Source organism: Brienomyrus brachyistius, chromosome 12 (assembly GCF_023856365.1).
Source record: "Brienomyrus brachyistius isolate T26 chromosome 12, BBRACH_0.4, whole genome shotgun sequence".
Taxonomy (NCBI): domain Eukaryota; kingdom Metazoa; phylum Chordata; class Actinopteri; order Osteoglossiformes; family Mormyridae; genus Brienomyrus; species Brienomyrus brachyistius.
The window spans coordinates 6438498-6543240 of record NC_064544.1 but is presented as its reverse complement, the minus strand read 5'-3'; the positions used below and the strand labels follow the sequence as shown (position 1 = coordinate 6543240).

The 104743-nt window shown below is 53.3% G+C and overlaps 3 protein-coding genes and 2 long non-coding RNA genes across 10 annotated transcripts; 4 read left to right on the top strand and 1 right to left on the bottom strand.

Moving 5' to 3' along the window:
- Positions 1-15022: 15022 nt before the first annotated feature.
- Positions 15023-19040, top strand: LOC125705264 (transmembrane protein 154-like). Its single transcript, XM_048971718.1, has 5 exons — positions 15023-15174; positions 16656-16823; positions 16914-16968; positions 17521-17600; positions 18677-19040. The coding sequence occupies exons 1-5, from the start codon at positions 15141-15143 to the stop codon at positions 18733-18735; spliced, it is 396 nt and encodes a 131-aa protein (XP_048827675.1). The 5' UTR covers positions 15023-15140; the 3' UTR covers positions 18736-19040.
- A 3024-nt stretch (positions 19041-22064) lies between these two features.
- Positions 22065-80043, top strand: LOC125704778 (F-box/WD repeat-containing protein 7). 3 transcript variants are annotated; one of them, XM_048970788.1, is made up of 12 exons: positions 22065-23207; positions 45059-45736; positions 69568-69650; positions 70594-70729; positions 71393-71527; positions 73136-73259; positions 73438-73574; positions 73722-73835; positions 75888-76069; positions 76282-76507; positions 76598-76808; positions 78217-80043. In XM_048970788.1, exons 2-12 carry the CDS (start codon positions 45128-45130, stop codon positions 78483-78485), a joined length of 2226 nt encoding a protein of 741 aa, XP_048826745.1. In that variant the 5' UTR covers positions 22065-23207; positions 45059-45127; the 3' UTR covers positions 78486-80043. The 3 variants fall into 3 exon arrangements, with proteins under 3 accessions (XP_048826745.1, XP_048826746.1, XP_048826748.1); XM_048970789.1 differs by lacking the exons at positions 22065-23207; positions 45059-45736 and adding an exon at positions 49362-49648; XM_048970791.1 differs by lacking the exons at positions 22065-23207; positions 45059-45736 and adding an exon at positions 66273-66836.
- Positions 52964-53966, bottom strand: LOC125704779 (uncharacterized). 4 transcript variants are annotated; one of them, XR_007381241.1, is made up of 3 exons: positions 53925-53966; positions 53393-53658; positions 52964-53278 (listed from the first exon to the last, which is right to left on the bottom strand). It is a non-coding gene; the product is annotated as an uncharacterized LOC125704779 (long non-coding RNA). The 4 variants fall into 4 exon arrangements; XR_007381239.1 differs by lacking the exon at positions 53925-53966 and adding an exon at positions 53773-53851; XR_007381238.1 differs by lacking the exon at positions 53925-53966 and adding an exon at positions 53773-53851 and having other exon boundaries at positions 53393-53506.
- On the top strand, positions 71631-72484 carry LOC125704780 (uncharacterized). Its single transcript, XR_007381242.1, has 3 exons — positions 71631-71882; positions 72165-72258; positions 72447-72484. It is a non-coding gene; the product is annotated as an uncharacterized LOC125704780 (long non-coding RNA).
- Positions 80044-101863: 21820 nt separating the features above from the next.
- On the top strand, positions 101864-103720 carry LOC125705210 (basic proline-rich protein-like). Its single transcript, XM_048971650.1, has one exon. It carries the CDS (start codon positions 101864-101866, stop codon positions 103718-103720), a length of 1857 nt encoding a protein of 618 aa, XP_048827607.1.
- The last annotated feature ends 1023 nt before the right edge of the window (positions 103721-104743 follow it).

Genomic DNA, 104743 nt, shown 5'->3' with positions numbered 1-104743 from the left:
GGCTGCACCGCACACGGGGGTGCGGGCCCTGATCCCCTCGCGGTGATCCTCACCAGCGAGGTCACTCCCTGGGACATTTCGCTCAGCATCTATGTGCCACACACACAGAGGTCCAAAGGCAGGGCGAAGCCATGCGGACAGAACCACACTAATTCACAGAAGAGGTTAAAGTATTCCCATAAGAAGCCTACTATATGTCAGTCTTTTATTCACATTTGTTTATTGAGTATTAATGAGCAGTAATAATCCATAAATCAACCTACTTTTGCCAGCCTAGTTAAAATAAGTCAAAAACAGTATATGGTCAAAACACTCCACAAATTACGCTTTTAGGTCTTTGTTACTTATGTGCTTGCTATAAGTTACCCAGCACAGCTCTGGAATTACCACTTTAATACTTCATACCTCAGTGTTCAAACCTTAAATACAAATTCTAAAGCTATCTCTAAATTGTTATGATTATTAATCCCACTGTCCCTGACTGACCAATCAGCCCCAAGTCTGACTGTTTATGCCCAGCCCACAGCCCCTAACCCACCAATCAATCCCCAGTCTGACTGTTTATGCCCAGTCCACAGCCCCTAACCCACCAATCAGCCCCCAGTCTGACTGCTTATGCCCAGCCCACAGCCCCTAACCCACCAATCAGCCCCCATTCTGACTGCTTATGCCCAGCCCAAAGTCCCTAACCCCCCCAATAATCGGCCCCCAATTTGAAAAAACAAAACGGAACAAATTTAGCTGTCGAATTTAAAATCATCTGATAAAGTATATTTTTATTTTTCTAATCCAAGATAATTCCACAAATGGCATTTTATTCTGTGAAAACCTGCTGAAACCTTTAAAAAGCCCCAAAAATGCTCTTCATTTGGAGCCATTTATTTTGGGCCCTTGTAGCCTTGTTATATTTGACTGTAATCTACGAAATGGACCAGCGCTCAGCCCTATTAAGCATGGCCTCCCGCTCCACTTTCCACCGCCAATCCCTCGCTTTCTGCTCTCGTGTGCCACGCTGTGTCATTCTGCTCTCTCAACTGCAAAAATCTCTCAGGTGCTGAGCTTCTAATGCCAAGTTTTCTCCTTCTGAATGACAACAAACATAATAGATGGAATGTGAGCAGAATAATAAAGGATAGCGAGGGTGGACGCTCCTGTTCCCGCTCCTGTTCCCGCTCCCGTTCCCGCTCCCGTTCCCGCTCCCGTTCCCGTGGTGTGTGTCTGTGCTTCACACCGTGCTGCTTAGCTGAGCTGATGGGAAAAGGCTGACTTTGGTTTGAAGAGTCTTCTTGGCTGCCGTCCACTTCCCGCCTCCACAATCTAGCCTCTGGAGATGAAACAAGGACCAGCAGAGGACTCCCGGCCTGCCCGGTCCCTGGCAGCAGCGGAGGCACTCGCCTCTTTTCATAGCAACTGGAGCTCGCCGGCCCTTGCTTCACATTTCTGAATAAGATGAAATGCTTTTGGGAGCCGCGGGTGCAATATTGAAACTGGCCACTAGTGTCCCCCCCCCCCCCAAAGACAAGCCACCCAACCTGAAAGAGCAGACTACAGCCAACACAGCAGCTACCGTGTGCCGTAGTCCCTCCCACAATACCTCTGATGTCCCCGGATGCCGTGTTACCACTGCCTGTGTACCTCTGGCTGCAAGCCAACAGGAGCAGTGGTGGATATAGGCATTTCAGCATCTAAATTTGCTTAAGCCACTGTATTTATCTCCCACGTTGCATGTATGCTTCTCTGTTGTGATTCTCTGTCTGTTTATGTTCTAGTTGTTAACTCTCTGTAGTCATGGCCTTTCCAGCAGTCCCAGCATAAATTTCCACAAGTTTGATTGTGTTGCAATAAAGATTCTGATTCCTTGTAGGGGCAATAGGGGACACCGTCTACTTAGGGGGTCACCTACTAAGCCAAAAGCAGGCACCAAGCTATCCCTAAACTACGGGGGAGACGCTGTTGGAGGTGCAGCTTGCCTAGGGCGCTATATGAGCCGAACACAACAGGCACTTCTGAATTTGAGCTGGTTTCCACGGCCGCTGGGCACCGTGTCTCCGTCGCTGTACTATAAAGGGACATCAGCCCCCGTACCGCATGATCCAGCTTTACAGACAAGAGATGAAAGAACTGAACGTTTTCTGCTAATAACAACACTTTGCTGATCAAAGCTAACATCTGTGAATGCTGCGCAAATGACCAAAAAACCCCGGAAATCGGGATCGTCCGTATGGGTGTCGATGGACAAACAAACAAGAGGGTCAGGGCTGCACAGCTATCAGGAAAGGCTTCGGGCCATAGTTGGGTGCCCTGTAGGCATGGAGGGACCTCAGGAAAGGCTCTGGGCCAGAGCCGGGTGCCCTACAGGCACCGAGGGACCACAGGAAAGGCTCCGTCTAGAGCCGGGTGCCCTGCAGGCACCGAGGGACCACAGGAAAGGCTCTGGGCCAGAGCCGGGTGCCCTACAGGCACCGAGGGACCACAGGAAAGGCTCCTTATAGAGCCGGGTGCCCTGCAGGCACCGAGGGACCACAGGAAAGGCTCCTTCTAGAGCCGGGTGCCCTGCAGGCACCGAGGGACCACAGGAAAGGCTCCGTCTAGAGCCGGGTGCCCTGCAGGCACCGAGGGACCACAGGAAAGGCTCTGGGCCAGAGCCGGGTGCCCTACAGGCACCGAGGGACCACAGGAAAGGCTCCTTCTAGAGCCGGGTGCCCTGCAGGCACCGAGGGACCACAGGAAAGGCTCCTTCTAGAGCCGGGTGCCCTGCAGGCACCGAGGGACCACAGGAAAGGCTCCTTCTAGAGCCGGGTGCCCTGCAGGCACCGAGGGACCACAGGAAAGGCTCCTTCTAGAGCCGGGTGCCCTGCAGGCACCGAGGGACCACAGGAAAGGCTCCTTCTAGAGCCGGGTGCCCTGCAGGCACCGAGGGACCACAGGAAAGGCTCCTTATAGAGCCGGGTGCCCTGCAGGCACCGAGGGACCACAGGAAAGGCTCCTTATAGAGCCGGGTGCCCTACAGGCACCGAGGGACCACAGGAAAGGCTCCTTCTAGAGCCGGGTGCCCTGCAGGCACCGAGGGACCACAGGAAAGGCTCCTTCTAGAGCCGGGTGCCCTGCAGGCACCGAGGGACCACAGGAAAGGCTCTGGGCTAGAGCCGGGTGCCCTGCAGGCACCGAGGGACCACAGGAAAGGCTCTGGGCCAGAGCCGGGTGCCCTGCAGGCACCGAGGGACCACAGGAAAGGCTCCTTCTAGAGCCGGGTGCCCTGCAGGCACTGAGGGACCACAGGAAAGGCTCCTTCTAGAGCCGGGTGCCTTGCAGGCACCGAGGGACCACAGGAAAGGCTCCTTCTAGAGCCGGGTGCCCTGCAGGCACCGAGGGACCACAGGAAAGGCTCCTCCTAGAGCCGGGTGCCCTACAGGCACCGAGGGACCACAGGAAAGGCTCCTTCTAGAGCCGGGTGCCCTGCAGGCACCGAGGGACCACAGGAAAGGCTCCTTCTAGAGCCGGGTGCCCTGCAGGCACCGAGGGACCACAGGAAAGGCTCCTTCTAGAGCCGGGTGCCCTGCAGGCACCGAGGGACCACAGGAAAGGCTCCTTCTAGAGCCGGGTGCCCTGCAGGCACCGAGGGACCACAGGAAAGGCTCCTTCTAGAGCCGGGTGCCCTGCAGGCACCGAGGGACCACAGGAAAGGCTCCTTCTAGAGCCAGGTGCCCTACAGGCACCGAGGGACCACAGGAAAGGCTCCTTCTAGAGCCGGGTGCCCTGCAGGCACCGAGGGTCCACAGGAAAGGCTCCTCCTAGAGCTGGGTGCCCTGCAGGCACCGAGGGACCACAGGAAAGGTTCCGGGCCAGAGCCGGGTGCCCTACAGGCACCGAGGGACCACAACGCAGCGGAAAAGTCAAACTCCTCACCTGCCTAGTATGTAAACGAAGCACAGGTGCAAACGATGCACAGTGAACAGATCAAATAAAAGCAGCATATTTAAGCACAAGATGTAATATTTAATCCGAGGCAATAGCAAGATGTATTTTCGCAGAGGGAAGTGAGCGAGCCTGGTGGTGTCAGCACACGACGGAGGACGACCTGATGATCATGCCACATATAAAACACTCATTTTACATGCCATACATCCTTCAGGAGATGCCAAGGCAAAATCGAAAGGTGCCACAGACAATTTTTCACCCTAAGGAATGAAATAAAATTCTGGGAATGAAATTAGGAATGAAATTAAAACAGGCTATCATCAGATTACCCTTATCTGTTCATAAACAAATATTTTAACATGCACAGACGTCATGCGATCTGAGTTAGCTACTTATATGAGCAAACAGCAGTCCTTCCCAGTTAACGTGGACGGTATCGAAGCTGGTAACCTTTGGCCGGGTTGATGTGCCGGCGAGGTGAACACTGGCCACCCTCTCCGGTTCTGCTTAGGGGGGAAACGTCTCCCTTTCGCCTTTCTTACAGGAACTGCTATTTAACTTATACCTTTACTTTCCGTAACAAATCAACGCAAATCTAGTAATGTTTCTGTATATCAATACTTAAAAGCACACCTGAAGCGATACCATGAATCAAGATAGACAGTAATGTATTGTATTTCAGAGAAAAGAAGAAATACTCCTAGTAAAACTGCTATGCGTATTAAAAAAAGTCTTTTATGTCATTAAATACGAAGGTGTCCGAAATCACAGAGGTACAGCCGAGGAAGGGGAAGCGCGTGTGGGGACCTGGATTGGAACCGCCGGTGTCACCTGCAGGTTTGCTGCCCTGCCATAGACAAACAGAGCAAGAAAAGGCTACGAGCCTCCGGGCGAGAGGAATAACTGAGGATCGAATTTACTAAAAAGATACAGAATGTAATAATAGTTATTTTCATTACAACAAGATTTATTTTAAAGTACAATAGACCAGCATTAATATTATCACCCGTTATTTCCGATCGCACACAGCCCTGCACATAGTTACTTGTTGACTGAATTTCAGCCGGAGCACCTGACACGATCCCAGTTTCGCGGCACTAAACCCTGAAGTATCCTATTCATTTACTAGAGTAAAACGCCTCGCCATTCGCAACTCACCTTTTACAGTATGTCATGCGCTCATGCGGATAAAATAAATATCCTCAACGTTTCTGTGAGAAATCAGCATGTAACAATGCAGCAGACGGTGCAAGTGATTCCGAGCTGCTGTTCGGTCCACTGAGCGCACCTAGTAAAGCCGCGGAGATGTGGCGAGCTGAGGAACAGGCGGGGCGCTCGCGCATGCGCAGCAGTGCGCCGCTCAGGCGCCCGGCCCGCTGTATTGCGCGCACAGGTCGTCTTTGCCGTGGCCAATAATGCCAGCTCTTGCGTTTCGTGTCTCTACGGTCCCGACGTCTGAATTCTAGGTGTTTGTCATTGTACTAGATAACATTTCCCCTGGCTAATCAAGAGAGGTACAGGGATATAAGTTGTTAAAAAGCATTTTAAAAGCCTCTATAAACTGAATTGCCTGTATCTTTATTAAAACCCGGGTTTTCATCACCAGTGGTGAGTACTACGGAGATGGGTTACTGGTTTATCGGGGTAACTTAGATTTAAGGTACCACAGTTTAAATGAACTTCATATTCGTTCACTTACATTTTGCCCAGACTACCTTAAATCCAACAAGTTACCTGATAAGCCAGTAACCCGGTTCGTAGTACAGGCCCCAGTTCTTAGGCAGTTCGGAGTCAGATCAATGCTGAAGCATCCTGGCAAAGGATGTCGGAGAGGTATGGATACCCTGACAATTTCAGGGGGCCCAGCACCTCACAGAGGCCCTTGAATATGTAAAATTATAAAGTTATACAAAGTAAGGGGGATGCGGGCCCCAAGGTGACATTTTGTCTGGGTGCTCAGAGTGTCTAGCTACTCCCCTGCTCCCTACTTGCTGTGATTATTTATGAGCAATGAACCAAAACATGCCTACAGGAGAAGGATAGACGGCCCATAGGGGGCGCTGTGCCAATGGATTAGTGACAGACACTTTTAATAGCAACTAGGAACCAAAAATAATATTTTAATCTTACCGAACCACTGAATCTGTTACACTTGTCATGCTTTGAGTCCACCTAGAGACAATTTGGTACAGTTCACCTCTGCATATTCTTGGACTGTTGGGGAAAACCGGACTACCTGAGGAACATCCCACAATGACTCGGGGAAAACATGCAAATTCCACGCACATGGAGCCAGGGCTGAAGCACAGTCCCAGAGGTCTGATGCAACAATGATAACCACAGCCCCACTGCAATGCCATGCTTTCAGCCAAACGCACAAAAGTTGTCAAAGTGAACACTAACTCATCCAATAGACGGTTCAGGTAACTAGCTGTGCTAATATCAACTGACACAAAAAGACAAGTGACCTGACCAGTGTAACATTAGCCTGAGAGAATTAGCGCTGTGCTTATGAAAGCTGCTGCAGGAAGTGGGTGATGTCACAAAGCAAACACACTGCAGCAGTGATCTGCTTCCACTGCTGGTTTCCGAGCAACAGCCAACGGGAAAGCACCTTTCTGGAGGATATAGTGGGAACAAAACAGATCTTACATTTCCAGTTCAGACACCAGTTCTTCCACAGAGTATTAAAGAAGCGACTAAATAAGAGTAGCACATCCTGAGTCATCTTTCGCATGTTCTGTGGCGTCGGTGCTGTCCTTTTCATCCGCAGTTAACTTGGAAAAGTTCTGCCTACATTAAGTGATATTTGCAGAAACATCAACTCGAATGCTGTGAATGTGTGACTATGGCGGCAAGGAGTCTTGGCACAGGAAGGTCTGTCAGAAAGTAACTGACGTGAAAAATCAGCCATGGAGAGTGGTGTCTGACCACCTGCGGCTGGGGAGCAAGCGGCATTCACACTTACTGCGTGCGGCACCATCTCTGACTGCTGACTCGTACCTCAAGCCTATACTCTCTGAACTTGTTCTATAACATACATATTATGTGATTTATGAGTGTAGATTTATAGCACAGCAGAAGCTGCTGATGATATTCAAAGCTGAGCAGCTAAAAATATAGCTGAGCGCTGGTGCGTTTTGTCGGAGCTGCTCTGCACTAGAAACGCCCCCTCCAACAGATCTGTGTGATTTCGTTCCAGTGGTGTTTTTGGCTATTTCGGTATTGTAACATGCAGCACTGACAGACCCCAAGCATGTAAAATCACCCCCGTCTGTTGCAGGGCACATATCCTACGGATATGCAGACACTAAAATACAAAGGCCTGCTACAGGACAGACGCTCCCATTTTGCATAGGTTGCCTGTACATACCATACAATTAGCAAATAAAACAAGATCTGTATGTACCTGTTAAAAGCTTTAATTCCTCACACTGGCGTCCTGCTCCTCTTGTACATTCTCTATGTGTAACAGGCACCCATTTTATCTGGAGCAGATCACATGACTCAGATGTAAACAGTACGCACATCGTCGCCCTCCTTCAGTCTGCAAATAGCCAGCGGCACTGCATCTCCCACGGCTGCCGCTGCTAGCGATGAACACCTAGCATCAGACGGCACCATTTTCGGTCGGATACGATCACCAGCAGCAGAGTGAAGACATCCCGCCTGCTTGAAGTTACAGCCTGGTCACCTTCCCGCACTGTAAGTGCGCTCTGCACTCTCGCGGTCCCCGGTACACCCCGCAATGTCTGGGCACCTTCTTCCCGAAGATGTGGTGTCTGCAGTCATCTACATTATCAAATCAGTCAGCCGTCTGTTCAAGTCGCAGGCTTTCGATGACCTAAATCACGCTGCTAAATTTACCCCGGGTGCGGGAAAGCTGCAATTAGACTGTGGAATCATTAAGAAATTTCTCCAGCATAAATCATCACCTGTAGAGAGCAAAGTGCAGAAGCTGAGTTATGCTTTCTCATATGATGAATCCTCTGCCTACTCAGATGGTGAAACTGATGCCTACTCATATGGTGAATACTCTGTTTACTCATATGATGAATCCTCTACCTCCTCATATGATGAAACCGATACCTACTCATATGGTGAATACTTTGTTTACTCATTTGATGAATCCTCTACTTCCTCATATGATGAAACCGATACCTACTCATATGGTGAATACTCTGTTTACTCATTTGATGAATCCTTTACCTACCTATATGATGAATCCTCTGTCTACTGATATGGTGAATACTCTTCTTACTCACATGATGAATACCCTGACTACTCATATGATGAATATCCTGACTACTCATATGAATACTCTACCTACTCATATGATGAATATTCTGCTTACCCATATGATTAATACTCTGACTACTCATATGATGAATACTCTGCCTACAGAAGCAGGACAGTGGGGCATCTCTTTCACATTCTACTGCCCACACCAAAAGTCTCTAGCTGCCAACAGCCAACATGCCACTGAAGGAGAACTTTGAGCAAATGAGCCGATTAGTCCTCGGCGTCTTGGAGCATACGGAGATGCAGCTACATTAATGGCTGCGAACTGCTACCATCTGCTCACCCGAGAGCTAACAGGGGGAATCGTCAGATGCTTTCCTGTCACTTTGCCAGCATGCGGCCCGCTATAGGCGCCTTACAGCCTTCACCTCCACCCCCTCGAACCGGGAACCTCAGGCCTGTAACCGGCAACGGCTTCAGAGACTGTGTGACCCTATTCTCAGAAAGATATATGTAAATATATACTGGATTAAGGCGCCTGCTTAATGTATTGTGTGTGTGTGTGTGTGTGTGTGTGTGTGTGTGTGTGTGTGTGTGTGTATATATATATATATATATATATATACACATACACGCACACACACACACAATCACACACACACCCCTTCTCAAACCTCCTACCCCCACCGTGCCGGCAGGAACTCTGACAATACTGCATTCACATTCATACTCTATATATATACTCCATCTTTATTTATTACTCTGTAGTACTCTGATGCACATGCTGTTTAAAGGCGCCTGATAAATGTAATGTATATATAGAGAATTAGGAAGGTGTAGTTCAGCCTGGACCCCCCCCCCCCCCCAGATACAGAGCAAAGCAGACAGACTGTGTGGGTCTTGTTAATCTCAGCTGACACCCCTGCCCCCACCCCCCTGTATCTGTCATGCCCGTCCCCAATGCCCCCCAAGAGTGAGACACGCCTCCCAGAGCAGGTGCTCTGCGTGAGGGTGGGGGGTGTGACGTAGACGCAGGCCTGCAGCTGAGCTTCCTGCTCTGGGATTTCAGCTCGCCTGCACGCGGCACCAGCCCCCTCCTGGGAGGAAGCGGCAGTGCCACTGCCAGTGGGACGCAGTGGCCGTAGCGAAGTGTTTCCGCTGTGGTGGAGGCAGCGGCGGCGATGGGAGTGCTGCCAAAACACAGGCTTTACCAGCCAGGCACAGCCGCGCCACAGGGCTCTGTCATTCTACCACAGCCCTCTGGGAAGCGCTACAGAGGATCTCTGCCTGCTGCCATCAGACTCAGAGCAGCCGCCACCTCCCCCCCCCGCTGAGCCAGCAGTCACCCCGATAACACTGCATTCACTGCATTCACATTCGTACATGTTATATACAACTATATTATTCTCCACCCTTGTTTATTTATGACTCTGTAGTGCTCTGATACAGTGTCTTTTTGAGTATATAATGCACGCACACTTTCCCTTTCTGTGCCTCTTTCGTTCTATAATCGGAGGATTTGCTCTTGTCTTTGAATTTTAAATGTTTTTTATTGTGGCTTTTAAGTAGCTTCCCACGCAGGAAATAAGGACAAAGGAGCAGCTTGACGAGGAGAGGGGGAAGTCAGCCTGATGCGTCTGGGAGCAAAGTCTGACTCGAAAGCCCAGCACCAGCTGCGGCTCCTCAGCCGAAGACTCACGTGGCAGGCGGTCAACCGCTGCCGTAATAGAACATGCTGGAAGTTATGGGTCGCAACGCGAATGGAGGCATGGGGGAAGGGGGCAGGGGGGGCATTCAGGGCGTAGACCCAGAATGCTACTGGTCGAGGCTCCCAGACGGGATTTGTTACTCCTCAGTAAGAATTCTAATACAGATCATTTTGGTAAAATGATCAGGTATCAGTTTGGAAAACGAGCACATTGGAGTCACATGTCAGCGTGCACCACGCTACAAGCTTTAAGGGGCTCCTGAAAGACGGTAGGGGGGGTTCCTGTAGGGCCCTGGCCTGTGATTTCCAGACAATGAAACGTACCCCGGGATCATGAGGGTGCCAAACATCTGCTCTGGGTGCCGTTTGATGACAGATGAAGCTAATGCCTTTTTGAAAGCCAAACTTCACCCAATTCTGAGTTCAAGAGGCAAATACCGAATGATTTACTCGAAAATGATGGTCAGTAGGGTGGTTATGCAACGGACTCCTGAACAGCAGGTGTGATTCAGATCCTGGCATCTTTCCCCAGCCAGTGGGAGAGGTCAGCGCGGAGGCTTCTAGAAATTATGCCGAGGTTGATCCACCAGCTTTGAGGTCAGGCTGCACAGGAAGCACATGGAATTGCTTATGAAATCCATCTTGCAGTATATTTGTCTGATCTCCTCATCTTCTCCGCGGCCTTTGCAGTGCTGCAGTGCTGAAGTCTGGCCTTTCTGGGCTCAGGGGACTCTGTGACTCTTTACGCTCAGCTGCTTGGCTGAAACAAAACCTTGGTCTGGATTTGTACTTTCTGGACCTGAAATTTTCCACCTCTGTCTTTAGTAAATTACTTTTGTGAGCAATTTCCCCAACACTGTTCAGGGAGTGAGGTCCATGTATGAAAGGAGTCAGCAGGGATTCGACTGGTGGCACAGAACCAGTAAATGGAGCAGAGTATCCTCCAGTATGGACAGAGAAGTAAAAGCCGCGGTGAGTCATTACCGGCCTGTGGAATGATAAAGCCATCAGTTACTCCACTGTGTACACAGAGCACCTTACATCAGCTTTAGCAAACAGCTTCATGAGTCAGGCAGCAGGGCAGGAATGAGTCCCGTCTTTACAGCACGCCACTGGGCGATCAAAGGTGCAGTGTCAGTCTCATTGGCTTTACAGTAAAGCTGCTTTATTACACTGCGCACTGTTTAATGGCTAATTTTTATTTTGGGCCAATTTATTTGTCGGTATGTTTTATTGCACATCCTTGGTTGTATGTTAGATAATGCTGTAAAATTCTAAAACCTGCGTGGTGTTTCCCGTTGGAACCGTTAAGTAGCACTTTCACCACCGTGATGGTATATTAAACCCTCCCATATTCCTCCACAGGGGTGAGAATCTCCCGCGGACGGTTTCGCACTAGTGATGGGATTTATGGCTCTTTGAGGGGATCCGGATCTTGGCGATCCGTTCCTTTCAAAGAGCCGTTCAATAGATTTGTAGTCAAATAATTAAAACTCACATATCACACACCAATATCTGAGTTTGAATTATTCTGAAATATTGATTATTACCTCATTTGTCATGTGTGGACTATATTCCATAGGGTTGCACAACATCCCTCTGCTTAGACAGTGACATCACTATTTTGGATTTACCATAAGTGTGTGTATGTCTAAAGCTAAGTTGACTTATGTTATTCATACAATACCTACTCACAAATAAACATCAAAAACAAAGCCGGCTGCAATGAATTTCTGTGCAAAACAGCTTTTACTACAAACACTTCCACACAAGAACATTGTTATCACGGCAGCGTGCACAAGTCATGGCTCCGCTCCTACCCAATGACAGAGGCACGCAGGGTTTATTTAAACTGGAGCACTCACGTGAAGGATGCGTGCACAACTATCATCATGCTGTTAGGCAGGAGCACCCCTGCGCTGGGTGCGCCCCTCCCTCTATAACTGTTCTGTCTCGCCGAGGAGCTAATTTGTGTGCATCTGTGTGAAACACGCATAGGAAAAAAAGAACGACAGAAAGAACGGCTCCCCCCCAGCCGCGACTCGGCTCCCATCGTTCATGTTTATGAGCCGTTCAAAAGAATCGGTTCGTTCGCGAACGTCACAACTCTATTTCGCACTTCCACTAGCGAGTCGCGGGCGGCGGTTCTGCTTGCGTGCCTCGGACGCCGATCTTTACTTTCTGGGCGTGGGTCGCCTGTTTAACGATGTCATGTTACCGGGGCACCATTGTGAGCTTTGTCAGATCACAAAGGGCCCAGGCAGTCGCCTGGAGACGGAGAACTGCGGTTTGACTAACAGGGGTGTGCGATGAAGACGGTCAAGTTTGCATTTCGGTCATTTGGCTGACGTGCTTATCCGTGGACACAATGCGGTCGGTGCAAACGCAGTTTTGACCATGTTTGCATTAGTGACGTATCAGTTCAGGGTTGTCAGGTGGTACACATTTCACTCTGATGTGCTCCCAGTTAATGTAATAATAATCCTGGACTCATGCCCTTAGTTGAGCATGGACCTTTGTCCCAGTGAGTACTTGTGTGAGTTGTGAATGAAAGCTAAAAAGGTTCGCAATCAATTCAGGATGACTAGCAGAATTTCTCCGCTCTTTTCCATCCTGGTTTTCCAATGTGACTCACCGTAGCCATCACAGAAAACACAAAGTTTGCAAGTAGGAACAACTTTGAATACTAAAGAACAGAAACAATCATGCCGTAAACACCGTTACACAGAGTGACACGTCCTGCTTTGTGTACCTGGTTAAAACTTTCACAGTTAAAAGCACAACTGTAAGCTGTATATTGTGACTATAGCACAACGCTGTGGCCAGACATTTATTAAGACATGTAATTACATCAAATACATTAATAATAATCATTAATACCTGTCTCCCATAAGCAGTGAAGGACGGGATGGGGCTGTTTTTTCACCACTTTTAACTTCCACCAGTCACTATTAGTAAATCAAAAAATTTTGTTTCTTCTCCCTAATTGGAATTGAAAGAGACAATAGACCCAAAAGATCAGCCAACACAATGGGTGTCGACACTGAGCCTGAGAGGAGCCTCAGTCCAATAAACCAATCAGAATCCATCCCAGAACATCGGTAAGCGAAGGTAACACCACCCCGTCACCAGCAAACTCGGCGCTAACAACCTTGTTAGGTGGGATTTCCAAAATCCAGTTATTCTTCCTTAGTAATTAACAGGCGAATGTACTTATTCTTGGGTGGGGGGTGTTATAAGCCTACGTCTGGTAGCTGTCGGACCTGTTTTGGCCTGCTTTGTGCTGAATTTGTTTCTGGGGGGGGTCAAGACACAACATTCAGAAAGAACAATGGATGTGTTTATATCAAAGGAAGAGCACTTAGCTCAGACACACACCAAAGCAGAGAGTGGTTCGGTTAAGTGTGGCCAGCGCTGTTTTTACCTCAGAAAAAAAGTATTCAGGACAAAACATGACAGGGCTAGTTTATTAATGTTTTCCACCAAAAGCTCTTTTTACCAATTCCGCCACAGAATGTGAAATGTTTTTTTTTCAACGAAAGCAATTTACCTTTACCAGTGAACACTAATACGTTTTTTTGTATTGTTCGAAATCTTAACGTTTTAAATATCAAATCAAATCAATCAATCAATCAAATCAAATACAAAAGTACGCGAATGTACATTTGTGCAATCCTGCCACCTTCTGGTCAATCATCGTTACTGTGCTTAAGTGCTTTTTCACGTATTTGCCCTTTAAATAGATTTCGCCGTGGACGCTTTTGACGTTTACTCCACTACATCTTATAGCAAATAAAATACACATCAGAGATCAGACAACCATGGTGTCATGCCCGGCTCGTCCGCTCCCCATGTGTGCCACGCCCCCTGATTACCCACGTGTGCTTCCCTGATCGTCTCCAGCTTTGTCCGATTCCCTTGATTAGTCTTTGTGTATTTAAGTCCTGGTCTGACCTGTTTCCCTTGTCCGTCATTGTGGTTAATAATAATAATAATCGATACTTTTATTGTCCCCGTAAGGAAATTGTCTTTACGCCTCCCACAACTTGCTCTTTTTTCATAGAGGAAGTTGTCTGCGAAGGGTTGCCACCTGTAGCAGTGCCCAGGGAGCTGGGGGTTAAGGGCCTTGCTCAAGGACCCACAGGCTGAGGCTGGGTTTGAACCTGCAACCTTCTGATTATAGGCACACAGGCTTAGCCCACAGAGCCACACGCTGCTCCATTAGATGTGCTTATTGAAGTTTGCTCCGTATTCTGCCTGCCTGCCTGTCTTGTCTTTGCACGCCTGCCCGCACGATCGCCGCAAGGTTCTACACTGATCGTGACACATGACGAGACTCATTAGATGAACCAACAGATTTTCCATCCATTCATCCATCCATCAATTCACCACGCTGACTATATTTTTCATTTTTTACAAGTATTATTTAAAAAAACAAAGCTTCTCTTTCAGTTGTGTAATTTCAGTGACATATTCTGACTTATTTTACTGATAATTCAATATTATGAGTAGACAGCCAGCCAACATCTGAACCATCCAAACCAAATCCTGATTCTTTTGATCCAGGAATCCTACATGTAACCAAAAGACTAACGAGGGCTGCACGGCACTAAGAAACCAAAGAATATTTCCCACACAAAACATTATAGCCACATTACCGAATTAAATTAATCACTTTCTCAGGAAAGATGGAACACAGGATGAGTAACTGCTGAGAAAAAGGTTAGAAGACGACGTCCGGTTTCAGGCAGGTTCTGACTGGTTAGATGGGGCCCAGTAATGGGGCGTGAATCATGAAAGTTGAGTCCAGTAAGAGCAGGAGGCTGACGTCTGCTTGCATGGAAATCCCTTTGCATATTGTAACGTAAGAGAAGCTGAACTCCGAACTGCATTTGAATACTTTTTTTTTTTGGGGGGGGGGGGGGGGGGGGGCAGTATTACACGGCATTGTGTCGGCCTTCTTATAGCTCATAGAGGTAAAGTCTTTCTGTCTTTAGCCACAAAATGTTACTCTCAATAGGATTCCAGCATAGTTTGGCAGGAGGAACTTCTGCAGAAGGTTTCGAAGTAGCCAGGTTTGTGGCAACAGGCTCTCTGATTATTGCACAACCTCCCAAATGATCACACATTGTCCTACAGGAATCCCAGCCCCGGAAACTGCAGATACAGAGCGTCAGAACTCTGAGTGAGAAAACAGGAGTGTGACGCCCTACGCATGTGACTGGCGGAGATTTCATGCAGCAGGGAACCTGCCTCTTCCAAACTCTGAGCAATGCCGACACCAAGGTGGACAGACATGACTGCAGGTAAGTGTTCCAGGCGAGTAAGAGACAACCACTGTAATTTGGGAAATCTGATTAGCGTGTTGGACTAACCTGGAATGTAAGTAGCAGAGTGGCGGCAGGTCTTAGCAGAGAGGGGAGACTCAGGAAGTAAGAGGAAAACAAGCAGAGAATGAGGGGACTGGGAATGCAAATATATAAACCGCACTGGACAGTCACTGCGATTCTGGAATTTCAGGGAGAAAATTGTTGGTGAGCCGGTATCTTAAACCCTTCAAGTAAATATGCTCCTTGTGTTGTATGTTTGTTTTACAGATGCTTTTACAATTCAATTGTAAATGAATAATTCCTCCTATAATTTGTTTTAAGGGGATTAACTTTAAAAAGAGTTACTAATGAGTTATGACCGTGGTGTCTAAAATCACGGGAGGTCTAGAAAAGAGGCTAAGATTTAACAGATCTAAAGACCCTGTAGTGATCTGAGCCTTCTGTGTGAATCAAGCTGGCAGTGATGTTTGACCGTAATGGTTAACTCACTGGGATCCACACAGCTGGGATCCACACACATAGCAAAAATCAAACATACCAGTCAGTTATTATTCCGTGTTGGTCAGAAATGGCTCAGCGGAGATTGTCTCAAGATGTTTGGTCTGTAAGCTAAGGGCACCCCCCTCCAAGCCCCCCCAGGCTCCTCCAAGCACCCCGAAGCCCCCCCAAGCCCACACATTTACACCCAGCCAGGTCGCAGTGCGGGATCCTGTGAAGCCCTATCTCTGTCCTGACTTGTTCTTTGCAGACGGTAATGTAGTGTCAGTACCTACAGTATGCTGTGATACTTTTCTGAGTCATAAAATGTATTACTGTTAGTAAACTGTAACTCAGTTCTGTTACTCATAGTTTAGTCATTACTCTAAGAGAGGTGATTTGTCATCACCTGCTAACAGTTTAGGGCAAGTTACCCATAAAACGAATCCATTACAGACAGTTGGGGAAAGATCAGGCCAAAAGTACAAATCCAGACCGAGGTTCTGTTCCAACCAACCAGCTCAATACTCTGCGACTGTGACTCTTTATACTCAACAGGTTGTATATTTAGTGTGTGTATGACAGAGAGATTTGACTTCCCATAGATTACAGACATTCTTTGAAAAGTGTACAATTTGCCACATGGGCTTATTGAGTTCATGCAGTAGAGTTTGACCCGCTTAATTCCAGAGCTAGCCGTCACAGAGGATAGTGCAGGATATCGCGTTCACGAAGGTAATCCCGGATCTCGTTTTCTATCTCCCTTCCTTGTGCGTGCGGCCGCAGCTTTCGGCATCCTGTTTGTGCGATCCTCCGGTAAACGCGGTCCCACTCCCTAACCGGACTGCTTTCTGTTCCAGACCCGGTGTTCTGACGAGCTCAGTTACCTTTCGGGACGCGCTATCGGACCGGCTCTAGGGGGTGAACTGCGCCCCCGCTGTTTTGCACTAATAATCACCCCCACCCCCTTGATCCCGCAGCTGACTTTACGGAGAATTTATCGGGTGTCAACGCCACGTCGGGTCCCGAGGTGGTGATCATGGAGTCCCTATGGCCGGTCGCGGCCGCTCTGGCCACGGCGCTGCTGCTTACCGCAGTTCTGCTGGGCATCTTCACCTGGCTCTACAAGAAGAAGAAGGAGGCTCCAGGTGGGTTATCAAAATTTGCAAATAATGACGCCCCGAGTTCATCCCGTAGCGCCTTTCGTGTAAACGTGAGTTTGTTTCCGTTCTTTCTAGGGGCAAACAAGAAGGAGGTGCTCATAGATTACTGCATTGCTGGAGACATACCAGCGTAAGTCCATGTTTGATACTTCGAGGTTCTCCCACATAAAATTGTACAAATAATCTATATAGCGTAGGTAATGTATCCATGAAGTATGTTGTGGAATTTATTCCACATCAAACATTTTCTTACTTTTGCTTAAACTGTTTTCCTGTATCGACGATTTTGGATTTTAGATTAAAAAAAAAAAAAGTTAAATTGCTTATTATCTTATGATAAATAAATGGTTTCCCAGTCGGTGACTGGGCTTTTCCCATCGCTACCACCTCGTTCCCGAAAAGCGTGACTGGTGTTTTGTGGCAGGACAATCGATAACTGATTTGGTTCGACATTGAGTTTCTTCCAAAGCAGTTTCTTCATCATTGTGTTTCTGTGTTCTCAGTTGGATAAAGGTGCTAAATAATATCAACGTAAAATAACAGCGGGGCCATTTATGTGTTTGCGGGGACCAGTATAGTAACAGGTCCCCAGCCAGGCTGTTCGTTTGGACTGATTCCTCTGCAGGACTGATTTGTTTCCAAATTATGATTGACCCCCCACCTTGACGTCTATACCCTCCAGGCCCGTGTTTGAGGACGATGTCCCTTCAGTACTGGAGCTGGACATGGAAGACTTGGACAAATGGGGAACGAAAACTTCCTGTAAGTTAAGAGGCGCGTTGCTGCTGCCGCTGTCATGGGCCTCCCCCGATAAATCAAAACCAGCTTACACAAGCCCCCAATAATCATGTTTCCCCCGTAATGGGTGGAGACCTCACCTGCTCGGCCGCAGTTACAGCTCGGGTTCAGGCAGCGTCCTACGCCAGCCGTGTCGTAATTCTCCCCCTTATCCCCCCATCCGCTCGTTTCCCGTACCGGCTTGCCCTGACATAGGGGCTGTGGGGTGCGGTCCTGACTTCAGGAGGTACCCTAGTCTGGACGTGTCCCTGCAGGACGCTGCACCCTTTCTGTGCATGGCCGTGCACAGTCCTGTGTTTGGCTTATCTCCTCACTCCAGTAGGTGAGGCGGTGGTTCCTCTTTTGTGAGTTTTAACGTCCCTGGAGGCATCGTGCTGTAGGACCCATATGGGAAAGTTTCTTCACCTGACCTGCTGAAGTAAAATATCCAGCTGTTTAAAAGCGTGCAATTCTAAATAATTCTCATTAAGTATCTGAATGTAGTTCCGCTGTGCACCAGCAGGCGCCTCTGTTGCATTATGAAAAATAATATGGGTTCCAGACAGTGATGTCATCCGATCGCAGCCCACGTTTGTCGATCTAATGGGCGCAATACATCAGAGTAATTAATGTACTTAAAGTTCCTTATGCTACAAGGGCAGAATACAAAACCAAACAGAGACTGGAAGAATCCCTGAATATTTTTGTTTGCTATGAGTCTGAGGAATTCTGGAAAGAAAAATGAGCTGTAACTTTCTGTGAGTGTGTTTCATTAAGTGTGCCATGCGTATCAACTGTACTGTACTGTACTGTATCTTCGTGTCAACCTCGTTCCATGTGCTGCCTGGGATAGGCTCCAGATCCCAAGTGACCCTGGATTTTTAACTGGAATATAGATTAATATAGTTTTTTGTGTTTGTAGAGGGAGCCCCCTGCTGGTTCCATGTCGTACTCCATGTCCATATCTTGTTGCCCTGTGCTGCACGAGGCTTCACTGCCTTTTGGCTCCACAAGTGGCTTTGACTGCATGCACAGTTTCCCTTTCTCTCGCCTCCCTCCAGATGACAGGTACGAGGCGCACGACTGCGCTCTCCCCAAGAGCAGCAGCCAGACGGTATGACCTCCACAGGACTCCTTGTTGAAGCAGCCACACCGCAGCCAATCAGATCTGCAGTTTGCCGTGGTAACCGGCGTCAGGGAAGGAAGCACGGTGTTCTGCGGAGTAACATGGCTGCGGGACTTCCTCTGATCTTATTTATGCCTTTGATAATGCTGTGACTTCAATTAAAAATAAATGTGTATTTTTTTTTACGTTACATAAGCCTTTGTCATAACAGAGACGGTTCTGCTGAATTGTAATGATACCCAAACCATTTAATTATTTCAATGTGCTGATATTTCTTGTAAATAAATTCTTCAGATGTTTTTGTTTTTCCTGTCACAAAACCTTCATATTTATGATGTCCAGGTTTAAGAGATTTCTCACACGTAGCTTTAAAGCACATGTTCCTGCTCCAGAAGGCTTTGCCGCATGTCAGCTATCTTTCCGTGCTAATGTCTCATGGATGCTGTTTGGAATTTTGATGTCTGTTCAGTTCTGACTAACTGGATCCTGAATCTTCATTTTGTAAAGGGCCGTGTAGAAATTTTATTTTTTAGTAGATCAGTATACCCCCCCCCCCCACCTCCCTAAGTGACTGTGGTGGTTCTGAGGCTCAGAGCCTGTGCTGTCAGCAGCTTTCCTGTGCCTGTGTGCTTTCATTTGCTGGTGTAACACAGTTAAGCAGCTGTTCTCCGCCAGTGTGGGCTGGAGACCTCGACAGGCTGGGGTCCCCCTCTGTGCTACTTTGTATTTTTCTGGTTCTCATTCATGGTTTCATTTTTTGAAACGTTTTTTGTCTGTTTGAATCTGCTTTGGTGAAAGATAACTTTTGTTAATACCAGTTATAACAAAATCAGTGTTTGCAAATCCAGCCTGGACTCTGCCCTAAATGCCTTTCGCTTTGCTGTATCCCTTCATCCTCTTTGGGCCTGCTGGGGGGGCAGGGAGGCCCCTCCTCTCTGGGGTTCAGGCCTGCAGTTCTGCTCCTGCTCCATGTGGCGTTTGTACATCCTACCTGTGCTGAGCAGGTTTCCTCCCGCAGTCCAGAAAAATGGTGAATCGATGTCTCCGAATCGCCCATGTTGTGTCTTGTGGGTGTGTGTGTAGGTGGGTAGTTGCCCTAGGACATAGCAGCATCATGTTTGGGGCCTCCCCTCTGCTCCTTGGGATCGGATCTGCTTGGGCTAAGCAGCTATGGATGGATGGGTAGGTGACTGATTGATTACCTCTGTCTCCCAGCAATGCTTGCATATTCCCCTGCTTGATGTTTTCATTACTTGTTCCTCTACATTATCATCCACGGTGCAAACGTCCCATCACAGTACAGCACCCCCTTTGTCAGCCCTGGAATGTACCTCAGATACGTGACAAAGTCAATGTGAAACGTAAAGTTTGAGCAGCGGGAGTGGGCTTCCTGGGTGACGGATTGAGCCGGTTGCCGGTCTGTGGAAGATGGTACAAAATGGGTGGATCACATGGATAAGTAAAACACTGCAGTGCAGTGCCACTGGGGGATGTGCATGGCACTGTAATGTGGGGCTGTGTGCGTGTGATGCTCCGAAGGTGGGTCTGGGCAGGTTTTAACAAATCCTCAGACGGCAATGCACCGGCGAGTGTACACAGCGGGGCTCGGGCCGTGGTCTCCATGCATATTCCTTTTGTGTTTCTCATTGGTGTAGATTTCAGGTGAAACAATCTCACCAGTATGGCATCTTTAGGGTTAAGGTAAATAGAGAACAACCCTGAATTGAGCCTTTGTTGTATTTAGTTGCACTGATTACCATGATGGAAATGTATCCATTGGGAGTTCATAGTCCAATCCTTGTCTAATATTGCTGTTACCCTGCAAGCAGTCACACGGTGTATGTCAGTTTGAAGAAACAAGAAATCGCATCGCTTAGCAAAGATCACAGTGTGTATCCCAGTGGCCAAGGACCGGGATCAGTAAACAGCTGCAGGGACTAATGATGGTAGTGGATTCTGCACTCATGGTGGGGACTAAAATCTGTCGTTTGGATGCATAATTCAGTACGAGATGTGACTGCCACATGGGGCGGGTACCACAAAGCACCCTGAGCATGTGGCTCAGTGGGCTAAGCCTCTGTGCCTGTGATCAGAGTCACTGCTTCAGTCTCGGTACATCTGTGGGCCCTTGATCAAGGGCCCTTAACCCCCAGCTCCCTGGGTGGCTGCCCTTCACAGCCAGCTCACTCTCAACAACAGAGAGCATGTTGAGGGGAGACATAAAGAGGATTTCCCCACAGGGATCAATAAAGCATCAGTTATTATTACTTCTTAACCTGATAACTTGTTGCGTTTAAGTTAGTCTGGGCTAAACGTAGGTGAACAAAGATAAAGTCCATTTAAGCTGGGGTACCTTAAATCCGACAAGTTATCCAGCTAATTGAGGAACCCTGCTTTGTGATACAGGCCCCTGCTTGGCCTGTTATTGGTCTTTATTTAGCCCAGTATGATCCAAAGAGACCAGTCTGCCTTCCGCCTGTATCACCGACAGACTCAGGGATGGGTCTTACCCAGCCAGCGCTAACACACTTCTGTCGACGTGAATTCAAAGAGCGGTGTGAGAATTAGCCCGAAGTCATTGCCAGCTGATCAGCCTCAGCTGGGCTCTGCCGAGCCTCCTACGGAAAGAAGCCTGGTCTAATCAGAATAGCATGCTGTGAATGTTTATGCTCTTTCCATCACTTTAAGCTTTTTGGTGCAGCAGGTCGCTGGTAAGATAGACCCTTTGGACACACGCATGCACAGCTGTAAGCAAATGAGCTGTTACTCTCGGTTCTGTATCTTGGAAAGGTATCTCCAGGCGACAGACATATGCATATGCGGGGGGAGCCCTTTCCTGTCTTTGAACAGAGGCCCCTGTATTCAGACCTTCCCAGCTTCCTGCTGAGCTCTGTGCCTTGCTTTGTGGGACATCCCTGTGCTGGTGCCAGGTACTGGAGGCAATTATCCAGTGTTGCCAACTACTTTCAATGGAAAGTAACCAAAGCATACTCAGAAAGCCGCTAAATGTAGCTAGATGATGCTATGCGGTAATTAGCATATATGTGGCGTCATCGCGTCGTTTGTATTTTGCCTGGTGTCAGAGGTCAGTCTTTTTACACCTGTTTCCATCTCTCTTACTCCCAGTGCTCACATATACTGTATTTCATACAGCCACATCCCCAATAAAGCCAAAAGAGAGTCTAGCTGCAGACTCCTACTGAGTGGAGCTTGTTGGAGTTATTGCTCACCACAAGCTCCACCTAAAATATGTCACCTACACAGGAAACACGTGATCTTTAAGGACATAAAGTGGAGCTCCGGTTAGGGTTAAGGTTTGGGTTTATTTGCTGTAACAGAGTTGAGATCACGTGTTTCCTGTGGAGCTGACATATTTCCGGTGGAGCTCCACTCTACGGGCGTCTGCAGCTGGACCCTCCTCAGTAAAGCTGTTCTTATTTACATTTTTTCTCTTTCTGTTGTCAGCTAACACTTGTCCAAAAAGTCTCTAGATTTGTCGTTAGTCGCTTAAAAAATCGCTAAAGGGTTCTGAGAAGGTCGCTAAGTCGGCAACACTGCCAGTGATGGATGGGCGAGTCAGCGGAGTTCTCGCTTCTAGAAAACAGGATGACGGAGCATGACGCACTCGGAACGACGCCAGGGAAAACACCACACCGCTTGTTTGTGCCCGCCTGGCACCGCTAATAAGAACCCCTATCTTCACCTCGGTGGGGCGTAAAGCTTTTCAGTCTTTCAAGTTAACCTTGATTGGCCGATAGTATCACTCTCCTGCCTGTGAATTTTTGCAAAGGGAGTTTACTGTTGTTGAACAATCACTTTAATTAACCGCCTAAATTCCATCTTGTTAGTTTTCTAATATCGAAATCGCCAATTCCAACGAAACAGAAATCACGTTTTTAAAACACTTCCTTTGAAAACCCGCAAACGCACTGCCGGAAAGACCAGTCTGCCCCGACTTAGTTTGTTGATCGAGTGACGCAATATTCAGTCGCCGTTCAGAAAGGGGCGGGGCCCGCCCACTGTACAGCTGGCTTTGATGATTAAAGTCCGCGCCGCAAGGAGTGCGGCGACAAGCCGGCCGACGTCATTAGTTCGCGCCCGCATCGTCCCAGTGTGTCGGTGTTACAAGCGCTGAGGAGGAGAGTAGCGATCGGCCAGGGTTATTTCCGTCCCGCTCCCTCGTCGCTTCACAGAATACGTAGATTCATAATTTTATTGTTTTTAACAGAACAGGTTGACATTTTTATAACTAGTGTAGCTGTCGGAAAACCTACTATTAATTTATTTGAAGAAACAGAGTGAGAATTAGTCGAAAACCCAGTGGAGAGTGTACTGCTAGCTACATATGTACATTGCCGATAGTAAGGCCAGGGGGTATTAAACGACTCGGGGGAAAGAAGCTGAGGGACCAGTGGCGGACGGTCCGTCACCGGTGACTTCGAGCGAAGCAAGGAGAACCGGCTCAAGTAAGTGTTTAAACGGGAGGCCCCCATCCAGACTTTTTCTGATCTGTCTCGAAGTACTTTAATAAACTTGTAGCAATGTTCCACAACAAAAACTCAGAATAACGATACATTAAGTGAAGATTTTTATAGGACGATAGGGCCCCTTTAAGAATATGTGGTTATCTGGCTGGTTGCCTGGGCGACGTTGGGTGATTTGAAGCTTGAAATGTGTGTATGAGTTGTGTATGACTGTCTCCTCTCACGTACGTAGCGTGAGAAAACCAAGTTAGTTGAAGTTTGCATTAGCAATATTATTCTATTCTGCACTAGTTATCTTCTCAGCGAGTCTGCCTGAAGTTCACAAACTAGCAAAACTGATTCTACTCGTGTGTAGTACCCTGCAAGAGTGTATGTGGTTTTTAAGCCGGTTGCATTTATATTGGCATAAAGTGGTTATACTCCAGTTTTGTGTCGACTTAGTAGTTAATTTTGGAGTGGGCGGAGTGTTGGAGACGATGCAGCGACGCGGGAGTGGATGCCGGCTGAGTAGCGCGAGCCGCCTCGGTAAGTTGCCACGCCGCGCCCGCGAGACGCTCCGTGGGACAGGTGTGGAGCAGCGAGCCCGTCCGCGCGAGTGCCCGCACGTGCGCTGCAGTCGATCCTTGGGCGACATGAACTCGCCTTTCCTGGGGTCGGCTCTTTTTCCTCTTGTCTGCTGCCTGTTGATGATTTATCAGCCACCTTCTGAGTTCGTACCTCGGTTCACTGAACAAACCTCTAAAACGGCCGAAACAGTGAAGCATTTCAGTTATTGTATGAATATGTACAGGCGCACAAAATTAAATGGCTGATATTCTCAGTAAATAGCTGCACATTGCCCCCTGTTAAAACTTCACCCAAATAAACAGTTCTACTTAGCAGTAAGATGCCGCGTCCTGTTGTTTTACCACTTTTCGTGATGAAGGTGCTGCACTGTGGTTATACGCGGGCTTGGAGGGTTTGCTGCGCTCGTGGTTTTAAGGCGGTAACGGAAGGAAGCTTAGTGGGACGCTGCGAGGGAGCGGCTGTTGTGGTGAGGTCGGCCGGCTGGTAATTGCTGTGGCGAATCCCATGCCACGATTGCCGCACGTTTAGTGTCTCTGCACCACCCGCTTCGTTGCCATGGCGTGGCCATCTGGTCTTGCGCACTACCGCGCTTCAGAACGATCGATGGAATGAATCTCCTTCTTTTGGTAACTGCTGAGAAACTATGCCCATTTAACTCCTCCTTAGGGCCCAGTTTCTTTGATTTGCTGCTTTTGAAATGCTCAGGCAGGAATTAACTGCATTTGGCCGTGAATTTTACATGAAAGCTCAGTATAAAAGCTCTCTTGATGGAGAGGTGGAGGCCAGGCAACTCCACTTAACCCAGAGCTATGGCAGGTCAGTCTGCCCTGTTGAGTTTCACCCTGATCTTTCTTTGGCCTCCTAGCTGGCTGGTCCTCTAGGGTGGCTGGCTGCACCACTGTGCTCCCATACTGTTACCATAGTACCACAGCGATATTCAGCCGCCTTTTAATGAATCTGTGTACAAGCTTTAGATGCACATGGGAGTAAGAGGCCACTTCAGTCTGTTAATTGTGTACGTGACCATGTTGTTTGCATGGCTCCTTCTGAGGCAGCTTGCACTAGAACGCTCGCTGTCCTGCCTCTCCACCTTCCAGGGTGGCTCAGTGGACTAAGCCTGTGTGCTTGTAATCACAAGGTCGCCGGTTCAAACCCAGCCTCAGCACGTCTGCGGTTCCTTGAGCAAGGCCCTCAGCCCCCAGCTCCCTGGGTGCCGCTATGGGTGGCTGCCCTTCACGGACAACTTGTTCTACAAAGAGCAAGTTGAGTGAGGCGTAAAAGACAATTTCCCCACGGGGATTCATAAAGTGATGATTATTATTCAGTCTTATCTGACATTTTATTTCATTTGAACAGGCTTTTCAGGATGCAGTCGTCCCATTCAGAGATCATTTTTCAGGAATTTCTTCAAAATATTAAAATACCTACAGGTAGCATCTTGTTAAAATCCATTAGATGTGCAGGTTCAGTTTTTTTCCCCCTGTTGAGACATGCTCTGTAAGTGCCATGTGCCACCACATGCCTGTGACTTTCTCCGTTTCCATGGGCGACCCAGTGCTGCAGAGCGGATGTCGGAGCTGCCGTGTGCAGGCCCTCAGTGGCCGTGGGCCTTGGGTTGAAGGCTTTGGGATGCTGCTTCTGTAGGACCATCCATACATATCAAACTGCAAAAGCTTAGCTTTGTGGTTGGAGAGAATTGTGACCACAAATTAGAAAGTGAGTACAGGCAGCTTTTGGTAAATAGAGCAGATTTACTCAGTGTTGATCATTAGTAGATGGGTACATCCCTCAGGACCTCGGGTACATACCTCGGGTACATACCTCAGGACCTCGGGTACATACCTCGGGTACATCCCTCAGGACCAGTCGTATTGTGGTCGTTCTCTCGTCTTTTATCCAGTGTAACTTGTCTTCAAGCTCGGAAGCTGCTCACAGAGCAGACAGTTATTTTGTTTATATTGGCAGGGAATTCCATCCATTTTCGCACTGCGTATACAGTCATTCAGGATAATGTAGTGAGTCGTTCTGTGTTAACATTGTGCCTGAAGGTTCAGGTCTGAACATTGATCTACAAGGTCTCTGCACATAAAGGCTTCGTTCCTGATGTATAGTTTCAAATCGGAGACATTTTTCTCTGACCTTTATTTGTTCTTTGCCTTCTTGCTGTATTGAATTTAACCCTGATGTATGTATGGTGTTTGCCCGTGGTGTGTGATCGTCACGTACTGTGTGGTGGTATCTCCATTCCCTTTTGCAACATAGCATATTGATTTAAGCATTGGGCTTGGGGAAGTCGGGTCTCTTGCCTTTGAAGCCCCCATATCTAGGGTTGGGTCCCTGTGCAGTATTGGTAACTGGGCCTTTATCACCTGCCCTCTTAGGCTCTATCAGTCCGCAGGCGAAGGGGCAGGCTAGGCACAGGTCTCCTGTGTGTGTGCATTGCGTGTACCTCGCTCGCTCCGTGTGCCCCTGGTCCTCTACATAGCGCCATCTCTTTTGCCCTGTGGCTGATTTGTAGGCCTTGGTTTGTACCTGAGCAGTAAGATTTGTGTTCAGGTCCCCCCGTGAGCGGTCAAACCCAGCACTCTGTCCGCTGCTTTCTGTTTCGTCTTCGGCCGAGTACCTTCCCTTCTCTGGTCAGAGCTGGAGCCGTAAGGATCGCAGCAACGCAGATTCCAACGTGCGTGCAGTCAGAATTGTAGAAGCTCAGCTTACCTGTGGCTCTCTTCCGCTGCTGGGCTGATCGGCATGGTTAGGGCTTCCCTGGGACAGTCAGTGCGTGTGACTTGGCTGAGCAGGCAGTCTCCTTCCTGTGACGTGGACTGTGGTGCGTGGATGATTGCATGCGGACTGTGATGCTGTCCTTGCGGCGTGTCGTGTGAGAGCTCCCCGTGTGTGTTCTCGGCATGCTCTGCTTGGGGCGGCTGTATGCCCCTCCCTCCCCCCGCCTTTCAGTCTCTTCACGATTCCCACGGTCTGTTTCCCTGCAGGCAGAGTGGTTTGAATTGAGAGAAGCTCCACAAGGCGTCTTCGCTTGTCAACACCCTGCCGTACTAACAGCCCCTGTGGGGGTTAACGGCTCTCCCGGTATTCCCGTGCTGCCTCCCGCGACAGTGCCGCTGGGCTCCGCCTCCCCCAGGGTGTCCCTGAGAGGAACTGGAGCGTTTTATTAGTACGCTTGTTTAAAGGGACTCTTGATTGTGAGCAAAGCCCAAACTCAGTCTGGCTGTCTTCTGCTTCCTGAAGTCTGTATAACTAGAGTACAGGGTCTGAAATTAACCCTCGATATTTGTGTCAGAAGTCGTACAATCAAATTCTCAGAATCTCTGCTGCATTTGATTTACAGGTGCTCCAAGTTTTGCATTTGATGTAATACCTTACTGAAGATGTCAAGACTTCAGCTTACAGCCAGCGTTCCTTCTAGCAAGGTTCACCGGGGACAAAATGCCTGACTTCTTTGATGGGTCACCAAACCTAAGCAGTGTTCCTTTAAATGCACGGCCACGATTGTCACATGCTGTTTTAGCGAATACTGTCGCTGTTCAACACTGCACTGACGAGGTGTCCCAAAATACCAGCGCCGGTCTCACGGCCGCCTGCTAAGAATTTAAGCAGCAATGCCCTTCAGAGAAGCTGCCGTTTGGTATGTTTTGGTGTGATGGAGACGTCCCGCATCTGATGTCTCTGTGGAGCCCCTTCGTTTACTGTGCTGCAGGCACGGTCCTCACACAGCTGGGGAGTGTTGGCGTGCGTCCATCTGTCTGTCTGGTCGGTCAAGGGAGGGTGTTTCCTGGAGTGATGCACAGGGTAACGTCCTGCAATGCTGGTCAGTCAGTGACTCCCCCCTCAGGAGGGGTCCCCTGGTGGACAGGCCACGATAAGGCATCCCTCCCCAAGTTGAAAGGGCCCTCGTGCCATCGTGGCCCCCCTTCGGCTCGGCCCTGTGCCGGATAATGATCTGCCAAGCTGCTTATCTGCCACTGGTTGAGGTCCAGACCCGCAGACGGTTTCCCGTCGGCTCTGATTCGGCACTGCTACCCTCACCAGCTGGCGGGGCTGTTATCTCTGGCTCGCCGGAGACCCGGGCTTTGTCCTTGCTCCCTGTATCTCGCTGTGACGACCCTCTCTCGTGTTTAGTTCCTCTGGGGGCTCTTCAGCACGTTGCTGATGCTATAAACTGTGCCATTCAAATTGTCCAAGTTCAGTTGACTCCACAGTGGAAGGCATGCTTTGCTCATACACGTCTGGGTTAGTGTGATTTCTGGTCTACAATACCCCTGATTGTGGACATTTTAGAATGATTTCATTTTAAAGTTTTTTGAATTGGAAGTTCTTATTGAACTGGAATTGAGTGTGTTACATCTTTTCTACGTGATGATGCGTCTGAAGGCAGGAGGTTGCCTGAGGGTTCTGTGTGGATTCCGTTCCGTTAATGAGCAGCCTGAGGGTTCTGTGTGGATTCTGTTCCGTTAATGGGCAGCCTGCTTAATTCAGGCCGTGGCGCAGGCCTGGACCCAGGGCAGACGATCCAGAGTGCAGCCTTTCTGCTCGGCGGCTGGTTGGATGCTGTGTGATTCAGCACTGGGAAAGAATTCTGTAGGGCCTGGTCTGGGAAACCACCTGTTCGGATCGATGTGCTCGTCTGTTTGTCTGTCTGTTGTTCGATCTGTGTCTCTCTCTCTATCCCTGTGTGTGTGTCTCTCTCTCTCTCTCTCTCTATCCCTGTGTGTGTGTCTCTCTCTCTCTCTCTCTATCCCTGTGTGTGTGTCTCTCTCTCTCTCTCTCTCTCTCTATCCCTGTGTGTGTGTGTCTCTCTCTCTCTCTCTGTCAGTCAGTTTTCATTTCAGCTACAATCATGCCTGATGTCATCACTGGTTCTTTGGTTGCTTTTCTTCGTGCCGTAATTGTGCATGCTGGTGTGTGAGTGCCCCCCTCCCCTTAACACCTGTCACATGATGAGGACCCCCCCCCCCCATGCAAGCGACCACCACTGATCCTTGGAACCGTGTCGGTCTCCTTCGGAGGCACGCTGTGTCGGCTCAGCGCTCAGTGGCCTGATCTCGTTACACGTTAATGTGGTGGGTGCAGACGCGGCTTACGAACGGAGCTCTGGATGTGTGTCACTGTCTTTCAGTAACTACCTCTCACTCCTTGCAGGACACCTGCACTTTCATCTGAGTTTCCAAGGTAACCAGGCCTGACACCAGTTCTGTCATCTTGCTCCTTGTAGGGTTCAGGGCTGTGATAAGCAGCCTGTTCAGATCTCGCGCCCCTCCCCCTACCTTCAAGCCTCTCCGTATAAATCCAGTCATGTGTTTGTGTGTTCTCTGGAGAGCTCTCCCCCTGATGGTATTCAGGGTGTAACGCTTGTCTTTATTTACATGCCAGTGCACATGCTGTGTGTTTTGTGTGTCTGGGTGCTCTGATTGCTCATTTCCCACACGCCTGAGGTTGTGCATAACCTCACAGTGGGAAAGATCCAGGATTGCAGGGCTGGCTGTAGGTATGCAGCACTGAGGTCTGATGCTGTGCTGTGCTTGCCATTGTGCTGTGCTTGCCATTGTGCTGTGCTTGCCATTGTGCTGTGCTTGCCATTGTGCTGACCCCATCACTGTCAGGGGCTTACGGTGTGCACTGAGCCGGTGGATAAAGTTGTTATCCACACCTCTAGCACACACCGTGGGAGTCAGTCTGCTGGCTGCTGTTTAATTAGTGATTTGTATCCCAATAGTTTTGCCTGCTGTGCTTTATCTGTCTAAAGGTGCGCAAGGCTGTGAGACCCAGCTGTAACGCAGTGGCTCTGAGCTGCTGGGATCCAGCTGTAACGCAGTGGCTCTGAGCTGCTGGGATCCAGCTGTAACGCAGTGGCTCTGAGCTGCTGGGATCCAGCTGTAACGCAGTGGCTCTGAGCTGCTGGGATCCAGCTGTGACTGCGGTGGCTCTGAGCTCACTCTTCTGCTTTGTTGTCCCTGTTGCAACTCATATTTTAAATATTTATGCCTCTCAAGCTGAATTGCCATTCCTGTGACCGTAGACCTTGACGTGAACTCTGTCCGGTGCTGTTCTTTATAAAAGGGAGGGTGGTGTGGTGTGAGATGGGGGGGGGGGGGGGTTAGGTTTGCTATAAACTGGAGAATCTGGGAGAGAGGAGTTAGTATAAGGATAAAAGTCAGGGAGTTGGGGGAAGTTGGCCCTGCTGTCTCTCAGTCTGCTGTGTGCCTGTGAGTCCCCTGTCCAGTGAGCAGGAGGGCATGCATGCTGTTCCTTAACTGCAGCACGGAAACTTGCGCGTCATTACGCTGAGATCCACCCAATGGGACGCCCTCCTCCCTGAGTGTCAGCTTACGCTCCACTTTACATTATTTATGTGCTCTGTTCCACACTCGCCCTGAGAAACCTGCCTGCCTCCAGCTCGCCTCCTGCTGGTCACCCGCCTGCCTGCACTCAGCTCGCTGGCTGAGCCTCTCTCCTGCCCTGTTGCTTCCAGCCCCTCTGAGCAGGCCCCGCTGGGTCAGTCTGGATGCCGTCCCCAGGTCTGATGGGCCCTCTGGCCCGGCCCTGACCATCCTCTGCCAGCCCTGCCTCTCGCTCTGCTGTGAAGCGTGCGGGTGACCACTGAGTGCTCCTCCCTCTCTGGCTGGCCTGCGTTGATCTGGCCTTAGTGAGTAGGTGGGTCTGTGACCCAGCTAGAACCACTACGGTTCTGATCACCGGCTCATGGGTCGTCGCTTCAGAGTAGCTCAGCTCATCCTAAACTTTCATCCCTGGGCAGAATCTTCTAAAGAGTAGGAGGCGTGGCCTCATGGTTCCTGTTCCTCTGCTACTCCTCCACGCTTTCCGATTATCATTACTTGCGGCGTTGAATGTGCAGTGACTCGTTTGGGAGTAGTCTTGTCCTCTCTGCCCTGCCGTGTTTGTCCTGCTGGTACAGGATCTCTAAGATGGAGGAAAGTCCTTGTCTTACACGCTTCTCCAGCAAACTGCCAGTCCCGGTGCCTTCATTTGCCGAAACCACCTGTGGTTTGGCTGGAAATTGCCTCTGCGGGTCTGTCTGTTGCTTACTGGTCTCTGTGAACCGATAGTTCTGCGCGGTGCGGAAGCGCCTCTGGTTTGCCGCTCAGTGCCGCTCGGGGACGCAGGGCAGTGTTGTGCCTGGTAGCGTTCTGGTGCTCGGCTTGTGCGGGAATCGCCTGGCCTGATGAAGATGCGGTACTTGTTGGGGCCTGCAGGCCATCTGGCCTGCAGTGTACCTCTGGGGGGGGCTCTGCCTCTTCAGTGAGTGCACCGCCCTCCCCCGCTGCCCCTTAATAGCGACTGTCGCACTTCGCTGCTCGCTCACTGTCTGCAGACCCTCGTCCTCCCGTCTCGCTTTATAGGAGCAGCGCTGAGTAAGACGGGGACCCTCTGCCTGCATGATGCATGGGTGACACAATCAGCAGCTTTTTAAGTAATATGCTCCTCTAGAAAGGAGTCCCCTTTTGGGTATTGCCATGCCTCTGTGTCACATACTGGCTGGGTTTGTTATGGCTTTCATTTTAATCTCTCTCCCCTCTCTCTCGCTCAATGCTTCTGGTTTTCATTGCATGTTGTCTTCCACTGCAAGAAATTCTACTAAATTAGCTCACTGGTGTGCAAACGGGGTTAGGGTGCAGACGGCTGGCGTCTTGCGGTGAATATCCTGCCATGTATCAACTTTCTCAATCCGAAGGTTTCTGATGAGTTCTAGCGAGTGCTCTGCACCACTGCGCACCACCCTGCAGTGCGAATGATTCTCCAGGGCGCATGGCCGACTGGAAAGGCCGCGCTTCGCAGGCTGCCATTCGGGCCGGACTCGTTAATGTTTGTCTGAGGCACTGAGTGTTTCTGGGCTTTTCATAAATGTGTGCTTTTGGAAGTCCTGGGACCTGCCTGTGACCCCTGTGTGCCTCGCCGCCAGAGGCCTCTCTGGTGTTTGGTGTGAAGCAGCCTGCTGATGGTAGGTAGACATCACACCGGATGCTCCGCCATGCATATGCGATTAAGAAGTGCAGTGCTGTACGCCTCAATAAACGTGCATGAGTCATAAGGGGAGAGGATGAGGTTGCCCGAGGAAGCATGTAGGCATGGAGCCTGAGTATGCGTGACCTCTGCAGGCTCCTGTGCTTCTGGGCAGTGTTCACCAACACTGTGTTGGTGTTAGTCTGGAGTGTTGGTGTGCGTGGCTAGCCCAGCTCACCCAGTGAGGCCTGACTGCAGGCTCCTGTGCTTCTGGGCAGTGTTCTCCAACACTGTGTTGGTGTTAGTCTGGAGTGTTGGTGTGCGTGGCTAGCCCAGCTCACCCAATGAGGCCTGACTGCAGGCTCCTGTGCTTCTGGGCAGTGTTCACCAACACTGTGTTGGTGTTAGTCTGGAGTGTTGGTGTGCGTGGCTAGCCCAGCTCACCCAGTGAGGCCTGACTGCAGGCTCCTGTGCTTCTGGGCAGTGTTCACCAACACTGTGTTGGTGTTAGTCTGGAGTGTTGGTGTGCGTGGCTAGCCCAGCTCACCCAGTGAGGCCTGACTGCAGGCTCCTGTGCTTCTGGGCAGTGTTCTCCAACACTGTGTTGGTGTGCAAGGTTAGCCCAGCTCTCCTGGTGAAGCCTAACTGTGGGCTTGCCCTGCACAGCTCGCTTGGCATCGCCCCCTGCTGGACTGCACCATGTTCATTCCTAAGCGTAGCACCTTCGCAGTGCAGGTAGCAGTTGGGCATTATGGAACGGAGGTCTTCTCTGAGGGTTACTGCAAACCAGGAGTCTCCTACTTCTGCTTCTGGAGAGCTACTGTTAAGTAGGTTTTCTATTTGACCTGGCGCCTGTGATGAGCCACACATGTTCCTGATATTCCCCCCCTCTAAATGGTAGTGCTGTTGTGTGGGTGGTGAGCCCTCATAACACAGTGTAGGTTTACTGTGCTTGGATCCGACCGGGCAGCTAAGGCCTGTGCTGTAATGCTGTAGCTGCCTGCAGTAATGACAGTGCTTTGGGGGGGGGGGGACCTGTTATTGCCAAACAGGAGTTTGTCCAGCTGGCTGTAACCCAGTGATCGTGTGTGTCTGTCGGGGGGGGGGGGGGGTGGGAATTACATCTTCCTCACCAGTGCGGCTCCATCTGCTTTGGCCTGGAGCGGCTGCTGGCTGGACTGGGGGGAGCACCGGGGGCTTAATGTGTTGGCAGGATGTACTGTCTGTGATTCCACCAATTCTTTTTATTTATTTTTTTGGCAGGGTGGGGGGGTGCATTGGTATGCCTGGAAGGGTTAAGTACTGTGGCAGTGCCCGGCAGTGGCCCCCTCTACAGTTCCTGTAATCCCTGTTAACTCGGGTGTGCTGACTTCAAGGTGCCTGGCAGTGGCTCACGGTGTTTGGTGCTCGGTTCTGGTTTATGGTAGGTTGTGTCGCAGGCCCCCTTTGGTGTCTGCAGTAGTACCTGCGGGGTCCCTGCCACCTCAACTACCATGCTTCCCATGGGGGAGGGGCGGGCTTGTCCTGCCCTTTTTTTGGGGCCCTTTTCCTTGTCAGTGTCCCCTTCAAAGGCCCGAGTGTCATAAAGGTGGGGGCTGCCTTTTGGTGAGAGGAAATGACCCCCCGTCAGGAGGTGCTGCCGGCTCTTTGCAGCGTCGTACTCCGCCTGCTGCCGGCAATCTCAGGTTCGCATAGCTGCTGGTCGCTCCCCTCCATGCTGGGTGGCAAACACACCTCAGGCTGTGTTTCATGTTTCAAATGCTTATGGAAGGTGGACTTATGGTCTCGTTGGTCTCCTTCCTTATTGGTGCTGTCATGGTTGTCCAGAATATGCACATGGCTTTTAGGAAGTCAAGTATTGTTTTGCAAGTCTGGGGTATTCAGTGAGTCCCAGTGCTGGAGGTGTGTGTCTGTGTGTGTGTATGCATGTGTGTGTGCATGCCCTTGTCATTTGGGGCACGCTGTGCTGAATTCCTGACATGCAGCACGTTAACCTTCACACAGTCCTCAGTGACCTCGATGTTCTCGGCTATGCACACAGGCTTGTCTTGTCCATGACGGCAGGCTTCACGATTGTCACTCCCCGTGACCCCGGCTCACTGGGCTGCAGGGGACCACAAGCCATGTGCATCAGCCCAGCCGCCTTGGCCCTCATTCCTATCCCGCCCTCGCGGTCATGTGCTCGTTCTCGGCCGTGGGGACGGTGTGCTTCCTGCTGTGTGTGTGTGGGTGACTCATGTGCCATCAGACTGTGAAATGCTGCTTTTTCGTTGACACCTCTCTGATCACGTCGGTCGCGCTGCCTGCTTCACGTCTTTTTTTGGACCCAGTTCCTTTTAGGGGGTGTTTGTAGAATGGCTGCTTTGGAGAAGCTAACCGCCATTAAAAAGCCTTATTCTCAGGTTAGGTAGGTGCTACTTAGGTTTGTTTAGTTTACCCTGTAAACTGCGTTTTTGCTGTCGGAGCTACCGCAAGTCGCCAGGCTGACTGGGCACACGGAGAAAGTGCTTCTTTTTGTCTGAGCCCGGGCCCTGAAGGTTGCTGCCGTTCTGGACTTTCATGAAAGCCTCAGTGCTTCCTTTTATCGGGCTGAAGGTTTAGGTGGCTGATGGGTCTCCCTCTTCTGGGCAGCTTGTCCAGTGTCTGTCCACCCTCCCTGGGCTCTCCTGGGTCTCCCGCAACTCCAGGTGTCGTGTGTGTTATGCTGTGCGGAAGCTGGAGTGCCACAGGTGTCACTTTGTGGGGCTTTGGGCTCACAGTCGGGAGAGGATCAAGGCCCTTTTTTAGAAAGGGGATATGATGAAGTGTAATGAGCCTGAGAGAGTTCCAGGGGCTGCTGCTTGACCCTCTGCACCAGGAACCCTGTGATGACTGTGTTCCGGGCCTGTGGGCCGGGCTCTCAGCCTGGGCGTCTCTGTGGCCTGGGCAGGTGTGTGCCGGGCAGCGTGAGTGCCCCGTTGAAGACGCTCGGTCAGTTGACCTGTGACACGCATTGGCGCAGGATCACCCCTGTCTCGGCTTCAGGGTGACTCGTCATGTGGCTGTTTACTGCCAGGTTCCCAGTGTGGACGCCGGGAACGGAACCAGCATGTGCTGCCGGGTGGTGCCTGAACAAAGACGCCCTTGTGCGTTATCGCGCCTGCCATCTCGTGTGACGCGCTCACTCGTTCTCTCGCTGGCTTTCGGTCGACTTGAATCAATGGGAAACATGAGCGTGAGAGAGCGTGTGCAGAGACAGAGACAGGCAGCAGTGAGAGCCGCCTTTATCGTGTCTCTAGTGATGCCGGCTTGTGTTTTCTTTCTGAAAGGGCCGTGTGGTGGGGGTATAATCACCACACGGCATCCAGGGAGCAGTCCGTGACCCCCCCCGCCCCCCCACACGCACACACACACACTCCAGTGATGCTGGCAGGATTCAGAATACCTTGTTTTTGGGTGGCTGATCACAGCTAAGTTGTTGGGCTTTCTTGGGCACAGTCTCTGCAGAGTCCTGAGTCACAGATAGCATCTGTGCTTTATTCACGCTTTACTCAGGTTTACTCTCTTATGATGCTGCTGCTCTCTGTAGAGGCTGACCTGCTTTACTCCACAATACTCTCTTTAGATGCTTCTGCATAGTCCTTAGTTTGTCTTCATCCAGAACGATTGTTTTAGTTGGATATAATATCAGCTGTTAGTGCCAGAATAAGCTCCGGCAAAGGCCTGTAATCCCTGCAGTCAATTAGAAGATATGGTGCTTTGGTCTCTTGTTATGGAGGTTAAATGCAGAGATTGTGTGTAAACCAGCTGTTCCATTTGGACAGCATTGTAGTCGAGCAACTACTTCAATTAATGATAATCATTTAAATTAGATTTTTGTGTCATCTGCGGTTACAGAGTGAGTGACTAGAAGCAGGGTCCGTCCGTCCGTTCATCCATCCATCTATCCATCCATATTTTACCAGCTTATCCTGCTCAGGCCCAGGGGTGGAAACTGTCTACCTTTCCTCTTCAATCATTTATGCATTGCCTTCTTCAGACACTAGAGGGCATTATGGACAGCGTGAGCAGGCAGTAGTTCCTCATTGCCAGTGAATGCAGTATCTCTCCTAGCGAGCTGTCTTGGTTCAGCAGAGGGAGCTTGGGGATTTGGTTCGGGTTACAGATGAACCCAGTCCCTAACCGGCCCCGCGCGCTGTGGCTTTGTCCTGTAAACGAGATTGATGCTGTCCTTATACCATTCTGTGGGCCTGCTTGGTCCTGCCCAGGGCCGCAGTGTGACTCCTCCCTCCAGCTCTTCTGCACCCCCAGATGTTTGCACTGATTCGGCATGGCTGTGCCGGATGCCCCCCCAGCCCTGTCCTTGCACCTGCTGCCCTGGGTTTTTCCCCCAGCTTTCTGCTTGTGTAGCACTGCGTCGCATGGGTGTCCCTATTGACCGCCTCAGTTATATCAGTGCTCCTGTAGCTCCGGCGGGGCCTTGGCAGTGCATTGTGGGATGCCGTGGGGCGCAACTGGGGCTCCGGTTCTCCGGGTCAAAATGACACAGCTGCCATCTGGCTGCGGGTAACGCATGCCAGCTGCCCGCCGGGCCCAAAAGCCCCATTCCGCTCACGTCCCACATGGCGTTGCCAGAGTTATCCCACTGGCACAAGCGTGCAGTGACCCTCACTGCGATTCTATAGCTAGGGCTGCATGGTATATGGTTTCAGCATTGCACATGTGCACGTTACGATGACAATAATCATGTTGCATTTGTCGGCACTGCTTTGTGTCTGTTCACACGACTCGTGGCAACATCATCAACTTATTTGACATGCACTGTGCCGTCATTGCCAGTGCCTGCCACTGCACACCATCAGTAGCTTTGTTCCGTTTTCTGGAAAACCTCTAATGTTGGAAAGACACCCCCACCCCCATATTAATTGCATTTACCCGATAATCTGCAGAATGTAATACAGAATTGGAGGATGTTAGTTAGCTATGATTAATCAGTGAATCAATTAGGAAATGTGCAGTAATATGTATGTTATTTATTTGTAGGATTGTTTGAATCGATATCTATTTTCTATCAAATGCAGTAGTTATCATATTTATTGTCACATTGATATACCTATTTATCTCCCGTTTATTTTTATACAAAGATTTTTGTATGCGATACTGTATACTATCAATTTTTGTCTGTGGTGTTTTGTGATGTGCAGTCTGTCTCTAACAGTTTCCTTTGGGATAATAGTTTTCTGAGAGTTAAATCTCTCAGCGTACTGTGCTTGTGGTGTGCCTTTGAGAGGCAGGTACTGTCAGAGCACGACAAATGGGGGGAGGGGGGTACACTAAGGGGCCCCTAATGTTGTTTCAGGACGGGGGCTACGTGATCACGGGCCGCCATCGGAGGCAGACTGCCAGTGACAGACATCCACTGGCTGTGTGTGTGTGTGGGTTTGCATACATCACATTTGAGGACCAAAATGTCCCCAAAATGCGGTAAAACCTGAAACTTCCTTACTTTTGGGGACACTTCTTCAAGTGTTCCAAGCCGCATTTTGCAGAAATATTATAAATCATTTGGTGATTTGTTCCCAAATCACCAAAGTCTTGGCTGCATGAAGATGACTTAATGGTGTCAAAACCAAACTCATGTCATTATTTCTGGGCTCCTTGCATTGAATATGTAGTAACTTTCATGTGTATGAATGAGCCATTCACACCTGGCCACACCCCCCCCCCCCCATGGCACTGATGGGGATGTATCTGGATCGCGTTTCACCATTGTGTTGTTCATCAAATTACCAAATTACGGTTGTGATTTGAATACGCGGAAATGCGGCTATTTATAATGCGAATAGTGATCTTCAGGTGAGGGCGGTACTACATGCCCCCGATGCAGGTAACACAGAGAGGTGACATGGCTTACTTTTTTGCCTATTTAACCTAATTTTAAAAACTTCAATACTTTCGAAAATTGACGTTTTTGAAAAGAACAGATTACGGATATAGTCAGCGTTTTTTTTCATGATTCTACATGAAGATTTCAGTGAGATATAAACTGAAATTGACGTGTAAAGTATGCTGCGTCCCCAACGACGCAGAGGGTTAAGGTTAGGGATGGGTAGGGGTTAAGGGTGTCGTGATTGCGATTTAAGGTTTTCCCCATAGAAATCAATGAACAGTCCCCATGTAGATAGGAAGACCAACTTGTGTGTGTGTGTGTGTGTGTGTGTGTGTGTGTGTGTGGAGGGAGGTGTTGGCATCGCTGCTGCTTGTCTGTGAACCCACAGGCCTGCAGCTGATGCAGCCTCCCAGACGCAGAGTGAGAACCTCATAAAATGCACAGGATGTCCAATTATAGAGCTTGGCTGCGGTTCTGCAGTTGGCGAGGTGCTCTCCCTGCCTTCTGCTTCCCGGCCCAGCGGCCCGGCGTGGGGCTGGAATACAGAGGGATCCCTCCCCAGCCAAGCGTGGGAACAGCACACCACATACTTTTGACATGGCTCTGGTACTCGACACACCTCTCTGATACATGTATGATGGGGTTGGGGTGGGGGGGCACACACTGGTTAATGGCGACTCCCAGGTGAGTGTGCAGGAGCGTTTGTCTACACGGGCTTCAGACCTGGGTTCTGGCTTGCAGACAGCAGAAGAGGTGTTCAGAATGCGACACTGTGCTCCAAGCATTCGGCACCTCCTTGGTTCCAGGATCATTTCGCCCGTCGCCATTGCTTAGCTGAATTCTGTTAACACCACGGAATTGAGGCCAGCGCAGGTTAAAATGTACGTCGCATCTCTCCCTCGCCAAGGGAATCCTGCATGTCTGTATAAGCTGAACTCCCCGGCCGCCTACTCGCCGCGTCGGACCCGGGGGCAGTGTTTATGTGCTTGCTGCGTGCTCTCCGTTTGATGCATTTGCTGAAGACGCAGCGTTTGATATTTTCCAGGTTGCTCTGTCTGCGGCGATTGTGTGCGTGGCTCTGCTTATCAGTGGGTCAACTTCACCCCTTTAATACTGAGCAATAAGCCCTTGAGCGGTTTTACTTGGTGGACAAATGTTACACTGAGGTGGATCCTTTTTCTGGCTGGTATCATGCCAGCTGAACATGGGAGAAGCTGTTTAAGGACCAGCAGAAAAGGAGCATGCACTGCGGTATCTCCTTGCGATGGAGCGTGCTATGGATGGCTGGGTGGGAAGAGTCTGCAGTCTCATTACACGGCCTTGCTGAGCGGCACTGGCGCGCACCGCCTTCCCAGTTCACTGAGCAGCATGGCCGCTCCTGTCAAGGGCATTTCCTGCATCCACTCAGCCTCACCAGGTCCTCCTACGAGCTGCTCAGACCTCTCTCCCCCCCCCGATCCACCTGTTTTTCTGTAAAGTGGTGTGTCTGGGACGAATTTGGCCGAACGTGAGTGTGCATTTTTGATGGTCCCTCTAGGCCTGTAAGAATACAAATACACGTTTAGTGAGGAATCGCCCGGCCCCAGCTCTGCCAAGCCTGATGGATGCTGACTCATGGTTTCCTGGGAGTTTTTCTTCTTCAGCACCGTGCCCAGAGCGTGGGGTTGCTCTCCTCCTGGGGCTGTGGAGGGGGCCGACAGTGAGCTGCTAACGACCCACCGTTTGTGGTCGACAGTAATTCGAAGGGTCTTGAGCTGCACCGAGGCCATATGGCCTGTTGTGTCCACCATCAAAGGCACCATTCCGCCCCCCTTTGCCCTGTCCTGGTTCTGTTCGGCCTGACTGAGGTGCGGGTTATTTTGACTGCCGGCTGATGCCATGTGACGTGCAGGTGGCATCACACCGCCTCAGGCCACCTTGGCACCTGGATGGGTGTGGGTCGTTCCCGTCTCGCACGGGCACTCGCTCCGTGCCCTCACATGCCGAGTCGCCACCTCCTGCGTCCCGTTTTCCTTCTCTCTCCTTCCGTCTTGTTCTTCGCTATCTTTGGCCCGCCGCCGGTTCTGGTCGTCGACCTGGGGTCACTCACTTGGGCGGGCGCCACGCCGGCTCTGCCGTCTGTTTCTCTGCCCCGCTCCTTCGCTGATGTGATTATCCCAGCCCTGTTCTGTGGGGGCACGCGTCGCCGACGGTAACGGCTGCCGTTTTTAACCGGGGGAGTGGTTAGTGTCCCCGCATCATCAGCTTCCTGGCGGGGGAGGCCCCAGGCTTCTCGATTTTGCTCGGTGCAGCGTCTCTCAGCAGCTGCGGGGGGGGGGGGGGGGCAGGGGAGGGGGAGTGGCTGGATGCTGGGGGAGGCGGCTGCTGCGCTGCTGCTGCTGCGCTGCTGAGAGGCTGCACACGAGAGAAGGAGCACACCGACCAGTGACTCCTCATGCTCACCGCGCTTCCGGCACGTTCCGGGACCCCCCGCTACCTCGCCCCGCATGCACCGGGCCTCTGGCACAGCCCCAGCGACTCCTGTAGAGGGGGAGTTCTACTCGGAGGCGGCTTGCTCCACGGGATGGACCCGCTTGCAGAGTGGAGTGCGTGACCCATCTGACGGGGTGCGCCCCCTTCTGGCCACGTCCCCATGTGTGGCTGCAGCATCATCTCGTCCCTGATGAAGAGGCTGGGTCGCTCGGCCTGCTGCTCGCACCTGCTGTCCTGCGGTCACATCGACTTCCTGCAGAGCTTGGCGCCCGGCCGCCCCCCGCCGCCCCCCCAGGTAACCCTGCGTTGGGCTGCCCCTTGCGCGTCGTCTTGGTTCATTGGCGTTAGCTGCGCCCCCTTTGCAGGTGTGCCCGTGCTCTGCCCTCATCCGCCGCCTGTCAGCCTAAATGCTCCGCAGTAATTGATTTTATAACGGAGCGGGTGATTTATGGTGCCGCGCCGCGGACCACACACGAGTTCGCTGTCAGCCAGGGGGTGCTCCTGATAGACTCCGGCGTAGGACCCTGCTCAGTGACGAGCAGCCGTTACGTTAAAGTTCTTGCCTGTGATGTTGGAGTGGAGCAGTGCTTTTCCGTGCACCGTTGTGCATGTTTACGCAGCTGTCCCGCCAGCTGGCTTTCGCATGTGCTCATTGCGCCCCCTGTTGGCAGCGTTGTCCTGTCTGTCTGTGCCATTTCAGGTTTCTGCTGTGTGTCCGGGGACCCGCCGTTTATTAAACGGAGGTGTGGTCCGGGCTGCGTTTTACTTCCCGGCCGCTCATTAATGGTTCCCATGCTCTCAGCAGGATCTGCTCATTTTAATGGTAAAGCTCCCCTCCCTTTCCCGCCTCTCCTTCTCGGCCCAGTGCTCTTCGCGTTCCCCGGCGCCCAGGCCCACTTTGAGGGTGATTGTGAAAGAGCGGTTGGTGGGTCTGTCAGTCACTCAAGGTTATTTCTGTACCGTATAATGTGTAGGCTTGTGATGGAAGCATAAGGCTTCTGCGGAACCCTGTCGGCGCTGCATCAGAACTCCTCCTTTCTCTTCGGTGGCTCTCCTTCTCATAGCATTAAGTGCCATTACTTAGTGAAGGTCTCCCTCGCGTCCTCTGTGGTGACTGACACTCTGCATTTTAAAGATGCCATTTGTTTGCCCCCCCTCATCTGATTTATAACCTGTGCCCACCCCTCCCTCCACACTGATGTTGACATTGAGTATGTGCTGGGTGTCGCACCATTCAGAGGCTATGCCGTGTCACCGTGCCTAAGTGATGAGCAGAAAACCTGGAGGAGGGGGCGTTTGAAGACAGAGGCCATTGAGGTCCTGCTTATACATACCTGTGCCTGCTTGGTCCCCCACATACAGAACCAGCTCCCCATTAAAAGCTCACCTTGGGCTTTATCATGTTTCCAGGCGCTCATGTTGTGTCAGTGTCAAGCTGTTTGCAAGAGTCTTTGTATGGCGAAGGTGTTTGGTGGTTGGTCTGTTGGACGCTCCCGAGGAACACTCGTTCGAGTGCGTGAGCAGTCACTGCTGCTCGTCCTTTGACTTGGTTGCTCTTGAGGAAGGCGGCCTGCCCTTTACCTCCCTATTACAGCACTCGATGTACGAACGCCTTGAGTCCATGGAGGACTGCGTGGATATTCCTGGTGGTGTTTATGGTGAGCTCAGGGATTTGGCCGCTTGGCAACTGGATTGGGAATGGACACCTCTCCCCCCAAAAACAGTACACACAGAGAGCTCACCACCCCCCGTCATCTCTCCCTGTCCACAAGCTCAGGTCTCCACTTACCTGAACTCGGCTGTCCTCTTCCCCCTCTGGCGCCATCTACTGCTCGTTCCCTGGTGTTGCTGGGAATTGGCGCACCGGGTAAGCAGGCTCTGCTGTCTCCATGTGGCTGTGACGTTTGCTGGCTGGGCAACTTACCCCGAACATTTGTGACAGCGTGATATTCCTGGGCTGGGCTGCCGCCCTCTTGCCTCACACTCTTTGCTGCATGCGCCCTGTCCCATCTCCTCAGGGAACGTAGTCCGTCATAGCCTGTGATTTTGCTCCCATTTCCAGAAACTGCGCCAGAAAGCGCTATGTATTAGGTGTAGCGTTACCTGTGCTGCAGGGGGCACTGTGAGAAACAGAGATCAGTTTTGTGAAGGTCCCAGTGGATCGGCGACGCTCTGGCAGTAGGATGGCTTCCGAACTGATGTGTCCTTTGCTTGGCTTGGCGGCTGCCCCTTTTTCCCTGTGCTGGTCTGGGTTGGCTCTGTACCAGGAGTCTGTTTATGGCCGCCAAGCTTCACGGTACAGAGACTGCAGGTTTTATTTTAAGTGAACGCTTGGGAAGTAAGTGTGATTCATTAGCTGTGGCTCTTTGCCCTGTTAGAGATGGGAGAGACACAAACAGTCTGCGGAGCCTCCCGAGAGCCCCGGCTCCCTGCCGCCGACGAATAGCCCCAGGGAAGGCTGCCAATCGGGGGACCTAAGGCGCCCCACGCCCTCTCGCTTCCTGCCACTGCTCTCCTTTCAAAACAGCTAAGCTGTTATCAGTGCTGTTGTCCTGCCCTGGAAGCGGCAGGTAATGCATTTCAAATGAGGCCGCGGTCAGCATTAGGTGCCGGCCGGTATTGAAGCTCGGCGTGGTGCGCTGTCCTCTCGCTGCTCTGTCTGCCTCTCCCTCCACTGCTTCCTGCAATTGGCTCTGGGTCACAAAAGACTAAGACTGGGAATCCTACTGCTGATAAAGACTGGCAGTGAATAGTCTGGTTCCATTCTGTGGCATTGCCCATTACGGCCTGTCAAACCATTGCAAAGCTGAATTCCGTGGATAAGGCAGAGAGACCAGACCGGCAACCTGTAGGAATCCTTCTGCTCTGTCCGTTATTGTGGGGAGGCTAGCTTGCCGGTGTTTATCTCGGCGTGCCGTACGGTCCGTGCTTCTGCTTCTGTGCGCTGGGCAGGAGTCTGACGTTCCCACTGAAGGCTTTTGATCCTGGCTGATGGCGTTTTTATGGAGGCTGAATGCCGGTCATATTAAGTCTGCCAGTGATACTTGGGGCCTGGTGTGGCTGCAGTTGGTTCTAACTGCACCATTGCTTCACTTTCACAGGAGCTGGTGCACTAGGTCCTTATGTTGAGCTTTTGGAGTCTGTAAAAGTGAAGGCCAGTTTTCACTTGTCAAAGTTTTATCTGTGATTAAAATCCAGAACGACGGAGATGTGCCCCCCGGCAAATGGGTGCTGTAGCCGAAGTGGGGGCAAACCCCAGGGCTCTGGTGAGCAGGAGGGAGACCCACGGGCCGGCGGTGTGTTTCTCAGCTGTGGCATCTCCTCGGCACTCATCCGCGATCAGCCGGCTGGCCTTCCGCGTTTCGCACCAGCCTGGCATGCTGCCCGTGTCACCAGTGATAAATGAGCAGTGCAGACCAAACGGCTGAGGTGCCATGTGCATTTCGGGATGGGGGTCATGGCCCCCGGAGCTGCACCAAGCCACGTGACCTTGACTTGCGGCTCTGCGCTCGTTCAGAAGTTCCTTTGCTTTCTGCCTGCCTGTCGCTCCCCAGCTGAATGGCGGTAGCTGACCAGGGCTGTGCCGGTCCGCTCAGCCTTCGCTAACGGCTCTGCGCTCGTTCAGAAGTTCCTTCGCTTTCTGCCTGCCTGTCGCTCCCCAGCTGAATGGCGGTAGCTGACCAGGGCTGTGCCGGTCCGCTCAGCCTTCGCTAACGGCTCTGCGCTCGTTCAGAAGTTCCTTCGCTTTCTGCCTGCCTGTCGCTCTTGGTAGCAACATGGCTGCATTCACGTTGCACTTCCACGTATCGGTCTCCTCCCCATCCTTTTACGCAACCCCCACTGGATGGAGTGTGAACCATGAACCTGTCGCCCTCCCCCAGAGCCCAATTCCCTTAATTGCCTATGCAGGGTGTGTGCACGGGCTCCCACCCCTGCATGATGGCCGCTTCGGGCGACATCGCTGAATGTGCGAAGGCAGCAGTGCCGCTCAGCACCAGCTTCATCCACACCGTGTGTCTTGATCCTGTATATTGGAACAGAAGCATTATGTCTTCAGTCTGGCCGCCCCCAATGTTGTAATTGGGGTCTGTTGGCCATTAGCATACGGCTAGACTCTAAACATCGACCCGCCTGTCCCCGTCAGTGACAGAAATCTTGGTCTTAGTTGCTCTTAGCTGTACCTGTGCTAAATGCTAATCCTGGGCCATGTGCTCCCTGTGAAAATAGTTACTCTGAACAGTGGTGTTGTTCTGCCACCCAGTGGCAGTAGCAGGCTATTGCATGGTGTATGACCAGCGTAGTATACTTGGATTGGATAGGCGTTTAGGCGATCAGTCATCAGTTTACGACTGACTCGTGAAGCGGCTTATGCAATTTCCTGAGTGAAATTCTATGTCATCGAATTTAGTTGTGTTAGTGTTTTGTGTTCAGGTTTAATTTTAATCCCTGAATTACTTTGCGACGAGCTCATCATGAGAACGGAAGCTGTGAAAAGGTTCTGCCTCCTTTGAATTGACATTGTGGTTCCTGCCAGTAATTTCTGCTAAGTGCCTGCTTTTAGTCAGTCAGCTGCGGGGCTTTTAAAAGCAGTTTAACTGCAGATCTTTCTCTCCCCACATGTGACCAGCTCGCCCCTAGTGGCCAGGGTGGAGCGTGGCAGCTGCCGTTTTCAGTGCTGTCTGCCTGAGCTGTGACATGCCCTGCTGCCTTGGTATCTCCATGGCTCCCTCACACATAATGGGATCTTGCCTGGACTGAGAGTCCATAATGGGGCCTTTTTGAGGCCATTAGAGAGGTGACAGGAGGGACTGTTCAGTGTTGCTGTAAACACTCTTGCTGCGGCCGCAGCCTGTGATTGGCCGGTTTGTGCAGTGCTGAGGGTGCTATGGGGGCCTCGACCAGCGGTTCATTCTTTGATAAACCTTTCTTTCCCTTCCTTCCTCTGCAGAATGCCAAGCCCTGCCCACCCTCAGACGATCTAGCCAAGGTGCAGGAGGTAGCAAGCTGGCTTTTGGACATGAACGAGGACCTGCTGTCAGCGGGCAGCAGTCCGCGGCCGGGGGCCACCTCCTCGGCCCGGGTGCCCCACGAGGCGGGCGAGGACGCTGAGGAGGAGGAGTATATGGACCGGGAGGCGGAGGAGCGGCCGGCTGGAACTGCGCACGCCATGGAGGGGCCCTGGGCCCCCGGCGAGTTGTCGCGGCACAGTGACAGGGAGGGTGCAGGCGATGCGGAGGGCCAGGTGAACGGTGCGGGCGGTCGAGGGAAGGGCCACCCGTGGACGTGGCTTCGGAACCAGGAGCAGGAGGAGAACAACAACTGTGACGGCAGATGTCATGCCAGGCAGGACGGTGCGCAGCTGGCCTGTGCCTGCCGCGGGGACGAGCACGGCAAGGAGGAGAACGAGGAGGACCTGGCCGAGGAGGAGCGAATGGACCAGGGTAGTGACGACTTTGAGCACTCTGAGGAGAGTGGCAGGGAGGAGGAGGAGGAGGAGGAGGAGGAAGAGGAGGCTGGCGCTCACATCCACTCCTCCTCCCTCAGGAACAATGTCGTGGACCCAAATGAGAACACGGAGCTGTCCTCAGCACTACCGCTCCGGCCCACTCTCTCACTCAAGAGCAAGGTAAGCGTTCCTCAGCTCCTGCTGCTCCGTCAGCTGCTGCTCCGTCAGCTGCTGCTCCGTCAGCTGCTGCTCCGTCAGCTGCTGCTCCGTCAGCTGCTGCTCCGTCAGCTGCTGCTCCGTCAGCTGCTGCTCCGTCAGCTGCTGCTCCTCACTCACTCGGGATTCCCTGAGGTCTCGCTGGTTCCATGTGGTTCGCTTTGGTTCCCCTGGTTCCCTGCCGGCTCGGACCAGGCAGTGATCAGCGTAATCTAGTCAGCATGTTTCATAGCACATTTTCTTCGATCATTGCTCTCAAAACAAAGGGCCCGAGGGCCCTTCAGGTCATAACATTCCCATGGACGCTTCCAGACACACTGTTTGGGGAAAATTAATCCCTTCCATAATTGGCAGTAGTCAACAGGGACGATGACCTCTAGTGTTCTATTGGGGAAATGCATCTCTCCCCTGCCTCACACTTGACTCTAGTCTGCAGACCCCTGATTTATACTCTGTACCCTGCCTTGTCCTTTGTGAAGATTTGTAACTGGACAGATGAGCCTCCCTGTGCAGTAATTCAGGCCTCTTCCCAGCCTGTGGTAGATTGCTACAGGTGTTTATGTACCAACCTCTGTGGAATGATTTTTCGCTCCTTAATACTGTGTCACCACCACTAGAGGGCGCCAAATACCCATGACTGCGCCGTGCTCCTGTTTCCGCAGCAGGTGAGTCATGCTGACTAATTAATTGACCATTCCTGCTCTGTGGCGGCCCTGGGCTTCTCCTCCAAGGTGTCCAGGAGAGCGTGGGTGATTGCACTGTCCTTGGGCATCTCAGCCAGGTCGCAGGCATAGGTGGCAGTTGGTGGGAAGGAAGGTATAGGGTCAGAGCTGGACGTGAGCTATTATGTGTGAGCGCTTTTCCGGACCGTGTGACTGACTGACCCACTGACTGGCCTTGTCTGGAGCCCGGCACTGGGGCAGCCCGCTCTCCAGCTGCCTGTGGACTGCTCCGATTGGTGTCTCATTTTAAGAAATTTGATTTAATATTTACAAAAACGGGGCATGTTTAAAAAATACATTGCATCTGTGAACTGCTGAATTAATGACTTGCACACTCATTTCTGTAGTATAATTTACTGGCCTTAGAGATTTTTTTTTTTTATTTGCTATGAACCCCCTTTTTCCCAGCAGTTAAAAGGGTGCATGTGACTGACCCCCCAGTAGGGGCAGTGTTGAGCTCCCAGCTGCAATGTCCAGTAGTATGAAAAGCACCGGCTGCCCAGGCCTGCTTGTGAAAAGGCTGCCTCCAGAGTGCACTGGAATAGATTTTGCACTGTCAGGCTCAGGCAAAGCAGCTGCCTTCTGCTTATTGCGCCCCCGCCTGGCATCTGTTTTTACAGATGACCCCCGCTATGCCGCTAGGTCAAGGTTCAACCCCTGGGCACTAGTCCTGTTTCAGTCTCAAGTGAGAGATGCTTGCAGCCCCGTTTGCATTTACAGAGAAACGACTGACTGACTGCTGACTGAATAGGGGCAGGACATGCCTGCACTTCAGCTGCTGGCCTGTTAGCTGCTCCACTGCAGCAGTTATTACGGGGTCTGGAAGGCTGGCGAACCCGCGTGTGATGCTGCATGGAGTGCTGGCGGTCAGAGCCTGGAGCGCCGAGCATGGACTCCTTGTCTGCCCCTGTAACCACTCACGCCCTCCCTAGGCATGCTGGGGCCTGCGCTGCCCTCGGAAAATAACTGCAAGGGCACCCGTGTCCACATACCTGCTCATTTTTCTCTGCAACCTGTAACAATTTACTTGTTGACTGCCACTGCACCATTCAAGTTCTAGATGGCGCTTCACTCTACCTAGAGGGGACCTAGACCACTGTAAACCACAGCGTGGTCTAGGTCATGCTATCTCGGTGACTCCCGCTTAGCCTGCCACCCAGGGTACCTTTTTAAAGCCGCGTCCCCTGTGCACGGCTGATTGGATGGCGCCGAGGAGGCCTGTGTGTTTGCCGTGTTTGTGTTTAAAGCCGGGTCCCCTGTGCACGGCTGATTGGATGGCGCCGAGGAGGCCTGTGCGTTTGCCGTGTTTGTGTTTAAAGCCGCGTCCCCTGTGCACGGCTGATTGGATGGCGCCGAGGAGGCCTGTGCGTTTGCCGTGTTTGTGTTTTAAAGCCGCGTCCCCTGTGCACGGCTGTGTTTAAGGCATTTCTGCCAGACCGGCTCCGTTTCTTCCCAGGTGATGGAGATAACCTGGCAGTTCCTCTGGAGTGTAAATGATGTTCTTCGCCTAGAACCTCCCCAGTTGGCCATGGGTGCTTTATCTCTGACAGCAGCTCCACTTTGCTGGGGGGGGGGGGGGGGGGACGCGTCTCTGGAAGGCGGCTCTGTGGGGCAGTGTGATTGGTTGTGTGAGGGGCGTGGCTTGCTGTCACCAACTTGGCCAAGTTGCTTTGAAGGGGTGTCTGATCTCCGCTGAGGCTGCACCTCCCAGCTTTCCATGGTGGGGGCATTTTCACACCTTTTGAATTGTGACAAGTGTGTTTTATGATGGAGGGTTTGGTTCGTGGCTCAGCAGATTAGGCCCCTATGCCTGTGATCGGTAGGTTGCTGGTTTGAATCCCATACTCGACGTAGTAACTGTGTTTCGTTTGGATCCTTGTGCAAGGTGCAAACTGCACAAGGGATACCATCCACCCGGGATTCCCCGGACATGTCCTCTGTAGGCTCCCGTACAGGTAGCTTGTCCAAGTTTAGCTGCAACCTGGATGATCCCGTGCTGCAAGTTACAGTGGAGTACCAAGTTTACTTTAAATAATTTTAAAAGTACATTTTAATTACTTACACAATATGCACATCCCTGTGTGTCACATTGCGTCTGGAAGTCATTGACTTTTTTTTGTGTGTGAACAGTGGATCGCATAGTTTGCTTGAAATTTAACTAACTTTGTCTCAGCATTTTGTATCTTTTGTTGAAAAAAAATTTGTTGAGCTATGTGTAACATTACCATTTTAAATTTGGCAAAGGAAGCACTGATTGGCCAGTGAATGTGAAAGCTCATTAATATTCACGAGGGCAGTGTTACATGATTGATCGGTGAACGTCCTCTGTCCTCAGTGCGTCTCACTGAGTATGGTAATCCTGACCGTGTTTTTAAAAAGCGGAACATGATGACATGTGTGAAAGCTGTGCATTCCCTTGGAGATAAAGCTTATTTCAATTAATGTACATTTCTGGGTGCCTGAAGGTTAACCTGCGTTGGGTTTTGACTCCCATAGTCCTCCGCAGTCATCCCCATCCTGTCACTGACATTAATGATGGCTCCATTTGCCCACAGCACATGGACGCCCAGTGACACGTGTACGCTCCCTAAAGATGGCCGATTGGAGCGGTCATGTGACCCTGCCTGACACTTATAAGGAAATGGAAAGCGCTGGGCAGTGAGAATGCCGTCCAAGGGAATGCCTTTGGGGGAGGCGGAGCTTTCTGAGTGCAGGGGGGCTCCTGCCCAAAGGTCTTCCGTACCCTATCTGTCTGTGTGTGCTAACATGGGGCAATCCGATTGGCCGGGGGATTTCCAGATGGCCACTCGAGTAGGTGGATCTTGTCTGGGCTTGTCCGTGCTGGGGGGTGTGGCCAGCCAGACAGCCGGAGGAGGGTGGTCAGCTGGGGCTCGGACTCTCAGCAGACAGCTGGGCTGACGCCTCGCTTGGTGGCCGCACTCACAGCTCCAGGAGACGACATTGCACGGCGTGTCCGCCTGCCTGGCCTCTCGGGACGACGATGCCTCTGGCAGCCGAACCGGAGCAGGAGCTGGAGGTGTCGGAGCTGGCAGAGCCCGCAGGGGGGGCCAGGGAGCCCCAGACCCCACACGGTGTCCTCCGCTTCTTCGCCGTCAGCTTCGTGGGGCAGGGTCTGCCCTTTTGCCCCAGCAGGGTGAGTGCCCAGGTCCGCTTCCCGTCCCGCATTCGACCTCGGAGGCCTCGTGCCAGCCGGCTTCTCCTCATGCCCTCATCCGTCTCTCGAAGCCGTGTGACTCGGCGCCCTCACCTGCCGGAATAGGCATGCTCTGTACCTGACCGGCAGGCTGGCCCAAGGCGTGTGACATCACATCCTGTTTCGCTGCACCCGGCCGCATGCGAAGCGTATCCTTCGGGAATGACGTTTGAGTGCCGTTTATAGCGGCTGACGACGATGCCTTGCATGGCGCGCCCTGGTCACATGACCTCCAGTCGGAGTGGGATCCCCATCAGGGCGTTGAGCCGCCCAAGCCGCTGCTCCACCTCCTTCGAAGGCCTCCCCTCCGGCCTGTCAGCGGGGGGCTCCACGGCGCACGGGGCCTGCACTGACCTTAAAAAGACAGCACAGAGGGGCTGCCTATTTATAGTGCGGCCTGAGGCTCTCACTGTACAGGTGCGGGGACTGGGGGGGCGGCTCAGGTGTCTGTGTGTGTGTGTGTGTGTGTGTGTGTGTGTGTGTGTGTGTGTGTTACTATAATTCTGTTTTCTCAGAGCTGAGTTACTTCTTAACCCACTCTATGTAGACACCTGACAGACGGCTCTGTGCAGCGCGTGGTTGTGTGTGTGTGTGTTACTATAATCCTGTTTTCTCAGAGCTGAGTTACTTCTTAACCCACTCTATGTAGACACCTGACATACGGTTCCGTGCAGCGCATGGTTCTGTGTGATCACATGTTGGCGTGTGGTGGGGGTGTTGTGCTCGAACATGCCATCGTCGGCCTCCGATGTGATGACTCCTGAGGGTCGGGCTGCTGTGACCTTTGACCTCTAGTTAACCGGGAATGTCCTCCGTGTGAGAGTGCACGGTCTCATCCCAGAGCCACCTGTGCTTAGCCTGGGGGGTCACCGTCATGGTTTGATGTCCTTGCGCCGTGCTCCTTCGGCCCCCACTTCTCAGAATGGAGCTCTGCACGTGTCTTGGCTCCACTGTGGGCGGTAACTGAGTTCCCTCACATGGGTATCTTCTGAGCCCCCCCAGTGTGAACGCCTGCCCTGTCCTGCAGCCGTCACTCTGATTTTCAGCTCACGGTTCTGCCTGTGTGGTAAGTGTAGCAGCTCCAGTGGGCACCTTCGTGATGCACCGCGGTATTAATAGCCGGAACCTGGCCTGGATTTCCACTGAAGGGAACCACCTCCTGGTCTGTCCCAGCAGTGTGTGCATGTGTGTGCCTGCGTGTGTGCGCACACGCCTCTCTCTCTCTCTGTCTCTGTCTCTCTCTACCTCTCTCTCTCTACCTCTGTCTCTCTCTCTCTCTACCTCTGTCTCTCTGTGTGTTTCTGTACGTCAGTCTTTGTGTGTCATTGTGTGTGTCTGTATGCCTCTGACTCTGTGTGTCTCTCTGTCTCTGTATGTCTGTCTCTCCCTGTGTCTGTGCCTTGGGTAGCATTCAGTCATTCTATCGCATAACATGATCTGGGCCAACCCAATGCAACCATTTCACACCCCCAGCAGCTGGAACCCCCACCCCCCCCCCTGGCCTGGGGGGTGGATGCTTTCTGGCATGCCGTTCCTGGGTGTGCTAGGGATAGCTGCAGATTCGCTCGGATGTAATAACGTACAGCTGATCTCGGCGCCTCCTGGCCGCCTCTCTACGAGCTCGTTCCTCGGCCCTGATCCCGGAAGCCCTGAGAGGCCCCCGCATGGGCGGGCCCCTACAGCAGATGGCTCGCTCCTCGTGGCGCTCCTGGCCCGGCCCGGCCCGGCCCACCCCGCTGGCATGGGCTATAATTATTGCGTATTTTAAAAGGCCTCAGTGTAACACTGCTCTCTCCCTGTCAGCTTCACCCACTTATGCCGCAGGGACTCTGGTTAAGGGCCCGGCCCCCTGGGGCCCCTGCTCCATAGGCGGGCCCCTAAGCACTCTGCAGCCTGCTTCATTTACCCATAATCTTTACAGCCCTGCAGTCTGCGTTCTGCTCAGTCTGCCCTCCGACTTTGGCCTGTTGAAAGCATGTTCACTGCCGGCACGTCGCTGGTCCCTGCCAGTGTGTGAGGAGGGTTCTTTGTTGGGCTGCAGGCTGTGCTGCCTTTGGGCCCCGAACACCATAACCAAGGCATCTGTCAGTGGTGAGAAATATCTGCGACCCAGCTAAGCGCGGCACACTCCCTCAGCGCCTCCTGTTTCTGCTCCTCCTTCTGGCCCGGCTTGAACTCCCCTCTCTCCTTTTTCAGCCTTTTTAAGTTCAGAACTTAAATTGCCATGTTGAGCTTCTGTGCCTCGTTATACGTACCGGCTGGGGACGGTGCGTAGATGCTGGTTTGGTGGCAGCCTCTCAGGTGTTTTTATGCTCAGCTATAGGTGGGGGTGGGGGGGAGAGCGGTCCACATTTGGGTTTCGTGGGGGACAATTGTATCTTCCTCAGCCCATACCACATCTGGGATTTTGTGTTCTTGCTGTCATTCTCTGACCAAACTGAAGGGGGCAGTGCTATTTCATGGCCAGGTGTTCATGTGGTCAAACCACACTCCTTTAAGGGCGGGGCCTGGAAAATCTCTGCATTATTATTATTATTATTATTATTATTTATTTTATTTATTGATAGAGCACAAGACAATATAATATGAAGAATTTAAAAGAAATAACTTGTGGGGGGGGGGGGTTCACTGTCCCTAGACAGAGGGGACTCGGGGGATAGATGGCGTGACACCACTGCTCACTGACGTCCCGGCTGTCAGCGCAGGTGGGAGCATCAGGCTTGCTGTTGCTTCTCCCTGATTGGCAGCCCGACGGTTCTCTCCTTCTCCGAATCTCTGATTGGCTGCCTGATGGTCCTCTCCTTCCCAGAATGTCCCCTGGAGTAGAGTCATGTATCCTCTTCAGCTCCAAATTAGATCTGATTGTTGGTCTTTGGCAAGCTGTAATCTTTAATTAAAGCTGGGAAGAATTTTAAATGGTGATGAAAATGCAATCAGCCCCTTCCCTGAGTGGGGGGTGAGCAGGGTGCGCCTGCATGTGTCCCCGGGTGCTGGTTCATTACGCCGTGACTCTGGAACCCCCTCAGCTTGTGTCCTTTGATGGGGTGATAATGATACAGTCGGCAAACGAATCCCGATTAGGCCGCTTCTCCAGATTCAGTCTGTCGACTTCATCATCGGCTGGGAGACTTCCATGTAGAATATTAAACTCCTGCTCGGTGTATCCGGGCAAGGAGGGGGACTCCCAGAATGTTCCAGTATCATAGACTCGAATCTGCCAAAGACGTGTGATGGCCTGTATTCAGCTACATTCCCAGATTAGATGTCACAAAGACACACGCACAGTCAAAGGCACGCACACCCACACAGACCGTAGAGAAGCGCAGTAACCCTAAGGGTAACCTTTCACAGCCTCCAGGTTACCCTGGTCCGTGCCGCGTGCCCAGAAAGGACTCCATGTGTCACTGGGTGCAGAGGGTCTCTCGTGCTCTGACGCCGCGTTTCCCCAGCGGGAACCTGCCCGTGTTCTGACTCCGCGTTTCCCCAGCGGGAACCTGCCCGTGTTCTGACTCCGCGTTTCCCCAGCGGGAACCTGCCCGTGTTCTGACGCCGCGTTTCCCCAGCGGGAACCTGCCCGTGTTCTGACTCTGCGTTTCCCCTGTGGGAACCTGCCCGTGTTCTGACGCCGCGTTTCCCCAGCGGGAACCTGCCCGTGTTCTGACTCTGCGTTTCCCCTGTGGGAACCTGCCCGTGTTCTGACTCCGCGTTTCCCCAGCGGGAACCTGCCCGTGTTCTGACGCCGCGTTTCCCCAGCGGGAACCTGCCCGTGTTCTGACTCTGCGTTTCCCCTGTGGGAACCTGCCCGTGTTCTGACGCCGCGTTTCCCCAGCGGGAACCTGCCCGTGTTCTGACGCCGCGTTTCCCCAGCGGGAACCTGCCCGTGTTCTGACGCCGCGTTTCCCCAGCGGGAACCTGCCCGTGTTCTGACTCCGCGTTTCCCCAGCGGGAACCTGCCCGTGTTCTGACGCCGCGTTTCCCCAGCGGGAACCTGCCCGTGTTCTGACGCCGCGTTTCCCCAGCGGGAACCTGCCCGTGTTCTGACGCCGCGTTTCCCCAGCGGGAACCTGCCCGTGTTCTGACTCCGCGTTTCCCCAGCGGGAACCTGCCCGTGTTCTGACGCCGCGTTTCCCCAGCGGGAACCTGCCCGTGTTCTGACGCCGCGTTTCCCCAGCGGGAACCTGCCCGTGTTCTGACGCCGCGTTTCCCCAGCGGGAACCTGCCCGTGTTCTGACTCTGCGTTTCCCCAGTGTTTCTGCCCTTAGCAGATGTTCCAGCTGTCATCATCTGTTTTTCGGCTGTTTTAAAAGTGTCTGATGATTGGGGGGGTGCGGCTGCCCCCGCCCATCCCACCCCACGCTATTAACACCCACGTCCTGGTGGAAGATTTCCTGCTTTTTGAAAGAGTGGTTTTATTCTGTCTGATAGTATCTGCAGTGAATACTTATCCACTGGGGTTTTCCAGAATGTTCTTCAATGTGAATCTTGCGTGACCTGGGTAGCCCAAGTCTCCCTGGAGGTAATGCCCCTTTTATGGCTGAGCCCTGTGAAATGTGATGCTCACTAAAGCCCCTCCTTGCTATTGCACACAGGCTCTGTCGGGCTATGGAAGGTGCCCTCTACCCCCCAACCGATGATCCCGCTACCTCAGGGTCTGCTGGGATTCATGGGCTGTTATCGGCGCGTCTGTGACAGCCCTCACCAGCAGCCACCGGCACAGCTGACAAACACTTAAATCATTTTGGACGGGGCACCAGTGAGGACCTTATGCCCGCATCCTTATGCCCGCATCCTTATGCCCGCATCCTTATGCCCGCATCTTTATGCCCGCATCCTTATGCCCGAATCAGTGCTGTTGATTCGTTTCTTTTCATTGAGACCTAGAGGCTGCAGCTCTCTCTCTCTATGATGTTATATGCTAACCTGGCACCAAACTATCCCCCTAGCAGCTGTACTACCGACTCCACCACTCCATACAGAATGGAGCGACTGGGGTGTGGCAGGAGGGACTGAACTGGAAACTTTCTTTTCCCCTAATGGAGTAATTGGTATCGTCACTGAAATCGGAATCGTCAGACACGTCCTTCAGTGAATTTAATTACAGCCTGTTGGGATTGTGTTGTAACGTAATCGCTGCAGCAGCGCGCTTCCTCCCTAGTGGGTCCCCTATTCAGAGGTTTTTGGGTAGGGGCGGGTATGCCAACGGCTTCAGTATGTAGCTGAAATTCCGTGGTTGCCATGGACACCAGCAGCGAGGCCGTCAATCACATGTCAGAACATGGGGTATCCCCCTTACCGTGACTCACGGCACCGCGTTTTTGCGGCAGAGTGCCTGGGTGGCCCACATGAGGGCTGTAAACGTTTCCACGGAGACTTGCAGAGTGGTAAGGCTGTTTTGAGTAGCGTTAGCAGTGGCTGCCTGAACTGAATGGCATATGACGGATCTTCCTGCACACGGCACCACCCCACAGGGAAGCCCTGAGAGCAAACACAGCCAGACGTCCTCCCGTTTGGGGGCTTTTATTCCCTCTGCCCTTGGGGCTGCATCCCGTGCCCTGTCTGCAGCCCCCACCTCCCAGGTGACCTCTAGCCTTGCCTCTGTAGGTTCACGTTCTGCAGCCTGTCCCAAGTGCTGGGTGGCTCAGGAACGCGCGCTGTTTCCACAGTGCAGGATGTGGATGTCAGGGCAGACGCTGACTCCGGGGGCCTAGCAGGATGTGGTTAAAAGCGCCGCAGGACGTTTTAGCCTGGATGGGTGTGTGCGTGCCATATCGACTGCCCTGCTCCGAGGCAGCTGCCGGGACGGACTCTCCGTTCTAAGAAGTGGTTCTGCAACCTGGAGTAGTATGGTGTTCTCCTTCCATGGCAGGAACCGTTCAGAAGATGAGGGAGGGTGGCTTGCCTGGGAGATGCATCTGGTGTGGCCCATCTACTTCAGAATTGGATCTTATGGTGACAGGCCCTTCCATGCACCCCCCCCACCGTGGTTCTCCTGTGGTCCCCTGTGGCCCCGCCTGAGGTTCCCCAATGCCCCCTCTGATAACCACCTCCCTAACCAGAGGAGCATGACCTCAGTGCCTCTGAGGATGAACGGTTCCATCTCTGTGGGTGGGGCTGTAAAAGCCCCTTCAATGCTGCATTTGACACTTATCAACCAAGACAATGTCATGTTTTTGCGGAAGTGTCTTTATGCTACGGATTGGCTGTCACCCGATGTCCACTGATTGGCTGTCACCCGATGTCCACTGATTGGCTGTCACCCGATGTCCATTGCTGCATGAGAATGTAAGCAGCGTTTACTCTCTCCAGATCTCTATTACTAATAAGCGTGTGAGGGTCGGCCTGCGTTATGTACAGCTGAAACTGATTTGGGGGGGAGCCTCTTTGCCAGACCTCCCCCTTCTGGAGAAGAGCAGCCTTGCATGTCATGCTTTGTTTCAGGGTTTTGCACTGGTCACTCAGTCTGCGGCAGAAGCACGGCGCACTCCCAGCTTCTGCCAGCAGAGGGCAGCCTGGAGACCCTCAGTGAGGCTGGGGGGGGAGCTGCTTTCAGATCAGCTGGCAGCTGCTGTGGCGATGGAGCTCCCTAACGAGATTAAACGGCTTCCAGCCACCTGTGTGTCGGGGTGATTAGCGGGGGGTGCAGGCACGCTGCCCCCTGTGGGAGCCTTCGCAGATTACAGCCTTAGCATCTGCACAATGGCGCCCACTCACTGCCCTGCCCCGCCCCTTGTGTTAACAGCGGAGCTGATTTGGCCATGAAACTTGGCCGTCATGCCCTTCAGACATCGCGGTGATTCTCCCTGGCAGCTGCGGAGCACCCCAGAACACCAGTCTGTCAGGCCGCCAAAGCAGAGCGGGGCTCTTATCTCCCTAACGAGCTCACTTAGAGCCTGAAGAGTCTCCTGTGAGGCCACGTTGACCATCTGACGGCAGGTGGCCCATGCAGAAACACCGGCGACTATTCATGCTTGTATTTTACGGGGGTATTCCAGTGACCTACACTGGAATGTACCACCCCCAACTCCAATGGGGGTATTCCAGGGATCCACACTGGAAGGTACCACCCCCAACTCCAATGGGGGTATTCCAGTGATCCACCCTGGAAGGTACCATCCCCAGCTCAGATAGGGGGTATTCCAGTGATCCACCCTGGAAGGTACCATCCCCAGCTCAGATAGGGGGTATTCCAGTGATCCACCCTGGAAGGTACCATCCCCAGCTCAGATAGGGGGTATTCCAGTGATCCATCCTGCTCCTTTTTTTAATAGAATTTCCTTCCTTGGGTTCAGCTTTGCCCCCATTTCTCTCCTGAAATAGTAGGTCAGTACAGTGTATTTTTTAATGTGTTCTTGGTCTCCTAATGCGTTCTCCTGGCTCCTGGAGATTGTTTTGGTGCCTTGCCAGCTCTATTAGCAGGGCTGCTTGGGGTACTTCCTGGTGCCTCTGCAAGCCCAGGTCGAGGTGGAGGCTTGGTCAGCCCTGCTCCTCCTTGGGACGGGATTAGAATTGCAAATGGAGTGATTCAAGTGACAGATGTCCAGGTGGCTATATGGAGTCTGCATGTGTAAATAGCTGTAGAAGGTGGACGTGCATGCTCACTCACACACTGGCAGTGCAGTAGTAGCCGTGGAAGGTGGACATGCATGCTCACTCACACACTGGCAGTGCAGAAGTAGCCGTGGAAGGTGGACGTGCATGCTCACTCACACACTGGCAGTGCAGAAGTAGCCGTGGAAGGTGGACGTGCATGCTCACTCACACACTGGCAGTGCAGAAGTAGCCGTGGAAGGTGGACGTGCATGCTCACTCACACACTGGCAGTGCAGAAGTAGCCGTGGAAGGTGGACGTGCATGCTCACTCACACACTGGCAGTGCAGAAGTAGCCGTGGAAGGTGGACGTGCATGCTCACTCACACACTGGCAGTGCAGAAGTAGCCGTGGAAGGTGGACGTGCATGCTCACTCACACACTGGCAGTGCAGAAGTAGCCGTGGAAGGTGGACGTGCATGCTCACTCACACACTGGCAGTGCAGAAGTAGCCGTGGAAGGTGGACGTGCATGCTCACTCACACACACAATCATGGGCACCAGCAGCCTTTTCAGCTTGAGTCTGGATGGGTGGATGGATGGATGGATGGATGGATGGATGGGTGGATGAGCGGATGAGCAGCTGAAACTTCATCCACACGGACAGGAATGCTACCCTGAGCTGCTGTGCCCAAGACGGCCCACAGGTGTCAGTAGCGATGTACATCGATAGGGGGGGTCCAGCTATGCGGTTCCCTTACATGATTGAGGGCCAGTGCTTTACAGTTCTTCTTTTAAACTCGATCTGAGATCTGACATGATCCGATCACGCAAGCAGTAATCAGTGCATCATATGCCGGTCGAGCTTTGGCTCTCTTATTGGAACGGAGCGGGGAATGGCAGGAATACCAGGGTCCTGCAGGTGGCGCTCTCGGAGGGCATCACTAGGACAGGGTGGGATCACGACCCACACAGCGCCCTCCTTCACCCGCACATGCCTGATCCACCCCCCCACATTAAATCATCACTACTGACCCACTGCCCCCCCTCCTGATACCGATACTGATCTCGATCACGAGAGCCCCACCATCTCAGGCCAGGCTACTGCCGCCTCGAGCCTTTTCCCACTCCGTAGATCCCTCTTCCTTTTGCTGCTGATCTCTGAACCAAGATCAGCAGGGCTCTGCAAAGGCTGGGTCCCACCAGATGGGGGCGCCCCTATTCAGTGCCCCTCAGATGGTGCTGCTGCTACTCCTGTGCGGGCATCTTAACCACTTGTTTCCTTACCTGGCAGGTTTAGTGACTTTTGGTCTGGAAACTGCTGTGTTTAATGATAATACATGTACATTTTTTACATGAATTATGCTGTACTTGATATTCCTGGATATTATGAGCATAAACTGAGTGGTGTTTCCCGCTCTCGGCGATGACACGCTAAAAAGCGGAACCGAGACCAATAAACCGAATTCCTCGCAGGAGAAATCTCTCTCTAATTAGGCTGATTGTCCTCCTGCATAAGCCTGCAGATTTCAGCAGCCCCCCCCCCGCTCTCGCTTTGTGTAGTGCTCTCTTGTCGGTCACGGGTTTGGGGCTGCCTCTTGTCCTGTTTCCACGGCGACTAAGCAGTCTGGCTGTCGGGACCCTGCTAAGGGTGATCTATGGCGAACCGTGATCATGGTCACCTTATGTCCCCTGTGGCCGGGGGGGGGCTGCTCTATTCTTTTTGGATTCGCTTATTTCATATATTTATGGTGTCTGACACGTTTCAGTTGGAACAAGAAAAAGCTGTGATGTCAACATTGGCTGATTTTTCTTGGAGTTTCTCACCACAAAATGCTGAGCAGCAGAGGTGGCATATTGCCCCCCTGCCCCTCTCTCCCTACTGCCCTTCTTGCCCCGCTGTCCCCCCCCCCCCTCCCTGCTGCCCCTCTGCGGCTAACGTTTTTCCAGTGAGTAGGAGGTCCAGCCAGCCTTCGTGTTGCCAGGCAACAGTCTCCAGGCATAAGTGGGCTGCTGCGTTTGCACCCTGCCACAGGTCCGCAGCTTGGGGTCTGCATGCATCCTCACACCATGAGGGGGCTTCTGCATGCGTCCGACTGCCACCGCGTGTCACAGGGCCGTGTGCGTGTGAGTGCGCGTGTCCTGCAGGCCTATTGTCAGTGCTCGGACCGCGGCTCATTAGCCTTCCGTTTCCATGGTATCGTGTCGTCCTTTCTGCATTGTTATCCTGCGAGCCCTTAGCTCTCCTGAATGCCGCATGTCGTGGTGGTGGTGGGACTGGGATGGGGGTGGGGGGTGCTCCTTTGCACACAGCTGGCCTTCTGCGTTGTTCCCCATCCGCACCTCGACCCCTGGCAGATGCCCTGCAGTTAAATCCCATTAGACGCCTTGTCAGTGAAATGCCTCACCGTGGTTGTTTGCGGTTTAGTGACAGTCTCTCCTGTCCAGTGAGCCGCCCGCAGAAGGTCGTCGTCCTCGAAGATGCTCCCCTGCATCTGTTCGTGTGGCTGGCGGCTGGGACGCCCTCTGCCTTGTTCATTTCCAACCCGATCCAACTCCCAGCAGGGCGACAGAGCCCATTGGCTGGCCGTGGGGATGTGCCCGCCTCCTTTGCCCTTTTACGGGTTAAGAAGAAAGCTCATTGACTGGTTGTGGGGTGTGCCTGCCACTCATGGCCTCTCATACCGGCAACTAATAATAGTATAATAATAATGATGATGATGATGATAATGACACTAATGATAATAAGTTTGATTTTATATAGTGCCTTTCGCAATCCCAAGGTCGGTAACCAGCACAGGAGGAAGAGACGGAAAGGAAAGGTATTTTAAATGAATTGGCTTTTAACGGGTGGATTTAGCAGAAACACACAGCTGTTTTCTCTCTCAGGTTTTATGCTGCTTTTTATGTTGGGGGGTGGGGTCGGGTGGGGGACTGTGCAGTCTCAGCCGCTTCCTCCCCCCAGGCTCGCTTTTCCAGGCTTCCTGCTGCAGGTGCTCTGATTGGTCACCTTCAAGGTGATGTCACGGGTGTTAACCTGTGAGGTTAAAGAGCACGAAGAACATCTGGATAGAGAGCGGCTGGTTATGGTGCCCCCCCCCATCCCCGCTACCCTGGCCCCCCTGACCTGACATTCCCAATACCCAATAATGAGACAGATGCTCCTTTCTTACGGAGATCCTTGAGGGATGCCCCCCCCCCCCATTTGCTGTTTACCCCCCCGCCCTGTCAGCCGCGTAATTAAATGCAGATGACTTGACCCTATTAACATGTAATAAGACGAAATGAGGCTATGTGGGATGAGAGTTCAAAGCGGCTTGTAAAGCAAGTGGAATTTATTTCTTAAGGAGGGGAAAACTGCTTGGAAGATATTTAATTAACCTCAAGTGCTGAGTAAGATTCTGTCCCGTGCTAATTTGCATGTGGAGAGCAACGCCCCACCTGAATTAGCCCTGGGGCAGGGGGGTGATAGGGGCAGGGGGGTGATAGGGGCAGGGGGGTGATAGGGGCAGGGGGGCAGCAGCCACCTCTCACTGCTCCCTCTTTAAATTAGAGCGGCTGAAAAAATAGCTCTGACCAACCCGTTGTGTTATATGGCCGCGGGCAAGAGCACCGAACGACTGGAACAGGAAGCAACCCAGTTTGCAGGGTACTGTGCCTGGTGGGACCCAGAGGGTGGGGGCTGATGTGGCAGACTGATGGGGTGTCCCTGAGGAGGTGCCTCCTGCTGGCGGCCTGTGCCGCTTCACTGAGGAGGCGCCCCCTGCTGGCCGCGGAGGTTTGTTGCAGCTGCTGAATATTAAACATGCATCGCAGGATCACAGCTGCTCGGGTCAGGGAAGCGTGCCTAATCCCCGCGGGAGGCTCCCGCCGGCTGCCATCCCGCCGCGCCACACCAACACTGTCACGCTTGGCCCTTAAAAACAGACCCCCCACCCCCGGCCCCTGGCCGCTTGTTCTCGTTCCGCCCCCAAGTCTGAGCTTGGTGTGACGCCCTAATGCCAAGGGCGTACTCTGCAGTCGGGATGCACCCCGCGCTCCTGCAGATGTCACTGCGAAAAATAATTCTTCCTGCAGTGGACATTTGCCTTGCGCAGGCACTGCCACTTTCCTGACACCCCCTGAAGGGGGCGCTGTTCAGTAAACAGGAGTCTGCGCCAGCTACTCCCACGCATCCGAAAGCACCAGACTGACGTCCGTCTGCGGCACCACTGTCTCTGTCGCGTCCACTTATCTTATTTTTATCCATTTTCAGAGTGGCTGCTGAAGTTCTCCCCCGTACTAATTTTAAGGCCTCTGAATTCAGTTTATTTTGGGAGCTCGTCCCTGAAGTCCAGCTAAATATACCAGGTCGGTTCCTGTGGAGGATCCAGGAGAGTGGAGATGACTGCACATCTCAGCCTCCACACGCCACAACTGTAATCAGGAGCTCCACTAAACGCAGCATGGAGGCCGTCCTCCCTGCTGGGCTCGCTGCGTCTGTCACGGGGCTCATTCCTGACACCCGCCGGTGCACAAGGGCACCTTACACGCTGTGCCCTGTTGTACTTATAGCCTCTGCTCTGCTCCGTACTGGGAGTCATTCCTCATTACCTGCTGTGCTCTGCGCTGGAGGTCGTTCCTGACACCCTCAGGGGTGCATTAGGCGCTGTGCTCTGCTCTGTGATGGGGATCATTCCTGACACCCTCAGGAGCTCATTATGTGCTGTGCTCTGCTCTGCACTGGGAGTCGTTCCTGACACCCTCAGCGGTGCATTAGGCGCTGTGCTCTGCTCTGCACTGGGAGTCGTTCCTGACACCCTCAGGGGCGCATTAGGTGCTATGCTCTGCTCTGCACTGGGAGTCGTTCCTGACACCCTCAGCGGTGCATTAGGCACTGTGCTCTGCCCTGCACTGGAGGTTGTTCCTGGCACCCTCAGGGGCGCATTATGTGCTGTGCTCTGCTCTGCACTGGGAGTCGTTCCTGACACCCTCAGCGGTGCATTAGGCGCTGTGCTCTGCTCTGCACTGGGAGTCGTTCCTGACACCCTCAGCGGTGCATTAGGTGCTGTGCTCTGCTCTGCACTGGGAGTCGTTCCTGACACCCTCAGTGGTGCATTAGGTGCTGTGCTCTGCTCTGCACTGGGAGTCGTTCCTGACACCCTCAGGGGCGCATTAGGTGCTGTGCTCTGCTCTGCACTGGGAGTCGTTCCTGACATCCTCAGGGGCGCATTAGGTGCTGTGCTCTGCTCTGCACTGGGAGTCGTTCCTGACACCCTCAGTGGCGCATTAGGCGCTGTGCTCTGCTCTGCACTGGGAGTCGTTCCTGACACCCTCAGTGGCGCATTAGGCGCTGTGCTCTGCCCTGCACTGGAGGTTGTTCCTGGCACCCTCAGCGGTGCATAAGGAGTCATTCCTAGCACCTGCCGGTGCACTGGGGCACATTATGCGCTGCGCTACGCTGGGGCATGCCCGTATTTATTGCATGTTGCTGGATAGGCAGCAGTGTTTCCTGTGGATCAAGAGGTTTGGGGTGGGGGCAGTGTGATGGGAGGGGTAGAGTGGGGGAAAAAATGCAGACATTGACCCGGGTTGTATGTGTTTTATGACATGTTCCCTCTCTGAGGAGGTAAACAGTATCAAGAATTATATGAATCAATATGGGCTAGCTGCTAACCAGTGTCAGTTACAGCTATTTTTTTGTGATTAAGAAATAAGGTCCTCAACATTTTGCCCATCTCCAGTGCTTCACTGAACAATGTGACTACAACCTAACTGTACGTCACACAGCCTAATTATATATGTGACTCAGCTTAACTGCACTGCACACATTCTGCATTGTTATCTGTGTATGTGACTTCTGCTTCAGTTGAACTGCACTGAGCATTTTGGGAAGAACTGTGGGCCCAGATCGATTTGAGTGAAGCCCGGCCTCTCTCTGCCGCTTTGTGGGCTCCTGAACGCCGAGTGACACTGCAGCTTGCATGGGCAGCAGCCGGCATTTGCTGCCAGTTAGTGCTATTAATCAGACACCCGGCACTGTGGCTGATTCGCAAGTCCTCACTGCAGTCTTACATGTTACCCACCCTGTCCGCCTCCCTGATTGGCCGAGCTGCTCGTGCTCTTGGCCCTTGTGCGTCCCTGGCCCAGAGCCGGGCCGGTCATGTGCTTGATAATCCGCCGGCTAGGCTCAGCATGGCACCTCAAACGGTCCGCGACAATGGGCCCAGCCCCATTCCGGGCATTCCGAGAGCGCCGGGACAGCCGGGATAAGGATCGCGTGCCTGTGGGCTTGGGGGACTATGGTGTGTGTCCGCCAGGTTGCCGGGGAAACGAAGACAAGGCCAAGCCCCGGATAAGGGGGTGGGGTGGGGTGGAGTGGGGTGGGGGACTACATTCCCCCGCGTGTCATGGTGGGGGGCTGGAACAGACTGGCCAGGCCTGATTTGCCCTGCAAACACGAGTGCTACAACAGCGGGGGGGGGGGGGGGGGGTGTTATCCAGGTTCCCGTATCAACTTCTCAGGGCATCTGAACGATGTCTGGCTGCAGGAGACAACGGGGCAGAAACATGCAGATATCGAGGATGAGGTCTGGCCCAGCAAGTTAGGCCTGTCATCAGAAGGGCGCTGGTTCCAGTCCCGTGAAGGCTTCAGTTTAATTGTTTAGAAATCTTTGAACTTGGCTTGGGCCTGAATCCCAATCCATGTTTGTTCATTCGGAGTCGGCTACCCAGCGGAGATGAGTGCTTGCTTTGGGGACTACTGCAATTTCTTCATAATTGACTTGGGACTTGACTCAAATTTCTAGATAAAGACTCATAAGCAATGAATCTTTCATAATTTCATGAGGAGCTGAACATCTTTGTAGGAGTTTTGTCACTCCCTGATCTTTTGACCTCCAGGATTTTGTGATTGCAGAAATTTACACAGAATTATGTAAACTGCACAATTCTTACTGTAGCTGTCAATGCTTTGAATGTACCACAGCTTTCCACACATTTGTGTGTGATTTCTGCTAAGCTGCGCTGCAGATAGGATCAGAACAGCAAAAACATCTCATATTTAGTACATAAAACATAGTCTGCATAAAAATGGGCAGCTATACATTTTTCTGTCAAGGTATTTGACTGCGGCAGTGGTTGGAATGACTCACGACCACAGAGAGCCGTGACTCAGGGAAAAATACAGTGACTGGGCGAGAGGCAGCAGAAGACCCCGTGGTGCGATCATGTAACGTGAACCTGCACTGTACACAGCCTAATGCATCACTGTCGCTGATTTTATTTGCTGCTAATGTTGAATTGGTAGTTTACTTTTAAAAATTACTGAGCTTGCTATTTTGTCAAATTATGAACATTTTTCCACCAAAACATAAACGCACAGAACTTGGCAAGTCGCACATCTCGAGAAACTCAGTAATGCGTTTGCAGTCTAAAAAGGACGGACAGGGACATACTCTCTTCTTTTATTTTGATGCTTATCAGAATTAGACACACTGCAGGAAGTCGGGTCAGGAAACCAGCTTTTCTGCACGATGTCATGGCTGCTGCGGCGTTTGAACACATTTTGGATGATGACTTTTTCTGTTCGCACTTGGGAAGCCAGCAAAGTACGTGCAGTGCTCTCTGCAGTTGGTTTATCATTCACTGGCTTCCGGCATTAATCTGTACATAAGATACTGGTACCTTTCACACCTTGGTCATTCAATGAAAGTGTCTAAGTAAAAAAAATACCCTTTTTCCTTTAAACGTACAGTTTGTTCTTCATTTTGAATTTTGGCATTATGCTTAAATGGTATTGTCCTTTGGTTCTTACACTAATAGCCCTTATTAGTCACTGCACTGGATGCAGTTCAAAGGAAAGAAAGGCTTTGAATGCATATTAAGCTGGAAGCAGCGACTTCACGTTTCACTTGGACTCTGATTTAAAGACTTGAGACTTTGCTCGGACTCGTCCCTCAGGGACCTCACACTTGACTCGGGAACTTCACTGGTGGGCAGTACAGACTACACATTGTTTTTCGCTGACCGTCTACACCATGACTGTGGCATTAGCGGCGGTGCATAGTGAGTAGTCTCCGTGCATTGGCAGAGTGATCTCTGCATCCCAAAGGGAGCAGTGTTGCTCTCCCTGGGGGCCTCAGATTGGGCCCATTGAGGCTGGGGACCGGAGCTTATCTCTCCAGGAAATCAGGGCCCTCCCTGGCAGATCGGAACCCATGCTGAGCAGACTGATGGAGCATGTGAGTCTGAGGGAGGTGTGTGTGGATTAATGAGATTCTCAGGGGTTTGCGCATACTGACTGATGCAAACCTGCAATCTCAGTGTCACATTTCCGGGCCAGTCCTGCCGGTTTTGTAGCCTAAGGCTGTGAATTAAGTTTTTCAAATCCTGTGTTTTGGCAAGCAGGTATTTAGTCTGGGTGCAGAATGTAAGGTGACAAAGGGAGGGGAGGGTTATTGGCGGGATAAGCTTGTAGGAGAGCAGGGAGGACATCTGTCAGGGGCAGCATGGCTCTGCAACACTGTGAGCAGAATCATGGAAAACACGCTAAATCCCGCTAATGACTCATTACTGCTCCAACCAGACCTGCCGTTTAACTTTTATTCATTGGCAGCTTTTGAAATGTAGCATATGCGGTTCTCATTTAACTCAGACCACGCCAACCGGTATAATCAAAACGTGTTTATTTTCTGTGAAAATGGCTGGGGTGGGGGCGGGGGGACGTGCTGTGTGGAAATCACATTTAGCTCTCACGCCCGGTTTAAGATCGTCACTGTGACACGGTGCAGCATCAGTACACCTTCAAAGCACCGTTCCTTTGGGGTTTAGAGACCGAACCCAAGATCAGACAGCGACAAGGGCAGTCCGTCGTCCACCGCAGCATGTTTGTCTACTAACGCCATGTATAATGCACACTTTTCCTTGGGAAACATAACACTGCGGGTTTAGCTGCGCTGCGCGTGCACCGTGCGGAGGGGATTTTCCCACCATGGCGGGGCCGCGCACCGCCGGGCGGAGGGGCAGAGAGGGAGGGGATGCGCGGAGGGCGGGGTTCAGCAACAGGTTGGGCGCTTCGGGCGGCGTCGCTTCACTCCACCTCGGTCGAGTGTGCTCTGCGGATCTAAGGCGCTCTGCTCCTTTAAAGCCGGACTGCACCATTCGCCTCCCTGCCGTCGGGGACGGTGCAGCCGGATTGCAGAGGAAAGGCTTGGATCTAGAGGGCATCTTTCTCCGCTGTCTTCTTGGATTGCGTCCCTCCATACCTGGGTCCCGGATCCTCCGCCCTCTTCCCGTCCCTGCCGTCCTTTTAACCCCGGATTCTCCGTCCTTTCGCCGTGCCTCCCCTACTCGGATTCCTCCCGCTCATCGGTGCCGGTGGCTAGCAGACTTCGTGACTCGGCGCGGCACCGCGGAGCTCCGGTCCCGCAGCCCAATCTCTCCGGGTGACGTGCCCGAGCATGTCCGCTCCGCAGCCGGTGTCGGCCGTACCCGAGTGCGCCCCCCCTCGACCGGCAGCTGCGCTGTAGCTTCGGCATCTGAACCCGGCAGAGACGCAGAGAGCCGCGCCGGACCGCAGTCATGGGTTTCTACGGCACTTTAAAGATGATCTTTTATAAAGTAAGTCGGCACTCCGCCCGGCCGCCTCCTCTCACTGCCGCATTTCGCAAGGCTGCGTGCGTCCGGGGGGTCTTATCGGCTGAAGATGCGGCCAATTCCCTGACAGTGGCTTCCCCCGAGTCCCCGACCCCGATAACAGGCGGATGCCGCTTAACACCCTGCTTCGCCTTTATGCGTGCTTTGCTCACCGTGAATCCCATCGGGATGCGAATCAATAGCCGTGCATATCGGGCTGTTAATGGGAGGTTTTTTTTCCCTCGTTTCAAGCCGGATCTGCACTCGATGCTCCCGCCTTGGGTGTACGGGGGTTTCCGCGGTGCGGATTGGTGTTTGTCCGTGAAAACTGTGTGAGAAATGAGAAAGGACACCGATTCCGGATTGGCGGTGCCGGCGCAGGAAACGGGTGCATCTATCCGCATTTATACCGGAGTGAGACTGCGCCCTCCGCGGTTCCGCTAAACCCACCTCTTTCGGGTTTATTCCTGCAGATAAGTGATTACATGAAGTTGTGGTTTTCGTTGCTCCGAGTCGAAGGGCGTCTGACCGCGCTGAAGGGCTCCCCGTTTCCCTGCTTATTTCCCGGTTTGCCCCCATTCATCTTTTCGCGTCTGAAATGCCAGCGCTGCTCATCACGCTGGTAATTAGTGCATAAGCCGCACTATGGATCGCCAGCTCTTTCCCCGGAACAGTTTCCGTAGGATTTATGCGGGTGTTTTATTTCCGAGACGCGCCGTGGTTTTAATTAGCTGTAGGCCGGTGCTGCAAACGATCGGTTGGTCCGGGGGAGGGAGGGAGGGGGGGGCGCTGGACAGTATCCACAGCTTTTAGAAAATAAGAGTGGCCGAGCCCAATATTTTATACGAATACGGTAATTGGACCCGCATGCATGACGGGCTGTTTCAAATGGGTGGGTCGAGAGCCCCCCCCCCCCCCCCCCTGCCTCATTTGCATCCCTGAGTCATAATAAAAGCATGAAGGTGTGGATGTTGTTCCTGAATGATTTGTGTGGCTAATGCCACTGCTGCAAGGCTCCGGTTATAAATTCCTCTGGTTTCTGTGCTGGGGAAATTAATGGAGGTGTTCATCAAGGAAACCCCCCCCCCCCCCACCAAATATTTTTAAAATATGGTCACTGTCTGCACCACTGGACTTTGCTCACAGAGGGGAATCTGCCTTGCAGGGCTGCCCCGCTTTGCCCCCGTGATGTTCCATGTTTCGGGTGGGTGTCTGCCTATGGAAATCGGGGTCCAGCCAACACCTGTCAGACAGGATCTCCCCAGCAGGACAACAGCGCATTCACTGCAGTGAGGGCTTGTCCCATCTCGCCCGGTCGCCGCTGCCTCCTTTATGGCATCCTGAGGCTCCCTTTTTCCCCAGAATGCTGTCTTGTTTGCACTGTGGCCTGCGGGCCTGCAGCTTTTTCTGCACTGAGGTGCAGCTGTTGCTCTCCGTGCAAAACCGGTCTTAGTGCCTCCGCACCTTGAAGCCGGTTTGGAGCCATGTGACTACTGGTATGCACCTGTGTGCGCGTCCGAGGCTTGGTGAATATGACTGTGCTGGAGCTGACATGCACCGGTGTCCGAGGCAGGGTGAATATAACTGCTGACATGCATTGGTGTCTGAGGCAGGGTGAATATGACTGTGCTGACATGCATTGGTGTCTGAGGCAGGGTGAATATAACTGTGCTGACATGCAGGGTGAATATGACTGTGCTGACATGCATTGGTGTCTGAGGCAGGGTGAATATGACTGTGCTGACATGCACCGGTGTCCGAGGCAGGGTGAATATGACTGTGCTGGTGCTGACATGCACCGGTGTCCGAGGCAGGGTGAATATAACTGTGCTGACATGCAGGGTGAATATGACTGTGCTGACATGCACCGGTGTCTGAGGCAGGGTGAATCTGACTGTGCTGACATGCAGGGTGAATCTGACTGTGCTGACATGCACCGGTGTCTGAGGCAGGGTGAATCTGACTGTGCTGACATGCACCGGTGTCCGAGGCAGGGTGAATATGACTGTGCTGACATGCACCGGTGTCCGAGGCAGGGTGAATATGACTGTGCCCCCCCCCCCCCCCCCCCCAAAACCTGATGTTTTCTCACAAAAGACTGGCATTCCATTCAGGGTTGTTCAAATATTAATCAGTCCTAGTGTGTTCTACAGGTTACCTAGCTGATGACTGGTGAAATTCGGCTTTCTCTGCTCTGTCTGCGTTCCCGTGATTCCCAGAAACATGGGCTTGGCAGGGCTTTTCCCTGCAGACGGTACTCCAGTAATTCCCTAGAAAGGGAAAGGCTTTTAATTTGCCTGGATTAGAAGCACAGCGTAAAAGGCTTGTCTGTTGCCGCAGGAATGGATGTGCGTGTATGTGTAGGTGGGAGGGGTTGCTGTATTTCTGCGAGTCCTGCAGGTCTCCGGCCCCCCTCCCCCCACCACCCTTGCCGAGGTGCGTCATTCTGAAACTCGCCTTGCTGCAGAGCTCCTTTCTTGGGACGGCACATCGTGTCTGGTTTTGGGTGGGATCGTGCAGACATGCTGGGTCTGTGTGTTTGTCCTGTGCTCCTCACGCCCCTGGCCTACGGGCTCGGGCTCGGCGGGCCTCTGTTAGTCAGCATCTTTGTCCAACCTCACGTGTCCTTCCTGGCCTCTCTGGGTCACGCTGTTTTGGATGCTGGCTTGTCTCTCAACCCCCCAGCCTTTCATCTCCCCTCTTTTTTGTTTTGCAGATGAAGAGGAAGTTGGACCATGGCCCCGAGGTCCGATCTTTCCCTTCAGGAAAAAAACCCTGCAAAGGCTCGGAATACCCAAGGTAATGCCCACGCCCACACACAGGCACCAGCGCCTAACTCACAGCATTCCGGGTGGCCATGGATAGCATGTTAGTAGGTCCGTTGACCTGAAACCACCCCCCACCCCCCAAGACCCCCAGGTGTGCCGTCTCATTCGTCTTTGCCAAAGAGCTGCTGTCCTGGTTTTTTTCCCACTGCACCAGCTACAGTACTTTTGGTACTTCAAAAATATGGTACTTCAAGGTGATGGTTTTCCACTGGCATAAAAACTGGTACCAAATGACATCACAACTCGAAGGGAGGTATTTTGTACTGATTTCAAAAAAAGGTTGTAGTATAATATATGGCTTGGCGATGTTGGTATTAATATTGCACATCGCATGTTATGCACATCCAGTTCTTGCGTCGCTAGTCAGCTAGATTAAGATCAGGCTTTTTCTTACCTTCAACATTATAGTGCAGGGGTTTTAAAGTTTCCTAAACTTTAAAAAAAAAAACAGTTTTAGGAAAAAAAAACTTTGCAGTTTTAATTATTATTCCTTTCGTAGATTCTTGTATGTTTAAATGTATATTTATATATTTATTTTTACTTCATTTGTCATTTTCTGAGTTCTAAATTGTGTACTGTGTTTCAGAGGCAGGCTATTTGAAATAAAATAAAATAAAATAAACATTTCACCGCAAAGTACCAAAGAAGTACCCTAGCTGGTTTGGGACTTTTGGTACTGGAACTTGACTGGAAGTCAATGGAAAAGCAAAAGTACCCAAAGTACAGTACTTGGTGCAGTGGAAAAGCTCCTCAGGTTCTTCATCGACCCGTCACCGTACTCTCAGGTGGCTGGTGACATGCCCAACTGCGTGAACGGCAGCTCTCAGTGTCTGTCTGTGCGTGAGTGTGTGTGGGTGCGCTCTTCACATGGCTGTAAATGTGACACTCTACCCCCCCCCCCCCAACCCCTGCAGCCCCGCAGGCATCTACCCGGCCACCCCCACCACCTTCAAGGACCTGCGAGCCGCCAATGGCCAGGGGCAGCAGCGCCGCCGCATCACTTCCATTCCCCCTCCCTCAGGGCTGCAGGACTGGCTCCGCACCTTTCAGGTCTGCGCACTGCCGCCCCACCTCCGTCTGCCTTGCAGTAGTGGTGGGGGGCCACAGTCTATGCCGATGGCCTCGGGGCTAAATGCCAGCCTCTCTCACCATGTTCTGGAGTGCGGTGCCTCCACTCTGTGTTCGGCTCCATCAGCGTTCTCGCTCTCTATAGCAGGAGCGCCTCTGTTGAGATGTCCGCCCCCCGATCCTTTTGGTTGGGCCCTCGGTCGCTTGGCCGCCCTGGTGTCACTCTAGCTCTGTTTCTGGGCTCTGTGTGCCCGCGGCTTGTGCCCGCAGCTGTGCCCGCCGCACCCGGGCCAGCACTGAACTTTCCGCTACGTCCTGTATTTTGCTACTGGGCCCCTATGAGACATGACCTTTCTGTCTGCATCGCGGCCTCTGCTCTGCGCTGAGCTCTGCAGGCTGGGGGGGGCGACGCCCTTTTAAATGTCCAGTGGAGCGGTGGCGGGTGTTTCTGTAGGCCGGGGAGGTGGTAGCACCATGTTGTTAGTGAAAACGGGCTGCCAATTGGGACCCGGTTGCACAATTAACTGAATTGCACCCCCCACACTATCAGTGATGAGGGTCTTTCCGGTCTGGTGCTCACTTTGGAGAGCTTGACTGTGTGTGGCCCCTGGGGGCCGGAGAGACTGACTGTGTGTGGCTCCGCAGAGCTGGAGTGGCACGGAGAAGCTGCTGGCGCTGGACGAGCTCATCGACAGCTGTGAGCCGACGCAGGTCAAGCACATGATGCAGGTGATCGAGCCGCAGTTCCAGCGCGACTTCATCTCCCTGCTGCCCAAAGAGGTGAGAGGACAAGGTGTTACAGCGCCCCCTGCAGGGGGTGGGGGGGACGGGCTCCTGGGCTCCTGCCGAAGAGGTGGGTGGATGGACGCCCTGAAGGGGACAGGCCAGGTGTAGGGAGAGGTGGGTGGATGGACGCCCTGATGGGGACAGGCCAGGTGTAGGGAGAGGTGGGTGGATGGACGCCCTGAAGGGGACAGGCCAGGTGTAGGGAGAGGTGGGTGGATGGACGCCCTGAAGGGGACAGGCCAGGTGTAGGGAGAGGTGGGTGGATGGACGCCCTGAAGGGGACAGGCCAGGTGTAGGGAGAGGTGGGTGGATGGACGCCCTGAAGGGGACAGGCCAGGTGTAGGGAGAGGTGGGTGGATGGACGCCCTGTAGGGGACAGGCCAGGTGTAGGGAGAGGTGGGTGGATGGACGCCCTGTAGGGGACAGGCCAGGTGTAGGGAGAGGTGGGTGGATGGACGCCCTGTAGGGGACAGGCCAGGTGTAGGGAGAGGTGGGTGGATGGACGCCCTGTAGGGGACAGGCCAGGTGTAGGGAGAGGTGGGTGGATGGACGCCCTGTAGGGGACAGGCCAGGTGTAGGGAGAGGTGGGTGGGTGGACGCCCTGTAGGGGACAGGCCAGGTGTAGGGAGAGGTGGGTGGATGGACGCCCTGAAGGGGACAGGCCAGGTGTAGGGAGAGGTGGGTGGATGGACGCCCTGTAGGGGACAGGCCAGGTGTAGGGAGAGGTGGGTGGGTGGACGCCCTGAAGGGGACAGGCCAGGTGTAGGGAGAGGTGGGTGGATGGACGCCCTGAAGGGGACAGGCCAGGTGTAGGGAGAGGTGGGTGGATGGACGCCCTGAAGGGGACAGGCCAGGTGTAGGGAGAGGTGGGTGGGTGGACGCCCTGAAGGGGACAGGCCAGGTGTAGGGAGAGGTGGGTGGATGGACGCCCTGTAGGGGACAGGCCAGGTGTAGGGAGAGGTGGGTGGGTGGACGCCCTGTAGGGGACAGGCCAGGTGTAGGGAGAGGTGGGTGGATGGACGCCCTGAAGGGGACAGGCCAGGCGTAGGGAGAGGTGGGTGGATGGACGCCCTGAAGGGGACAGGCCAGGCGTAGGGAGAGGTGGGTGGATGGACGCCCTGAAGGGGACAGGCCAGGCGTAGGGAGAGGTGGGTGGATGGACGCCCTGTAGGGGACAGGCCAGGCGTAGGGAGAGGTGGGTGGATGGACGCCCTGAAGGGGACAGGCCAGGCGTAGGGAGAGGTGGGTGGATGGACGCCCTGAAGGGGACAGGCCAGGCGTAGGGAGAGGTGGGTGGATGGACGCCCTGAAGGGGACAGGCCAGGCGTAGGGAGATGTGGGTGGATGGACGCCCTGAAGGGGACAGGCCAGGTGTAGGGAGATGTGGGTGGATGGACGCCCTGAAGGGGACAGGCCAGGTGTAGGGAGATGTGGGTGGATGGACGCCCTGAAGGGGACAGGCCAGGTGTAGGGAGATGTGGGTGGATGGACGCCCTGAAGGGGACAGGCCAGGTGTAGGGAGAGGTGGGTGGATGGACGCCCTGTAGGGGGCGGGCCGGGTACATTGCTTGCTGCTGACCGCCTCTCCCTCCCCCCTCCCAGCTGGCCCTCTACGTTCTCTCCTTCTTGGAGCCCAAAGACCTGCTGCAGGCAGCTCAGACCTGCCGCTACTGGCGCATTCTGGCTGAGGACAACCTGCTGTGGAGGGAGAAGTGCAGGGAGGAAGGTGGGGCCCCTCTCCACGGGGGTGGTGGTGATAAGAGCCTGTATATCACGCACACGCACACATGCTCACCACACAGCTGCCTCACTGCCCCTGAAACATTGCAGCACACACAGGATGGAGAGGTACTGTGTGTTGGTCGGTCTGACCCCCCCCACCCCCACCCCCCCCGTCCTGGCAGGCATCGACGAGCCCCTGCACGTCAAGCGGAGAAAACCGGTCAAACCTGGCTTCACGCACAGCCCTTGGAAGAGCGCTTACATCAGGCAGCACAGGGTGGACACTAACTGGAGGAGAGGGGATCTTAAACCTCCCAAGGTAACTTTTGAAATGCATTCTTTACTACACTGCCCCCCCCCCCGGTGCCCCTGTGGTTGGTTAGCTTCAGACATTTCCAGAGGCTCTCCCGGAACCCCTTCCTTACGTTTCCTGCCCATGTTACAGCCCCCGCTGTGTTTCCTCCAGGTGCTCAAAGGTCACGACGACCATGTGATCACCTGCCTGCAGTTCTGCGGCAACCGCGTGGTCAGCGGCTCAGACGACAACACGCTGAAGGTGTGGTCGGCCATCACTGGCAAGGTAAGCACTGGTCTGATGGGGGCGCTGCGCAGGCAGCCCTGCCATCGGATGGCTTTGTCCATGTTCTTGTCTGCATGATGTTTTGATGTCCAAGAGAACAAACATGAATGTGTGGGCCTCACGTCCCCACGGCCCATGCGATGGGGGTGAAGTGCCCCCCCCGTACTTCTTTTTTGGTGGAGGGGCCCTTCAGGGCTGATAGTGTTCAGAGGAGGCCCCTGTCCTGAGTGTCCCCCGCAGTATGAATCTGCATGCAGCATGTGTTTGTGGTGGCCTGCTGGATCTACGCTGGTGGCTCACCTCAGAGAGGGTGACCCTCATGTTCAGGCAGCCCCATTTGGAACTGGACTGTGTTCCTCTTGTGGGGGATGCTAGAGGCGACCCCATGCGGGACCCTGTGTGCTCTCTCTCTCTCTCTCTCTCTCTCTCTCCGCACTCGTGTGCTCTCTCTCTCTCTCCGCACTCGTGTGCTCTCTCTCTCTCTCTCTCTCCGCACTCGTGTGCTCTCTCTCTCTCTCCCTCTCCGCACTCGTGTGCTCTCTCTCTCTCTCCCTCTCCGCACTCGTGTGCTCTCTCTCTCTCTCCCTCTCCGCACTCGTGTGCTCTCTCTCTCTCTCCCTCTCCGCACTCGTGTGCTCTCTCTCTCTCTCCCTCTCCGCACTCGTGTGCTCTCTCTCTCTCTCCCTCTCCGCACTCGTGTGCTCTCTCTCTCTCTCCCTCTCCGCACTCGTGTGCTCTGTCTCTCTCTCTCCCTCTCCGCACTCGTGTGCTCTGTCTCTCTCTCTCCCTCTCCGCACTCGTGTGCTCTGTCTCTCTCTCCCTCTCCGCACTCGTGTGCTCTGTCTCTCTCTCCCTCTCCGCACTCGTGTGCTCTGTCTCTCTCTCCCTCTCCGCACTCGTGTGCTCTGTCTCTCTCTCCCTCTCCGCACTCGTGTGCTCTGTCTCTCTCTCCCTCTCCGCACTCGTGTGCTCTGTCTCTCTCTCCCTCTCCGCACTCGTGTGCTCTGTCTCTCTCTCCCTCTCCGCACTCGTGTGCTCTGTCTCTCTCTCCCTCTCCGCACTCGTGTGCTCTGTCTCTCTCTTGATCGCTCTCACCCTCGTCTCTTTCTCTCTCACCCTCTCTCACTTGCCCGTCTGCCCGCAGTTTCGATGCACATTCCTCTGCCGCTGAGAGGCTCCGCCAGTTTCGCCCTCGTTTGCCCCCCCCAGCCAGTCCCCTGGCACGAGGCCCCTCCTACCCCCCCCCCCCGGCATTGCTGGGTCAGCATACTGCTCTCGCTGCCAGATTCACACCTTCCTTAACGTGCCATCAGCGCACCAGTACCTCCAGGCACGTCCAGCCGCTTTCAGACGGACGGCGCCCCCAGCCACTCGCTCACTGGCCCAATATTTCCTGTAGCCGGGGAAACGTGCCTCACCTCGCATTCCTGGGCCCAGTTTCACTGTTAGCCTGTTAAATATTTGCCCTGCTGGGATCACGCCCTTGTCTTGTCTCGGCTCAGTGTGACCCCATTCCTGCTTTCCCTGGCTCTTCCCATTTGGAAGCAGCCCTTCTTGTTGATTGGAATGAAGCTGAGCAGCTCTGTCTCGCTACACAGACCCGCGGGTCAGCAGAATGCGGCGGGCCGGAGCCGTCCTCCCCAGTGGGGGCTTTGGGGGTTTTCCCTCTGACTATCACTGTAACCTGAGTGAGCGCTCGGTAATAATCTGCTGCTGCCCCTGTGATCCTCATCACATTTTCAGATGGGACGGAGCATCAGGCCTGCATCAGGGTCTGACTGTGATAGGAGCGTTGAGGTTAGGGGGGGAACTGCCTGGAATCCCAGGATCGAGTTTCATTCCCACAATATCTGTGGAGGAAACAGAATTCAGCTGCAGTTCGTATGCGATCGTGTTGTAGGGATTATCACTGCAGCATGGCGTTGCCCTCTATGGCTGTGTGACACTGCATGCTTAATCATCCCCGAGCTCCATAGTGAGGCACTCAAATTCATTTAAAGCCGACTGGGCTACTGCAGCCCATCATCGTGCTCACCTGCTCTCCCCCCGCAGTGCTTACGGACGCTGGTGGGCCACACCGGGGGTGTCTGGTCCTCCCAAATGAGGGACAACATCATCATCAGCGGCTCAACAGACCGAACACTGAAGGTGTGGAACGCGGAAACGGGCGAGTGCATCCACACGCTGTACGGCCACACGTCCACTGTGCGCTGCATGCACCTGCACGACAAGAGGTGAGGTTGCGTGGGGGGCGATCATGGTACCGGGGGCAGGGCGGGGGCGGGAGGCTGTTACGGGCCCGGCTGCTGGTGTTTCTGAGTATACTTGGCTCAGTCCCTCAGGGTTTGCCCCTGGGGGAGGCAGGGGATAGACCTCTGTGAGATTTCTTCCATGTCCGCTGTGCCTCGTCACTGACCTTGCCTGCTGCCCTCTGGCCTCGCCCCAGGGTGGTGAGCGGATCGCGGGACGCCACACTGCGCGTCTGGGACATCGAGACAGGCCAGTGCCTGCACGTGCTGATGGGCCATGTGGCGGCAGTGCGCTGCGTGCAGTATGATGGGCGGCGTGTGGTCAGCGGCGCCTACGACTTCATGGTGAAGGTGTGGGACCCCGAGACGGAAACCTGCCTGCACACGCTCCAGGGCCACACCAACCGTGTCTACTCACTGCAGGTGGGGGGTGCTGTGTGGGTGGGGCGGGGCCGGACCGGGCTCTGCGCGGCACCTGGCAGCCCGCTAACATCTCGCCGTCGCCCCCCGCAGTTTGACGGCGTCCATGTGGTGAGCGGTTCCCTGGACACGTCCATCCGGGTCTGGGACGTGGAAACGGGGAACTGCATCCACACGCTGACGGGCCACCAGTCGCTGACCAGCGGCATGGAGCTCAGGGACAACATCCTGGTGTCGGGCAACGCCGACTCCACCGTCAAGATCTGGGACATCAAGACGGGCCAGTGTTTGCAGACGCTGCAGGGTGAGGCTCCTGGGCTGTGCTTAGCATGTGTGCCGTGTCTGTGGATCGCACACGCGTGTCTGTGGATCGCACCCCCCCGCATTCCTTCCTCCTTTTAGGCATCACATGCTTTTATTTAATAAAAAGCAGATTTTGCATTGGTGTGACAGCTGGCTGGCATTCCTGGGTATTTTTACAGGGGGTGTGATTTCACTGCTGGGTGCATTTTAATGTTTGACATGGGAGGGTTCTGGGTTCTGGGTTCTGGTTCTGATTCAGGGCTTTGCAGCCTCAGCTCAGCCTGAAAGCTCTTCGTCTTCACGGTCACGCTGTCACTCTGGACAGGAACCACCCGGCCGAGGGAAGGTGGGGGAACATCCGCCATCCGCATGTGACGTTTCGCTGTGGGCCCCCCTGTATGCTCAGCCAGAAAGCCGCCGCATAAATGGCCCTCTGTGTGAGGTCATGAGGTCCGCACCGGCTCCGACACGCAGTGTTTGTCATGAGGTCATTGTCTCTGCTCGCGGGAATCTGCCCGGGCATCCTCGCTGGTCTGCTCTCTGATTGGCCAGCAGGGCGCCATCCTCGCTGGTCTGCTCTCTGATTGGCCAGCAGGGCGCCATCCTCGATGGTCTGCTCTCTGATTGGCCAGCAGGGCGCCGCCAGCTTCAGCAGTAACAATGCTGTGTTCCCTGATTAATTATAAACAAAGGAGGGTTAATAATTAAGCCCTCATTACCATACTGTTTGCGGAGCAGAAAGATGCTGATTAAGAGCCTTAGTCTCTGACTGAGCCGCCTCCAAGTCACTTGGATTGTGTTCTGCGGGAGCCTTGTGTGAGTGTGTTTGTGCCCAGAACCCGGGGCTGTAACTTACCCGCGGGGCTTTAGGACCTGGGGCTGCCGGCTTCCCCAGCCAGCCGAAGGTCCCGCCTCCCCGGCCCCGCCTCCCCGGCCCCGCCTCCCCGGCCCCGCCTCCCCGGCCCCGCCTCCCCAGCCCCGGTGTCGCTTACCTCAACCTCAGGCATGTCCTCAGACCTGTTTACAGGCCTCATGATATGTCTGTCGTCTCTGGGATAGAATTATTTTTAAGTTAATCTGACGCCAGCTGTATTTGGAAGGGCTTTCTTAAAGTGTCTGCATCTGAGCTCATTTTTTAAATGAAATGAAATGACTTTGAATATAGTGTTAAAAACGAGTCTGCTCAGTGGGTTTCTGTCCCCAGATTGTTAGTAGCTGTAATACCACATCAGCTTGATGTTTTGGTAAGATGAGGTGACCTGGTAAACCGCGGTACTGTTCTACTGTGAGATTGTGTTCAATAGATTGTGCTGATCGGGGGGGGCAGTTTCCCGCTGCATTCTGGGATTGAAAGGCGCAGCGAGGAGGTGGGGCGGTGGAAGGTCTCACAGCCCGTCTCTCCTGCCCAGGTCCCCACAAGCACCAGAGTGCCGTCACATGTCTGCAGTTTAACAAGAACTTTGTGGTGACCAGCTCGGACGACGGCACGGTGAAGCTGTGGGACCTGCGGACGGGCGACTTCATCCGCAACCTGGTGACGCTGGAGAGCGGCGGCAGCGGCGGCGTGGTGTGGCGCATCCGCGCCTCCAACACCAAGCTGGTGTGTGCCGTGGGCAGCCGGAACGGCACCGAGGAGACCAAGCTGCTGGTGCTGGACTTTGACGTGGACATGAAGTGAGGCCCGATGGGGACCGGCGGGGTCTCTGGGCCGGGCTTTTCATGGGCTCCGTCCTCCAGCCCCCACCCCCGGAATAAGGGCCGGGCCCCCGCAGCCGAGTGGTCCGTGTCATCCAGAAAGGGGTTGGTCTGAGACGGGGGAGGTGGGGCAGGCGGAGCCGGCACGAGGGGGGGGCCCTGCAGGGGACTTGTCGGTTTGGACATGGTCCAGTGAGCCGGCGGGAGCATGGGGTCGCTCAGTGTAACGGGGACAGTGGGGGGGGGGCATCCCGGTATGCTAACTAGTGTAAAATAATCATTAAGGTAACATAGAGTGTTGTAACGGAGAAAAAAAAGCTACTTACTTGGGGGGACAGGGGGGGTGGGAGTTACCAAAAGCAGGGCAACAATCACATGACCTTTTGGGGTGGGGCCACTGCGTTCTCCGTCTGACACACGTGCTGTGGGATCTTACTGTCCCATCAGACTCGCTTAAGGTTTCACCGATCCGCTGCCAGCCACAATCACAGTATTAACGCCCCCCCCCCCCCCCCCCCCCCCACACAGAGCGCTGTGTGCTGTGTCCTCTGTGACAGCTCTCTGAGAGATCATGGCAATTCACCCGTCCCTCAGTACTGTACCCCAGTGGCCAAACTGTATTTATGCTGCTAAATGGTGGAGATGTGTGACCTTTACTGCTGAGACGTTTTAGTCCCAGATGAAATTTTCTGATCGTTCGGACTTTTTAAAACTGAGAAACATTAAATGTAACCTTGAGCCAGCTGTGCCTCCTGAGTGCAGGTGGGTTTGGGAGCGAGATCCCGAGGTCCACGAGCTCCGGGAGGTCACGAGATCCCGAGGTCCGCTGGGTCCAGGAGGATGTGCACGTTTATTTACTGTGTGTGTGCGCGCTCGTGCGTGCGTGCGTGTGTCCGTGTTTGTGTTTGTGTCCCCGTGCAGGCTGTAAACACATTCCCTGGAACGACGTGCTTTCTGCCTGCTCTCTAAGGAGACTACACTTTGTGGACTGTGGAGATGGAATGGGGGGAGGGGGAGGCAGGGCCCGTCCCCCCCCAAGGATGAGGCAGTGCATATGCTGACCCGGGCACCGTGTCCCGTCTCCCACAGACGTCCCATCTAACCCCTGCGACAAAGCTGACAAAGGGCCGACTTTGCTTCCAGAGCCGAGCAGAGAGTATTAACCCATCGGACACGTGACTGCGGGGTACATGATGCCCCCCCCCCCCCCCCGCATGCCGGCACTGCACGACGTAGCCAAACGACATGCTCCTGGAGGGCCATGGGACTTCAGCCGAACTGTGAAAGTGGTGCAGCGCTGCACATTCAAGGCCGTGCCCGCCTGCCCACCCGCCCGCTCTGCGCCGCGCCGTCCACCTGTTCTAATTTATGACCTGGTTTAAAGAGAATCACCACCTTCAGATGTTACAGATTTTCCGGTTCATCTTACTGCCTCATAACAGACAGGAAGATCAATAAACAAACAAAAGGGATTGTCTCCTTTGATTTATTTAGGATTTTTATTTTCTTAAGTGCAATAAAATGTTGGTTTTTGCTTTTCATTTCAAGCATCCAAGTCGTCTCTGGTGTCTGTCTGCCCATGTCATGTATGTTGCGTGTGTGTGACCATGAACCGGGCATGCGCCTTGCGGTGTGTTTGAGAGCTGTGGAGTGCGGTAAGTGATCTCTGCGGTCTTTTTTCAGTAACGCCCTCTCCACTTCATCTTGACCGTGTCCTGCGGTCTGAGGATGGACCCCAGGAGGTGTTGGTACTCAGGCCCTTCCAGATGCTGCCGCTTGCTCTGCCGTGGCCCACAGACGCATGGCGGGTTGAGTTTTAATCTGCAGAGGTGGTGTCTCTTGTGATCGCCCAGCCCAACAGTGACCAGCTCTGTGCTGGTGAACCTCATCGTTTATGCAAAGCCCCCGTTTGTGGGGATGCCTGCGGGCTCCTCCACTCTCCTGTCTTTCGGAGCGTCAGGCGCTCTGACAGGAATGTGCACTTTGATCGGTAATTATTCTGACGGCACCTCGATTCCTTTGATCAGATGCCCGGGGTTTTTTTTTTTTGAAAATCTGCGGCCTTTACCGGCAAAAGAAGCCTGTGACGGGCGTGCTGGCTTTGCAAAAATGAGACATGCATTCACCGATTTCTTTTTATCAGCGAAGTCTGTCCTTACGCCGGTAGGTAACTGCCTATGGGTAACTGCCTTAGACTGTCACACTTTCCTTAGATGGGAGCGTTTGAGAATTTGTACGCGTGGTAATGAGCTTCATAAACAAGCATGAAGTCGGACACCTCCCACGTTTAATGCGCTGTTGGTGGAAATATAATGCAAGACGGAGGCATTATGCTGAAAGCTTATAGTGGCATTAGTTGGCCCCATTGCTGCAGAGAGGGCCTGCGGCTTGTGCTGGAGTTTGCTCCTGGAGCACCGGGGGGGTGGGGGCTTGCCTATTGCACTGCAGCATGCGACCACGTGCGGGCCGGCACAAGGTAGTCCTGCAGGTAGATCTCACGGGAATCTGTCTCGCACCATGCCGCATCCTTAGCCTTTGGCTATCTGACGGGACAGGAGTGCATCAGGCATCTCATTTCACAGCTGTCAGACACTCGCAGGGGAGAGGAGATGGAAAGGCTGCCCTGGGCGCCTGGCTGGGCTTTGCTCTGAGAACCGTCTCTCTCCTTAACCCACATAATCGAGCCCAGGCTGGTTTGTTCTGGGTGTATAACATGAAAACTTTATTGATCCCCCAGGGAAAATTCTTTATCGTCCAGCAGTGAGGTGCGAAAAGTGCAGACAAGTAAACATAGTGCAAGGTGGGATGACACATTCTCACGGATGAGCCCCTCATGCTATGACCGTAAACATAGTGCAAGTTTAAATCACACAGACCCCCCCCCCCCCCCCATTTCTAATGTTTATGTGAGAAGCTCATTTTGAACTGAATGCTAGGTTAGCTTTCAAAAGGCTTTTTCTCCCTGTTTTGTGTTACTACGTCAGCAAATGTTAGATGCAGTAGACCATTATGGGTAAGAAATCAATCAGGGAGAATCTATAGCACACTGATGGATGGTGCTGTCTGCTGCCAGCTTTGCGTCACTGTGGCGTCCAGCATTTCACTAGGTGACCTTGTCCTCGGGCTCCAGGCCGCATCCTTTCACGCTCTGCTTAATTACCGTGCTTCGGCTGACCAGAGCGCCTCTCAAAGGCCGTCTGCATGGCAGCAAATTAGAGCCTTTTAAAATGCCTCCCAGCACGATCGCAATGTGCTCCTCTGGCAAGGACTACATGCAGAACCTGATGGATGGCTCCGGAAGACGGAGTGAGTCCCGGTCTGATCGGGCCCAGCAGAGGGGTCAGTCTCATTCGTATTCCCCGATGGACCTTGATGCTTCCCACAGGGACTCTCCGAATGCCAGGCGTGGCTAATCACCGGAGCAAAGCCGCCTCCTGCCTCGGCCCCGGTCCAGAGAGACAAAGATGATTGAAAGAGGCAGGCTGGGGCGCCGCTGGCACGCACCCGCGGGCATCCCGACGGCCACAATGCCAGGCTGACGTAACGGGGGGAGACAGTGCCAGGGCCCCAGGCTCGGGTCACGCTGCCCTAGTTTGGAATAATCCACAGGGGCGCCCCACGGGGGCGGGCCAGCTGGGAAAAGAGGGCTTGAGAGGCACATGTCCCCCCTCCCCGGGGTGGGAATAGACCCCACTGGCCAGTGCCTGTCTTCCCCTGACGTGCCCTTTGTTTCTCTGGCGTGGGGCGGGGGGCTGTTTACAGGGCAGTGTGTGGAGACACTCATTCATTCACCCTACTGTCCTCTGTCTCGTTTTTGGCTGCCGTCCGCTTCTCACGTACAAAAGGACCTTTGAGTCAGTCTCTGCGCGTAACGTTTAGGTCACCGTGGCAGTGGCCAGGCCTGCCGTGTGCTGGCGGAGGCCGAAGGTGGGATGCTATAGGGACGCGCTGAAAAGTCAGATTGTGCGCGTGTGTAAATAAAACATCGTCCACGTGGTGCCATCGTCACTGAGCCCACCTCAGCCTCAAAGCTCCGCCTCCCCCCTCATCACCTCAGCCTCAAAGCTCCGCCTCCCCCCTCATCACCTCAGCCTCAAAGCTCCGCCTCCCCCCTCATCACCTCAGCCTCAAAGCTCCGCCTCCCCCCTCATCACCTCAGCCTCAAAGCTCCGCCTCCCCCCTCATCACCTCAGCCTCAAAGCTCCGCCTCCCCCCTCATCACCTCAGCCTCAAAGCTCCGCCTCCCCCCTCATCACCTCAGCCTCAAAGCTCCGCCTCCCCCCTCATCACCTCAGCCTCAAAGCTCCGCCTCCCCCCTCATCACCTCAGCCTCAAAGCTCCGCCTCCCCCCCCATCACCTCAGCCTCAAAGCTCCGCCTCCCCCCCCATCACCTCAGCCTCAAAGCTCCGCCTCCCCCCTCATCACCTCAGCCTCAAAGCTCCGCCTCCCCCCTCATCACCTCAGCCTCAAAGCTCCGCCTCCCCCCTCATCACCTCAGCCTCAAAGCTCCGCCTCCCCCCTCATCACCTCAGCCTCAAAGCTCCGCCTCCCCCCTCATCACCTCAGCCTCAAAGCTCCGCCTCCCCCCTCATCACCTCAGCCTCAAAGCTCCGCCTCCCCCCTCATCACCTCAGCCTCAAAGCTCCGCCTCCCCCCCCATCACCTCAGCCTCAAAGCTCCGCCTCCCCCCCCATCACCTCAGCCTCAAAGCTCCGCCTCCCCCCTCATCACCTCAGCCTCAAAGCTCCGCCTCCCCCCTCATCACCTCAGCCTCAAAGCTCCGGCTCCCCCATCACACTTCTGCCCCAGGTTCAGCAGCTCTCCCCTCGCCTCCTCAGCCCTGGGGCGGCGGCTCCCCCCTCATCTCCTTCGTTTCCTCAGCCCTGGGGTGGCGGCTCCCCCCTCGTCTCCTCAGCCCTGGGGCGGTGGCTCCCCCCTCGTTTCCTCAGCCCTGGGGCGCCGGCTCCCCCCTCGTTTCCTCAGCCCTGGGGCGCCGGCTCCCCCCTCGTTTCCTCAGCCCTGGGGCGCCGGCTCCCCCCTCGTTTCCTCAGCCCTGGGGCGCTGGCTCCCCCGTTGTCTCCTCGGCCTGGGGTGGCGGCTCCCCCCTCATCTCCTTCGTTTCCTCAGCCCTGGGGCGGTGGCTCCCCCCTCATCTCCTTCGTTTCCTCAGCCCTAGGGCGCCGGCTCCCCCCTTGTCTCCTCGGCCCTGGGGCGCCGGCTCCCCCCTTGTCTCCTCAGCCTGGGGTGGCGGCTCCCCCCTCGTTTCCTCGGCCCTGGGGCGCCGGCTCCCCCCTCGTCTCCTCTGCCTACCCTTTACTTGAATAATTTTGCATCTTGAAGCTCTGTGGGGTCATGCTGTGTCACACGGGGGTCTCTGAGACCCCGTGCGGGTTGTAGCAGTGTGCGATCTGGTGACGCTGAGACTGCTTTGTACAGATTATATCATTTATGCTAATCATTTTCTCCCATGTGCCAAATAGCTTGAACGCATCTTTTCATTTTTTATTTATCCTGGTATCATGCTTTTTCCAGTGTTCCAGTGCATCTCCTGCTTGTTTTGTTTAGTGTGTACAGTCATCCACTGTCCGGTGCTGACTGTCCCTCTATCATCATCTATTTAACTTGTTCTATTCCCAGAGGGGAAACAGATTAACAATTCAGGATTTTGTAATACGGCGACAATGGCGGAGCCAAACTGATCCAATTCAGTGTTTAACTGCTAAAAGCCTTAGCTGTTCGCCTTGAAAATACCACGAGGTTTTATCAATCCATCATTATTTCAAGTACAGATCTCGCCTTTTTATGAGGGCTTAGGAATTAATGAGCAGCCCTGGGTTTAATGAAGGCCTCCCACATCAAAGAAGCGTCATAATGGACCAGTCACATTATTCCATATGAATGGGGCGTATGCATGATCGGGCCGGCGGGAGTCAGACACTGGGCCCACCGGACTCGGATTTCATGGCAGCACCAGACATTGCTTTTACTCAACATCTGCCAGCAGCAAGAGTCAATTTATGCCATACTGCTGCATGGGGTGAAATTAGCACCCCAAGGGAGATTTTATATGCCATTAGGAAACTCCACGTCTGAAATGTGCCTGTTCTGGGAGGCGGGGCTTAGACATCTGAAATATGCAAAAAATGTGAGGTTATTAACAGTATCCCGGCGACCGGGGGTGGGGGGGGGTCAGCATGTAGCTGCTGCTCGCAGGAGAAGCAGCCCGGGGAGGAGAATGCTCTTGATGTCTGAGGCCTCTCACTGCCAGTAGACAGCAGCAGTGTGAGGGCCCCCTGTTGGGCACAACCAGTCACTACAGTAAGTATTAAATAAACTCGTTCCTTGTTTTGGAGATGTTGAAGCAGCATGTTCTGCTAACCAGCTAGCTAGCTGCCATTTTCTGGCTTTACTCGGCAGTTATTTATTTAGTTTGTGAAACGTCGGGGGGGGGCAAAGTAACTTTTCAAGTAGGGCCACAGAAAGAACAGTAAGTGGAGCCGGAGACAGGGTGGAGCGGAGCGGAATGCAGCAGTGAGCGCTGGCAGTGCGGCGATAGATGAAGGAGGTCCACTGTCTCGTAACGGATGAGGTGGAGCCGCAGACAGGGTGGAGCGGAGCGGAATGCAGCAGTGAGCGCTGGCAGTGCGGCGATTGATGAAGGAGGTCCACTGTCTCGTATAGGAGCCTCTCCGATTCTGCCTGCTCCTGCTGATGTAGGGCTTCCTGAAGTGTTTGGCCCCAAAGCAATTTCTAGAAAGCTCCTGTAAATAAGGATAATAAGTGACATTTGCTGAGAGGCAGCCCAGTGTGGGAGGTAATCGCTCTCTTTGTTTACCGATGAATGTAGATTCACTCCCTTCCAAAGCACATTTCATGCCAAGACTCTCCTGTATCCTCTAACCCCCCCCCCCCCCCCCCCCCGGACCTGCCAACAGAGCCAGGAAGCTGGACCACTCAGCATTGTTAAGCAGATTGTCCCTGATTCGTTAAGCAGAGTGTCTTACACAGTCGGGGGGGGGGGGGGGGGTGTTTGGCTGAATGGGTTTTATGAAATTTCTTGAAATCACTGAGAATACCTAACCCCCCCCCCCCCCTCCTTTCCGGCTTCTCCTCCTCATCCATTTGGTTTGGCTGGAGATTTCTCAGGTCTGACAAATCCAGACTGATCCTTTGATAATTTGTGAGAAATCTTCAGCTCATCGGGCTGCTCTGAGTTAAAAGCCGCACGTCACCCTACTGCTGCCTATATTACTGATCTGTAAGTGTCTCCTTTTAACAAGTTTATTTCAATGGCCCATGTTTACATGCAGCCTCGCTGCAGCCTGCAGGGAGCGCCCGCAAAGCCGGGAAGCAGCATTCTCGCAGGTAAGCCCCCCCTACTTTCGCTAGCGACGTTTCTGCAGTGGGGACCCTGCGTGTGTTCCTGCTATTCAGCATGGGGAGCCTCCCACAGCGAGGTTCTGATCCGGGGCAGCTGTAATCCTCTCTGCGTGCCGGTAGCATGGGATCTCCGTCGGCTGAAAGGCCGCTTGGAAGGAGACAGACCCAGAAGTGTTTGGGGCGAATGCAGATGAGTCGTGTCCCTGGCTTTGTTTTTCGCCGGGCTTACGATCTGCTGGCATCCGCTCTGTGATGTTAGGAGAGGGAAACCACACGTTAGCATGTAGCATTAGCTGCCCAAAGGTCTCCGGGCTCTAGGCTCATTCACCATAAATTAAGCAGATTGATGCTGACAGTGTGCAATTTATTAACAGTGTTGTGTTTCATGTAAACAGGGAGTAAATTCTCACGCCCAAATGTCAGCTGCACATTCCCTGGTATTTAACTCTTAGCTTTCTTGAAAATTTGCAGCTCAGGTTGCGATTTCGCAGTCACCTCTGACGTGAACTTTTGACTTTCTAGACTTCAGGGTTTTTTCCGCAGTTCATTATTCTCCTGAAAACTCGCCTCGGGCCTCTTAAGTACTTTAGAGAAAACAGACGTAACTCACTCGTTCTGGCAAGCTGAGCCTATAATTTTATGCAGGTCATTCTAGGGGAGCTGGGAGATCTCGCCTGTCTCTGCCTCTCTACCTGTTACACGCCCAGCCCCTCGTGTTACACGCCCAGCCCCTCGAATCTCTGCCTCTCTGCCTGTTACCCATCCAGCCCCTCGGATCTCTGCCTCTCTGCCTGTTACCCATCCAGCCCCTCGGATCTCTGCCTGTTACCCATCCAGCCCCTCGGATCTCTGCCTCTCTGCCTGTTACCCATCCAGCCCCTCGAATCTCTGCCTGTTACCCGCCCAGCCCCTCGGATCTCTGCCTCTCTGCCTGTTACCTGCCCAGCCCCTCGGATCTCTGCCTCTCTACCTGTTACCCGCCCAGCCCCTCGGATCTCTGCCTGTTACCCGTCCAGCCCCTCGGATCTCTGCCTGTTACCCGCCCAGCCCCTCGGATCTCTGCCTGTTACCCGTCCAGCCCCTCGGATCTCTGCCTGTTACCCGTCCAGCCCCTCGGATCTCTGCCTGTTACCCGTCCAGCCCCTCGGATCTCTGCCTGTTACCCGTCCAGCCCCTCGGATCTCTGCCTGTTACCCGTCCAGCCCCTCGGATCTCTGCCTGTTACCCCGCCCAGCCCCTCAGATCTCTGCCTGTTACCCGCCCAGCCCCTCGGATCTCTGCCTGTTACCCGTCCAGCCCCTCGGATCTCTGCCTGTTACCCGTCCAGCCCCTCGAATCTCTGCCTCTCTGCCTGTTACCCATCCAGCCCCTCGGATCTCTGCCTCTCTGCCTTTTACCCATCCAGCCCCTCGGATCTCTGCCTCTCTGCCTGTTACCCATCCAGCCCCTCAGATCTCTGCCTGTTACCCGTCCAGCCCCTCGGATCTCTGCCTCTCTGCCTGTTACCCATCCAGCCCCTCGGATCTCTGCCTGTTACCCGTCCAGCCCCTCGGATCTCTGCCTGTTACTCGCCCAGCCCTCGGATCTCTGCCTGTTACCCGTCCAGCCCCTTGGATCTCTGCCTGTTACCCGTCCAGCCCCTCGGATCTCTGCCTGTTACTCGCCCAGCCCTCGGATCTCTGCCTGTTACCCGCCCAGCCCCTCGGATCTCTGCCTCTCTGCCTGTTACCTGCCCAGCCCCTCGATTCTCTGCCTCTCTACCTGTTACCCGCCCAGCCCTCGGATCTCTGCCTGTTACCCGCCCAGCCCCTCGGATCTCTGCCTGTTACCCGCCCAGCCTCTCGGATCTCTGCCTGTTACCCACCCAGCCCCTCGGATCTCTGCCTGTTACTCGCCCAGCCCCTCGGATCTCTGCCTGTTACCCGCCCAGCCCCTCCGATCTCTGCCTGTCCACCTGTTACCCCGCCCAGCCCCTCGGATCTCTGCCTGTCTACCTGTTACCCGCCCAGCCCCTCGATTCTCTGCCTCTCTACCTGTTACCCGCCCAGCCCCTCGAATCTCTACCTGTTACCCGTCCAGCCCCTCGGATCTCTGCCTGTTACCCGCCCAGCCCCTCGGATCTCTGCCTGTTACCCGTCCAGCCCCTCGGATCTCTGCCTGTTACCCGCCCAGCCCCTCGGATCTCTGCCTGTTACCCGTCCAGCCCCTCGGATCTCTGCCTGTTACCCGCCCAGCCCCTCGGATCTCTGCCTGTTACCCGTCCAGCCCCTCGGATCTCTGCCTGTTACCCGCCCAGCCCCTCGGATCTTTGTTTGTCACCTACCTGATTTTTAGGAGTAACAGCCTTGTAGCAGTGGGGTCACACTCAATGTCTGGCAAAAGTAACACTTCTGGCAAGAAGCTTGTGTATTCATAGTGTCAACAGGTAAAAGAGCACCTCTCCTCTAACCAGGACTCCCCATCTTGTGTGGCATGATGAACACAACAGGTGAAGGTAGCTGAATCTGACTAACAGCTGTGACGTGCCAGATCTGAAGGGAAACTAAAATATTTTATCTGAAACCGTTAAATATTTCAACTGCAGCTGGCTGATATTGGTACTCGTACAAAGAAAACGAGAAATCCTGTATATTTGCTCTTACCCAGACGTGGAGAGTTTGGAGTCTGAATTACATTTTATATTATCAACAATTAGGCCCTAGTGAGTGATTGATCGCCTGGCTTTGCCCCACCCAGGACAGTTGAGTTGCCCATCAGGTGACATGCTCTGATAAAAACAGGGCATTTCATTCCGCCGTGGGATGGTACCTCCTTTCGTCACCCACTTTCCTGCCCTCAAGCCGATGACTGAAAACAAGCCCCCTGAAAGGCAACATTTAGCAGTGTTTCACTCCAGTGATTTCCGGCGCTACCCTTAACCTTCACTCACCACGTCAGACACTGAGCTGCCCTGGGGGGGGTGAAGCTTTATTGTCATTCATATAAGTGCATTGACAGTGCGTAGCTCCTGGCAGGCTTAAACACTATGCAGTGACGAATAACAACACACAGCAAATAGCCCGATAGTGAACAATAACATTAAGACAATGTATAGAATATGCAAACAATAGCATCGAGGTGGGACCATGAGGTGCTGAGTAGCAGCAGTTAATACGTGACAGTGCTGACAAACGTACACTGGCCTGATAACTGCCAGTGTGACCCTGGCAGTGTGATTGCAGTGTGACCCTGATCCTCTATGGGGTGAATCAGCTGACTGACAGGCTCTCAGTATTTCCCCACCATCCTCTTGTTTTTTTTCTTATTACTTACACGCTTCAGCCCCTGACCCCAGGACTCCGGGACCCCCTGTAAGCAGGGATACAGTAATAAGAGCTGGTCGCGTTGCCGCTCACCTGCCTTTAAGCCAAACTTGTTTTCTCTCTGCTTCCCTAAGGAGACTTATTGTTTTCCCCCTCTTTGTTTGGCTTGTGTACCCCCTGCACCCCCGCCCCCCCCCACAGAAAAGTGGAGCTCCTAACCCCCGGCTTCTCCCCAGCCCCCCCATGCCGCCTGCCTCTGTTTTCCATCCTGCCTGCGTTCCCACGCATTGCTTTTCCAAGCTGCCACACAGGCTGGCCCCGCGCTCTCAATGCCGCATTGTTCGCCCTGTGCTGAGACCTCCGTCACGCTGTCATTATGCCGCCACTCTTACTATGAGATTTCTGTCTGTGCCACAGGCCTGCGCAACTCAGACAGCGGCTGGGGGCCGGTTCGGTTCGGTGGGTGCACCCCGCCCCTCCTGCCCGGTCCTGGGCCTGGCTCCTCGCCACAGCTGCTGAGCTGGCCCAACCCACCCCCATGTGTCCGCTGATATAGTATGTGGTATTAGCCTGTCATCCCCAGAAGGGGTGTAACCATGCAGATCCAAGAAAAACACACTTTGAGTCCTGCTAGGGGACCCCACAGACCGGACCAGCCCAGCCCTGCGACGTGGTGCACCCCGCATTCCCCGCCAGGGGACCCCACGGACCAGACCAGCCTAACCCTGCGACGTGGTGCACCCCGCATTCCCTGCCAGGGGACCCCACGGACCAGACCAGCCTAACCCTGCGACGTGGTGCACCCCGCATTCCCTGCCAGGGGACCCCACGGACCGGACCAGCCCAGCCCTGCGACGTGGTGCACCCCGCATTCCCCGCCAGGGGACCCCACGGACCGGACCAGCCCAGCACTGCGACGTGGTGCACCCCGCATTCCCTGCCAGTGAAGCACGGAGCTGCAGCTTGTTTGACTGCGGTCAGCTCTGGGGAGGAGCCAGCTTGTGGGAGAATCTCACAAACCTCCCCCCGCTGCTTGTTATTCTCACCTGATTTGCCAGCAGGTCACCTTAGCCGGCAAGCACAGAAGGCTCGAAAGCACAGGCGAACTTAGAATATGAAGATGAAATTGAATAAATCACCCCCCAGGGCCATGAGTTTGATTACAGCTGCAGCTCAGTGTGAAGTCACATGTTCTGTTTGTGTTTTTGTGTGTGTTCCAGTTCAGGCTGTACCTGTCCTGCGATGGACTCGCTTCCCAGCCAGGGTCTTCTTGTCCTGCTATGGGCTGGTTTCCAGTGCTGCGTATCCCCTGTCCTGCGATGGACTCACTTCCCAGCCAGGCTGTACCTGTCCTGCGATGGACTCACTTCCCAGCCAGGGTCTTCCTGTCCTGCTATGGGCTGGTTTCCAGTCTTGCGTATCCCCTGTCCTGCGATGGATTCGCTTCCCAGCCAGGGTCTTCTTGTCCTGCTATGGGCTGGTTTCCAGTGCTGCGTATCCCCTGTTCTGCGATGGACTCACTTCCCAGCCAGGCTGTACCTGTCCTGCGATGGACTCACTTCCCAGCCAGGGTCTTCCTGTCCTGCTATGGGCTGGTTTCCAGTCTTGCGTATCCCCTGTCCTGCGATGGACTCGCTTCCCAGCCAGGGTCTTCCTGTCCTGCTATGGGCTGGTTTCCAGTCTTGCGTATCCCCTGTCCTGCGATGGATTCGCTTCCCAGCCAGGGTCTTCTTGTCCTGCTATGGGCTGGTTTCCAGTCTTGCGTATCCCCTGTCCTGCGATGGACTCACTCCCCGGCCAGGGTCTTCTTGTCCTGCTATGGGCTGGTTTCCAGGCCTGCGTATCCCCTGTCCTGCGATGGACTCACTCCCCGGCCAGGGTCTTCTTGTCCTGCTATGGGCTGGTTTCCAGTCTTGCGTATCCCCTGTCCTGCGATGGACTCGCTTCCCAGCCAGGGTCTTCTTGTCCTGCTATGGGCTGGTTTCCAGTCTTGCGTATCCCCTGTCCTGCGATGGACTCGCTTCCCAGCCAGGGTCTTCCTGTCCTGCTATGGGCTGGTTTCCAGTCTTGCGTATCCCCTGTCCTGAGATGGACTCGCTTCCCAGCCAGGGTCTTCCTGTCCTGCTATGGGCTGGTTTCCAGGCCTGCGTATCCCCTGTCCTGCGATGGACTCGCTTCCCAGCCAGGGTCTTCTTGTCCTGCTATGGGCTGGTTTCCAGTCCTGCGTATCCCCTGTCCTGCGATGGACTCACTTCCCAGCCAGGGTGTTCCTGTCCTGCTATGGGCTGGTTTCCAGTCTTGCGTATCCCCTGTCCTGCGATGGACTCGCTTCCCAGCCAGGGTCTTCTTGTCCTGCTATGGGCTGGTTTCCAGGCCTGCGTATCCCCTGTCCTTCGATGGACTCACTCCCCGGCCAGGGTGTTCCTGTCCTATGCCTGGTGTTTCCTGTGATTCCTGGATCCCTGTAACGCTGCACAGAACTCAGACTTGGACACCCCCTTAGAGAGACGCGCCAGTGGAGTGCTTATCTCCCAATCAGGCAGCGCCTCTCAGCTGAAACATTCTGAAATGAAGCAGACTTTTCCCAGTGCTTAAAAGCCTTCTGTAACTGTCATTCAGCAGCTTAATTGCTGCTCAACACTGAAAACAACAGACTGAATGAGGAGGAGGAAAAGCTTTTCTGTTCAATAAAAAAAACTAGTGTTGTGAGAGGATGGTTCTGAGAGCTGTGTGTAAGGCAGAGCACACCTGTGAGTCCCTGACAGCACGAATACAGCCAGACTGCCCCCCTGATTACACTGAGAATAAAACATCGAGGGCTGAAATTGCACCTTTTCTTCGGAACTGGCTGTCTTCATATTTAATGGCATGTTTAATTTCATAAACATAAACATAAGCTGGATTTCTGTGTATGCCATCCCTAAGGGATATATTGATAAGGCCTTCCTGCATACAGAGATTGAGTGTTTCCTGTCCAACAGGGCAGGTGGTCTGGTCCCTCTTACTATTTAATTCCAAATAATTCTATATGTACCTGACACCCTCTGGGGGCTGTAATCCTGTCTGTTCGGGTCAGGTGACCCATGACTGCGCTGCTGATTAGCGGTATCACAAACATCCTGTCGGGTTTCTGTCTCACTAAACGCAGCACTTGCTGCGATGCTCGCTGCTCTGTCTGCAGTTTGACCTTCGTCGTTCCCCATGTGACTCTCGCTCAAGTTTGTGGGCTTCATTTCAGGCACAGGGGGCCCTTCATTTTTTGTGGTGTTGCTGTCTGTGCCCACCACAGACCCTTCATTCCTCGGCAGGGATCCCCATAGACACTGCCTTCCCTGCTCAGTCCGGGTGTCACATGACTCCGCTTCTGCCAGCCACGCTTTTCTTTATCACGAATATTGCAAATGGGGATTTGCCGTTTGAAAACAGTAGCCTTTTCACATGGGCACAGCACAATAGCTGGAACCGTAAAGTCTTCAGCCCTGATTTATAGAGAGGACACTATAAGTCAGTGTAGTTAGAGGTAGATGTGTGCAGCAGCTGGGGTAGGAATCCATGACAGTCTGCAGGGCTCAGGGCGCCTCGATGAAAACCAGCCTCATAAAACACGCGTCACGTGTTTTATCTCCAGGGCGAAACACAACAGTGACACTGTATTCCTCTAAAAGGAAACTACTATTAAATATTTTGTCTTTCATATGTCCTTTTGTATTTCTATATAAGCTCTCTTTGTTAGCGATCAGTGACTCCAAGCAAGACATTTGACATTCGGAAGAAACGTGAGAATCCCTTAAGTGAGCAAGGTGTATTTAAATGGATTAGCACCAGGTAACATTTAGCCTTTGCTGGTTTGTTATGCTGAAGTAAGGACCTCTTTGCAAACTGTGCATAAGAAGGTTGTACAACAGGTTAAGTTCTTCCAGAATGAGTGGCCCTGTGTCATGTGACCGCTGTATTGAATTTCGTTGGATTATTTGGGCGGATCTTTGGACTGTATCCAGTTATGGAGACTGTATGTTGCTCCTTGTTCATGAGGAGCAGACAGACAGTCCGATTGCAGTGGTAACTGTATGAATGACATGAACATTGAAGGTGTTCATGGTGTGACAATCTTCTAATCATTTGGAGATTCTAAAAATGGCAGGTAGTAATTGATTATTAACATCATGTTGCTGTAATTCCTAACCATTTATCTTCAGATTTTCGTGACACATCCACCCTGTAGAGGATGTGATGGAGAGGATGTGTACAGTGGGCAGTGATTTCAGGTCGGCCTCAGCTGCTGCCTCTGATTTATTACTACTGAAGAAATCAATTATCATTGCAGCAGTTATAATAGGACATAGCTGCCTCAGAAACGCTCCTGGTAGGAGACGCCATCGGCCCTGGCTGCACCTCCTCACATGATTATCTTGAGAAACGCTCCTGGTGGGAGACGCCATCGGCCCTGGCTGCACCTCCTCACACGATTATCTTCAGAAATGCTCCTGTGAGAGATGCCATTGGCCCTGCTGCACCTCCTCACATGGTTATCTTGAGAAACGCTCCTGGTGGGAGACAGCATCGGCCCTGGCTGCACCTCCTCACATGGTTATCTTGAGAAACGCTCCTGGTAGGAGACGCCATCGGCCCTGGCTGCACCTCCTCACATGGTTATCTTGAGAAACGCTCCTAGTAGGAGACACCATCGGCCCTGGCTGCACCTCCTCACATGGTTATCTTGAGAAACGCTCCTGGTGGGAGACGCCATCGGCCCTGGCTGCACCTCCTCATTTATCTTGAGAAACGCTCCTGGTAGGAGACACCATCGGCCCTGGCTGCACCTCCTCACACAGTTATCTTCAGAAACGCTCCTGCTGGGAGACACCATCGGCCCTGGCTGCACCTCCTCACATGGTTATCTTCAGAAACGCTCCTGCTAGGAGACACCATCGGCCCTGGCTGCACCTCCTCACATGGTTATCTTGAGAAATGCTCCTGGTGGGAGACGCCATCGGCCCTGGCTGCACCTCCTCACACGGTTATCTTCAGAAATGCTCCTGTGAGAGATGCCATCGGCCCTGCTGCACCTCCTCACACAGTTATCTTCAGAAACACTCCTGCTGGGAGACGCCATCGGCCCTGCTGCACCTCCTCACATGGTTATCTTCCTGGCCTGCAGCGCCTTGTAATGTAACAGTGACTGGTGCTGCGGCCGATGGCGCTAAGCCGCTAACGCTAAGGGGAGATGTTCCCCAGAGGGTGTTTTTAGCTGTAATAATACAATGCGTGTCGTTTCATTTTTAACACTGCGTCATTATTTTCAAAGATTTGCCCAGTGTCACGACAAAAAACAAGTCAGTAGTTTCCGGCAGTTTCTCTTCACTGGCAGTAAAACAGCACTTGGTTGTTATCACACTGCAGTACTAATTACTCCAGGATGCGTTAAGGAAGGTCACCAATTACCTCTCAGGAGGGCTGCTGTGTCTGCTTTCGAATACACGTGCCTGTAATAATGATGGCGTGTGTAAAGGTTCGGCCGATTCCTTTTTCCTCTGTCCCTCCCTTTTCAAAATTTGTGTTGATGGAGATTATTATGTGATTCACACATTCAGACCACCTGACCTTATTCCTAATTACTATGTATGCCCCGTGCCCTGTGATGGACCGGCATCCCATACAGGGTGTACCCCAGCCCCGGCCCTGTGATGTACCAGCATCCCGTCCAGGCTGTACCCCGGCCCCGTACCCTGTGATGGACCGGCATCCCATACAGGGTGTACCCCAGCCAGCGGAGACAGGCCCCACCACTGACGGGGGGAGCACGGTGGGAGCACGGCTTCAGCATGCAACGGGCACCGAAAGTGCCGTGGCCAGTGGGGACAGGCCCCCCCACCAATGGGGGGGGCATGGCTCTCGCTTCAGCTTGCAGCAGGCACCGAGAGCGCTGCGGCCAGCGGGGGCAGGCCCCGCCACCGACGGGGGGAGCACGGCTCTCGGCAGCCATATGCCGAACCTCGGCAAACCCGCCGATGTGTTCTGGCAGCACACCGACAGCAGGCAGACATCGTGGGTGGGTCCCGAAATTACCACAGGCAGAATCATGTCCTTATTCTGGCACATGGCTATTAACATCCTCATGAACAGCAGAGCTTCATTAATTAATTTTAGTGCCGTCAGTCATTGTCAAGCTTGGCTGAGCGTGCTTAGCATCCACCCCCCTGTAAGGGCAGCTATGGTGACTGGTGCTTCGGGTTTGCATTGGAGGCTGTGACTGATCTCATCGCTATGATGACTGTACTTCGCCGATTGCATTGGAGGCTGTGGCTGATTTCCATCCCACCATCCATCCATCTATCCATCCATTCTTTGTCTGGTCCAGGTAACTGTGTCAGTGTCACACCAGGTGCATGAGAGCTGTAAACCCTCCATTTTAGCTATATGCTTGGGTCTGCTTACTGTCCATGAATATGGCCATAAACATAGTTTGGCTTGATGTTGCCTGCAGCCCAGTGATTCCCAAGCATCTCCCTGAGCTCCTCCCCAGACGGCTCACTGAACTCCTCCCGAAACATCTCCCTGAGCACCTCCCCAGACATCTCCCTGAGCTCCTCCCCAGACAGCTCCCTGAGCTCCTCCCCAGACATCTCCCTGAACTCTTCCCCAGACATCTCCCTGAGCACCTCCCCAGACATCTCCATGAACTCCTCCCCAGACATCTCCCTGAACTCCTTCCCAAACATCTCCCTGAACTCCTCCCCAAACATCTCCATGAACTCCTCCCCGGACAGCTTCCTGAACTCCTCCCCAGACATCTCCCTGAACTCCTCCCCAGACAGCTCCCTGAACTCCTCCCCGAACATCTCCCTGAGCTGCTCCTCAGATAGCTCCCTGATCTCTTTGACCCACTAATTACTAGCTTGAAGACGGGTCGATTGGGTTTAGGACCTACTGCTCCGCCCCATTCACCCATGTCTCTTTCCTAGTCACTCTCCTGCAGATCCGCTCCTCTGGCCACCTTGGGTTTTCTGGAGCTGCAGCCTTGGCGATGAGGCTGACCTCAGGAACAGGAGGCCCTGTGTAGGTGCAGCTAAATCCCAACTCAAACCCAGCTTAGATTTCACAGACTATTCTTTAAAAACAAAAGAAAATCACCCCCATAAAGAGATTCCCAACAGCTAACTGCATCTTAACCGATCTGCCTGGAATCCATCCCCAAACACAGGGTAAAAGCTGACAGACACCTGACCAGAAGAGCCCAAGCCGTAACTATCGGTGATATATATATATAATGCCTTTTCAATGACGGGAGAGAATGCCTCTCTAGCTGACAGCTCCTGCAAATGTGCTCATATTTTTAACCTCCTGGTTAATCCTGCTCGCCCCCTCCGCGCAGTGGCGTCCATCGCTGGCAGGACCTGTTTGTTTAGGATTACCCCGCCATCTGGTGCGGGATGCGGTGACCAGGCAGGTGCCTGGCGGCTCTGCAGTCACCATGCGTGGCTCATGTTTTTATTTCATTATGCATGTAGAGATAATGCTGCCGCATGACCTGTGGTGACCTGGGTGGGATAGAGCTGGTCCAGAGGTGAAAGGTATCACCACTGATGTCCAGCACTTCCCCAAAGATCCCAGCCACTCCTTCTGCATACAGTCCTTACTGAAAGCCCCGCCTTCCACACTCCTCAAAGGCCCCGCCCACTGTACTCCCCAAAGGCCCCGCCTCAGTGCAGTAGTACTGAGTTGTTTTTGTCCTGCGTTAGGGGATATGTCTTAGTGAAAACATCTCCCAGAATCCTGTCTTTTAGGAAGGAAGAAAATATTGTTTTGTGAGCAGATGCAGTATGAAGTGGAACTGGTTTATTTTGGCTGCATGCGGGACAGTTGTGTGGAAAAATATCTGGAGCTTCCTGGTCTTCGTTAGAGATGATATTCTTATCAGGTAACATCACATATTCGACAGATGATCATTTTCAAGAATTTCAGTGAGATGACCAGCGTATGTTTCCATCCATGCTGCAGTTATTATAGAGTCCAGTTTCGGCAACAGCCATGAATTCTGAATGAGACTGGATTTGGGTCAGTACAGGGCACACAGTGAAAGTTTGATGGTCCCCTTTTAGAAGCTTCATCTCCCCCGAAGTTTACTGCTGCTGCAGGAAAGAGCAGAAATACATGCTTAAGAAAGCGCCTCGTGTTTAAGGACGCACATTTAACATGCCTCGTGTTTAAGGACGCACATTTAACATGCCTCGTGCTTAAGGACACACATTTAACATGCCTCATGTTTAAGGACGCACATTTAACATGCGTCATGCTTAAGGACACACATTTAACATGCCTCGTGTTTAAGGACACACATTTAACATGCCTCATGCTTAAGGACACACATTTAACATGCCTCGTGTTTAAGGACACACATTTAACACGCGTCTTGCTTAAGGACGCACATTCAACACGCGTCTTGCTTAAGGACACACATTTAACATGCCTTGTGTTTAAGGACACACATTCAACACGCGTCTTGCTTAAGGACGCACATTCAACACGCGTCTTGCTTAAGGACACACATTTAACATGCCTCGTGTTTAAGGACACACATTCAACACGCGTCGTGCTTAAGGACACACATTTAACACGCCTTGTGTTTAAGGACACACATTCAACACGCGTCGTGCTTAAGGACACACATTTAACATGCCTCGTGTTTAAGGACACACATTTAACATGCCTCGTGTTTAAGGACACACATTCAACACGCGTCGTGCTTAAGGACACACATTCAACGCACCTCGTGTTTAAGGACGCACATTCAGTACGTGTCATGCTTAAGAACGCATGCACTTTAAGGATGCACTTTCAACATGCCTTTTAAAGACAGCAGCGTGTGTGGGAGTTGTCTATTCATGTGGCTAGCCTGGGGCCTGGGGGGGTTCGTTACGGGGTAGATACAGTTTAAACATCCAGGCGAGGCAGGAAGCATGGATGTACGCCACAGTCACGTAGCCCAGCCACCGTTGCACCATGGTCCCAAGCGTGGGTTAGGGTTAGGGTTAGGGTTAGGAAAGGCCTAATCCTGGACAGGCTTCTGTGCTGCAGGACAGACTCTGAAACAAAACAGTCCGATGCACTGATTTGCCTCACAAAGAAATTGTCTTCAGGAGACTGGTTGTCTACACATGTAAACTGAATCTTCATTAACCTGACAGCTGCTACTGTCACACTGTACACTGCATTATGGAATCTTTTTCTACTTGGGCTCCTTGGTTGCATATTATAGTACTAGAATTCTAATTATATTATACTTGTACTGTACATGGTTTTTGTTACCACCTGCTAATACAGTAACTTCAGACGTGTCATTTTATGGCTGTTGTTAGAATGAAAATTTCCGCAGTGCAGCATTCTGACTAAAATGAGTTCCTACAAGTGCCACTCTGGTAAAATTTCTACCATATTTTCCCAAGGTGTCGCTCCCTAATTGAGCAGCTGTGGGCCAGTGTCCCTGTGACAGACGGCCTGCTTTTCATGTGCTTGAAACATTTGTTGGGCAAGAAAGCAAGAAATGTCCTTGTTGAAGAGCAGTTGAGGTCTGATAGGCCTGCAGCGCCATGAGGCATAGTTAGTGATGTCATACGCAAGTAATGTCATACGCAAGTGATGTCATACGCCAGTGATGTCATACGCATTCATCAGTGCCAACAAGGGGCTTTTTATTGCTGACTGCAGTGCTGTACTGTCATCCAGAATATTAAAACTTTATAATCAAGTGACAGGGAATTAAGTAAACAGGTGTCACTTTGTTTTGTTATGAAAGGTGATTCAAGTTTGGCTCCTTTTTAGTATTTTATAGAAACACTTCAGTCAGAGTCACATGATGTGGGGACAGAACGAGACGTTCTACTGGGCACAACAGGAAGAATGCCGTGACAGAAGCAAGATGAATGGTGTGACAGGAATGGGAAGAACAGTGTGACAGGAATGGAAAGAACAGTGTGACAGGAATGGAAAGAACAGTGTGACAGGAACAGAAAACAGTGCGACAGGAACAGAAAACAGTGCGACAAGAACAGAAAACAGTGCGACAAGAACAGAAAGAACAGTGCGACAGGAAAACCGGATCACCAGGTGGGATACTGACATCTAAGACATACCCAGCCAAAAAGAGTGACAAAGGATGGAAAGCAGCTCCACTACAACAGAACAGCTCCACTGCCTGGTCATCCTGTGAGGGCTTCTCCCCCACCGTCCATTTCACAGAGTCTAAGGGTTTAATTATGACTGAACTTAATGAATAAAATGCAGCAGGCATAGTATCTAATTTTGGTCACTTTGAGTCAGATGATTAGCACTAAATATAGTGGCCAACCGTTCATCCACTGAGGCGAAGGCAAACGACAGAGGGAACCCATGTAGATTACAGTGCTGGCGAGGTGACGGGAAACAGCGCAGTGAAACTGAAGATTACAGTGGCGCTGAAGGAACGGGATACGATGGAGTGAAACTGTTAAGGTCACAGTGCTGCCCAAGTGTGACAGTAAATGGCAGAGTGAAACCTTGAATGTTACAGTGCCGCCGCGGTAACGGCAAACAGCGGAGTGAAACCCTGAAGATTACAGTGCTGCCAAGGTAACTGCAAAAAGCGGAGTGAAACCCTGAAGATTACAGTGCTGCCAAGGTAACTGCAAAAAGCAGAGTGAATCAGCATATTCTGGTGACTGACTTTCATTCTCAGAATTGGGAATATGGCAGAAACGCTCCATTATTAATGTGACAGACATGCCAAGTTTTAGACGATTCGTTTAATGTATGCAAGCGTCACTGTGTAATCCCAGCCTTCCTTGCCACTCTTTCAGTGGTCTGTAATGATCAAGAACGATTGAGCTTGAGATATTAATTTGAAGGTTTGTTGAAACATTCAGTTACCAGAGGAAGCCCTGTAATGTGGCTCTTTTTGCTTTGTTTTTTACAGGAAGTGGTTTATTTGAAGCTTCAGCCATTTATACTCGGCAAACAATCAGCCTTTCACTTTCTCTCAAAAGAGTCACATTTCATGTCATGCAGCATTGTGATGATGATTTGTCATGTGTGTTGGGTGATGATGGTTTGTCATGTATGTTGGGTGATGGTGATTTGTCATGTATGTTGGGTGCTCCTGATGTCTAAACACTCATGACGTGCTTTGTGCTGGTGAGTGACCAAAATGAACAAGCCCTGTAGGATGTAGCTGACACACACGGCTTGCCAGTGATGAATATACCTCCCTGAATGTCCTTCTGATCACGCCATTCCAATCAGTCAAAGGGCTGCCCGGTCCACAGCCAATGGCACGCCTCTCCATTCTGGTGTCATCCTGAAGGATGCGGGGAATTTCAGATAATCAATTCTGAGGCCAAACAAATAATCCCGCAGATGGCCAAGCCCGGCAGGCTTTTAAATAACATGGATGTGGCCAGATCCGCCACCGCGGGCGATGGTGTTTCAGCGTGAGGCCATGGAGGCTCTCCGCACTTCTATCACCGCGCCAATATATATCTGTGCTGGAGAAATGAGAGTTCCCGTAAATGTGCCGAAGCAGGAAGCTCTTATTTAGGAGGTCAGAGACTGCAGTCCCGCCTTTGACACAATACATGTCACAAGTGTTTTGGGAGTCTGTCACGCTTTTGTTCTATATCGCAATTGTTAGGGGCCTACGGGTTGTTGATAATCCCGTTTGGGTTCTCAGTTGTTACTATGTGTGTGTAGGCTGGCGTGGGACATAAAACATCATGATCAAATGCATCTATTTCATATAATTATCAAGGCTCTATCTCATTAAAGTCATTGCATAAAATGATAAACTCTCTGTTAGGGAGGCTGCTGTTTAGTTGCGGTTAACCCTCTATCCACTCCTGGCCTTTACACCCACCTGTCAGCTCTCAGGGACGCCGATCCCGCACCTTGACATAAAGCTTAGCTTTCGAGGCATTTTACTTCAGGTGATACTCAAGTGAATGACAATAAGAAGGAATTTTGCTAAAACACAAATCCCGGCATTTTCCCACAGAGAAGGGTCTGTCTCTTCTAATAATCTGCAGCACATTAGTGAAAAGTGGGTGGGCGGTGTTGTGTCAGGTCTTTGTGTTTATGCTCCGTTTGATTCAAAGAATTGTTGCATTTCATCCCTAAGTCTTGTTCTTCATGGCTCAGAGACAAGCATCTAATCTAATTATAGCTTAACAGATCGCAGTGTTGAATTGCTATTTGTAGAGCGTTTCACTTCACAGGAAATGTAATTAACTTAATTTTGAGGTTGGAAATTAGGTTTTATGATACAGATTCCAGACAGAATATTTTAGCGTACATAAAAAGTATGGTGTAATTTCAGGGGTTTGCAGCCTCCGGGTTCTGAGCCTTTTTATGTAACTCGCATTGTTTATATGTGAGAATAATCTTACTGTGACACATTAGCACTGGGCTGTACTAATACTTTCTGTTTTTGGTCATTACACTCAAGAACCATGTCATTGAAGGTTCATCTTGGGTGAAGAGTAGAAAAGATTTTACAGTCACATGATACTGCTATTAAGATACATGTGAGTACTGAAATTAGTCAGCAACGTAAGCATCTTATAACATCAGTCTGGCTTGTATCGCTCCTGATGTACCTGTGCCAATGACTGCGGCAGCTTCGTCACGTCCAGCGTCGCTGACCAGAAGCACATGTTTGGGAGGCAGACCCTCCCGGTCTTTGCACACACTGCCATTCAGCCACCCCCTCAGCCCGCCCCCTCAGCCCGCCCCCTCAGCCACCCCCTCAGCCACCCCCTCAGCCCACCCCCCTCAGCCACCCCCTCAGCCCACCCCCCTCAGCCCGCCCCCTCAGCCCACCCCCCTCAGCTGCCCCCTCAGCCCGCCCCCCTCAGCCCGCCCCCTCAGCCCGCCCCCCTCAGCCCGCCCCCTCAGCCACCCCCTCAGCCACCCCCTCAGCCCACCCCCCTCAGCCACCCCCTCAGCCCACCCCCCTCAGCCCGCCCCCTCAGCCCACCCCCCTCAGCTGCCCCCTCAGCCCGCCCCCCTCAGCCCGCCCCCTCAGCCCGCCCCCCTCAGCCCGCCCCCTCAGCTGCCCCCTCAGCCCACCCCCCTCAGCCCGCCCCCCTCAGCCCGCCCCCTCAGCCGCCCCCTCAGCCCACCCCCCTCAGCCCGCCCCCTCAGCCGCCCCCTCAGCCGCCCCCTCAGTCTGCCCCTCAGTCTGTCCCTCAGCCGCCCCCTCAGTCTGCCCCCTCAGCCCGCCCCCCTCAGCCCGCCCCCTCAGCCCACCCCCCTCAGTCTGCCCCCTCAGTCTGCCCCCTCAGCCCGCCCCCCTCAGCCCGCCCCCTCAGCCCACCCCCCTCAGCCCGCCCCCCTCAGCCCGCCCCCTCAGCTGCCCCCTCAGCCGCCCCCTCAGTCTGTCCCTCAGCCGCCCCCTCAGTCTGCCCCCTCAGCCCGCCCCCCTCAGTCTGCCCCCTCAGCCCACCCCCCTCAGTCTGCCCCCTCAGTCTGCCCCCTCAGCCCGCCCCCCTCAGTCTGCCCCCTCAGCCCGCCCCCCTCAGTCTGCCCCCTCAGCCCGCCCCCTCAGTCTGCCCCCTCAGCCCGCCCCCCTCAGTCTGCCCCCTCAGCCCGCCCCCCTCAGTCTGCCCCCTCAGCCCGCCCCCCTCAGTCTGCCCCCTCAGCCCACCCCCCTCAGTCTGCCCCCTCAGTCTGCCCCCTCAGTCTGCCCCCTCAGCCCGCCCCCCTCAGTCTGCCCCCTCAGCCCACCCCCCTCAGTCTGCCCCCTCAGTCTGCCCCCTCAGCCCGCCCCCCTCAGTCTGCCCCCTCAGCCCGCCCCCCTCAGTCTGCCCCCTCAGTCTGCCCCCTCAGCCCGCCCCCCTCAGTCTGCCCCCTCAGCCCACCCCCCTCAGTCTGCCCCCTCAGTCTGCCCCCTCAGCCCGCCCCCCTCAGCCCGCCCCCTCAGCCCACCCCCCTCAGCCCACCCCCCTCAGCCCACCCCCCTCAGCCCGCCCCCTCAGCCCACCCCCCTCAGCCCGCCCCCTCAGCCCACCCCCCTCAGCCCGCCCCCCTCAGCCCACCCCCCTCAGCCCGCCCCCTCAGCCCGCCCCCTCAGCCCACCCCCCTCAGCCCGCCCCCCTCAGCCCGCCCCCTCAGCCCACCCCCCTCAGCCCGCCCCCTCAGTCTGCCCCTCAGCCGCCCCCTCAGTCTGTCCCTCAGCCGCCCCCTCAGCCGCCCCCTCACCCGCCCCCTCAGCTGCCCCTCAGCCGCCCCCTCAGCCCGCCCCCCTCAGCCGCCCCCTCAGCCGCCCCCTCAGCCGCCCCCTCAGCTGCCCCTCAGCCGCCCCTCAGCCGCCCCTCAGCCGCCCCTCAGCCGCCCCCTCAGTCTGTCCCTCAGCCGCCCCCTCAGCCCGCCCCCCTCAGCCCGCCCCCCTCAGCCGCCCCCTCAGCCGCCCCCTCAGCTGCCCCTCAGCCGCCCCTCAGCCGCCCCCTCAGCCGCCCCTCTGCCGCACCCTCAGCCGCCCCCTCTGCCGCACCCTCAGCCGGCCCCTGACCCTTTAGCTGCCCCCCGTTTCTGCCTCTTCCCCACTTATATTTAAAAAGGCTCGGTAAGTATATTTGGATGAGGTTCCAAATATATTAATTTGGGGGTGGGGCGTCCTGCTGCTTTGTGTGCCCTTCATAGTCACAGCCACCGGTTGCAGAGCTGCTTGGAGACGCACATGTCCTCATCGCGTGCCCTGTACACCCTTTCAGTTACTGCCCTCATCTGCCCCCCAGCTCAGAATCACGCGAATAACCTCAGGGGACCTCCTCGTGACACTGTCGTTTGTACGAGTACAGGGACAGTCACATTGGAATGTATTCGCTTTTGATGTACCAGTATGCTCTCCTTCCCAGGCACATGGACACGCATTGGGAAGTGAGAGCGAAACGTGGGCTCCAAGCTCAAGGTCAGCTGTCCATCCCGTGCATCTTTCTGGGGGGTAAGGACCTCGCTGAAGGTGACTGCAGTCCTGAACCAATGGCCTTCCTATCAAACCAACGACCACATGCACAGCGATAACCGTAAAGTGTCAGGACCCTGCTGGACTGTAGTCAGAGTTTAACATGTGTAAGGGCACCTGGTTATTGTATGTATAATTGATTGGTTAGTCCCTGTAACAAAGGCCGACATAACGACGGACTTTCTTTAAAGAAATCTGGCGGCATCTTTCTATTTATGGCTGTGATTTATCTGCAAGAAGTGATTCTCTATTGGGCTGACAGCAGTGATTAAACGGAGTCTTTACAGATGATTAATTGGATGGGCTGATGTGATTTTCATTTACACTGTGCTGGGATTAATCATACAGACTTAATCACAGTTCGCTGAGCGGTTGTTCGAACGTCGCCGAACGAGACGCTAATGTGCGACGCAGGGCTTGGGTTCACGCCCCTCCCGCAACCGGCTCCAGCTTTTCCGCGGCCTGACTCATGTTGCGCGAGGAGCCCTGACGCCAGCTGCGTGAGTATTAATATAGCGCATTAACAGCTGCATTGCTGCTTCAGAATGAAGGTGGCAGGTAAATACGGA

Coding starts and splice junctions, on each gene's coding strand:
- LOC125705264 (XM_048971718.1), top strand. CDS start 15,141: ATGCCGACACCAAGGTGGACAGACATGACTGCAG. Junction 15,175..16,655: donor GTGGACAGACATGACTGCAG/GTAAGTGTTCCA, acceptor TTGATCCCGCAG/CTGACTTTACGGAGAATTTA. Junction 17,601..18,676: donor ATGGGGAACGAAAACTTCCT/GTAAGTTAAGAG, acceptor GCCTCCCTCCAG/ATGACAGGTACGAGGCGCAC.
- LOC125704778 (XM_048970788.1), top strand. CDS start 45,128: ATGAACGAGGACCTGCTGTCAGCGGGCAGCAGTCCGCGGCCGGGGGCC. Junction 76,070..76,281: donor ATGCACCTGCACGACAAGAG/GTGAGGTTGCGT, acceptor GCCTCGCCCCAG/GGTGGTGAGCGGATCGCGGG. Junction 76,809..78,216: donor GTGTTTGCAGACGCTGCAGG/GTGAGGCTCCTG, acceptor TCTCCTGCCCAG/GTCCCCACAAGCACCAGAGT.
- LOC125705210 (XM_048971650.1), top strand. CDS start 101,864: ATGTTTGGGAGGCAGACCCTCCCGGTCTTTGCACACACTGCCATTCAG.